Below are 128,758 nucleotides of genomic sequence, written 5' to 3'. Positions count from 1 at the left end.
AAACCTTCCAGTGTCTTCAGGCTTCTTCCATGTATACAATCTTCTTTCATGATTCTTAAACCAAATGTTAGCTATGATTAAATTATGCTCTGTGCAATATTCTACCAGGTGGCTTCCTCTTTCATTTGTTGCCCCCAATCCATATTCACCTATTACGTTTAGACAAGGAGGAGGTATCGGTTGGTAGGACATGTTCTGAGGCATCAAGGGCTCACCAATTTAGTACTGGAGAGAAGCACAGAGGTTAAAAATTGTAGAGGGAGACCAAAGGATGAACACACTAAGCAGATTCAGAAGGATGTAGGCTGCAGTGGTTACTCGAAGATGAAGAGGCTCGCACAGGATAAAGTAGCATGGAAAGCTGCATCAAACCAGTCTCTGGACTGAAGACCACAACAACAATATAATTATGCCATCAGCAAATATCACAGTTTTTGAAATGCGTTTCAATGAAAGACTTTGATGAAGAACTTTTATGTAGGTCAGGAACATGATGAGGCTAAGTGCTGAACATTATGGTAACACCATATATAATGTTTCTTCACATTGAAATTAGCTTAATTCCTGTGGCAAAAGTGTGACCCTGTGTCTTCTGTTGGATAAAGCGTGCAAGGGAGGGCGCTTTTAATGCAATAACATTTTAATTTCCCTAGTAGAATTTTATGATCTACACACTCAAAAGACTTGGCAAAGGCAGAGAAAATGCCAGCTGGGTACTTTTTATGTCTATTTCTATCATAACTGAATTTCTGAGATCACTTATTGATGTTTCTGTAAGTAATTCCTTATATAAACCAAACTGAGCTCTTATTAAAAGATTTTGTTTAGAAAGCGATGTCTTGTTATAAGCTACACTACTGGCCATTAAAATTACTACACCACAAAGATGCCGTGCTACAGACACGAAATTTAACTGACAGGAAGAATATGCTGTGATATGCAAATGATTAGCTTTTCAGAGCATTCACACAAGGTTAGCGCCGGTGGTGACACCTACAACGTGCTGACATGACGAAAGTTTCCAAGCGATTTCTCATACACAAACAACAGTTGACCGGTGTTGCCTGGTGAAACGTTGTTGTGATGCCTTGTGTAAGGTGGAGAAATGCGTACCATCACGTTTCTGACTTTGATAAAGGTTGGATTGTAGCCTATCATGATTGTGGTTTATCGTATCGTGACATTGCTGCTCATGTTAGTCGAGATCCAGTGACTGTTAGCAGAATATGGAATCGGTGTTTTCAGGAAGGTAATATGGAACGCCGTGCTCGATCCCAACGGCCTCATATCACTAGCAGTCGAGATGGCAGGCATCTTATCCACATGGCTGTAACGGATCGTGCAGCCATGTCTAGATCCCTGAGTCAACAGATGGGGACGTTTGCAAGACAACAACCATCTGCAAGGACAGTTCGACGACGTTTGCAGCAGCATGGACTATCAGCTCGGAGATCATGGCTGCGGTTACCCTTGACGCTGCATGACAGACAGGAGTGCCTGCGATGGTGTATTCAACGATGAACCTGGATGCACAAATGGCAAAATGTCATTTTTTTCGGATCAATCCAGGTTCTATTTACATCATGATGGTCACATCTGTGTTTGGCGACATCGTGGTGAACGCACATTGGAAGCTTGTATTCGTCATTGCCATACTGGCATATCAACCGGTGTGATTGTATGGGGTGCCATTGGTTACATGTCTTGGTCACCTCTTGTTCGCATTGACGGCACTTTGAACAGTGGACACTGCATTTCAGATGTGTTATGACCCGTGGCTCTAGCCTTCATTCGATACCAGCGAAACGCTACATTTCAGCAGGATAATGCACGACCTCATGTTGCATGTCCTGTACGGGCCTTTCTGGATACAGAAAATGTTCGACTGCTGTACTGGTCAGCACATTGTCCAGATCTCTCACTAACTGAAAACGTCTGGCCAATGGTGGCCCAGCAATTGAGTCATCACAACAAGACAGTCACTACTCTTGATGAAATGTGGTATCATGTTGAAGCTGCATGGGCAGCTGTACGTGTACACACCATCCAAGCTCTGTATGACTCAATGCCCAGGCATATCAAGGCCATTATTACGACCAGAGGTGGTTGTTCTGGGTAGCGATTTCTCAGGATCTATGCACCCAAATTGTGTGATAATCTAATCACATGTCAGTTCTAGTATAATATATCTGTCCAATGAATTCCTGTTTATCATTTGCATTTCTTCTTGGTCTAGCAATTTTAATGGCCAGTGGTGTACATTCTCAATGATTTATGAGTACATGAGAATTGCAGACCTGGATCTACAGGGTGTGAAAAATAAAACTACATGTTCAAAATATTTGAGCATTTGGAAAAGATTTAAAAACTTTTTTGTGACAGACATGCTACAGACACACCACTTCCCTACTAGGGGTCGATGAAGGTTTTGATACTGGTGAAGGCCAGATCAGAGATAGTGTTCAAACTGCTGTCTGATGAATACTGCTATAGAGATGCTGCAGAAAATGTTGTCCATTTACATTAATGCACAAATGGCATCTGCATACTAATAATTATCTAACACATGTAAAATTCCGTGAATGTCTTTCCAGTTTACTTTATATTAATTTTTGTAACTATCAGACTATCTGACTTGACTATGCGAGCTTTACATGGAGGACATGCTTTGTTATGAAATAAACCTGTGTTCCTAATATGGACAGGTGTGTCTCATATTTTTAAATGTTAATGCACTTGAGGACAATATTATGGAAATGGAAGAGGATGTAGATGAAGATGAAATGGGAGATATGATATTGCGGGAAGAGTTTGACAGAGCACTGAAAAACCTGAGTTGAAACAAGGCCCCCGGAGTAGACAACATTCCATTGGAACTACTGACGGCCTTAGGAGAGCCAGTCCTGACAAAACTCTACCATCTGGTGAGCAAGATGTTTGAAACAGGCGAAATACCCTCAGACTTCAAGAAGAATATAATAATTCCAATCCCAAAGAAAGCAGGTGTCGACAGATGTGAAAATTACCGAACAATCAGTTTAATAAGCCACAGCTGCAAAATACTAACATGAATTCTTTACAGACGAATGGAAAAACTAGTTGAAGCCGATCTTGGGGAAGATCAGTTTGGATTCTGTAGAAACACTGGAACATGTGAGGCAATACTGACCCTACGACTAATCTTAGAAGAAAGATTAAGGAAAGGCAAACCTACGTTTCTAGCATTTGTAGACTTAGAGAAAGCTTTTGACAATGTTGATTGGAATACTCTCTTTCAAATTCTAAAGGTGGCTGGGGTAAAATACAGCGAGTGAAAGGCTATTTACAATTTGTACAGAAACCAGATGGCAGTTATGAGAGTCGAGGGACATGAAAGAGAAGCAGTGGTTGGGAAGGGAGTAAGACAGGGTTGTAGCCTCTCCCCGATGTTATTCAATCTGTATATTGAGTAAGCAGTAAAGGAAATAAAGGAAAAATTCGGAGTAGGTATTAAAATCCACGGAGAAGAAATAAAAACTTTGAGGTTCGCTGATGACATTGTAATTCTGTCGAGACAGCAAAGGAATTGGAAGAGCAGTTGAATGGAATGGACAGTGTCTTGAAAGGAGGATATAAGATGAACATCAACAAAAGCAAAACGAGGATCATGGAATGTAGTCGAATTAAGTCATGTGATGCTGAGGGGATTAGATTAGGAAATGAGGCACTTAAAGTAGTAAAGGAGTTTTGCTATTTGGGGAGCAAAATAACTGATGATGGTCGAAGTAAAGAGGATATAAAATGTAGTCTGCCAATGGCAAGGAAAGCGTTTCTGAAGAGAAATTTGTTAACATTGAGTATAGATTTAAGTGTCAGGAAGTCATTTCTGAAAGTATTTGTATGGAGTGTAGCCATGTATGGAAGTGAAACATGGACGATAAATAGTTTGGACAAGAAGAGAATACCAGTTTTTGTATGCCCATGTCATACCAGCACGCCGCCATACTGTTCAGACAGTTATGATCCTCTTCTTTCGCCTCGTCGTTGGAGCTGAATCGCTTTCTGGCCAAATGTTCTTTTAGCCTAGGGAACAGGTGATAGTGACTGGGTGCCAAGTCAGGACTAGAGGATGGGTGGGTGATTACGTTCCACTGAAACTGTTATAGGAGAGTAACGGTTTTCCGAGTGATGTGTGGGCAAGCATTGTCATGGAGAATGTGTATGCTCTTGCTCAACATTCCTCTTCTCCAGTTCTGAATTGCCCATTTGAGTTATTTCAGTCTGATAGTACCTGTAAGCATTAATTGTGGCCCCAGTGGGCATAACGTCGACCACCAATACCTCTTTCTGATCCCAAAAAAACAGTTGCCATGACTTTACCAGCAGACTGTGTTTGTTTGAATTTCCGCGGGTTTGGCAAAGAAGGATGCCGCCACTGGCGTGATTGTTGCTTGATCTCATGTGTAAAATGGTATGCCCAGGTTTCGTCACCCATGACAATTGAGTCCAGAAAGTTGTCCTGTTCACCTGCAAGGCGGTGAAGAAATGTGCGGGAAGCATCAACTCGTTGCCGCCTATGGCCCTCAACCCAAGCATTAGATATGGTCTCCAGCCCCAAAGGCAAAATTATCATTTGTGGAGATCTAAACATTAACATGATGAACCCAGATATGTTGTACAATAATTTTCTGAACATTATGTATGCCTATGGTGTATCACCATTAATTAACACTGCCACTAGGATAACTAGACATTCAGCTTCAAGTATTGACCATATGCTAACAGACATAGAGAAAGATAGATGTGACGTTGTCATAGATGACCTTGGCATCGCAGACCATTCCAGTCAGTTATTAAAATTGGGTATAGAATTAGATAATAACACTAAAATACACAAGTACAGTAGGGTTTTCTCTAAGTCAAAAAGAGCTCTATTTGCTGCACTACTTAACAGTGAAACATGGGAGGAAGTGTACAGAGAACCTACTATAAATGGGAAGTTTTCAAAGTTTCTGTCAGTATTTAAATTCAGGTTTGAAGAAGTGTTCCCTAAAGTTCTAAGAATCACTAAATCATGCAACAACAACAGCTGGGTAACCAATGGGATAAGGAAATCTGCTGAAACGCTCAAGCACCTCAGCTCAATGAAAAACTACCGTAATGATTCAGCATTTCATAACTATTATCATAGATACAGAAAAATCTATAGAAAAGTATTGTTAGTGGCTAAAAGGTACCAAAATGACAAATTTATAGAAAAAGCCAGTAATAAAATCAAAGCAGCATGGAAAATCACCAAACAAGAAACTAATAGGAAAAAATTAAAGCCAGTAAACATACAGTTTCAGCACAATGATACCAAAATAAATGATCCCAAAAAACTAGCAAACTTTGCCAATCAATATTTCAGTAACATAGCTACCAGACTGCAACAGAAGTTCAACAAAACAAAGCAATCACAAACTCTGAACAAAATAGCACACACAATGATGCTACGACCAACCACAGCAGAAGTAGTATCCAATGTTGTGAGTAACCCAAAATGTAAAAATTCAGCAGGCATAGATGAAACACCTGTGTGCTTACTGAAGGACTGCATAGACAACATCAAAGACCCATTAGTGCACATCATCAATGAATCCTTCTCCATGGGTTGCTTCCCAGAAATACTAAAGCATGCAAAAATCCTACCTATATATAAGAAAGGTGACCCAGAAATCATAGAAAACTACAGACCAATCTCATTACTGTCATCCTTTTCAAAAATCATAGAGACCATAATGAAAAACAGGCTCATGGGGTACTTAACAAAGTTCAATCTTCTGAGTAAAGAGCAATTTGGTTTCCGGGCTGGCAAAAGCACAAATTCAGCTGTAGCTCACTTCTCAAATGTTATCCTCGAAGCACTAGACAAAGGAGACCACATAACAGGGATCTTCCTTGATTTGACCAAAGCATTTGACACGGTAGACCACACAATTTTGCTAAACAAACTAAATGCACTAGGAGTAAGAGGAGTAACAAACATGTGGTTTCATTCATACCTGCAAAACAGGGTCCAACAGGTGGAGATCACTCAAACCAACTCCAATCACACCTTTTCACACCTTTCAAACCCAGAATACATCAACATAGGAGTCCCCCAAGGAAGTGTGCTGGGCCCAATCCTCTTTTTAATATACATAAACGATTTTCCACAAATTGTCAAAAATGGTGAATCAGTACTGTTTGCTGATGACAGTAACATCCTAATCAAAGCTGAGTCGCCAAGTGCACTCAATGAAAAAGCTGAGGAAACACTTAAGTATGTATGCCAATGGATAGAGACTAACAAATTAACCCTAAATGTAAAAAAAAACCAACAGTATTAGCTTCCACTTAAACAGAAAACCGAACAGTAGCAAGCTAAAAGTTAATGACGAGCACATAGAATGTGTACCATCAACAAAATTTTTAGGCATGCATGTCGACTCTCAACTAAATTGGACCAAGCACACTGCGGTACTTGGAAAGCGAATAGCTTCAGCATGCTATGCACTTAGGATTATAAATTCAGTGTGTAGTAGCCGGTGTACTAGAACTGCATATTTTCCGTACGTCCACTCTATAATTAGTTATGGCATAACCTTCTGGGGATCAACAGAGCAGAACAGACAAACAATATTTAAGTTGCAAAAACGGGCCGTACGAATCATAACAAAAAGTAGCAGTAGATCCCATTGCACAGAGTTATTTAAATCTTTGGGTATATTGACAGTTCCGTGTGAATACATTTTGCAAACAGTAATATACATAAAAAGACACATTGACCAGTTCCCGATAAACAGTTCCATACATGCACATGACACCAGACACAGACAACACTTACACCTCTATAGGAAAAACAAATCAAAAACTCAAAATAGCATGTTATATAATGGAATTAAATTATACAATAATCTTCCACAAGGGATCAAAGACATAAGCAAAATAGATAACCTGAGGAAATCGCTAAAAAAATATCTCTCGGAAAAGTGCTTTTATACTGTCAGTGATTACTTGAGATGATGTGAATGCATAGAAATATGTAAAAATTAGCAACTGTGTCATTAAGTGGTTTAAAAATGCATCTTGTTATAATATTCATGAATTCCGATTGTGACAATTATAAATCTGTGTACCTATTGTATATACTCATGTTGACAACATCCATACAATCCTGATTGTCTACGGATGGATAAATAAATAAATAAAAAATAAATAAAATAAATAAATAAATAAGTGCAGAGATCATCCTGGGTGATCTGCCGATCTTCATACATGCTTTGCTCAACCTTCAGCACTGTCTCCTCAGAAATTGACGGTCTCCTGCTCCTTTGTTCGCCGTGAATTTTGGTCTGACCAGCTCCAAACTCTCTACACCATTTACGAACATTTTTGACATCCATACATGACTCACCATACACTTCCGTCAATTGGCGATGGATTTCAATCAGCGCAGTGCCCTTTGCATTCAAAAACCGAATAACTATGCACAATTTGAACTTGACGGTAACATCCAACGTGAGCTCCATTCTCAATGGCTGCCAAGCCAAGACTGAGTGCCTCAGCACAGCATGCGCATGTTTACACACAGCACGTGAAGCACTCTTCATAACAGTGTGACCAGCTGCTGGTTGATTGGTTTGTGGGATGAAAGGGACCAGACTACTATGGTCATCGGTCCCGTGACCAACTGCCACACAAACAGAGTTCTGTACTTTAAAAAAAAATAGGAGACCTTACTTTTGGGATTACCATCATACCTTGTCTCACATCAGCAGTCAAAAATTCTAACAACTAAACCATAAAGATCTCCCAAAATAATAACTTCACATTAAAGTTTATTGTGTCAAAAATAACGCCAGATGAAAGATATTTTTATGACTGGCAGTAGATGAATTTTATATAAAATGCAGCACACATGATGGTCACAGTTGTTCATAAACAGGAAACTGTGACAGGTGAGAAGCTCAGTAGTTCAATAACATATGAAAAAATAACATTACAAAAATGAACTGCATCAGGGAGAAATTCAATTGATAAAGCTGTAAAATTACAGTTGGGACAGAAAGACTGGGCAATACTTACCTTCAGGAAGTGAAATTCCAGGTACTGCCAACAAAAATACTTTAAAGTAGAAAACATAATTCCTAGCTTGTGGAACTCGTATTTTTTCTTCTTCTGGGAGTAAAGGAGATATGGTTGGGAAGATTGGAAAGAAGGGGGTAGATCACTGAAACTTCACTATTTGTCACTAAAATTTGGATTTGGAGATTAGGGAAGTTGAGAGAAAATGGAGTAGTAAATTACATGGCTGTAGGCCTGGTGGTTGGTCTCAGCATAACAATGGGTTTACTAGATATGGATTCTGCATTATTACATGCAAAGATCTGTGGTTTACCAGGTTAGAAAGTGATTGTTTCAAATGAAATTGGAACCAAGATTGCCATTTCTCACATACAAGGGTGTAGCCAGATAAGAAAGTCACCTGAACATTGGATTAAAACACACTATGTTTGTACCATCTTTTTCCACAGTAAACACGACCTCAAATCTGGATCCTGAAATGCTGTATTTGTACAGCAAGAACACACATGATATTTAATCCTTAAATTCTAAATTTCTTTCAGCCTTCTCTCATACTGTGTCAACACCAAGTCCTTCTGTATTGCAAATACCTGACAATGCATTTTCCTTACACATAACAGCATACAACTAATTCACTCCATTGGGAAATAAACCACAACCTGGTCATCACCTGAACTATTTAGGTTACCCTTTACTTCTCACAATACACAGTTACAAAATACTGAACCAATGTCTCAGAAATCTTTTATCCTCCTCCTCTTTCATGTATATGACTTGTTAAAGCTGTGATCTTGACGGAAATTAAAATTCTGATCTGACAGCAGTGGGGGTGGGGGGGTGGGGTGAATGGTGTGTACGTATGTTTCTTTGTACTCTAAAGAAAAATGAGCTATTATGTTCTAGTTTTTCCATCCAGAATTTACCAGAATTGCACTAATATCAGAGGACAAGGGGGTGGGTGGTTGGGGGAGGGGGAGAGAGAGAGAGAGAGAGAGAGAGAGAGAGAGAGAGAGAGAGAGAGATCTCAACAATACAATGGCTGGCAACAGCAGTGACTGATAAGTAACATAGAGGGCAGTTAACAAGTTAGAGATATGGAAATGATAGAATTAAATTGAAACAGATTCTTTTACTTATTGATAAATGCTGGCAGCATATTTGTAAATTTTCTGTGTCTTGACAGTACAGTATACCCATTCTAATACCAAATTGCATTATTATTTCTTACCCATTGCTTCTAAATAAATGTGGAAAGTTATTAGAATACATTTCTGTAAATAGCATTTTTGTGAAAATGCAATAACAGTAAATAAAATAAATGGTGGCAGCCCACAAGTGAATTATGGCACAAAATTGCAATATGCGCATGTAATATTTATTGTATCTTATTCCAGAGTAAATATTATGGCCCTTTTTACATAAAATAATAGCCTTATAAATACAATTATTGTACATATTTGGCATTTTCCACATGTGTGGTCAGACTTTAAATACAACAATATGACTAGAATTGAAGTTTGTATGACTCTTTAAAATATTTTAGTTATGATAGACAAATATAGTAAATGTGAAAGAAGCTGAGAAATTGGCATGTTGTAGAAACTTCCCTTTCTTAGTAAAGACAGACTACTGCAGACAACTGCCAGAAACAAATGTTAACAAACATAGTTTCTAAAACTTACATTTTTCATTGCAGACACATAAAAAAGCAAGACTGAGCGGAAACAAATGGTGGTTGCAGTAAGGCTCTGCAACGAATACTCATTACTGAGCTTCCAGAAATCTAAACTTCTTTTTCCAGCATAAATGGAAGAAGAAACTCTTAGTTCTTTATCTTAAATCTTTTTAATCATAACACACAACTTTCATTCCTTTCAGGTAAGTATTGTTTTTTTTCTTAAAACGTATTCATTACAGAGTCTTAACCACAAACTTGTACTATATAAAATGTGCCCTTCAGGACAAAAGTAAGATGTAACTTCACACATAATGTTTGTAATGGCACAGACTGTGATGTTTGTACAATTCAGTATGATACGTCTCAACATATTTATAACAGCATTTAAAGTTTCTATACATAATCAAATATCACAGTACATATTTTAGTTAATAATAAAAAATGGTACATAATAACAAGAATAAATAAAATACTTGTTCTTCTAAAAATATAAATCTGATTAAATATTTAATGTTTTGTCAAAGATAAGACAATGAAATGTAAGAAAAATAATGGATACTTACAAAGGCCAACACACATTTAAAATTCTCTACTGTCCTTTTTTGAACACAGTGAATTAGCTGTTAAAAAAACATTTTTTTGCTGTAAAATATTGCATAACATAATTTAATCATAAAAATAAATTCATGAGTGTTTGCTTTCACCCATTTCACTTCTTATTTTTAAAAGCATGCAACAAATCTTTATATATTGTACAACACTTTATACTTGAACTTCAGTAGCACAATCTACTGCAATAGACAAAATGACATTTAATCATGTTACTCTGATATGTTGACAGCACCTCTTGTACTTAGGCCCCCATAATTAATGAGATACTTAGTACCATTACATTTGTAGTAGATTTTATAGGTGCATAACATTGCAGGTCCCCTTTAATATACATAATATGGAATTCAGTAGTGGCTTATATATATCACTTAACTTCTTGTTGCTGTCTTTATAAATGTGTTGAATAATACTGAAAAATAGTAAACAAGAAGATGGGAATGTACAGTTTCTCTAATAAAAACAATATTCTCACTGTAATAACAAAGGGTACATACCTGAAATCTTTCCGTAAACAAGAGATAAACACTTCCTTCCATAACTAAAATCATACTTGAAAGTGTTTCACCAATAAAACTGGTTATAAAAAATACTTTGTGGATAATGTATAAATTGAGATTATTTAGCTGCTTTTTTTCCTGGTGCAGGAGAGTATGAATTTATAAGTGAAATGCCTCTCCAAACTTCCAAATATTTGATTGTGATGTGCATCTGGGCAATAGAAGAAGTGAATCTTTTTTTGTGTAGTTAAAATGACTGGTTAAAAGTTTTCAAATAACCGCAGGGCCACATACTACATCTTATTGTCCTTCCAGCTCTAAGTACGATGAGGACACGACTGCCCAGGAAGATGGTTTCTTGTGCATTCAACAACAGGTGCATGTGTCGAGTCCCACATGCCAGGTCCACACAGCTGACAAAGGCCAGCGACCGTGCATGGAATTCGCTGCATCTCCCTAAACTGATACAGCAGACCTCTTGCCTGAACAAATAACATAAAAAAATATTTTTATAATGGGATTCAGACAGTATGCAAGTCAAAACTATATGTCTACTCTGATTATACACCCATGAGCAACAGTATTAGTGATTCCTTGTTAGTAGCATGTGGCACCCATATCCACCACAATGAAGGCAGCAGCAGATCGTGGCTTGGGACATATGAGATAACATGTGAATTGGGAAGCCATACTGATGCGCAACCCTTCAACTGCTGCCAGAGTAAGGGTCCAAATGTGTTCACTGTGTAGCCCAACAGCGTGAAGGCGTAGTGTGTTGCCTTCCTGAAGGCACAGGACAATGTTATTATCATCACCATCACTATCACTACCACTACCACTACCACTACCACCACCACCATCATTTAAAGTTTTCCAGCCATGGGCCAGGTCTGTCTGGAACACAAGCCCCTTCATGGTCATCTGTCTTCCCAGCATCCCTCAGTCTCGACCTCAATGCTTCTCTATCTTTCGTATGCAGTCCTTCACTCCTTCCAGCAATCTGTCTCTTGGTCTTCTTCCCAGTCTTTTTCCCTTCCCTTTCATCTCGTGTCTCTTTCTGCACATCCTCTTTGCCCCCAATTTGCTTAACACGTCTATACCAACTAAATGTAGAAACAGAAATACAACTTCAGACAGCCAGGATATCTATTGTCCAGCATTTATTGTGATAACCTGTCTCAGCAAACTATGTTGCTCTCATTAGATCTCCTCTTCTATGATATGATATAATATTCATTTGATCAAGATTCAGTGGAATGAACTGCAGTGGTATGATAAGGGTTATGTAGTTTGCTGAAACTGGTCCTCACAATAAATGCTGTACAATAGCGATCATGGCTGTTTGAAGTTGTACTTCTGCCTCTAAATTAATCTAGATTGCCTCGTAACTTGGAAATTCAGTCGTATATGCTATACCATCTAAGACTTGATTCCTTTATCCTATCCTGTAATGTTCCATCCTCCTCTAATTCCCTGTTCATCTCATTCCTCAATCTTTCCATCTTTGTCACTCCAGTACTATTTCTTGAGAATTTCATTTCTCTAGTTGATATTTGGCTTGGCTTCCCTCTTTTTCTTTCTTTACCCAGATCATCTAGGCACACATCAGGAGTGGGACATAGTATGGCAAATGCATATCCTTGTTACTGTTTTGAGGGACATCCTACTTCCATATCAGGCTTTTAACACTCTTCCTGAATGCTTTTGCTTGTATCCCATGGCCATTTACTTCTCTGTCATTTCTTCCATTCTCCTGTATTAAGCTTCTCAGGTACTTTTGAAACTCCCCACATTTCTCAGTTGTCTCCCATCAACTGTTATTTCATTTGTGACATTTTCCTTATCCTTGGATGTGATCATCGTTTCAAACTTATGCTAAGTTTCATCCCATACTGCTGGACTATTTGTTGTCATATGTCCAACTGTTCTTGTACTTTCTCTTCCTTGGATGTGATCATCATTTCACACTTATGCTAAGTTTCATCCCATACTGCTGGACTATTTGTTGTCATATGTCCAACTGTTCTTGAACTACCTCCTCCTTGTTTTCCCAAATCATTACATCACATCTGCAAACACCACTGCTTTCATCTTTCCTTTACCAATTATTCGTGCCACTCTGGTCATTAACTCATCCATCACCAAGATGATCTCTCTCCTGTCACTTTGATACAGCTCACACTCCCTTAGTAAATTTCTCCTATCCTCCATATAGCTTTCTTTCTTACTCGTCTGCTTTCCAGGGACTTCTGTACTTTGTTTCTACATTCTACATACACTATCAAATGCTTTTTCTATGCCCAGGAAGGCCATTTGTAAATATATTCCATATTCATAGTGGTATTCCTAGATCTATTGCGGAGCCTCCTGCTCTGAAACAGCATTGATATTGTCATCCTTGTCTCTATTTTGTGTTTCCAAAATTTTCTCAAAGGTCTTCACACAAAGGGTCATAAATGTGATTCCTCAATAGTTTTCAAACTCCTTTTCTATTACTTTTCTTGTAGACTGGGATAATTATTTCCTTCTTCCAGTCTTCTGAGATCTGGTCTCTCCCCCCCCCCCCCCCCCCATTCAACACTCAATACAACAACTGTGTCACCACTTCTCCAGCTGCTCTCAGCATCTCTATAGTCACCTCATCCAAACCTGGCTGGCACCTTCCTTCCTCTTATCTTTCTTAATGCATCTTTGACTTTCCTCCATGTTAAGCCATTTTTTCTTTGCAGTTCCTCTTCTTCGTCCTCCTCTTCCAAATATCTTTGGGTTTGGGAGTTCTTGAGAATACTCCCTCCATCTAATCTTGAATACTTCTTGTTTTCTACCTCTTGGCTACTTTAATTCCCAATTTGAACAACATGTCATTTGACTCTGCCTCTCACTTTTATCCATCCCATACAGAATCTTTTATAACCTTTCACTCTCCTGCACCATTCTAGTCCCACCCATTGTTCCACATTCTTCTTTCCTCTGTCACTACTATTTTACCTTCTTTCTCGCTGCACTTACAACGTTGGCTCATTTACACTCCTGGAAATTGAAATAAGAACACCGTGAATTCATTGTCCCAGGAAGGGGAAACTTTATTGACACATTCCTGGGGCCAGATACATCACATGATCACACTGACAGAACCACAGGCACATAGACACAGGCAACAGAGCATGCACAATGTCGGCACTAGTACAGTGTATATCCACCTTTCGCAGCAATGCAGGCTGCTATTCTCCCATGGAGACGATCGTAGAGATGCTGGATGTAGTCCTGTGGAACGGCTTGCCATGCCATTTCCACCTGGCGCCTCAGTTGGACCAGCGTTCGTGCTGGACGTGCAGACCGCGTGAGACGACGCTTCATCCAGTCCCAAACATGCTCAATGGGGGACAGATCCGGAGATCTTGCTGGCCAGGGTAGTTGACTTACACCTTCTAGAGCACGTTGGGTGGCACGGGATACATGCGGACGTGCATTGTCCTGTTGGAACAGCAAGTTCCCTTGCCGGTCTAGGAATGGTAGAACGATGGGTTCGATGACGGTTTGGATGTACCGTGCACTATTCAGTGTCCCCTCGACGATCACCAGAGGTGTACGGCCAGTGTAGGAGATCACTCCCCACACCATGATGCCGGGTGTTGGCCCTGTGTGCTTCGGTCGTATGCCGTCCTGATTGTGGCGCTCACCTGCACGGCGCCAAACACGCATACGACCATCATTGGCACCAAGGCAGAAGCGACTCCCATCGCTGAAGATGACACGTCTCCATTCGTCCCTCCATTCACGCCTGTCGCGACACCACTGGAGGCGGGCTGCACGATGTTGGTGCGTGAGCGGAAGATGGCCTAACGGTGTGCGGGACCGTAGCCCAACTTCATGGAGACGGTTGCGAATGGTCCTCGTCGATACCCCAGGAGCAACAGTGTCCCTAATTTGCTGGGAAGTGGCGGTGCGGTCCCCTAAGGCACTGCGTAGGAACCTACGGTCTTGGCGTGCATCCGTGCGTCGCTGCGGTCCGGTCCCAGGCCGACGGGCACGTGCACCTTCCGCTGACCACTGGCGACAACATCGATGTCCTGTGGAGACCTCACGCCCCACATGTTGAGCAATTCGGCGGTACGTCCACCCGGCCTCCCGCATGCCCACTATATGCCCTCGCACAAAGTCCGTCAACTGCACATACGGTTCACGTCCACGCTGTCGCAGCATGCTACCAGTGTTAAAGACTGCGATGAAGTTCTATATGCCACGGCAAACTGGCTGACACTGACGGCAGCGGTGCACAAATGCTGCGCAGCTAGCGCCATTCGGCGGCCAACACCGCGGTTCCTGGTATGTCCGCTGTGCCGTGCGTGTGATCATTGCTTGTACAGCCCTCTCGCAGTGTCCGGAGCAAGTATGGTGGGTCTGACACACCGGTGTCAATGTGTTCTTTTTTCCATTTCCAGGAGTGCAATTTATGAAATACCCTTACCCTGCCACACATATGTAATCATGAGTCCAAGTGGCTTTCTTCATATTTAGAGCAGCCAGTGGCAATCTTCTTGTGCCTATGCTAATCTCTGTGATGTATGGTGAGCAATGGGTCACGTGTTGGTCAGTGGTTTATGTTCCCCATAATCCAAAGGTGATTCTGGCTGGTGTGGCTTCTTACTAGTTGTCATTGTCCAGCATTGCATTGGCAAGCTATTAGCTGGATAGTGGCACATCTATTAATCTGTCACAGCCTTTGGAGACTTCTATCATTAATAGATTTTTGCCTACAGCAGATGAGTCTGGCAATTGCAATTATCCCTGAATTTAGGTAAACATGATACATCCTTGAAATGGTAGTGCACCAAATGTCCATGACTTGCACCATCTCTGAGATGAAATGTCTGATGCCTCAAACATCTACAATCTGGCTGCGATCAAACATGTTATTGTCGTATGTCTTGCTCATCCTGTACTTGACAATCATGCCGCCAGTCCGTACTAGGACTGACAGCACTCAAGTAACATGAAATGCTAAACTTTTCCATGTCATGCTGGCAGGAGTGATCTCTCTCTATGACATATCTAATTCAACTGCTCAAGAGTGTATAATGTACTAATGATACAACAATGTAATACTAACATCCAAAAAACAAAACAGACAAGTAATTAAGTGCCACAGCTGCAGTTCTGAAGAATGCTTTCTCACTACAATTATTCAGATTTTTTGAATGCCATCAGGTGACATGTTCTACATGCCATTACAAATTACTCTGAAATATAGATGGAAAAGTGTTTTATACAACTCTGTGATGGCATGTTGGACACGTTACCTGACAATGTTGTCTATTTTATATCCTCTATAATTTTGCTAGCACAGCACACATAAAATTTGTATAACATATTTTATGGACTTTCCATTCATCTCCAGCCAATTCATTCTTGGCGCGCGCACACACACACACACACACACACACACACACACACACACACACACACACACACACACACACAAACAAACAAGGGTGCGTGCGTAAAATAATACAGAGGATTTACTAGCTTTTGATCTACTATTCTTTTTTCTAGTAAGCACACACTCTCCCTCACACAATACCAAGGACATATAAATGCGTCCACCCATGGCTGTGGTGACAACATCAGTTTTTGTCTTTTTTTTATTGTTATGACTTTGGAATTTCCATTGCCCCAATGTACTATTTAACTTGCCAACAACTAGGGAAAGCACCCAGAAGCACGCCATAAACAATCATGCCAAGAGATTGCATTTACATTTCTGCTTAGTAACTGCAGCAAAGAAACAAATTTCAGATAGTAGAGCAGTCCAAATCAAACATTTATCTCTGTGATTGACAATATTGAGTATAAATGGACATAATTCAAGTGTGTTGTATAGTATGCTTTTGACAAGTGTGTGCTGAGCAAAGCTGTGTGTGTGTGTGTGTGTGTGTGTGTGTGTGTGTTTGAGGTTTACGGGCACTAAACAGCGTGGTCATCAGCGCCCAAACGCATAGAAACAGGAACACATGCGGTGAAGGGACGAAGACGGACACCGAAAAAGGAGAACGGCTAAAAGACACAGGCCTGACGCAGTTCCAAATGCTCACATACAGAGGCAAAACAAGAGGAGAAGAAACACACTAAAAAAGGAAAGGAAACACAAGGAAAAGAGAACAGAAACCGAAGGGAAACAAGGAGGTAATCGTGACTGGCGGACCTCTTACCTAAAACCTGGGTGAGCCAGTCACCCAGCAGCACATTAAAACCCTCTCCCTAAAATCCAAGGCAACAGATTGGACAGGACACAAAACCGTAAGACCTTAACCACAGTCGCTGCGTCGTCTTGCAAAATAGAGGGCAAATCCGGTGGCAAAGAAACCACCGCCCTCTGGTCAGAGAATAAAAGATAGTCAAGTAAAATGTGGCGGACAGTAATCTGGATGCCACAAGCACTGCAGATTGGGGGGTCCTCCCGCCGGAGTAAAAAACCATGCGTTAAGGGACTGTGCCCGATGCGGAGGCGAGTGAGGAGAACCTCATCTCGCCTGTATGACTGGTAGGACGTACACCATGGTCGCGTAGTGGCCTTTACCAGACGCAGCTTATTGTCAGGAACTGCCAGCCACTCCTCTTCCCATTGATGCATAACACGAAAACGCAAAAGGGAGGTTACAGCATGGAGGGGGACGGCACATTCAACAACGTGAGGGAGGGAACATGCATCTTTGGCAGCCACATCCGCCAGTTCGTTTCCCCTAATACCCACGTGCCCCGGCACCCAGCAGAAAGAAACCTCTTTCCCCTGCCGTTGCAGGTGGAGTAGGGCATCATGGATGTTCTGGACGACCGTATCTGGGTACAAGTGTTGCATCGTCTGAAGGGCACTCAGGGAGTCAGAACAGATGAGGAACTTAAGACTGGGAACACATCTCATCTGCTCCAATGCCCGCAAGATTGCAAACAATTCGGCATCGAGGATGGTAAACGGCAGGAAGCCGTAACTTGACGACTCGATCAGGGAAAACAACAGCACAAACAACAGAATCCCCCTGTTTAGAGCCATCTGTGAATACAGGTACATGGTCCGGATGCTGGTTTAAAATATCGTAAAATAAGGAGGTAAAAACAAATGCTGGAGTGCAGTTCCTCCGGTTCTCCGACAAGTCTAGAAGGATGCTGGGCCTCTGGAACAACCAGGGAGGCAGGTGAGTAAAACCTTGTCGTTGGGGGGCCACACGCTCCACACCAAGGGACTCAAGCAAATGCTTGGCACGAATCCCAAATGGTCTCGTTGCCCTGGGACGACTGGAAAAGAGACGTTCCATAGGCGGTCGGGCAACGGTAGGGTACGCAGGGGAGGTAGGACAGGCAAGGAAATGACACACCCGTCGCACCATGAGGAGTTTCCGCCGGATGGCGAGCGGCAGTTCCCCTGCCTCAGCACACAGGCTGGGGATGGGACTGGTACGGAAGGCACCAGTGGCCAGCCTGATACCCTTATGGTGTACTGCGTCAAGGATCTTCAGATACGAAGGCCTTGCTGACCCATACACGGTGCAAGCATAGTCAAGACGCGCCCGATCTGCTCCCCAGGACCGATGGCTCAGACACTTCAAAATATTCAGTGCCTTCAGGGCCCGCACCTTGAGGTCTTTAAGGTGAGGCAACCACGACAACTTGGAATCAAAAGTGAGGCCCAGGAACCTCACAGTGTCTCTAAAACAAGGGACAGTGTCCCTCAGACGCAATTCAGGGGAGGTAAAAAGACGCCTAGAACGATTAAAATGAACACACACAGATTTGTCTGCAGAAAAGGTAAAACCCATCTTTGCAGTCCATGCCTCTAAGCGCTTTATCGTAAGCTGCAACTGCCAACTAGCAGTGACAAGACTGGAGGAAGAACAGAAAACAGCAAAATCGTCCACAAACAAGGAGCATTGGGCAGGACTCCGGATAGTGGACGTGAGACTGTTAATGGCGACGGCAAAGAGGGTGACACTTAAAACGCTGCCCTGAGGAACACCATTCTCCTGCACGTACAAATCAGATAGCACATTACCAACCCGATACCGAAAGAGGCGGTGAGAAAGAAAGGACCGAATGAAGATGGGGAGACGGCCAAGAAAGCCCCACTCATGGAGTTGATTGAGAATAAGGCGGCGCCAAGTAGTGTCATACGCCTTATTAATGTCAAAGAAGACCCCTAGACAATGCTGGTTACGTAGGAAGGCCTGCAGGACGGCGGCCTCAAGCAGGGTCAAGTTGTCTATAGTGGAACGACATCTCCGAAATCCACACTGAGAGGGGCTAAGGAGCTGCCTGGTCTCGAGCAGCCAAAGCAGGCGGCGATTGACCATGCGTTCCAACGTCTTCCCAACACAGCTCGTCAAAGCAATACTGTGATAACTACTGGGATGCGTTCGGTCCTTCCCTGGTTTGAGGAGGGGAATCAAAATAGCCTCCCTCCACGAGTCAGGGTACGTGCCGGATAACCTTATCATATTGAAACAGTTCAGGAGAACTTCCTTGGATGGCAGCAACAAGTGCCGCAGTATGCTGTACCGGATTTGATCATGACCAGGCGCAGTATCATGAGCCACAAACAGCGCAGAATCCAGTTCCCACATTGTGAAGGGGCAGTTATAGGGTTCAGATTTTAGAGACCGAAAGTCCAAGTGACCCCTCTCGATGGCAGTGCGGTAGCGGCAGAAATCTGGATCACAGTTAATAGTGGCGGTAGAGTCCGCAAAATGCATGGCCAGTGTCTGGGCAATGTCTCTCGGCGCCGTGAGGAGACATCCCTGATGCAGCAATGCCTTGACAGGTAACTGGCTGAGTTTCCCGGAAATCCTCCTGATGGCTTCCCATACTTTCGTAGAACTAGTGGAGCGAGAGATGGAGTTCAAGAACGATTGCCATGACCGTCGTTTGCTATCTTTAATCACTCACCGCGCTCTGGCCCTCACCACCCGAAAGGCCGCAAGATTGTCAGCTGGCCAAGCTGCACAGCGGGCTCGGATGGCTGAGCGGCACTCAGTGGTCCACCAAGGGACAGGACGCCTCTTGGGATGACCGGATGACCGTGGGATTGACAATTCAGCAGCATGGGAGATCACGCCTGTAACATGGTCTACCCATTCGTGGACACTGGCACGGTGTTCCAAAACAGCCAGTTGGCCGAAAAGTGTCCAGTCAGCTCCGCAGAGGTGCCACCGGGGCGGCACTGGTAATGCCACAGCCTCATCCAGGAGGCGAATCCAACCCATAAGACATTATGAGTGTTGAAGTCCCCCAGAAAAAGAAATGGGCGGGGGAGTTGACTAATAAGGTCCGTGAAAGCCTCAGAGTCTATCGCATCCGGAGGCGGTAAATAAACTGAACAGACTGTGAGCCTCTGACCCACAAGAATGTCAACTGCAACTGCTTGCAAGTCAGTGACGAGAGGGAGCTCAGATGAGGGGTGCATGTCACGGACAAAAACCGCAACACCACCCTTTGCCCTTTCCCCCGTCAGATCATCTTTTTGATATACGGTATAGCCCTGTAAAGAAGGAGCACCAGTGGCCCGAAAATGTGTCTCTTGGAGACATAAGCACAAGGGGCACTCTCGTATAAGGAGTTGTAATTCGGCCACATGCGTCCTGAACCCATTCAGGTTCCACTGTAATATGGGAGCCAGTGATCAGGGTGGCTGAACTTTCACCCTGCCTCTGTGCTTTGGAGGAGAGACCGTACTGGTCGGAGATTTATTCCTGGGGCGAGAAGATTGCCCCCGGTCGACATCAATGTCCATAAGCTCCGATGACGACCCACGGGAGATGTCAAACAGTACGATGGCCTCGTCATCGGACCGACGCTGACTAGTCTCCTCAGGTAGCAAAACCTTCACCTTCTGAGGCTTTGTCTTGGGGGGCTTAGAATGCAGAGCCTAGTCAACAGTTGGAGGTTTACTCGCCTGGGAAGAAGGCGCCATATGGGGAGAGGCAGGAAGTACCCCAATGTCAGCAACCACGGCCTTGTCCGATGTAGCGGGGAGAGCCGCAGATTGCAAAACAACCGCAGCAGCACAAGTGCACTGGCAAACGCAGGTATTAGTGCTAACACTAGCAACCTCCGTTTGCGTAGCAACAGTGGCCAGTTGTACCGGTTTTTTGAGAGCGGAAGCGAAAGATGTTGAAAACACAGGAGGTTGCATGGCCTTAAAGAGCTTCTTGGCCTCAGCATAGGGGATGCGCTTAGATGTTTTAATCTCCTGTACCTTCCGTTCTTCGAGATAGATGGGGCAGATCCGGCTCCAGACAGGGTGACTCCCAGAGCAATTCACGCACTTCACAGGCGATGACCAATCGGCTCCATCATGGGCAGGCTCACCACATTTACCACAAGTGGCTATCCCATTGCACCCCAACGTAGTATGCCCAAAGCGCTGACATTTAAAACAGTGCATTGGGTTGGGGAAATATGGCCGTACTGGCAAACGTAAGAACCCCGCTTTAACACGCTCTGGGAGTCTCGGGCAACTGAACGTGAGAATAAACGAGTCAGATTTGACGAGGTCCCCATCGACTCGTTTCATAATATTCTGCACGTCAACAATACCTTCGTCAGCCCACTCAGATTTTAACTCGTCTATGGGGATATCCACCAAGTCCCTACACCCTTACTATAATTCAAAGTGGAGTGGAGCTCGGTCTCGACAGCGTACTCTCCTAGACAGGTTGCTTTCCGAAGGGCAGCGACTTGACGGGAACTAGAAGTCTCAACTAACAGAGTTCCATTGCGCAGTCGCTTTACAGATTTCAGTGTTCCTGCAATTCCCTCAAGACCCTTGTGGATGTAAAAGTGAGAAACCCTCTCACAGCTACCCTCCTTCCTTTTAATAATCAAAAACACATTCTGATTATCAGCATGTGCTCCGTTACTACATTCTGTTAAATCTCTAGCAACACCAGGCGCTGGAGGACTCGCAGCGCGTAGCCGCTTTCTCGATGGAGTGTGTTTTCCTACCAGTGGCCCACCCAAGCCACTGGTAGGGGGAAATGTAGAGGTCGAAGGGTACATTGCGGTCCCACGAGCAGCTAGGGAACTAAAAGTCTGCTCAGACAGAGCCCCGCGTGCCTGAGTAAGCCTTATACAACTGGGGTGCAGGTGCCCCAGAGGCTGCCCGCTTGCGGCTGTTCCACCCCAACAGCCATTGCATCTTCTAGGCACGGAGCACACCAAAAGATTGAGGGGTTTTTATAGAGGTTGGCCTTCCTCGCAATCCAGGTGGTCAAGCCAAGATTACCATTCCCCGCAGCACACAACATTTCACCGCCGCGCCGTACGGTGATCGCTGAAGCATGTCTGGGGGTTACGGTGACAGGACACTGGCGGCGCAGACCAGTCCCCAGCTCAGGACCCCGGGGTCGCCAAGCCCGTACTCAGCAAGTGAATGCTGAGCCCCTGGGGGAAGCAAAACTGTGAAGGATGGGAAAGACCTGTTGGCATTCAAAAGCAAAGTAAGAAAGTTTTGCTCTGAACGCACAGAGAGCTCAAATTTAGACATAGCCGAAGCCTTGTTGTACAACAAAAACTAACAGAAACCAAAATGATCATAAGAAAAACTTTGCATGAAACATTCAACAAAGTCAAATGTAAAATTCTATTTACCAATCTGATGAAAGAAAAGCTAAGAAATTTTGGTCAAAGGATACATCAAAACAGATCAAAGCCAACCGTGCAGTCACGCAATCAACATTATAACACCAAGTGGAGTATGACAGAGAGAAGGCCGTATTAAAAAATTTCATTTTCCAAAACGGTTTCACTGAGGAATGTTATGCTCCGTTTTAGCCATCCAATCGACAAACTTGGGTCAACATTACAAATATGAACATATGTAATGATGGGATAGAAAATCAACTACAATATTGTTCAACAAAGGAATGACCACAGGATCTGATGGAATTCCTCTTTGATACTACATAGAGTATGTGAAAGAACTAGCTGGAGAAAGAGAAATTCCAGGTGACTGGAAAAATGCATATGTGATTTCTATTTTAATAAGTGACGCTAAACAAAAGCACAGACTGTTGGTGTACATTCTCGATTTCCTTCTTTTGTAGAATTCTGGAACTTGTTTTATGCTTGTGTGTTGTGACATTTCTGGAGACTCAATATCTCCTATGTAGGAACCAACATGAAGTCTGCAAACAACTACCTTGTGAATCCCAGCTAATTCTATTCATTCACAAGATACAGAAAGCAGTAGATATGAGCACCCATGTAGATATGTTCCTTGACTTATAGAAGGCATTCGGCACAGTGATGTGTTGTCATCTGATGAATAAAATATGTACATACAGAAGCCAGATTTGTTATTGGATTTAAATAAAAAAATAGCTTGCCATTTTTTATGGAGAGAAACCTTCAAAAGTGAAAGTAGTTTTGGGCATAACATCAAGGGAATGTTATAGGACAATTACAGTTTACAAAATATATAAGTGACTTCATGGATAGTGTCGGAAGCTACACAAGCCTGTTAATGGAAGGTTATTTATATAGAGACAGTTGTAATTGTAGAAAATTGTAAGTGCAGGAACAGCAGCAAAGAACTGAGGCTTGGTGCAAGGATTTGCAATTTATGCTCAACATAAACAAATGTGGCACACTGCGCATAAACAGAAAGTAAGACTCATTACTGTCTGATTATATTATGGCCAAATCATCACTGGAAACCATTACATCCATTAAATATCTAGGACTATGTAGATGGAGTGATTTAAAGTGGAACTACCATATAGAACTACTCATAGGAAACTGGAAGATGCCAGACTGAGATTCACTGGAAGTATGCTCAGATAGCTTTAACAAAGGGTAATAAGGACAGTTTTTTCAGTTTGACTGATGAAGTCATCCATTTTTAAGATACACTAATTTTAGCTACAGTTATCTGATGATGATTACTCAAAATGCATTATAATTAAAGCATTTAGCAATCAAAACATTTCCAAGGAATTACTATGCAGAAATGTCATTTTTTCCCTTTGGCAATGTAAGTATGGACATCACTGTTCTTCTCAAATTGTGATGGACTACTTTCGTTAGCAAATATACGTACTGCAACAGTGCAGTTAAAATGCCTAGCTCCTTAAGGAGGTACTTACATGACATCCATGGATGAACACAACATATTACTCTTGCTGCTTGCTTTTTGCAGTCAATACTTTCCTTCTAAATGATAAGTTACCCCACAAACTTATTCCATAAGACATTATTGGGCAGAAATATGCCAAATATGTGATGTAGTTTATTTGCTTGTTTCCAAGATAAGCAATCACACAAAGAGCAAAAGTAGCTGAACTTAATTGTTTGAGAAGCCCAAAAATACCCTTCTTCTAGTTCAAGTTTTCATCAATATGTACACCCTAAATTTGGCACATTTCACCCTACTTCCTGACTCCTGCCTATATGCTTCACCAACTGCGGGTATCACTGTTTGTTGTATGGAGCTGAATATAGTTCAAAATTTAGGGAGAATTCATTTCCCAAGAACTACTTTACAATTCTTTGGAAAATATGATTTAAGATCTCTTCCGTTGGTTTCTCTAATGGGATTTATTATAACACCAGTACAGTCAGCAAAAAATACTAATTCTATTTGTTGAACGTTAAGTGGACGGTCATTCTCATATATAAGGAACAGCAATGGGCCAAAAATTGAACCCTGTAGGACTTCTCCCTTTGAGATTTCTCTCTAGTTACTAAAATTTTCTGCTCTTCCAACACTGTTTGAATTACTCAGCACAACCTCTCTGCATGATGATGATTCAAACCAGTTGTGTGTGAAGCCATCAATTCCATAAAATTTGAATTTTTCTGAGAGAGTATCATGATCTACAAAACTGTACTTCTTGGAAAGATCACAAGAAATACCAACTGGTGATATTCTAATATTTAAGACTTGTACTATTTGATGAGTGAATGTATAAAATACAAACTGGGATATGTTATGAAAATTGTTTCTATTTAAGTGTGAGACTCTTGAGTATGTTTTTTGAATATTTCTGAAAAAGGTGTCAGTAAGGAAACTGGATGATAATTGTTTAAGCCTGTCTTGAGGTTTAACAACTGCATATTTTAATCTGCCTGGAAAAGTTCCCTGTGCGAGGGATGTATTCCATATATCACGAAGGACATTGCTTATTAAGTTGGAATTAACTTTTCAGACTTCTGTATGAAATTCCACCAACACCACATGGACCTTTGTTTTTTTAGTACTTTTAGAATTCTGTTAAGTTTAGTGAAGGTTGTTCGTGCTACTTCAAGTTACTTAAAGTTCTGTGGAGTGACATTTTTAATATATTCTCTTGCTTCAATTGAAGCATTTAATCCCATTTCAAGAAGTGCAGTGCACCCACAAAAGAGAGAGTAGCTTACAAAAGACCCTTTTGACCAAGACTTGAGCACTGCTCCTTAGTCTGCATTATTTATGACATCAGACTGATGAAGGAAATACAGAAGATGCAGAGAACAACAGTAAGTTTCATCAAGGCATCATTCACTACGTGTGAAAGCACCATAGCAATGCTCGACCAACTCTACACACACTACAAGAGAGATGATGTGCAACATTATGTGATTTACTGTGAAAATTCTGAGTGTGCCTTCATAAAAGAATCAGTTAACTTGGTGCTTCCTGCTACACATATCTCACAAAAAGATCAGGAAGGTAAAAGTAGAAAGATATGACTTCCTACTGAGACTTACCAAATGTCATCTTTTATTCACACCATTCAAAACTGGAACAAGGAAAAGGAAGGGGGGAGGGGGGGGGGGGGGGGGGGGGAGAAGTGACAGTTGTCTACAAGGCACCCTCTACCAGTCACTCTAAAGTAGCTTGTGGAATATAGATGTAAATGTAGAAATTGAAAAGATTGAAAACACTATAAGCAATAATGTTTTCAAGAAAATAATTAAAGAGAAAACTTTAATCTAAACATCACCTATCTTTTCAAAGATACTATCAGTATTGGACAAAAGAGATAGTGTCTATATTCTAAAAAAGCAATATCGTAGGAGCCTTGAGGTCAATGAGTACTGTTGCTGTGCTTGCCTTTTTTACTCTGTTGGCATTTTAAGTGGCATCATAGAGAGGATGACCAAAAGAACCTCTCTCTGAAAAGCTGAAATGTTATGACATTACCGAAATTCACTAAGCATGGATGGATGGAGCTAAGATTAAGGTTTAATATCTGGTTGACAGTATGGTAGCAGGTACTTAGCAACTGTTCAGCTGGTTATCTCAACATTTTTCTGAAGGGGTTTTAGAAAATCTGAGGAAAACTATTTCTAAATGGCTAGAGGGGATTTGAACCCCTCTCTCCTGGAAGCAAATTCAGTGGTTTGTCCTCCGACTGCAGTTGAAGCCTAACCTGCAGGATAAAAGCAGGCTGCACTGACAGACTGCACAACAGGGGTAAAACTAAACTCAGAAGAGGGTATGGTACAGGGTCTTCACTTGCTCTTCAATCATCTTCTGAACACCTTGCAAGACTGTTCAAAAACTGTTTATTTTGCTGTTTAATAATTTATGTGAGTGCTGAGTGAAATACACTTAATAGTTGATAGCTGAGTGTATGTATAACTGGTTTACAGCAAAGAGTTTAAGTCTGAACACCAGAACCATTCATAATACACGTTGTAAGAAACAAAAGTGACCTGCACTTTATAGAAATAGATATTAATGGAATAGACTAATTAAAACATATATAAAATTATTTGGTGACTAGATACGTAACAAGTTAAAACTAGTCACTCCATGTTTAAGATAATAAAAATATTTCAGTCTGACACATTCTGTGCTTCAGAATCTCTCTTTTGCTGAACTGCAGACCTATATACTTAAATTACCTGCTATGCAAAGGAGTTATCCTTTGCTACCTTTTGGAGGTCACTTCATTTTTTTTTTATTTTCCTATTTCATTTACTCCCCAGTGGTACACCATCTGATCAAAAATATATAGAGACCTATTAGTGCACCTTAATATGGGATGTGTCCAGCCTTCACCTTTATGATGGCTTGGATTGTGCTGGGTACACTTTAAATGAGATTCCTGAATGTCTGTGGAGAAATGGCAGCCCATTGCTCTTCAAGAGCCAAAACCAGATAAGGTAATGATGTTGAATGCAGGGGTCTGAAATGAAAGCAATGTTGTCACTTGGCATAAAGGTGTTCCATTGGGTTCAGGTCAGGTCTATGGGCAGGATAGTCCATTTCAGGAATATTATTGTCCACAAACCACTGCCTTGCAGATGGTGCTTTATAGCAGGATACATTTGCATGCTGATAACAATCAATCATCACGTCTGAATGGTTCCTCTACCCCACACAGTACACAATGCTGTAAATAAGTTAATATTCTCATTTAGTGTTTTCTTAAGTCCAATAGGAAGACCACATCACAACCGTGAAGAAGACCCCTGCACCATAACACCAACTCCTCTGTACTTCACTGCTGGCACTGCATGCAGGTATGGTGGCAGGCATTTGCAAACCCAAACCATTCCATCGAACTGCCACAGAGTATGGTGTGGTTCATCGCCCCAAATCACTCTTTATACCACCTCTCGCGTTGCGTAGCACTGCCTACAGAAATGTGTGGCTTCTGAGGACCTGCTCGACCGTTGTACTCCATTCTTTTGAACTCCTTTCACACAGTCATTGTGCTAGCTGCTCTCCTGGTTGCACTTTGGAACTCACAAGTGGTTCTTTCCAATGATTTCATGTGACTTTTTAGAACCACCCTTTGAAATGTTCAACAGACCCTGTCTCTCAGTACATGAGGTCTGCATGGTCTTGGTTGTTCCCTCACATTCCCATATCACAAACAGCTGATTTTGGTAGATTTAGAAGGGCTTAAATGTCCGTATTCAGTTTGCTACTCAGGTGACATCCAGTGACTAAAATGTTTGAAGTCACTGAGCTCTCCTGAGGGACCCATTCTGCTTTTACTGCTTCTCTGTTGACTCATCACCTCCTTTTACACTGGTGGGTCCACCCATCGTGGCTTCTAGCAGTTAATTCCCTGTTATATATCGATATCTGGATATTTTTGATCAGAGATTGTATACAATGCTAATAATAAAATTATATACCCGACAGAATAAGACACAAAAAGTAGTTCTCTGTAAAGTCAGTGTGATTTTGCATACTTCTACAAAGGTTTTTAACTAGCCGTCAGCATAATTCAAGGAATTGGGAATTTACAGAAATGCAGAAGAACACTTAAAGCATATTTTATCGGTTGCTGTAGTATTAGAGTATCTGATTACCAAATGTCGTAAGTATTAATGCTAATGTCAAAAAAAAAAGGAGGGGGGGTTCTCCTTTCTTACATAATGTGTGTAAATTTATTTACTGACAATTATTGATGTGCTCATATATAAGATAAGCAACAAGTAACTGATGACCTGCTATTTAGTATAACTGGGAAAGCAGCATCCCCCCCCCCCCCCCCAAATGTAGTGACTTTTCTACAAACTCTCAAATCTTTTAAAACCTTCCAAAGGATAACTTGACAAAAAAGCTGACAGCTTCTGTTAGTAATGCTTGCAGTTTTGACATTTACTTTAATCAGTTAATTTATACCTTTGCACTACTCTCGTTCCCTGATGGTTCTCCTTTTTTTATAGTACCTACTGATCAGGATATGTGAAGGAATGGCAATAAAGATAAACTTCCTCACCAAAGATTACATTAAATTTCAAAGTTAAGAATGATTTTAGAATGATAAGTCTAGTAGCGTATCACCTGCACACTTTGTCAAATTGGCATTAAGCTTTATATGGGATGATGTAATGAAGTTTAAAATTTTATAGGACAAAATGTATAACATATACAAGAACTTATATTTACTTCCTTGTGTTCATTCGATACTGATCTTACTATCGTAAAGTTTCGTTCTACACTCCTTTCGGCTGGCTGCATATTGATATCTTTATCCAACAATTTAGATTTACAAAATAATTCACCAGTGTATAGTTGGCTGTCCATGTCCAACTGGCACCACTGGACACTAAAATCTGGCCACACACTATGAATAATTTTTTCAGAATAGTAGAGAAACTTAAAGAGACATAGCTTAGATTTAGACTGCTTTCCCCTTCAGTGAATTTCACTACTGTACAAAATGGTTTGAAACTAATGACAAATTTTGTGTTCACACCACTAATATATACACAAACTAACATAAAATCATTGCTCTGTTACTTGTGGTGCTTTGAATCTTTTTCTTTTGGGTCAAACCTGCAAACTGTATGATCCATCATAACACATAAAGAAGCCCTTCCGATGTCTTCATTCAGAGGCAACATACTTTCTTGAATAAACCAAGTTTTTGAACAAACTACAGTAAAGCCAGTGCAGTACATGAGACTCTAAGTAATTACTACAGTCCACAAAAATTTACATTTTGTGATAAATGTGAAACAGATGCAAATTCTGCCTCAAAAACAAAATTATGTAATAGACACTGTTTCATAGCAAATTGTATGCAGAGGAACTATTTTATCTGAGATAGTTTGGAGTAGCTTTAATTTCAGTATGTTAATATTGAAAATGTACCTGTTTCCAGTTTCTGGTATTGTGCATCATCAGATGAAGCCAAATTTGGAAAGATAATGTGACTAAGAACCTGCTTGCAAAATAAAAATTGCTCGAACGCAACAATGTATCAATGTACTAAATGCTCTGTTGCCGTGCCAACTGTGGGCAGTTGAGTGGTCTATTTAAGATACATGCCACAGTGCAATGTAGTACTCAATCGTGGGACCTAGCTTTTTATAACAAACAAATGGATATGTTTGTTTGTTAGCGAAAGTTCAAAAGTTGGTGCAATATACAGCAAATTACATGGTGGGTGTTTTGAACAGTGGCTGGATCACATATTGTTAGAGATTGGGCTTGATCTACATCATTAACAATACTCTGCCAACATCACCAAGCAATGTGGGGTAGGCACTCCTAAATGCTTTGTGTTGTGCATTTTTCATTGTTTTCTTTTCTTATTTTGAAATGAGCGAAGCAATTAAACTTGCTCCATCATGAATTTCGATTAAGAGCCTCACAACACCAGAAGAGATCAGCTTGTCCCCCCCCCCCCCACCCCCCACCTCTTCCCACTATGGCAGCCAAAATCCTAGTTTGTTTATACTCACAGCCAGCTGCCACTATATAGTGCCCGCACTCTGCGTTATAGCAATTAGAATACAAAATATAATGTTTTTCAACTGGACCGAAATTCTCCCCCTCATGTTTGAATAGTTACTTCTGGTCATACTTCTACACTACATGCCTTGTCAGTTCTACCAGTAGCATTGTCAAGCATGGGTTGCATGGCTGTGAGTACCTATGCAAGGTAGATTTTGTAATCATAGATTCTGATGGGAAAAGACAAAGAACATGAAGAAACACATTATATCAAGAGACATATTCAGTTCACTGGCAGGAAAATGCTGCTGGTTTTCAACAGAACAATTGTTTGTTGAGGGTTTAAATACAGCCAAAAAAATAAATGATGGCTATTTATGAAAAACAGGCCGTTGAAGTTCTTGCAAAAGCAAAAATTCCACTCACAAAGTTGCCAATCAGCACTTTTCTTAACAACCAATTTCAAATAATTTAGACTTTATTTGTCTTCACACATGTGGCATGACAACCTTCAAAATTCAGGCTTCTAATCATGTTGTTGTTGTTGTGGTCTTCAGTCCTGAGACTGGTTTGATGCAGCTCTCCATGCTAATCTATCCTGTGCAAGCTCCTTCATCTCCCAGTACCTACTGCAACCTACATCCTTCTGGATCTGCTTAGCGTATTCATCTCTTGGTCTCCCTCTACGATTTTTACCCTCCACGCTGCCCTCCAATGCTAAATTTGTGATCCCTTGATGCCTCAGGACATGTCCTAACAACCGATCCCTTCTTCTAGTCACGTTGTGCTGCAAACTTATCTTCTCCCCAGTCCTATTCAATACCTACTCATTAGTTACGTGATCTACCCACCTAATCTTCAACGTTCTTCTGTAGCACCACATTTCGAAAGCTTCTATTCTCTTCTTGTTCAAACTATTTACTGTCCACGTTTCACTTCCATACATGGCTACACTCCATACAAATACTTTCCGAAACGACTTCCTGACACTTAAATCTGTACTCAATGTTAACAAATTTCTCTTCTTCAGAAACGCTTTCCTTGCCATTGCCAGTCTACATTTTATATCCTCTCTACTTCAACCATCATCAGTTATGTTGCTCCCCAAAAAGCAAAACTCCTTTACTACTTTAAGTGTCTCATTTCCTAATCTAATTCCCTCAGCATCACCTGACTTAATTCGAATACATTCCATTATCCTTGTTTTGCTTTTGTTGATGTTCATCTTATATCCTCCTTTCAAGACACTGTCCACTCCATTCAGCTGCTCTTCCAGGTCCTTTGCTGTTTCTGACAGAATTAGAATGTTATCAGTGAACCTCAAAGTTTTTATTTCTTCTCTCTGGATTTTAATACCTACTCCGAATTTTTCCTTTATTTCCTTTACTGCTTGCTCAATATACAGATTGAACAACATCGGGGAAAGACTACAACCCTGTCTCACTCCCTTCCCAACCACTGCTTCCCTTTCATGCCACCGAGCGAGGTGGCGCAGTGGTTAGCACACTGGACTCGCATTCGGGAGGACGGCGGTTCAATCCCGTCTCCGGCCATCCTGGTTTAGGTTTTCCGTGATTTCCCTAAATCGTTTCAGGCAAATGCCGGGATGGTTCCTTTGAAAGGGCACGGCCAATTTCCTTCCCAATCCTTCCCTAATCCGACCTTGCGCTCCGTCTCTAATGACCTCGTTGTCAACGGGACGTTAAACACTAACCCCCACCACCACCTTTCATGCCCCTCTATTCTTATAACAAATTGTAAATAGCCTTTCGTATTTTACCCCAGCCACCTTTAGAATTTGAAAGAGAGTATTACAGTCAACATTGTCAAAAGCTTTCTCTAAGTCTACAAATGCAAGAAACGTAGGTTTGCCTTTCCTTAATCTTTCTTCTAAGATAAGTCGTAAGGTCAGTACTGCCTCACATGTTCCAACATTTCTACGGAATCCAAACTGATCTTCCCCGAGGTCAGCTTCTACCAGTTTTTCCATTTGTCTGTAAATAATTAGTGTTAGTATTTTACAGCTGAGACTTATTAAACTGATAGTTCGGTAATTTTCACATCTGTCAACACCTGCTTCCTTTGGGATTGGAATTATTATATTCTTCTTGAAGTGTGAGGGTATTATGCCTGTCTCGTAAATCTTGCTCACCAGATGGTAGAGTTTTGACAGGACTGGCTCTCCCAAGGCTGTCAGTAGTTCTAATGGAATGTTGTCTACTCCCGGCGCCTTCTTTTGACTTAGGTCTTTCAGTGCTCTGTCAAACTCTTCACATAGTATCGTATCTCCCATTTCATCTTCATCTGCATCCTCTTCCATTTCCATAATATTGTCCTCAAGTACATCGTCCTTGTATATACCCTCTATATACTCCTTCCACCTTTCTGCTTTCCCTTCTTTGCTTAGAACTGGGTTTCCATATGAGCTCTTGATATTCATACAGGTTGCTCTCTTTTCTCCAAAGGTCTCTGTATATATCTTACCCCTAGTGAGATAAGCTTCCGCATCCTTACATTTGTCCTCCAGCCATGCCTGCTTAGCCATTTTGCACTTCCTGTCGATCTCATTGTTGAGATGTTTGTATTCCTTTTTACCTGCTTCATTTACTGCATTTTTTTATTTTCTCCTTTCATCAATTAAATTCAATATTTCTTCTGTTACCCAAGGATTTCTACTAGCCCTCGTCTTTTTACCTACTTGATCCTCTGCTGCCTTCACTACTTGATCCCTCAGAGCTACCCATTCGTCTTCTACTGTATTTCTTTCCCCCATTCCTGTCAATTGTTCCCTTATGCTCTCCCTGAATCTCCATACAACCTCTGGTTTAGTCAGTTTATCCAGGTCCCATCTCCTTAAATTCCCACCTTTTTGCAATTTCTTCAGTTTTAATCTACAGGTCATAACCAATAGATTGTGGTCAGAGTCCACATCTGCCCCTGGAAATGTCCTACAATTTAAAACCTGGTTCCTAAATCTCTGTCTTACCATTATATAGTCTATCTGATACCTTTTAGTATCTCCAGGATTCTTCCATGTATACAACCTTCTTTTATGATTCTTGAACCAAGTGTTAGCTATGATTAAGTTATGCTCTGTGCAAAATTCTACCAGGCGGCTTCCTCTTTAATTTGTTAGCCCCAATCCATATTCACCTACTATGTTTCCTTCTCTCCCTTTTCCTACTGCCGAATTACAGTCACCCATGACTATTAAATTTTCGTCTCCCTTCACTACCTGAATAATTTCTTTTATCTTATCATACGTTTCATCAATTTCTTCGTCATCTGCAGAGCTAGTTGGCATATAAACTTGTACTACTGTGGTAGGCATGGTCTTTGTGTCTATCTTGGCCACTATAATACGTTCACTATGCTGTTTGTAGTAGCTTACCCACACTCCTATTTTTTTATTCATTATTAAACCTACTCCTGCATTAACCCAATTTGATTTTGTATTTATAACCCTGTATTGACCTGACCAGAAGTCTTGTTCCTCCTGCCACCGAACTTCACTAAGTCCCACTATATCTAACTTTAACCTATCGATTTACCTTTTTAAATTTTCTAACCTACCTGCCCGATTTAGGGATCTGACATTCCACGCTCCGATCTGTAGAATGCCAGTTTTCTTTCTCCTGATAACGACGTCCTCTTGAGTAGTCCCCGCCCGGAGATCCGAATGGGGGACTATTTTACCTCCGGATTACTTTACCCAAGAGGACGCCATCATCATTTAACCCTACAGTAAAGCTGCATGCCATCGGGAAAAATTACGGCTGTAGTTTCCCCTTGCTTTCAGCCGTTCACAGTACCACGACAGCAAGGCCGTTTTGGTTAATGTTACAAGGCCAGATCAGTCAATCATCCAGACTGTTGCCCTTGCAACTACTGAAAAGGCTGCTGCCCCTCTTCAGGAACCACACATTTGTCTGGCCTCTCAACAGATACCCCTCTGTTGTGGTTGCACCTACGGTAAGCTATCTGTATCGTTGAGGCACGCAAGCCTCCCCACCAACGGCAAGGTCCATGGTTCATGGGGGGCTTCTAATAATTTCCAAAGGAAAAATAGATGCTAATTTTCACAAAAATAGTTGTGAACTTTGACAAAAACCAGATACAACATTTTCCAGTCTCTGGTAATGATTAACTGTGCTAAAAAAAACCTTCAATAGCACAAGAAACCTATAGTTCCACAAAGAAGTTTAATCACCAACTATTTTGTATTACTGTTACTCTCTAATCTCTGTTGGTAAGTACAGTCTTTCATCTGTGTTGACACTTGTTAAAGTTGTAACCACCTTGCACGTGGAAGTTTTTGTACATATTAAATAAAGATAGGGTAATGGAAAGTCCTTTTGTAACATTAATAACAGAAGCAATAAAGGTAACAATTTACCATATATGATGGAACTCACCACATAGTTGAGGCACTGAGTCACTGAAAGGCACAAACAAGACTGAGAATGAAACTTCCTCGCAGACTATAACTGTGCATTAGACAGACTCAAACCTGGGGCCATTGCTTTTCATCAGCAATTTGTCTACTGACTGAGCTATCTGAGCACAACTCACGACCCACCCTCACAGCCCTACTTCTGCCAGTACCTCATCTCCTACCTTGCAAACTCCACCGATTTTTTTTGTTGCATATATTGTGGGACAAGCACTCCTGGAAGAAAGGATATTGTGGAGACATGGCTTGGCCAGGAAATCTCAAATCAGTGCACACATTGCTCTGGAGTGAAAATTCATTCTGGAAACAATATCCCATGTGAGCCATCTCTCCACAATATCCTTTCTTCCGGGAGTGCTAGTTCCATTAGGTGTGCAGGGGGACTTCTGCGAAGATTGGAAATAGGGCTGTGAGGCCAAGTTGTGAGTTGTGTTGGGCAGCTCAGCTGTTAAGAGAATTTGCTCATGAAAGGCAATGATTCCAGGTTCGACTCCCAGTCCAGCACAAGTTTTAATCTGCCAGGAAGTTCCAAATCAGCCCACACTGCACTGCAGAGTTAAAATTCAGGTCAGTCTTATGAGCGAATATGAGGTTATTCTATCTGCTATTACACTTTGTCCCAAAGCTAGTAAGTATACAGTTTTGTTTATGTACCTGGCAATGTCTCAATGCTTCAGCTATATGGTGAGTTGTTACTGTTACTCCTTCCAATATTTAAAGAGTGTTTAAAGAAACTCTCCTTGTTGATTTATATAAGAATGTAAGTACCTTCCTGAGTATAAGCTCCCCGTTCATAAACATGGCCAGCGAGCTGAAGTGTAGCAGCATTTCATCTGTGCGCAAGTCCTGGGCCACGACATCATCCGAATAAATGCTGATTATAGCCAAGCATAGGAACAGGTGGAAGTAGTCTGTAAGATAGTTTGCCCAGCATGCTTCCCACATTTTCAAGGCAATGGGTTCTGGAAACTCCCTTTTGAAGCACCTGGAAATGAAAATATGGATTATGATAATACTGTGTCAAGTTCAGCAAACTGCAGCAATTCACATTTATATTTGGTTGGCTATACTGTAAACACAGATGGAAGGTTGCACTATAATGTACTGTAAAAATATTTTCATCAGATAGATTGTTACTTACAAAAGTATCCAGCGGTGACAAAACAGGAGCTCCATAGCATCATTGTGTCGCAACAGATGATTATAGAATTGGGGAACCATCAAACGAATGAGTTCCCTGAGGTAGTTCTGTAAACAGAGAACTTATAGTAACACAACATACTGAAGCAATAACTGGAAACTGCAGTAGTTATTATGACAAATTGAGTAGGAGCTGCAATTTTGCCTCCTTTAACCCCACCTGGTCTTCTGCAAAATACATTCTTGTTCTCTTACCAGTCCAACCATTTCTGTAAACCAACTAACTGCAAATAAGTACCTTCCATATTCTCAGTATCATCCAAGAATGGAACTGTGGAAACAAGTTCTCTGCCCAATCTTTAAATATCTTTTATAATTCTCTAAAATGAGGAATATCCTTTCCAAGTATCTCAACGTGATATATTATCTATGACATTTCCGTGTTTGTGCCAAATCCAACACAAGTCATACTGCATACTGATGTGAAAGACCAGTGTACGACCTATTCTGAGGCACCCATTCCTATTCCAGTTTTGTGACACCAATGTTCTATCTCTTCAGAAATAGGGGCACATGTGAAATGAGTCGCATCATATAACAACTCCAAGGCAACTTTTCTATGCCGTTTTATGTGGGCATTACCACCAAACTGTCCACCTAAGTAAATGGCCACAATTGACTGCCCAGTGGGAGAGAAGGCCACTACATACAACATGATTAAAATCAATGGCTGTGTCACACCCAGTACCATCCAAATCTCCCCTCCCCTCTCTCAACACTAACTTCTCTGAGGTTTATATGTGGGAAAACTACTTTTTTGACACAACTTTCTGATCCTGCAGATCCTGTGGCCTCAATCTCTATTATTTCCTGTACATTATCTGCACTGCTCTTTCCACCCCCTCCCCCCCCCCCCCCTCTCTCAAAATCTGTTTCTTATTACTTTCTACTGCACACTGACCACTGAATTTTACTTTTATTATTTGATTATGAGTCCATGAATCTTCATCCACACTGACCTCTCAGGGTCTCCGTCTCCCTCTATTGTATCACACCGCCCCCTCCTACCCTACCCAACCTCATAGAGCAGCACACATTACTCCTGCCAACATCAGGGTGAGCTTTCTCTGATGCCATGTTTGTATTCCCCTCTTCTGCTGTCTCTCCTACCTTGTTGCTCCATCCTTTATCTTAACTGTTCAACTTATAACAAATCAAGCTGGATCCATCCCACCTACTAATATTGCATTACTACTAATAACTAATATTTTCCTTTGTCTCATTTTTCACTTGTATCCAGTTATAAAATTTGTTTATATGCAGTATTGTCCAAACTTATCCAAATATTGTTCAGACTATATTTAATGCAAATTTATTAATCAGAGCATAAATTGTAAGATGCCGATTACACTAATAATAAAAAATGCTTAAAAATGTTCAGAATGTAACCATATGTACAAACTAATTTTCAATGTGAATGTAAAATGACTCATTCCACATTATTATAATCTATCATGCAAAATGATCCCTGGTACATGTAACCAGCAAACTAACTAGTTTTTCTGGAAACCATACTAATAAAAAAAAAAAACAATAACTGAAATCTTACTACAGTTCTTGATAATAAATTTCAACTGCGTTATCCAGAGATTTTGGTCATATTGACACACATGAGAAAGCTATGACTCCAGACTTTACTGTAACATTTTTTTGAGTTTTCCTAAAATTAATGAACTTAAAGAAACAATCAAAGTTTGAACACACTCAATTTACTTCCGCCTTTTATAGGATTATACCTATTATAATCCTAAGTTTGACACTATACTTCTGTTGCCCTATTTTTTCTGGACCAAATGGCACCCTTCTTTAATTGATTAAGCCATTAATGAATAATTTGCAGAAATTATCATATTTTACAACATGACAACTATTTACAAAATATTTCTGTAATCTTTTTTACTTTCTTATCTAATAATTTATTGTGTAAATCACGTTATTGTTGGAACATACAATTCATCCCAGTTAGTCAATTTGGCTAATGCCTACAGACAGAAAATCTTGGAACCGATTGTGTAAGCCAGGGGTGGGCAGGAATCCTGCACGTGTGCGGTGCACTTGCACGTGTGCAGTTCACAGGTGTTCTGCGTGCACGCAGGGGCAAGCTGGCCACCTGCTTCTCTCCCCTCCCCACCATACTCTCTCTCCGCTTCTTCCTCTGTAATGCGTTTTGTTTCCTGGCCTGTTTTATTGAATGAAGCAATAAGGTTAGTAGGAGTGCTTGAAGGAAATCGTGGTTTGAAAGAGTACCTATTATCTATGATATGTCTTATTTAATTATCACAGGTGGAGTTTACAATACGTTTAATGTCTGGAACAAAATTTCTACATACAGACAGTTACATAAATTTTCGTTACTGACGTTTGCTCTTAACTGAGACTTATAACTTTTCATAACAGAAAAAAATCTCTCACAGATGTATGTAGAGCCAAACATATAATCTTTGTGGCTTCACGATGGAGACGAGTAGACTCTTGCTGTGGAAAGTCGTGATAAAAATCTATTACACGTCTTGCCAAAAGGAACTTCTCTCTCATACGAGAATTGCGCTGTAAAATCTACAGTGTATATCTATTAATTCCATTTGCAAACTGGGATGAATATCATCTACAGAAACAGCAAATTGTCTCGAGAACTATTAAAAACCTTGGGATAAGTCTGATATATCCCCAAATCGCTTGAGAAATTCCTCTTTTATTGCAATAAGTACGGCAACATATTGAAATTTATTATAATGGTGTTCAATGTTAAACTTCCTCTGACCAGCAAGAATACTGTCACATATTATACATTTCGAATTTTCACGTTTTCGCACAAAGAAAAAATGATTTTACCATTCCTTTTTAAAAGATAGCAAATCTCCACTTCTCCGTTTCCATGATTCAGTCTGCATTTCCTGGTTCTTGAAATACAATGTTCACTATGTAGTGGTCGCTTCGCTTCAACGTCCACAGCTTAGCCTGATACTACACTGCCGCAACCAGCCGGCTGTCGCCACTACCCTGGTTGACAACTGCACGGGAGCAGCACACATGCAGCGCTGTGCGCTCATGAGCTGCGTGCAATGTTTGCCCGCCCCTGGTGTAAGCCAATCCGTTGTGCTCAGTTGGTATCGAGTTTGCGGCTCATAGTGCTTTATGGTGGCAGATAGCAAAAGCTTACAGAAGTCTCCTGTCTACGATTCATATGTTTTGCTTATTGTGAGTTTGTTTATATTAATACAACTTTCATCTGGAAAATAGAATATGTGCAGTTTAAATATGGTGTCTCATTTTTGAGACCTTTATAAGTTTACAAATTGTACTAAAGAAATATACTGTCACCTATTTTATCATGATTCTTCCCATAAAAAAATGTGCTTCAACAATTTGCTTTGCTTTTTAACTTACTGTCATTAGCAGTGATCATTTTCATTTGAGTTTTATATATCAACAAAACACTTATGTCTATCAGACAGCATGGGCAGTTTTTATTATAAACTCACACTGTTGTACTAAAGTAGTCTTAATATTAATAATCCTGAATTCCTGCGACACAGTGTACCTTATGGGCAATTCATTCATGGAAAACACTTTTAACAAGAAAATTTTCTACATCACTACTACTGAGATTATGGACTATAGAAACAGTTTGCTCAATTTTCAAAATATTTTGAACACTTATGAAATGTACATAAACATTGGTATTGTGTAGATCTTGCTCTAACAATACACTCATTAAGCTGACTAACCTATATCACAAAGCCTGCCAGGTGTTTCTGATTCTACATCCCAGTTCAGTATATTAATATTTTTTTTTTTTTTTTTAACTGGTGATGGCTGTGGCCGAAAGCTATATGAGAATTTCTTTTAATTGTGACTGTCTGAAACTTGATGTAAAAACAATTTTTTTCATTTTTCTTGCTGTGTTTCCTATGCTTTCCTGTATTTTACACTTTCCTGCATTTTATACTTTTTTGGGTCAGTTCACTGAAAATGTAAAGAGAGGGTTTTTGCTGTAAGTTTTCATGTAACATTCCTTTCATCTCAGCCTGAGATGCTGGAATTGGCAGTCGTGTGTGTGTGTGTGTGTGTGTGTGTGTGTGTGTGTGTGTGTGTGTGTGTGTGTGTGTGTGTGCGCCTTACTGCCAAGACTGTGGCCAAAAGCTAACTGTGAGTGTCTTTTAATTAGTCGTGTGTGTGTGTGTGTGTGTGTGTGTGTGTGTGTGTGTGTGTGTGTGTGTGTGTGTGTGCGCCTTACTGCCAAGACTGTGGCCAAAAGCTAACTGTGAGTGTCTTTTAATTTTGCCTGTCTGCAGCTTGGCATGTCTTTTTATGGAAAGTAGGACTTTGTCTCTTCCTACACTGCTGATACTCCTACCTGGAGTTTCCATTGTTTGAAATTACAGTCATTCTCTTTACACTGTTCAAAATATTAAATTAAAATAATTTAAATTATCCTATTTAAAAAAATTAAAATAATTGTTTTTGTTCTTTCCAACAGCAATTACCTCTACTTGTTTCTCTACAGTATACAAAGCATCAATCACAAAGGCAGTGGCTGAATGCTGACAAAAACACATGTGCGGGTTATACTCTTCGTTCCAATCATATGCAATGGTGTAGATAAACCACGGAAGCAAAAGTCTTTCGTAAAACCACAATAAAAAGATATTTGTATTCTAATGTGAGACTTATTATTGATCATCATTATAAAGTTACAGTAAATAAAACTTGTAGCACAATATTGGTTACACACACTACAGTTGACGGCTTCATAAACAGAGAACAGCGGGCACAAAATCTACAGCTTGCTGTTGACAAGGGCACTTGGTTCAGGGACATCCTGGGTTAGAAAGAGTGCAGAAACTGCCGTCATGTTACTGAGCATCTTGAGGAGGAATGTTTATGTCTGATATCAGATTGTATCAATCTAAGACTGCACACCTAGTACGGATTTGTGTATTTCACGCAGAAGTAAGAACAATTCTTAAAAGCCCATTACTGAGATGGCCATCCTCAAAAGCAGTGTTTATTTGCATAAATGACTGCAAAATTAAATTAAAGCTGTTGTGATACAATGCAATTAACAGAAGGAAGGTTGCTACAAGAGTCACTATAATCAGATCATGGTTACCATTAAGGCAGTAACATATTATACTTTTCCGAACTTCTAAACACAGCGAACCTATAATACAGGTGGCTGCATCACAACAATTCGATAACGACAATCCTGTTTACTGTACTAATGCTATGTTACACTATCAATAACTATGTACACGGTCTGTGTTATCTACTTTGTTCCAATGCTGACTCTGAGCACGAATACAATGCACTTTCTGCAGAAATCTGTATGAAAATCAATGTTAAAGAACCTGATAACATCAAAGAAAACATAGGTGAAATGTGTGATATCAGCATTTGATACTGTACCTGCAAGTTGAGACTAGCGCTGTTCCGTGGCTTGCAACAAGTCTCTAGCATCCACTCGGCCACTCTTGCTTGAGACGTCAAGTAGGAAAGTAGTATAGCCTTCAGCTGATAGGAAGCAACCTCTAACAAGGCGCTTAGTTAAAGTATGGCCTACGTGATTCCTCTATAGCTCTCTGTTTGTAATTATGTACATCCTGACTATGAAGACTCCTGAACCATCAGTTAAGCACAGTACATTATTTTTTACCAATGACTTCTATTTAGCAATGGCCACCAGTCATTCACATTGGCGACGATTCGTTCATCGTCATCATAACAATTGGCGACGAGGGTAAAAGTATTTCGTCGTTCTTTAACAGTGTCGACGATGTACAGTGCATATCTCTTGTTCGTTTCTTTCATCGTTGTTTCGAAGTGGCAATGCAGATTATTTAGAAAGCAGAGCAGTCAAAGCAGAGATGATTCAACGATACGTCGGAGACAAGAGGTTTATTTTGTTTGTGTTTACACTATCTCTGTTTATGTGTGTTTATAGACTATAAACCCGACTGCTCTACCCTTCCTCTCCGCATTGTGTGACTCCAAGAGTAGAAGACATTTTCTCCTGCTCCCATTTGTGATTCTTTGATTTATTTGTGATGGCAAATTCAGAGGAATGAAATGTACTAGCAGACCTGTTATGATTACAGAATCAGCAGTCCAACGCACTACTCCAAGCCTTGGGACAGCTCGTCCAGGGTCATCAACATGCTGTTGCACACGTACCATCTGCACAGGAACCAACTGTACGGTGGGCCACAGCCCTGCCATTTTGAGCATTCGACGCCAGGGTGGAAAGTTGCAAGGACTGGCACGGACAGTTTTCACACCACCTTGCCGCTTTGACATCCACGGTACAACAAAGCTGCATGTCCTTTTATCTTGTGTAGGAGTTACATTGTACAGAATCCTCCTCAAACTCTTCCCGAGAAGTTCTCCAGATCAGCACATTTTCGAAGAAATTGTTTGGGAATTAACCAACTATTAGAAGGAAAAACATAAATATTGTGGCGAAGCAGTACACTTTTCTCCACCCAACACGTGCCCCTCAGCAGAATTACCGTGAGTAGGTAGCCACTTTGCAAGGCCTCACTCACGACTGTGAATTTTCTTGTTCTTTTGGACATAATGGTATGGGATGCTATTGTGCGAAACGTGCCGGACACACGCATTAGAGAGCAAATTCTTAAATTAACCAACCCCACTTTAGAACAAGTGTTGGACGTTTTGGACAGACAGGACACTTTGGACTTTGCTGAAAATTCTTTCAAATTGCATCCCGCTGTCTGTCAGGTTAGAAAGCCAGCTGTGCGCGCACCACACATACATGCTGCTGTACTGGCTCGGCAAGCTCCTGCCCAATTCACTTCCAGGAAACAGACACCTGTTATGCGCCGGCAGCGGCCGCCTACTTTGCATTCATGCCCGCAATGTAATTCAAAGCACTCACACCAGAATTGCACATTGCACAAGGCCGTGTGCCATTTTTGCAACAAGAAGGGACATGTCCAAGCAGTGTGCCTCAAATGACAAAAATCTGACTCAGTATCAAGCTTCCAGACAAAGTAGCTTCCGCAAGAACGGTTCCTGATATAAGACTTCCTATTACAATGAGCCACAAGCAATGGAAATAAATGTTGTAAATTTACCTCCAGTACTTGTGCCTTTGTCCAATTGTGACAATTTTGCTTGTAAGGCTAGTGCACGCCGACGAAAGACGTCTCACCAGGCCTGATCTGCCTGTCCACATTTGCCAGTGAACATCACTTCTCAGACCGACTTTTTTTGCTGATGGCAGAACAAACTTTTTGTCGACTTGAACATTTGGAATCAGACGATTCCTTTTCAGTTGGACACTGGAGTGTCTGTTTCACAAATGAATCGTAAAACTTATGAATTGCTTGGTTCACCTCCATTGTGCAACAAAAATGTTATGTTAGCTACCTACAGTGGTCAAAGTATCCTGGTATCAGGACTGTGTAGTTTGCCAGTGACATACTGTGGATAAACATGAGTGGCTTTTTTCCATGTAGCATGTTCACCCTCATCTGTAAATATTTTTGGTCTTGATTTATTTGCTGTATTCTCCTTAACTGTGCGCGGTAACGTACTAGCTGTCACTAAAAGTGTTCCCACAGACAGTATTTTTGAACTATGACAAGAGTTTGCTGATATTTTTTCCACCAGGTGTAGGATGAACGAAAAATTTTCATGCACATGTTGAATTGCAGGACAATGCACAGCCTAAATTTTTCCACGCTCACACAGTGCCTCACGCGCTTCACGAAGAAGTTGCTAAAACACTGCATCAGCTTGAGGCTCAAAGAGTGATTGAACCAGTGACAGCATCACTATGGGCTTCACCGTTGGTTATCTTAACGAAACCATTAGGCAAATTCCGACTGCATGGATTGTAAAGCCACAGTCATTCCTCAACGTATTAGAACATTTCCTTTGCCACATCCAGAAGACCTGTTTGACAAATTGTGCCCAGCCAAATATTTTTCTAAGTTAGATTTGCAAGATGCGTATCTTCAAATTCCTGTGGATGAAGAATCCTTGAAGATTCTCGTCGTGAATACCCATTTAGGTCTTTACAAATTTAAGAGACTTCAATTCATATGTGCCTCCGCTCCAGTACTATTTCAGCAGTACTTACAGACTCTTTGTGCGACGATTCCTTTGGTGTGTAATTACCTAGATGACATCATAGTTTCTGGTTCTACGCTGCGTGAAAATTTGCATAATTTGAGACAGTTACTTGAAGTGCTACGTGAGAATGTATTTAGACTCAATAGGGACAAGTGTAATTTTTTTCTGAACAGTTATCCTACTTGGGACATGTAATAAACTCTCAAGATCCATCCGGGTCCGGATCATTTAAGAGCAATATCAGAACTACCAGGCACCCAAGACAGTTAAAGAATTACAATCCATCCTTGGAATGCTCAATTATTATCACAAGTTTTTGCCTAACACCTCATCTCTTGCAGCACCATTACATAGACTACGTTGAAAGAATGTTCCATTCATTTAGTTGCCTGAAAGCGAACATGCTTTTTAGCAGCTTAAATCTGCATTGTTATCTTGTACACGTCTTACACCCTTCGATCCTACAAAACCTCTTGTCCTCATGGTTGACACTTCAGATTTCGGGATCGGGGCTGTTCTTGTTCACAAATTTGGTTTGTATGATTGCCCAATCATATTTGCATCGAAGCTACTCTCCTCTGTGCAGTGTAACTACTCACAGATCGAGAAGGAAGCTCTTGCTTCGATTTTTGGTTACAAAATTCCACGACTTCTTATATGGTTGCAAGTTTACAGTTCTCACCGACCCCAAGTCTTTGACGCCTTTGTTTCACCCATCAAACCCCATGCCTCTGCATATGGCTCAAAAATTTATTCGTTAGTCACTATTTTTGTCACAGTACTGTTATGACATCTTGTATCAGCCTACTGCCCATCACAATAATGCCAACACGTTATACCAATTCCCAACAGCTGAAGACACGCTGTTCGACTCTTCCGAACAGGCTTGTATGTTCATAGATGTGCAAAATGATGATGATGTGGAAAGTTTTCCTGTTGACTTTTGTCGTATAGCCACAGCAGCAGCTAACAACCCAGTACTAAATGTTGTTTCGTGTTATGCCACAATGCAATGGTCTTTGTCTAAAAATCGGATTGAAGATCCGTTGGTTCATCATTTATTTGTTTGCCGAGTTCGAAACCTTTTGTGAATCTAATGGTATTCAACATTTAACTTCAGCACCATTCGCTCCTCAATCGAATGAAGCCACTGAAAGATTCATTCAGATGTTTGAGTCGCAAATGTCTAACTTGTGCACCTGCTTCACTGGCTGAATTGATGCGTGGTCATCCTCACAGAACTCTGATGAATTTTTTGTATCCTCCGCACCACGTTTCTTTGCCACGGCAGACCCACAAATTCTGGCCAGATTATATTGTCTATTTTCGTCATTTCCAAAGCATTCACCGATGGTTGAAAGGGCGCATTCTTCACCATCTTGTCTGTGCTATGTTTGTCATCTCAAGACTGTCTGGCATGGTGCGCAGGCATCAGAATCAGATGCGCCCCTTTTCGTTGTGGGGTCTCTGTCGCTTGCCCTATGTTTCCAGTGTCGGCGCCAATGGGGCTACCCCCGCAGGGACCTCTTCCTTGCTCTCCTCACCCCTGGGTGCCAGTGCTCATAGCTTCGTCTCTGCCACGCGATGACACACCAGTGTGGACGCCATGTCTCACGCCGGAGTCACCTGCAGTGCCAGCATCGCTGCGACGACCGGATGACCATATGGACCAGTTGCCTTCAACTGTGATAGTGCACAGTGAACTTCTGATTATGAAGCCGTCCCCCACCGTAGAACAGTCTGCACTTCCGAGTTTCCAGTCCTTGTTGCCGGTCGGGTGCCCCGACCCAATGGAGGTTGGCCCTTCGGTTCCTCCCATAGTTGTAGAAGCGCACACACCTCATGTTGACGTGCATCCTAGAGTAGGTTTCCAGACATTTCCTGTCTCCCCTTGGTCTGAATGGCAGGGTGCAGGTGGGCATGCCTCGCCTGCAGTCAAGCTCCCCAGCTCCTAAACTACATCAGCATGAGGTCCTCCACCCAGTGGTCGTAAGCCATACTAAACAGCCTTTCGCAGATTTGTGGGAAGGGATGTGGTATCAACATTTGATACCACACTTGTTAGGGGTTGCAGTTATTGACTGTGGTCCGTACTAGTATCGCCGGACCCTTGAGTCAAGACTAGCGCCACTCCGTAGCTTGCAACAAGTCTCTAGCGTGCGCTCGGCCACTCTTGCTCGGGACGTTAAGTAGGAAAGTAATATTATAGCCTTCAGCTGATAGGAAGCAACCCCTAACAAGGCGCTTAGTTAAAGTATGGCCTATGTGATGCCTCTATAGGTCTATGTTTGTAATTATGTTCATCCTGACTATGAAGACTCCTGTACCACCAGTTAAGTACAACATATTATTTTTTACCAATGACTTCCTAATTATTTTAGTCGTTGCAGCCCAGATCATGCAGCCAGCTCCTTATTGACTTCACTGACAAATCTGCTGTATATGCAAAGAAGAGATCTGTATGTTTTTAGCGTAGGCCACCAGGCATTCACATTGGCGATGATTTGTTCGTCGCCATCATAACATAATGTTGTAACACGGACTTGTTAACTGCGGGAAAAAATTTGTTGACTTCTGTTGGGATCGACGAAAATGAACGTAAAAGAATAAGGTAAATGTAAAATGCTGGAACTTGAAAATAGTGTTTTAGTGTAGCTACTCGTAAACTGCTGTGGTTGGATAGGAACTTCTCAAGAGAAGTATGTAAAATTCCACCAATTCAAGATCAAATTAGCTGCAGGTTATTGAAGGAAACCAGTGTTCCTGATGTTTGTGCTGACACTGGCAATAAATCTATATGCATATTCCTCAACACTGAATAACATGTAGAATTAGTCAGTTAATATAATAAGAACTGGAATATTTTCTCATAAACAATTAATTGTAGTTTGGGAAGAATATAACCTTAACTACACCTTCAATTGTGGGGTATATTTTCAAGGATTTTTTTGTAAAATAAACTGGAGAACGTAAGAACTGCATAAGTGTCTTTGGAACTTCTGACACATTGTGAAGATTGTGACAACTTACATAAGATTAAAACTTCCGTAATAAACAATTTTGAATTTTGCACAGAAAGTATAAGCTTTCATTGTCTGCCACCAGGAAGCAGTTTTACCTGCAATTGATCGGCTCATCCAATAAGCACGAAGATTTGCGGTCCCTAGACACATGAGTAAATTCTAACCTAGCAGTTTTAGTAACAAATAAGTAATATCTGAAATCCAGAAGTATTCATATGCATATCTTTACATAGCTGACCCCATCCAGAAACCTGCACTCTTTGGGAGTAATTCACTTCGGGAACATCTATGTTCATAAAAGGTTGACTGCCAATAATCACTTGCATCACAATATATAGCAACCAGTATTATCTTTCATGAACTTCTTTCTTTCATTCATTCTATTAGCAAATTCCATTCTGGTCATTTCTGTGTGTCAGCAAAATAGAATTTTATATACTTGTGTATTATATCAAGAAATTTTATGTGTTCAGTGACTGTAAACTAAAACTATTGTGGTGGTAATCTTCTGTCAGACTTTGTATGTGATTACCTTGCCACTGCCATACCATTTCAGAGTATTGTGAAAGTATCTACCTGTGATAAACTTTCATGTAAAATCTGAGACTGTCCATCATGGTGATGTTAGTGACAATAAATATAAATAGCAGACAAATTTATTTAAAGCACTGTTGTATATATTACTGGTGTGTGTGTGTGTGTGTGTTTTTCTTAACAAAATAATCAGTCCATGTTTATATGCCTTCCTATCATTAAAAGTCTCTATGAGGTAGCTGCTCATATTATAACTTTGCTGTCTGTACAATAAAGCTCACACATTTCTTAAGGCACACTGGTACAGCCGTGACAAAGACCAGAGAGTGGTTAGTTTCAGTAATCTCTAAAAATAAGGAGAAGACTGGGAATTCAAAATGAAAATTTACATATTTTGTATTGATGTAAAACATGATGCATTTTCAATCTATTTTATGAGCCCATCAACCACAAAATGCCTCAACTACTGCATATGATGAGTTGTTACCTTTGCTCCTTCCATTTTTTAAATGTAAACAGTAAATTACCAGATTTTTGTCCATGTCATTATCTGTAGGCGTGCAGACAAATATGGCTTTTTGCATTAGCCCAACAAAACACCAGAATGCATCAGACTCATTTCTGATCTCAGCTAATACTGGAGCTAAGAGATCTGACATGCCTTGGGTGTAGCCAAATCCTGGATTGTAAACAGCATAATTTAGCAGAATGTTTCTGCAACAGACAAAAAAGACAGGAATAAAAAGAGTATAGTAATACTGAACACTATAATAATTATTAAATTACACAACAAAAAAAGTGTTCAGATCCACAGGTGTTTACACCAACTGGAAAATAATAACAAATAACAGAAACAGTTGTGTAACATTAACTTAAGATATCATGCAGTGAAGTATGAATTCTGCAAACACATTGGAAACATGATATGATAAGATTCAGAACTAATTACAATGCAATGAAACAACCTCATTGTTTTTAGCCACTGTTTATTGTCACAGATGGTTTATAATGAGTTAGACTACAGAATAAGTTAGCAATCACCTAAATTATGGGACAGCATGGCTGTCATACAAAAATGTATATAAAGGAAACAAAGGAAGGACCACACACCACCAGGAAAAAAGAACCTTATTATATCAGTAGCTTTCACGGAAATCGGTACTACCTGAGGGCTTGGAATGCATAAGTATCTTTTCCAAGTTAACGGATTATCTTGTCACAACTATCAATGATGACATTCATTCTGAGGTTTTCCCACATATCTTTCATGCAAAATAGCTTTTCAAGAGTTGTTCTTGTCATTGTTCATGATAGTTTTGTCTGAAGACAGCCTAGTAATCAAAAAACTGTCTAACAAGTTAAAGAAATGCTGTAGCATTTCCATTGTTTGTGTTTTCATTGACAGAGCTTATTTCAAAAAAAGAACAGTACTGTCCCGGGTGTCAAAGTGGCAGACTAGTGCAAAAATTAGTAACTGCTAATTTCTAAGGAAATTTAACATGAAAAAAGATTACCAGATCACCCCATTCCCTTCTCTTTTGCTTTGTTGTCATTACTGAACAAATGGTGATCACTATAGAATGCTACTCCAACCCCCCTTTATAACCTGGTAATCTGCGTTTCAACTTGAATCATCAGTACACTTTACATGGTTAATTAGTGAGGAAAGAAGGTAAAATGCATTAAATTTTTTATTTGTAACGTGGATGTTACAATGCTTATATCAACCTCATAAGTTTGTTAGAAACAAGAAGTGGAAAATATAAAGCATGGGTTGTTAACTTTAGTGCCACAGTACTCTAACCACATAAGACAATCACCCATACCTTAGGCCTGGAAACCTATGTTTCATGATTTCAGTCACTCCAAACTTTGTACAGCAAGGTTTCACACTTGTTATGCTGTCTCTGTGTTTATCCATTAATGTCTGCAATTTTTTATCATTTCTGGTAACTGGTAGAATTCCTGTGTTCTAAATACAAATTGTATGTGAAAGTAATAATTATTTCAAATGTACAACAGCTCATTACACAAGGAAAACACACACACACACACACACACACACACACACACACACACACACACACATTAAATTTATGTGTAAGTACCAATCAAGATGAGAAAATACTTGAATCTGACGTAACAAAGTTGATAAGGATTTTACGAGTAGAAGTAAAACAGAGAGAGACATACGTTAGCTTATGGTGACTTCTTCAATGGAAACAGCCATTCCCTTTTCCATGAGAGGAGAGAAAGAATAATAAATAAGAAAGGTGCTCCAAACTGTAAAAAGTCTAAAGATGAGGCTATTGCTCAGAATCCATGATGAAAAAGGATGGAAGGAAGGTTTAGAGTTTTAAAATCCCATCAACAATATCATTAGTTATGGAGCACAGGTTCAAACTGGGAAGGAAATTGTCTGTGTGCTTTCCAAAGAAACCATCCTGGCATTTGCCTTAAATGATTTAGAGAAATCATGGATAACCTAAATGTGGATGGCCAGATTTGAATTGTCATATCCCCGAACGCGAGTCCAGTGTGCTAACTACAGTGGCACTTTGCTTGGACTGAGATGAGGTAATACACACTAGTAGAATTAACCTTTTTCCTTGAATTCTTTAAGAACGAACACACACTCACTCACTCACTCGTGTATCATATTGTATAACTCCTACCATCACAAAAAACATTTAGATGTATTCAGAAGTTCAGTGATTGAGAGAGCTGGCTACAACACATTGAACCCATGTATTTCAATACAAACAAGAGTTAAATGATTTCTACTTATATTACTAATAAGCGGTAAAAAATTTACTAATGATCTGGTAAGCACAATGGACTTTAATACAAGCATTTCTTTGTAGGGTCACTTGCAAATACAGATATTTGTTCCAGCTTCCACTGATTATGTTTATATTGAGGAGTACCTTTTTAGCTGCAGCAGCAAATGACACTACAAATATTGCTGCTTTAGAAGCTTGATGGGTGTTTTCTGCTTTGGCCATTATATATATTTTTTACCGTAAAAGTAAAACAATTGGCAAATCCTAGTATTAACCGGTGAAACTTAGGATTTGCCATTACGGTGTGGTAAAAGTCCAAAATTTCTCATTATATACATAGATTTCAAACTTTTACCACGAAACATCGGTAAATCTTAGGATTTACCAATGCAAACTGGTGAAAGCTGGATCGAAGACTCCTGCTTCCGTAGTGCAGGTTCAGACAAGTTTCACTGTTGCCAATATTTTGTTCAGTTAAGTTTCTTTGTTGGCAATTATGAGTTCTCAGTCCACTCACAGCTGCGTAGTTTCAGTCAGTGTCGAGCATTCTGCGTACGGTCATCTTTGCTACTCATTTTAGTGGTGTTTCTTGTTTCTTCTGCAGGTTTGCATCAAAATGAGTGATGTTATGCATAACAGATTTTACGAACTTTTAAGTGAATCAGTGAATAAGAAGAAGGACAATAATTTTTATGTAACTGCTGAGCAATATAATATTCTGTTAAGTGAAGTGAAAAATACAAAAAATGTTTCCAATAAAAAATCTGGTCACTACAGGCGTTTGAAGCGATATGATGTTCTCAACATCGGAGGTAAAGAGAAACTCATAGCACCGGTGTCTGCTGAAAAGGTAAATTCGTTATTATGTTTGTTTCGATGAAGTGTTTAATGTACTACTTAAGACCTACATTGCTATAGGCCATGCCTGCTGAACACGGGTGATTGCGGAACGAATCATAAGTACAGGAATCTGTTGAATAAATCGTTACTTATTTGACATTATGTGAACCATGTCAAAAAAAGCAAAAACATTGAAAAGGGATGTTGTAGTGAAACCTGTCACACACAGTGAAATGAATTCACAATGCTAAATCGACTTAATTGATATGCAAGCAAACACAAACAATAATTCGAAGTTCATACTTGTATACCAAGATCATTTGACAAAATTTGTTATCCTCCACACAGAAACTTCGAAAAGGGCTGATGAAGTAGCATATCATCTTTTGGACATTTTTACCAGCTTTGGTGCCCCAAGTATCCTTGATTCTGGTAATGGTAGAGAGTTTTTAAGCAAGTCATTCAAAGTTTATGTGGGTTGTGGAGTGATATAAAGATAGCCCACGGGAAGCCAAGGCACAGTCAGTCTCAGGGATGAGTCGAAGGAGCAAATCATGATAACGAAAATGTTATCAACTTGGATAGAAACAAATGAAACTTCAAAATGGTCTGAAGGGCTGAGGTTTGTGCAAGCAGTCGATAATAGGGCTCATCATGAAGGCACCAGATGTTCATCATATGAAGCCATGTTTGGGGTTCCAATGAAAATGGGCTGTGCAACTTCAGTTGTTCCACATGATTTAATAAAAAATACGAGCACTGAAGAAGAGTTGAAAACAATGTTAAACAGCACTTCGACTGACTCGCAGGAAATTGAAAATGACGGCCAAGGAATTGATGCCAGTGCATCAAGTACTGGAACCAAAGGAACAGAGATAGAAAGTGCGACTGCAGCAGGTGAAGAAACACCAAGAGACACAGGATTTGACAACAGTAAACAATGAGACAGCAAAACCAGCTGGTGGCTGTGACGAGACGCTGACAACTTCCGACAGTGTTAATAACGTGAAAGGGATCCGAGAAGCTGCCAAAGAAGGTCTTCAGTTGCAGGCAAAAGAAATGAAAGCAGCCTCATGTAACAAAATTCCAAAACCTTCAGTTGGGCAGAATGTGAGAAGGGCAAAAATTGACACAAAATCTATAATAGCAGTAGTGATAAATATCCAGGATGACAAATTTTATCAACTTTGTACCAAAGCTGATAAACTGAAGTCATTGTACACTAGGAACCAATTTACATAGTGCAAGGAAAATTTTATAAACGTCAAAGAGGTAGCAAGATAAGAAATTAGTCTATGGGAAGTGGTTGCCAAACAATCTTTTGTTCAAGGACAAGGGTTCAAAAAGTGCAATTGCTTAAAAATTGTTCAACTAAAAAATGCCTGTGTAAATAGTCTCCCATACTATGTAATTCGAAATGCCACAATAGTCAGCCTTGTTGTAACAAAAATTAACATTCACAAGGTAACATATTTAACATTTTTCACTAATATGGAATATTGCTCATTATAATCACACTGGAATTCAAGAATGTTTAAAATACATAAATTTACAATAAATACAAACTATTTCAATAAATTGCTAAGTTAATTTTTTAATGAATGAATGGTAAAAGTTCGAAATCTATGCATATAATAAGAAATTTCAGACTTTTACCACACTGTGATGGCAAGTCTTAGGTTTCACCAGTTAATTCTAGGATTTACAAATCATCTGACTTTTACAGTAACATATACAGGGTGTATCAAAAAGGATGGCGCGAACTTACATGGCTGAAAGTACACAATAATATAAGCACATATGTTAAGTAAACACGGGCTCTAAAACACATACCTGTTCATCTTCAGTACTTTGGAACACAACTCTTCTAATGAACAAGTGCTCATAACTTTTAAGGTATGCATTTTAGAGCTCATGTTTACTGGACATTTTTTTATTGTTTTGGTCCACTTCCCAAAATATAGAAAGCAAAGAGCTTGCAGTAGAAGAGATTTGTTTCACAATATTGAAAATCAAGAATATCTCATAGATCTTAGGTTATGTGTTTTAGACCGATGTTTACTTGACATTTGTGCTTATATTATTGTGTACTTTCAGCCGTGTAAGTTTGCACCATCCTTTTTGATACATACTGTATATAAAAAATCCAGATCCATCTCATCACTTTCAGAATATTCTCAACCGTCAAGATAGTGACACATCTTGCCTCAAGTGCAAATGGAAATGACACAAAAATCTATGAAAAATTACACTCACTTCATTACTTCAATGTTTGGATTGTCTTCTCCTGCAAAGTACGGATTTCCCCGATCAGTGCGGACAACATCTTTCTCCACAATACACTGTATATTCCGCCAAAAATTCTCTTGGCTTACTGGGTCCATTTCATTTCTTCTACGACTGGAATTTAAAACAAAAGTGAAGACAACACAAAAGCGCGGCAGTAAAAACAAGATGACACATACACACACATTTCAAAATGCAAAATGTAGTTCAATCTCTAGCAATTGTATATGTAATGTCTCCCTAGTTCTTCATGAATGTCAGTGACCTTTCATAAAAACTATCTTATGCACTCTGCCAGTACTCACATACTCCAGCCCTACTCCTCCTGACGCATATATAATCCTGGGAATGGTAGTCTAAAAATATGATTTATAAAGTGGTCTGTGAGCTTTGTCTTGCATTTTATATTAGTATGGCCAGTAAGGTATCAGTCACAATCAATGACAAGAAGTGTTCACACTTTTGACAGGAAATACCCTGTTGCAGAGCATGATGTAGGATGTTAGAAAAGGGATCCTGATATGTGTTTCAATTGTAGTGACGTGTTCTGACATTTTATCCTCACATATGTAGAGTGGCACAAAAACATTCCATGTAGTGGCAGTTTCAAGCTATAATCATGTAGTTGTTATCTGGTTTACTTTCTGTTGGTTATTCCGTACTTTACATTGTGCATGCATTCATATAAGTGTAGATCTAAGCTGTTATAAAGTATATGTGAGAATAAATATCTTGTTTTCCCTGTTACTCTCATATTTAGTGACGCCATATGAACAACTCACCAGCCACAATTGAACCGGCAGCCAGCGGTGCAATTAACAGAGTGACAATCAAACCCCCACCATTCTGTCAACATAATCCTCCATTATGTTTTGTCCAACTACAAAGTCAGTTCATCCTCGCACAAATATCGATGGGTGAGACTAAGTACAGCTATGTGGTTGAAGTGCTCACTGAGGATCTACCGGCAGGGGTCCAAGATATTCCAGCAATGCCACTGGATACAGAATGGTGTGTATCGATTAAAAATACATTGATAACACACTTGTTTCAATCAGAAGAAAATTGACTAGAGAAGCTTCTGCTCACTGAGGAGCTCACAAATTGCACTCCATCACAATCTCTAAGACATTAATGCACATTGGCAAGTATCACTGTAAGTGATGGTGCACTATGGAATATGTGGTCATCCTAATGGCAAGCAGATACCCAAAAAATTCTCACTGTGTGTGTGGGTGATTTAAAGGCACTGGCACAAACTGCTGACAGGACAGCTGAAATGTATCCGGCATGAAAAGTCTCAGTATTGACACCACGACAACAAGATGTGACCACAGTGGTGGTAGCCTCCCTGCAATCGCTACTGGCAGGACTGACCACAAAGGTAGATGCGTTAAAAACAATGCACAACTCAACAGCTATGACACTCACAGTCATGAGGTCATAATTGATCTGCATCTGCACAGAACCTATGTTGAAACATAGAAAGTTCGGTAATGATCCACGAAAATGTACTCCATCTTGCAAGTGGAAGCATGAATCAGACACCGCAGCAGCGACAACAACTTCTATGATAAACACATGCTGACTTTTTGTGATGGACCACGATAAAAAACTACAGTACCTGGTTGATATAGGAGCAGAAGTGTTGGAACATTTGACAAACCACCTACCACACCGAAGTTCTGACGATTGCTCTCTATTCACCACTAATGACTCCAAGATTAGAATTTTTGGTTGAGTAACATTATTCCTTAACCTCAGGCTATGCTGTGTGTTTGAATGGCAATTTACAGTGGCAGATATATCACAGCCTATTATCAGAGCAGATTTTTCGTCCTTCTAGACTTACTGCCAGATCTGTGTATTCAGCAATTAATAGATTTCACTACTAAACTGCATACACCAGGGAAAGTGTCACTCCGCTAGTGGTACGCACAGTCACAGGTGATACACTGGACATATGGTTACTGAATGGATACCCTGAGATCACTCAGCAGTCGCCTACTCTCCCACTTGTCACGCACACAACCGTTCATCACATTTTGACCATGCTAAGGCTACCAACTGATGCTCGGCGCAGACGTTTAATGCCTGGGGGGATTGGCGGGGGGGGGGGGGGGGGGGGGGATGGGTCATGCCTCTGCAATGATTAGTTACACTGATTAATGCTTGAACTAATTGCAAAAGTGAGCCATATAGCCATATATGACACATGTTCTGTTCCAAAAATGAGTTTCTACAACCATCAATGTCTCATATTATGCGCAGTGTACAATGAGCGATGAGACAAATGCCATTTCATGCTATACCTAGATCGCATAGCTATGTGAGTAAATACAACTGTTTACCATACAGCCATAACACTGAGTAAAGAAGAGGTGAAGAGAGGGAAGTGATGTGCAAGGGCTAGGAGGAGGGGCAATGGTCAAGATAATGAAGATTTAAACATACTGTCCACAAAGACCCCCTACTTCTTTCTTGATGACCAAGCACAAGTAATTAGGACAATTTTCTTCTCCATTCAGACTATGCTTCTGTTCAGGGTGTGAGTTGCTCAGTTAACTACCACAGAGATACATTCTCATAAAGCAGAATAATGTATGTGTGCAGACCCTTGTAACTCATGAAATGAATCAGTCAGGTGAACTGAGACCTAAACTATAAGGTATGTGAAATAATCACTGTTTCACAACAGATTGATCACTAGCATTTGCAGATGACATCATGTATTGTTGCACAAAATAAGTATATTACTTCACAGCAGTTGAGGGCTGTTATGATCAAATTTTCCACACAATTTGCATTAATACACTTCAGACACACTTTCTTCATATGGCATTAGAGCTAACATGATGAGCCCATGGCAATAAGAAGTTTTATAAAGCATTATTTCTTTTACACAGGACCTAATGAGAAAATTCTTGTTTTTGATAAGAACATCATTGGTTACTTGATTAACATTTCAACTCTGGTCCAAAGTTTTTCAAAATATCTTTCATTAATGCTGATAATTTGCTACCTGATTTTTAACACAAAAACCTAGCAGAACCACTGCGTCTCTTACAACCTGGACACTAGCATAATAACAAAGACCATAATAAAATCAAAAGAAGAGTGAATGGCAGTAACACAAATACCCAACCTATATTAAGAATCTAGTGACCTTTCAGATTTGCCACATGTTTTGCATGTACGCTCAGTCTTACATAGCCAAGTGTCCGACAAAAAAATTCAACCAATCTCCTGTTGTTGTTGTGGTTTACAGTCCAGAGACTGGTTTGATGCAGCCCTACATGCTACTCTATCCTGATCCTGTGCAAGCCTCTTCACCTCCAAGTACCTACTGCAACCTACATCCTTCTGAATCAGCTTAATGTATGCATCTCTTGGCCCCCTCCGTGATTTTTACCCTCTATGCTGCCCTCCAATACTAAATTGGTGATACATTGATGCCTCAGAACATGTCCAACCTACCGATCCCTTCTTCTAGTCAACTTGTGCCACAAATTCCTCTTCTCTCCAATTTTATTCAGTATCTCCTCATTGGTTACACGTTCTATCCATCTAATCTTCAGCATTCTTCTGTAGCATGACATTTGAAAGCTTCTATTCACTTCTTGTCCAAACTATTTATTGTCCATGTTTCACTTCCACACATGGCTGCACTCCATACAAATACTTTCAGAAACGACTTCCTGACACTTCAATCTATACTCAAATGTTAACAAATTTTTCTTCAGAAACACTTTCCTTGCCATTGTCAGTCTATATTTTATATCCTCTCTAGTTTGACCATTATCAGTTATGTTGCTCCCCAAATAGCAAAACTCATTTACTACTTTAAGTGTTTCATTTCCTAACCTAATTCCCTAAGCATCACCTGATTTAATTCTATTACATTCCATTATCCTCAGTTTTCTTTTGCTGATGTTCACCTTATATCTCCTTTCAAGACTCTGTCCATTACATTTAATTGCTCTTCCAGGTCCTTTGCTGTCTCTGACAGAATTACAATGTCATCATCAGTAAACCACAAATTTTCTATTTCCTCTCCATGGATTTTAATTCATACTCCAAATTTTCGTTTGTTTCCTTTACTGCTTGCTCAATATATAGATTGAGTAACATCGGGGATAGGCTACAACCCTGTCTCACTCCATTCTCAACCACTGCTCCTCTTTCATGCTCCTGAACCCTTTTAATTCCCATCTGGCTTCTGTACAAATTGTAAATAGCCTTTCGCTCCCTGTATTTGACTCCTACCACTTTCTGAATTTGAAAGACAGCATTCCAGTCAACATTGTCAAAATCTTTCTCTAAGTCTACAAATGTTAGACATGTAGGTTTTGCCTTTCCTTAATCTGTCTTTTAAGATACTCCAACACATATAACTGTACTCAAATAGATCACATCTTCACAAATTTAAGGGACTTTCAGTACAAAAGTGAAATTATAGAAACAGCCCTGTCAGACCATGATGCAATAAAAATATGTCTAAATTATATCACCACAAATGAAACACACAAAAAAAATATGGAAAAAAAGAATCTTAAATGAACAAAACTGAACAGCCCTTAGGATAAAACTTGAAAAAGGATAGGAAATACTGGAAGAAAATTCTCCATCAATGGATCATAAAGTGACTCATTTTATTGACACACTTTCCTACCATCTCAATATTACAAGCCCAGTAATAAAAACTAAAGCCAAAACCACAAATAAAAACAAAAAAAAAATGGATAACAAAAGGCATTTTGGTCTCTAGGAACAAGATAAAAATGAAGCACAGAATATATGAAACTACCATTGATGAAAACTTTAAAGAGTACTACAGAAAATATAAAAGAATGTATGCTAAAGTACTGCAAGCAGCCAAATGACTAGAAGCAAAAAAGCGTATAAATAGTGCTGCTAATAAAAGCAAGGCTTGCTGGTCTATTATAAACACAAATTGCAAACCCTCGAATTCACAGGAACACGGCAAAATACAGTTCATGATCAGCAAAAAAATTATAGCTGAACAGAATAAAATCATAAATCTCTTCAATGACTATTTTGCCACAGTAGGCCAAAAACTGAAAGAAAAAACAAATAACAAAAAACACAGTTACACCTGGAAAATATTTATTAATCCCCAGGGGAAAACATTGGCACTTTTCCCAGTGACAGCAGAAAAAACATTTAAGATAATAAAAAACCTATAACAAACAAAGTCATGTGGAATTGACAGAATATCAAGTATAGAAATTAAACACTTTGTGCAGGAACTCAAGAAAGCTCTTACACATCTAATCGATTCATCATACCTGGAAGGAACTTTTCCAAAGTGCTTAAAGGCGGCACTGATAAAACCAATACATATAAAGGGGGATGAATACAATCTGGAAAATTATAGGCCTATAGCTCTTTTACCAGTCATATCAAAAATATTTGAACGAGCTTATGCACAGAGACTCGTTGCTTTTCTGATGAAACATGAAATAATCAATCGAAACTTTCACAGTGAAGATATCAATGTATGCATAGATGAGTGCATAGCAGAGAACACCAAATATACAAAATTCCTTGGGATAATTATCGATGAAAATGTAAACTGGTATAAGCATATAGAATATTTAAGGGGGAAACTCAGCACAAACCTATATGTGCTCCCCAAACTCAGCTACCTAAAAGACACAGGCATGAAAACAATATACTATGCATTAATTCATATGACAGTAAGTTACGGCATAACTTTGTGGGGAGGTACCTCGAAAACAAACATTAATAAAATATATAAATTACAAAAAAAAAGACGTAAGAATGGTAGCCAACCTTAAATGGAAAGATTCATGTAAACCAGCATTTAAAGCTCTCAAAATACTAACATTACCCAGTATATACCTATACAAATCCCTCTGTTGGATAAAATTCAAGTATTCTCCTGATACTAGAGATAACAACACACAACACAGCCATGACACAAGAAAATGGAACCTCTTTCATGAGCCTACAAACAACACCACAAAATACAAAAAAAAAGGTCATCATACACTGGACCAAAAGCCCTTGAAAACCACTCCCTTCATTCTTGAGAGAAATATTTTCAAAAAATGTCTCAAAAATTTTCTGATAGAAAACTGTTATTGCAGTGTAAATGAATTTATGTGCACTACAGTTCAAAACAATTGCAGAACCATTATTGTATCAAAAGAAAAATTGTACAAAACCTAATTTAACATGAAACAGGCCTAGAATAAAATTATGATAAATTATATTTTTGTTAAACAGTAGACAGTAAATGCTATGTACCTGTTGATGCATGAAATTAGAATATATCTTGATCCATACAGTGTACTTTCTCAAAGGATAAATAAATAAATAAATAAAGATAAGTCATAGGGTCAATATTGCCTCAAGTGTTCCAGCATTTCTACAGAATCCAAACTGAGCTTCCCCTAGGTCAGCTTCTACCAGTTTTTCCATTTGTCTGTAAAGAATTTGTGTTACTATTTTGCAGCTGTGACTTATTAAACTGATATTTCGCTAATTTTCACGCCTGTCAACACCTGCTTTCTTTGAAAGTGGAATTATTATATTCTTCTGAAGCCTGAGGGTATTTAGCTGTCTCATACAACTTGCTTACCAGATGGTAGTGTTTTGTCAGGGCTGGCTCTCCCAAGGCTATCTTAATTCTAACAGAATGTTGTCTACTCTCGACGCCTTCTTTCGACTTAGGTCTTTCAGTGCTCTGTCAAACCCTTCACGCAGTATCATATCTTCCATTTCATCTTCATCTACATCCTCTTCAATTACCATAATATTGCCCTCAAGTACATCACCTTTGTATAGACCCTCTATATACCGTACTCCCTTCTTTGCTTAGAACTGGTTTTCCATCTGAGATTTTGATATTCATGCAAGTGGTTCTCTTTTCTTCTAAGGTCTCTCTAATTTTCCTATAGGCAGTGTCTATCTTACCCCTAGTTATATATGCCTCTACATCCTTACATTTGTCCTCTAGGCATCCCTGCTTAGCCATTTTGCACTTCCTGCCAATTTCATTTTTGAGACGTTTGTATTCCTTTTTGCCTGCTTCATTTACTGCATTTTTATATTTTCTCCTTTCATCAATTAAATTCAATATCTCTTTTGTTACCCAAAGATTTCTACTAGCCCTTGTCTTTTTAACTACTTGATCCTCTGTTGCCTTCTCTATTTCATCTCTCAAAGCTACCCATTATTCTTCTACTGAATTTCTTTTCCCCGTTCTTGTCAATTGTTCTCTAATGCTCTCTTTGTAACTCTCCATAACCTTTGGTTCTTTCAGTTTATCCTGGTCCCATCTCCTTACATTCCCACCTTTTTGCAGTTTCATCAGTTTTGTGGTCAGAGTTCACATCTTCTCCTGGAAATGTCTTACAATTTAAAACCTGGTTACTAAATCTTTGTCTTACCATTATACAGGGTGTTACAAAAAGGTACGACCAAACTTTCAGGAAACATTCCCCACACACAAATAAAGAAAAGATGTTATGTGAACATGTGTCCGGAAACGCTTAATTTCTATGTTAGAGCTCATTTTAGTTTCGTCAGTATGTTCTTCCACCTACGTTCAATGGAGCACGTTATCATGATTTCATACAGGATATTCTACCTGTGCTGCTAGAACATGTGTCATTACAAGTATGACACAACATGTGGTTCATGCATGATGGATCTCCTGCAAATTTCAGTCGAAGTGTTCGTACGCTTCTCAACAACAGATTCGGTGACTGATGGATTGGTAGAGGTGGACCAATTCCATGGCCTCCACACTCTCCTGACCTCAACCCTCTTGACTTTCATTTATGGGGGCATTTGAAAGCTCTTGTCTAAACAACCCTGATACCAAATGTAGAGACTCTTTGTGCTCGTATTGTGGACGGCTGTGATACAATGCGCCATTCTCCAGGGCTGCTTCAGCGCATCAGGGATTCCATGCGACGGAGGGTGGCTGCATCTAGCCTCGCTAACAGAGGACATTTTGAATATTTCCTGTAACAAAGTGTTTTAAGTCATACTGGTACGTTCTGTTTCTGTGTGTTTCCATTCCATGATTAATTTGATTTGAAGAGAAGTAATAAAATGAGCTCTAACATGGAAAGTAAGCGTTTCTGGACACATGTCCACATAACATATTTTCTTTCTTTGTGTGTGAGAAATGTTTCCTGAAAGTTTGGCCGTACCTTTTTGTAACATCCTGTATAATCTATCTGAATCCTTCCAGTGTCTCCAGGCCTCTTCCATGTATACAATCTTCTTTCATGATTCTTAAACCAAATGTTAACTATGATTAAATTATGCTGTGTGCAATATTCTACCAGGTGGCTTCCTCTTTCATTCCTTACCTCCATTCCATATTCACCTACTACTTTTCCTTCTCTTCCCTTTCCTAATACCGAATTCCATTCCCCCACGATTATTAAATTTTTGTATCCTTTCACTATCCGAATAATTTCTTTTATCTCACCATACATTTCTTCAATCTCTTCGTCATCTGCGGAGCTAATTGGCATATAAACTTGCACTACTGTGGTCGGCTAGGGTTTCGTGTCTATCTTGGCTACAATGATGCGTTCACTGTGCTGTTCGTAGTAGCATACCTATACCTACGCTCCTATTTTCTTATTCATTATTAAACCTGCTCCTGCATTACCCCTATCTGATTTTGTATTTATAACCCTGTATTCACCTGACCAGAAGTATTGTTCCTCCTGCCATCGAACTTCACTAATTCCCACTACATCTAAACTTTAACCTATCCATTTCCCTTTTTAAATTTTCTGACCTCCTGCCCAATTAATAGATCTGACATTCCACACTCTGATCCGCTGAAAGCCTGTTTTGGTTCTCCTGATAACGATGTCCTTATGAGTAGTCCCCGCCCGGAGATCTGAATGGGGGATTATTTTACTTCCAGAATGTTTTACACAAGGGGATGCCTCCATCATTTAATCCTACAGCAAAGCTGCAAGCCCTTGGGAAAAATTACTGCTGTAGTTTCCCCTTGCTTTCAGCCGTTCATAGTACCAGCACAGCAAGGCCATTTTGGTTAATGTTACGACACCAGATCAGTCAATCATCCTGCAGCTACTGAAAGGCTGCTGCCCCTCTTCAGGAACCACACGTTTGTCTGGCCTCTCAACAGATTCCCCTCCATTATGGTTGCAATTTCGGTACAGCTATCTGTATCACTGAGGAACGCAGGTCTCCCCACCAACGGCAAAGTCCCTGGTTCATAGGGGGGACCAATCTCCTATCTAATCAAATCTTTACTGGAACCAATAATGTATAAAGTTTTGAGATTATTGAAACACTAACGTTATCTCATGGTATTCCTGCCTGCGGATGGCAATAATCTGATCCCTTTCTTCATGTGTGCTCTGATAAGAATAACAGTGAAGCAGGAATGGCCACACTGTGCTTCTCATTTCTGGTTCCAGACCTCCAAAAAATATACCCTGCAAAGAAAAATGAATCACTATCACAAGACAAGCAACAAATTTGCAGCCAGAACTCTAGTTTCGACGTAAACTTTTACATATTATAAGGATACATATAACAGATCTTAAATATAAAGTTTTATTTAAAATAATAATAATAATAATAATAATAATAATAATTAGAAGATAATACAATTAAGCTAGTTCCCTTTAAGAACATCCTTAATGGATTTTATGTATACAGACTGAAGTGTTGAGTGAAAATTTGTATCAAGGCTGGGAATCGATTCTGGGCCTCTTGCTTACTGGTTATGTGCACTAGCCACTAAGTCACCTCGGCACACCACTTCGCACAACTGCATGGATTACCCTGGCTCCCCTCGCTCCTCAATCTAAATACTCACTGCTGCCCCAGTCTACTTTAAATTCCTCCTTACACACAAAATTGTGTCATTTCATTTGTATATGTACTTGAATCTGGGTTTCAGGGTGGATTCCCCATTTACATTTGATGCTTATGTGCTATTCCAGAACATGAGCAGCCTCAAAAATTCTGTTCATGTGTAAGAGGGATCTTAAAGTAGACTGGGGCAGCGACGAAAATTTGGATTCGGGAGTGAGGCATGCCTGGGTAACCCACACAGTTTTGCGAACCGATGTGCAATGGTGGCTTAGTGGCTAGCACATCTGCCTAGAAAACAGGAGATGGGAGTTTGATTCCCGGCCTTGGTACAAAGTTTCACTCACTGCTTCAGCCTATATACATGAAATTATATCTGCCTGAGACCAGTAAAGCCTCTGAAATTGTGCCATTTCATTTGTGTTCTTAATGGAAATTAATTATGAAAACTACTTTTATAGTTTTTGAGTGAATAACAAACTCTCAGTATATTTATAGATTTTGTGAAACTCTCTCCTATCCTCAAATGTCATTATTGTTCTTATCTTCAGTCCAGAGACTGGTTTCATGTCACTCTCCATGCTACTCTACCTTGTGCAATCCTTTTCATCTCTGAATAACTACTGCAACCTACATAATTCTGGATCTGCTTACTGTATTCATTTCTTGGTTTCTATCCATGATTTCCCCCCCCCCCCCCCCACACACACACACACACACACACACACACACTTCCCTCTAACCCTTCAATACTGAATTGGTGATCCCTTAATGTCTTGGAATGTGTTCTACCAACTGATACCTTCTTCTAATATGAAAAGGATAGACTGCTACTCACTATATACCGAAATTATTGTCACAGAGATGCACAACAAAAATACTGTTAAACAAGTAAGGTTTTGGCCAAAAAGCATTCTTTTGAATTAGACAACACACATACAAATACAACTCTCTCATATAGGACCACTGCCCCTCTCTCTCTCTCTCTCTCTCTGTGGCCTACCTGTGACTAAACATTTCCTCTATGTGGTGAGTATCAATCTATCATTTATTCATAATGCTGTTATTAATCCATCCTGGATTTCCATTGTTTGATCGCTTCTTATAGTTAGGTTGCGCCACATTTCTTTGTTCTCCCCAATTCTATTCAGTATCTGATCAGTTACATGATCTACCGACCAAATCTTCAGAAATGTTCTGTAGCACCACATTTCGTAATTTCTAAACTGTTTATCACCCATGTTTCATTTCCATACATGGCTACCCCCCCATGAACCATGGACCTTGCCGTTGGTGGGGAGGCTTGCGTGCCTCAACGATACAGGTAGCTGTACCGTAGGTGCAACCACAACGAAGGGGTATCTGTTGAGAGGCCAGACAAACGTGTGGTTCCTGAAGAGGGGCAGCAGCCTTTTCAGTAGTTGCAGGGGCAACAGTCTGGATGATTGACTGATCTGGCCTTGTAGCATTAACCATAACGGCCTTGCTGTCGTGGTACTGTGAACGGCTGAAAGCAAGGGGAAACTACAGCCGTAATTTTTCCCGACGGCATGCAGCTTTACTGTATGGTTAAATGATGATGGTGTCCTCTTGGGTAAAGTATTCCGAAGGTAAAATAGTCCCCCATTCGGATCTCCGGGAGGGGACTACTCAAGAGGACGTCATTATCAGGAGAAAGAAAACTGCCATTCTACGGATCGTAGCATGGAATGTCAGATCCCTTAATCGGGCAGGTAGGTTAGAAAATTTAAAAAGGGAAATGGATAGGTTAACGTTAGATATAGTGGGAATTAGTGAAGTTCGGTGGTAGGAGGTACAAGACTTTTGGTCAGATGAATACAGGTTTATAAATACAAAATCAAATAGGGGTAATGCAGGAGTACATTTAATAATGAATAAAAAAATAGGAGTACGGGTAAGTTACTACAAACAGCACAGTGAACGCATTATTGTGGCCAAGATGGACATGAAGCCCACACCTACTATAGTAGTACAAGTTTATATGCCAAATAGCTCTGCAGATGACGAAGAAATTGATGAAATGTATGATGAGCTAAAAGAAATTATTCAGGTAGTGAAGGGAGACAAAAATTTAATAGTCATGGGTGACTGGAATTCAAGGGTAGGAAAAGGGAGACCAGGAAACAAGTAGGTGAATATGGATTGGGGCTAAGAAATGAAAGAGGAAGCAGCCTGGTAGAATTTTGCGCAGAGCATAATTTAATCATAGCTAAGAAGAATGGGTAGCTTTGAGGGATTAAATAGTGTAGGCAGCAGAGGATCAAATAGGTAAAAAGACAAGGGCTAGTAGAAACCCTTGGGTAACAGAAGAAATATTGAATTTAATTGATGAAAGGAGAAAATATAAAAATGCTGTAAATGAAGCAGGCAAAAAGGAATACAAACGTCTCAAAAATGATACTGACAGGAAGTGCAACATGGTTAAGCAGCGATGGCTAGAGGACAAATGTAAGGATGTAGAGGCTTACCTTATTAGGGGTAATATAGATACTCCCTACAGGAAAATTAGAGAGACCTTTTAGAAAGGAGAACCACTTGCAAGAATATCAAGAGCTCAGATGGAAATCCAGTTCTAAGCAAAGAAGGGAAAGCAGAAAGGTGGAAGGAGTATATAGATGGTCTATACAAGGGCGATGTACTTAAGGACAATATTAAGGAAATGGAAGAGGATGTAGATGAAGATGAAATGGGAGATATGATACTGCGTGAAGAGTTTGACAGAGCACTGAAAGACTTAAATCGAAAGAAGGCCACGGGAGTAGACAACATTCCATTAGAACTACTGACAGCCTTGGGAGAGCCAGTCCTGACAAAACTCTACCATCTGGTGAGCAAGATTTACGAGACAGGCAAACCTATGTTTCTAGCATTTGTAGACTTAGAGAAAACTTTTGACAATGTTGATTGGAATACTCTCTTTCGAATTCTGAAGGTGGCAGGGGTAAAATACAGGGAGCGAAAGGCTATTTACAATTTGTACAGAAAGCAGATGGCAGTTATAAGAGTCGATGCGTATGAAAGGGAAGCAGTGGTTGGGAAGGGAGTGAGACAGGGTTGTAGCCTATCCTCGATGTTATTCAATCTGTATATTGAGCAAGCAATAAAGGAAACAAAAGAAAAGTTCAGAGTACATATTAAAATCCATGGAGAAGAAATAAAAACTTTGAGGTTCGCCGATGACATTGTAATTCTGTCAGAGACAGCAAAGGACTTGGAAGAGCAGTTGAACGGAATGGACAGTGTCTTGAAAGGAGGGTATAAGATGAACACCAACAAAAGCAAAACGAGGATAATGGAATGTAGTCGAATGAAGTCGGGTGATGCTGAGGGTATTAGATTAGGAAATGAGACACTTAAAGTAGTAAAGGAGTTTTGCTATTTGGGGAGCAAAATAACTGATGATGGTCGAAGTAGAGAGGATATCAAATGTAGACTGGCAAAGGCAAAGAAAGCATTTATGAAGAAGAAAAATTTGTTAACTTCTAGTATTGATTTAAATATCAGGAATTCATTTCTGAAAGTATTTGTATTGAGTGTAGCCATATGTAGAAGTGAAACGTGGACGATAAATAGTTTAGACAATAAGAGAATAGAAGCTTTTGGAATGTGGTGCTACAGAAGAATGCTGAAGATTATATGGGTAGATCACATAACTAATGAGGAGGTATTGAATAGAATTGGGGAGAAGAGGAGCTTGCGGCACAACTTGACTATAAGGAGGGATCGGTTGGTGGGACCTGTTATGAGACATTGAGGGATCACCAATTTAGTACTGGAGGGCAGTGTAGAGGGTAAAAATCGTAGAGGGAGACCAAGAGATGAATACACTAAGCAGATTCAGAAGGATGTAGGCTGCAGTAGGTACTGGAAGATGAAGAAGCTTGCACAGGATAGAGTAGCATGGAGATCTGCATCAAACCAGTCTCAGGACTGAAGACCACAACAACAACAACAACAACAACAACACATGGCTACATGCCCTATAAATACTAAAGACTTCCTAACACTTAGATCTATATTCAATGTTTACAAATTTCTCTTCTTCAGAAATGCTTTTCTTGCCATTGCCACTACATTTTTATATCCTCTCCTCTCCGGCCATCATCCATTATTCTGTACCCAAATACTAAAATCCACTACTACTCTAAGTGTCTCATTTCCTAATCTAATTCCCTCAGCATCACCTGATTTAATTTGACTACATTCAATTATCCTTGTTTTGCTTTTCTTGATGTTCATCTTACATCCTTCATTCACAACACTGTCTATTCTATTTAACTGCTCTTCTGTCTCTGACAGAATTAATGTGTCATCAGCACACTCCGAAGTTGTTTTTTTTCTTCTTCACCCTGAACTTTAATTCCCACTCCAGATTTTTTTTATTTTTCCCAGCCTTGCCACGAGTTTCCCCAAGTGAAATTCCCTGAAATTTCCCTGATTTTTAGACAAGTTTTAGCATTTTACCCTGGCAAATTTTGAGATCTCAAGTGCAAGTAAAGACATAAGTTGACAAAATAATGTAAGGACTTTTGCATTTCTAAAGATGTGAGGAAAATCTTAAGTACTAAGATCAACATCTTTTAGACAGAGAAAGCAAGCCGAACGGTACATATATTTCATAAGACCATTGAAGTTATTTTATTTCAATAAATCAAAACACATTTTGTGACAAAAATTCACATTTTGTTGGAGTTCCAAGACAGATTTAAAATACTTTCACTGATTTCAAAAATAACCCCAGAAAAAAATAGGCCTCTTGAAAGAAATGTATACGGCACATAAGAGTTGTGTAAAGCAACACCACAGGTGATCACCAATAAAAAGTTGGTTCTACTATGTTCATTATTGTCGGTTATTACACACTGTATTATGTCTATTATTTTAAGGTATTGTGTGGTGTTTCCTTCAACAAATACATTAGTACATAGCAAACAAACTGCCAGCGATTGTCACCATTTTCTTCTTCTTATCGTCCATTCTTATATAAACTAATTTTGAAGTCCAAAAAGAACTAGAATACATAAAATGTCTATACAATGCCATGCTGTACAATGCACTTGCGGTGAGACAGTCACAATTTCTGAAATTCATCGCCCATGGTCTTTGTCCTTCCAAGGAGCACCACAGTCCAGGGTCCATGGATAAACAATGAAAATCTGCTGCATTACACCACACACAAACAGACCTGGCCTGCAAGGAGCTTGGTAAGACTAAATCCAATGAGCAGAGCCTGCACATTAGTGGGAAACGGTGAGCTTGAGATCGGCAGGCCCAATCCGTTAGACACACCCACAGAAATGGCCTGCTGTTTTGGCCCATCATGGAAGTCGACTCGTGTGGCCAACTATTCACATCACACACACTATGTTGATGAAATGAGACTGCAGTGATCAATCCACACAACAGATAACTTGCGCAAAAACTCAGAGTGTCAATATCAATAAGGACAGCTAGCAACAAACTGTAAAGACAGGCACATAGAAAAGACAATCACACTCTCACAACTATATTTTTGGCCATAGCCTTTGTCAGAATATGAGAGCACACACACATTCACACAATCACTCAAACACAACTCATGCACACATGATCGCCATCTCTGGATACTGGGTCAACAGTCTCAGAGAATCAGATCCAAGAAAATCACTCCTAACACCTCCTCACCTCATGTCAGCAACTGCTAGGCTAGCGGCAAGAAGTTGTGGCAGCACTGACTGCAAGCTGAGGGGAGAAGCAGTAAAGAATGAGGGAGTAGGGAAGGAGCACATGTACTCAGCTGCACCCATCCAGTGACGATGCATGACATCTCAGTGAACAAACCACTTTATCTACAGAGACAAAAACCAGATTTTTCCCATGGTTTTTTTTTTCAAATTTCCCTGAAATGTTTGAAATTCCTTGATTTCCAGAATTTGTGGCAACCCTGCTTTGGTTTTCTTTATTGCTTGCTCAATGTACAGATTGAATAATGTCGGTGACAGGCTACAAGCCTGTTTTGCTCCCTTCTCAGCCACTGCTTGCCTTTCATAACCATCAACACTTATATACTGCCATCTGGTTTCTGTACAATTTGCAAATAGCCTGCAGTTCCCTGTATTTTACCCCCGATACATTTAGAATTTCAAAGAGAGTACTCTAGTCAACACTGTCAAAAACCTTCTCTAAGTCTGTGAATGCTATAAATGTAGGTTTGTCTTTCCTTGATCTATGTTCTAAGATAAGCCACAGGAACAGTATTGCCTTGCCTGCACCTACATTTCTCTGGAATCCAAACTGATCTTCCCCGATGTTGGCTTCTACCAACTATCCCACCCTTCTGCAAAGAATTTGCATCAGTATCATTCATACTTATCAGCACCTGCTTTCTTTGAAATTGGAATTATTATAGTCTTCTTGAAGTCTGAGAGTATTTTGCCTGTCTCATACATCTTGCTCACCAGATGGTAGAGTTTCGTCACGGCTGGCTCTCCCAAGGCTATCAGTGGCTCTAACAGAATGTTGTCTACTACTGGGGCCTTGTTTTGACCTAAGTCTTTCAGTGTTCTGTCAAATTCTCCACACAGTATTGTCATTCTATTTTCATCTTCATCTACATCATCTTCCATGTTCATAATATTGCCCTCAAGCACATCTACCTTGTATAAGTCGTCTTTATACTTCTTCCACCTTTCTGCTTTCCCTTCTTTGCTTAGGACTAGTTTTCTATCTGAGTTCCTGATGTTCATACAGCTGATTCTTTTTTCTCCAAAGGTCTCTCTCTAATTTTCCTGTAGACAGCATCTATCTTACTGCTACTGATATATGCTTCTACATGCTTACATTTGTCATACAGCCATTCCTGCTTAGCCATTTTGCACTTCCAGTCCATCTCATTTTTTAGACGTTTGTATTCCCTTTCGCCTGCTTCATTTAGTGTATTTCCATATTTTCTCCTTTCATCAATTAAATTCAGTATATCTTGCACTACCAAGGATTTCTGGTATCCTCCATCTTTTTACCTACTTTATCCTCTGCTGTATTCGTTGTTTCATCTCTTAATGCTACCCATTCTTCTCCTACTGTATTCCTTTCCTCTGTTCTTGTCAATCATTCCCTAATACTACCTCTGAAACTCTCAACAAGCTCTAGTTCTTTCACCTTATTCAGGTCCCATCTCCTTAATTGAATACCATTTTCCAATGTCTTCAGTTATAATCTACAGTTCATAACCAATAAACTGCGATCAGAGTCCACATCTGCCCCTCGAAATGTGTTACAATTTAAAATCTTGTTCCCAAATCTCTGTCTTGCCATTATATAAACCTTCCAGCATCTCCAGGTCTCTTCCACTTATAAGACCTACTTTCATGATTCTTAAACCAAGTGTTAGCAATGATTGTGTTCTGTGCAGAATTCTCCCAGGTGGCTTTCTCTTTCATTCCTTTTCAGTATTCCATATCACCTAAAAATTTTTCTTCTCTTCCTTTTCCTATTGTTGAATTCTAGACCCTCATCACAATTAAATTTTCATCTCCCTTAACTATCTGAATAATTACTTTTACATCATCAAACATTTGTTCAATCATTCCATCATTTGTGGAGCTAGGTGGCATATAAATTTGTACTACTGTGGTGAGTTTGGGCTTCGTGTCTATCTTGGTGACAATGATGCATTCACTATGCTACTCATAGTAGCTTACCCACATTCCTATTTCATTAGTAAACCTAATCCTGTACCCCTATTTTCATAAATATATTTATCTCACCAGAAGTCCTGTTCTTCCTGCCACCAAACTTGACTGTTTCTCACTGTATCTAACTTCAACCTACTCATTTCCCTTTTTAAATTTTCTAACCTACTTGCCCAATTAATGGATCTAACATTCCATACTGTGATCCACAGTGTATGGAGATGCTGCTGTTGATCGCAGTACAATTAGTCGGTGGGTAAGCAGGTTATCTGATGAAAGCGGGCTCCAACAGGTTGGTCCAGAATTTTACCGTGCGGGTATACAGACACAGGTTCCAAGGTGGCGTAAGGCAGTTGAGAGGGATGGAAATTATGAGGAGAAATGAAAATATTGTTCCTGAAGGATGTATCTACACACCGTAAAACTTTCAAACATGTAGAATAAAAGATGGATTTAAAAAAAATAGTGTGCATTTCTTTTGGAGTGACCCTCGTAACTGACTGCTCCAAATGATGGATATTATTACTGTGGAAAGTCCAGAATGTGTGAGTTGTTCTTGTGTGAATTTTCTACCTCTGAGAAAGACTGTGCACAAGCTGAGAGATTTCTATCATTCTTTTTCATTGTGCCTATCTGCAACTCAACATTTTCTGTATGTGGTGAGTAGCAATCTATCCTTTACATACTATCGGTGTGATACAATAGAATTATTACAATAATAGACAGATCATCCTGTATCAGAAGGGGAAAAGGGAAGGGGGGGAGAGGGGGGGCAGGGGGAGGTATTTGAAATCAGTTAGAATTCTTTTCCTGCACATTGAGGCGTGGAAGCAAAGGGTTCACTGGTGAAATGTGTCTCCTGCACACGCAGCATCTCGGGCCGGAATGCAGCATTACGTGGTATGCAAGCAGCAATCTGAAGGGAGTGGGGAAGGGAAGGGATAGCAGTGCACAGGTAGGGAGAGATATGAATGCTGTCCGGTGGAGTGTGCAGTGATCAGCCTCCAAAAGGTGCAGTGTCAGGAGATTGTGGGGCAGGGAGGTCACGAAAAAATGAACAAAAAATGAGATAAGTGGGGAAAGATGGGTGGATGTATTGGCAGTGGGCTGCAAATAAACAGAGTGGGAGGTGAGAATGGGAAGGAGATGATAGGACATAGGGGGTGGAAACTGTTGGGGGACAATGTGTGGCAATATGTTACTGTAGGCAGAGGCCAGGGTAATTACGGGAGCAGAGAATGTGTCGTAAGGATAACTCCCACCAGTGCAGTTCAGAAAAGCTGGTGGGGGAGGGAAGGATCCAGATGGCTTGAGTAGTGAAGCAGCCATTGAAATCAAGCATGTTATGTTCAGCTGTGTGTTGTGCCACAGGGTGGTCTACTTTCTTCTTGGCCACAATCTGGCTGTGGCTGTTCACCCTGGTGGACAGCTGGTTGCTAGACATACCAATACAAAAAGCTGTGCAATGACTGCAGCAGAGATGGTAAATGACATGGCTGCTTTCACAGGTGGCCCACCCCTGATCATTGATTACCTATCATCATGCCCTGAAACTGAAGGGGGGGGGGGGGGGGGGGACCTCCTACCCATGATACTTTCAATCCCTCCTGAAGTGTTGTTCCACTGCCCACCCAAACTCCACAATATCCTAGTCCATTCCTGTGCCACTCAGAATCCCAACCCCTTGTCCTATTCCAGTCCTGTCACAGGTTTATCCTACACCATCAGGTGCGGGACCACTTGTAAAAGCAGCTATGTCATTTACCAGCCTGCTCTAATGACTGCTCGGCTTTTTATATTGGTATGACTACCAACCATCTGTCCACCATGATGAATGGGCACTGCGAAACTGTGCACAAGAGCAAAGTACGCCATCCTTTGGCACAATATGTAGAGAATCTTTTCCTACATTGTTGATGTTCCTACCTGGATTTCCCATTGTTTGATCTGAATCTAACACTGTACGGTTATGAACTGGGAATGATCACATAGGCTCAGATGTGGATAAAGCAGGTGGTAGGTTTTGGTCTTTTGGTAGAATACTGGGGAAGTGCAGTCAGTCTACAAAGGAGACTGTTTACAAATCACTTGTGCAACCAGTTCTGGAATACTGCTTAAGTGTGTGGGACCTGTACCAAATAGGAAAACATGGGATAGTGAATGTGTACAAAAAAGGCAGCACAAATGGTCACAAGCTTGTTTGATTCATGGGAGAGAGTCACAGAGCTACTGAAGGAACTGAACTAGAAGACCCTTGAAAATAGACATTGTGACGAAGCAAGCTGGGATATTTTTAATTCCCATTTTGTTTTGCCATCTGCCTCCTTAAATTCGTTTTTAACAATTTATCATTAGCATCTACATCTACATCTACAACTATATCCATACTGTGCAAGCCACCTGACAGTGTGTGGTGGAGGGTACCTTGAGTACCTCTATTGGTTTTCCCATCTATTCCAGTCTCGTATTGTACGTGGAAAGAAAGACTGTCGGTATGCCTCTGTGTGGGCTCTAATCTCTCTGATTTTATCCTCATGGTCTCTTTGCGAGATGTGTGTAGGAGGGAGCAATATACTGCTTGATTCCTCGGTGAAGGTATGTTCTCGAAACTTCAACAAAAGCCCGTACCGAGCTACTGAGTGCCTCTCTTGCAGAGGCTTACACTGGAGTTTATCTATACTCTCCGTAATGCTTTGTTGATTACTAAATGATCCTGTAACGAAGTGCACTGCTCTCCGTTGGATCTTCTCTCTCTCTTCTATCAACCCTGTCTGGTACGGATCCCACACTGGTGAGCAGTATTCAAGCAGTGGGCGAACAAGTGTGCTGTAACCTACTTCCTTTGTTTTTGGATTGAATTTCCTTAGGATTCTGCATCTGCTTTACCCCTACGATTAATTTTATATGGTCATTCCATTTTAAATCACTCCTAATGCCTACTCCCAGATAATTTATGGAATTAACTGCTTCCAGTTGCTAACCTGCTATATTGTAGCTAAATGATAAAGAATCTTTTTTTTTCTATGTATTCACTTCACATTACACTTGTCTACATTGAGATTTAATTGCCATTCCCTGCTCCATGCATCAATTGGTTGCAGATCGTCCTGCATTTTAGTACAATTTTCTATCGTTACAACATCTCGATATACTACAGAATCATCCGAAAAAAGCTTCAGTGAACTTCTGATTTGTCCACAAGGTCATTTATGTATATTGTGAATAGCAATGGTCCTACGACAATCCCCTGCAGTGCACCTGAAATCGCTCTTACTTTGGAAGACTTATCTCCACTGAGAATGATATGCTGCGTTCTGTTATCTAGGAACTCTTCAATCCAATCACACAATTGGTCTGATAGTCTATATGCTCTTACTTTGTTCATTAAACAACTGTGGGGAACTGTATCAAACACCTTGCAGAAGTCAAGAAACATGGCATCTACCTGGGAACCCGAGTCTATAGCCCTCTGAGTCTCGTGGACGAATAGCGCAGGCTGGGTTTCACACAATCATCTTTTTCGAAACCCATGCTGATTCCTACAGAGTAGATTACTAGTCTCCAGAAAAGTCATTACACTCGAACATAATACATGTTCCAAAATTCTACAACTGATCAACGTTAGAGATATAGGTCTATAGTTCTGCACATCTGTTCGACATCACTTCTTGAAAACGGGGATGACCTGTGCCCTTTTCCAATCCTTTGGAACGCTACGCTCTTCTAGAGACCTACGGTACACCGCTGCAAGAAGGGGGGCAAGTTCCTTTCTGTACTCTGCGTAAAATCGAATTGGTATCCCATCAGGTCCAGTGGCAATTTTAATTGTTTTTCTATCCCTCTGTCATCTATTTTGATACCTACCATTTTGTCGTCTGTGCGACAATCTAGAGAAGGAACTACACTGCAGTCTTCCTCTGTGAAACAGCTTTGGAAAAAGACATTTAGTGTTTTGGCCTTTACTCTGTCATCCCCTGTTTCAGTACTATTTTCTTCACAGAGTGTCTGGACATTTTGTTTTGATCCACCTACCGCTTTGATATAAGACCAAACTTTCTTAGGATTTTCTGCCAAGCCAGTACATAGAACTTTACTTTTGAATTCATTGAACGCCTCTCGTACAGCCCTACATTTCACTTAATGTAATTTTTGTTTGTCTGCAAGGCTTTGGCTATGTTTATGTTTGCTGTGAAGTTCCCTTTGCTTCCGCAGCAGTTTTCTAACTCGGTTGTTGTACCACAGTGGCTCTTTTCCATGTCTTATGATCTTGCTTGGCACATACTCATCTAATGCATCTTGTACGATGGCTCTGAATGTTTTCCTCAACAATCTGTTTGTCACAGGAAGGTCTTATACAGGGTGATTCAAAAAGAATACCACAAATTTAGAAATTTAAAACTCTGCCACGACAAAATGAAGAGCTAAGCACTATCTGTCGGCGAATTAAGGGAGCTATAAAGTTTCATTTAGTTGTACATTTGTTCGCTTGAGGCACTGTTGACTAGGCGTCAGCGTCAGTTGATGCTAAGATGGCGACCGCTCAACAGAAAGCTTTTTGTGTTATTGAGTATGGCAGAAGCGAATCGACGACAGTTGTTCAGCGTGCATTTCGAACGAAGTATGGTGTTAAACCTCATGATAGGTGGTGCATTAAACGTTGGTATAAACAGTTTACAGAGAATGGGTGTTTGTGCAAAGGGAAAAGTTCTGGACGGCCGAGAACGAGTGATGGAAATGTAGCACGCATCCAGTATCTGGAGATGTTAGAGAATTGGCTGTTCCCTCAGCTCGAACAAGAAGCACAACAATTCATATTTCAGCAGGATGGAGCGCCACCAAATTGGCACTTATCTGTCCGTAACTACCAGAGGCGATGGATCGGCCGCCAGGCAGCCCGTGACAGAGCACTTCATCACTGGCCTCCAAGAAGCCCTGATCTTACCCCCTGTGATTTTTTCTTATGGGGGTATGTTAAGGATATGGTGTTTCGGCCACCTCTCCCAGCCACCATTGATGATTTGAAACGAGAAATAACAGCAGCTATCCAAACTGTTACGCCTGATATGCTACAGAGAGTATGGAACGAATTGGAGTATTGGGTTGATATTGCTCGAGTGTCTGGAGGGGGCCATATTGAACATCTCTGAACTTGTTTTTGAGTGAAAAAAAAACCTTTTTAAATACTCTTTGTAATGATGTATAACATAAGGTTATATTATGTTCCTTTCATTAAATACACATTTTTAAAGTTGTGGTATTCTTTTTGAATCACCCTGTATGTTATTGCACCGAGTCGGTTCTCGGTATAACTGCTCAAGGTAGTTTTCAAATAATGCACTTAAAAAAATTTCACTGGATTCTTTGTCCCTGCCACCCATTATAAATGTTTGAGTCTCCCAATCTATACCTGCCAAATTAAAATCTCCACCCAGAACTATAACATGGTCGGGAAATCTGTTCTGAATATTTTCAAAATTTTCCGTCAGGTGCTCTGCCATGTTTGAGCCTGCTTTAACCATGGCCTTCACCCAAATTATTTTACATTTCGGATCTCCGTCAATTTCCTTCGATACTATTGCACTTTTTATCACTATAAACACACCTCCCCTTTCACTGCCCAGCATAATATAATCTGCATTTTCATAAAAGAGAAAGATTGGCCCTTAGTTTTAAAGAATATAACACCAGATCTAATTTTGTGCTTAGTTTTATGTATGATAATTGATTTTATAATTTATTTTGACTATTACTAGTTAGTATCTTTCATTATAGGGCAAAATCAGTAACTGTTTCATAACTTAAATTCTATTGTTGATGTATACATAAATATAAATTCTGTACTAACTATAAACATTTGGAAGACGAAATACTAGTAATCTTAAAGTATCTATTTGGGTCTATTTGAAAACATGCTGGCAAAACCAGCCCTGAAAGTAATTAACAGTTTTGCCAAAAGTGTTGTTTACACAACTATATGAGTTAATTTCATCATTTAAACAAATAATTTAGCCTAAACATTGTAGTAGAAGAAACTGTTAAAACATGGAATTTTTCAATGTACTCAGTTAATTTAATGAGATAAGTTTTAATTGTAATTTCTGTAAATTTAACTTTGAACAATGTGTAGTTTCAGTACCTATTATTGTGATGATATATATGGGCCCAATTTTTGGTCACAAGGCAGTCAGTCCAGGGCCGAGTTTCAGAAGAGAAACCTGTGTTGCTTAGAATGACAACAATGTATCAACTTAACAGTGAAATAAGTGTTACACCAAATAGGCCTTGTGTTAAAGCATTCACACTGATTTTCAATTTATTTGAAGGACTGTGAACTATGTGGTTATGTTATTACTGCTTGTAGATGTTCAACAGTTAACTATTGTAGCAGCATGGCAAGGTTCGCCTGCAAACTATTAATGAGGCTTATGGAAAGTTTAAACAATAGTGCACTGGCCATACATATATAACTGTGTATTATTGGTGGGTTGTGCAAAGAGAAAGTAAAAGACAGTGAAATGCAACTGTGCATCTGTCGGCTACATTATTTACTGTAGTCAGTGTCCAAATTACAAACCCCAATTTTCAGCAAGTGTAGCAATGCAGTACTTCGACACCGAAGACACCCAACAAAATAAATAAAGCATGTGGAACTGCTACATGTGGTGCCCTTACCGGCCATTGTGGCTGAGCGGTTCTAGGCGCTTCAGTCTGGAACCGTGCTGCTGCGACGGTCGCAGGTTCAAATCCTGCCTTGGGCATGGGTGTGTGTGATGTCCTTAGGTTAGTTAGGTTTAGGTAGTTTTAAGTATAGGGGACTGATGACCTCAAATGTTAAGTCCCATAGTGCTCAGAGCCATTTGAATCATTTCTGTGGTGCCCTTGCGGGTGAGGATTATTGTATGTAGCTCAATAAAACAAAGACTTGCGAACTCTGAAAAGTGAAATCAACTGTGGTTTACAGTGAAGAAATGATACAGCCAATCAGCGCTGGGGTTTCATAACAAAGAAGGTGCAGCAGCCAATCAGTGGGCAGGTTCTATGGAAGCAGCCATTGAATACAGAAGCAGCCAATCAGCATGCAGGTGGACACAGATGACAGGAGGTAAACAAGATGCCTCGCTGAGAATTAAAACTTGCCACAGCCATGGAGATGATGGACCAAGAGGACAACCACATCAGCAGCAGCAGCAGCAGCAGAAGAGTGAATCAGAATAAGGTAATTTCCTAGCAAAAGCTGTTTTGTGTTAAGTGGCCTTAACAAACAAGACAGTATGACTCAGGACAAAGCTGTAGAGGTTAAGTTTTTAAATGAACAAAAGGATGTAAGTGATTATAAATCAAACATGAATGTAAATTTGAGTGATGGGGACGAAAGTACTATTGTAAAGAGCAAAATGGATGAAAAAAGTACGGAAGTGGAAGTTAAGGTTGAGGAGGAGAAGTATAGTAGTGAAAGTCAGCAAGGGTCAAAGTTTATGACATAGGGAGAAGTGAAGTGAGGTTAAGGCAAATTATAATGAGTTGTTTGAGTAATATAGTTACGAAAGAAGATGTTACGAGGGAGGACAATAGTATAAAGAAAGTAGTACATAATACTGATGATAAATTAACATTGAGTACTAAATGTGTAGAAGAGAGAGAGAAACTTTGTGAAGACAATAGTAGGAAGGTGGAGGTTTTCGAGGAACAATGTGCTGAAAATAGAGTTAAACTTGAGAACCAAATCGATCACATTAGAAATGACTCAGAAAATCACATTAGAAATGATTCAGAAATTGAGCTAGATCCCAAGTGTGCAGTAGTGGTAGAGAAAAACTGGTAAAAGTAAATGAAAATGTAGATTCAAAATTGACTGAAATAAAGAAAAAAGTGGAAGAGGTACCAAATCTAAAGCATAGCTTAAGTGACAGTTGGTCTGATTCTGACTTAGTTGTAATGATGATAGCAATGGCGAATCCAGTAGTGATAAGAATGGGGTATTTGAATTTATAATTAATAATGAGGGCAATGTGTTAAGTAAAGAAAGGATTAATGAGGATTTGTTGTATGGACAAGATCACATCGTAAGTATAAAGCAAGTGGGTCACCTTGTAATAACAGCAAGTGTACAAGGTATACATGTTAAGTGTTTACTGGACAGTGGTAGTCATTTGAGTGGCTTGTCACAGGCATTTTATGAATCTATTAACAACACAGAGGGTATAGTAGTGATGCATGTTTCTGGAATAAAAATTATTGGTGCTACTGATAAGCTATTAAAGAGTGTGAAACAAGAGATACTATTAACTGTGAAATTGGCAGGACAGTTGTTGAAGTGCAATTTGTTGGTGATTCAAAACCTCAGGATTGATGTACTATTTGGAACTAATTTCTTGTGCAATTAGCAAGTAGGGGGTTCAATGTTCTGTGTTAGATTCATTATGTGGCAATAATGCTTACCCCAGCCGTGTTTCTTGAGGCAGTCAAACTCTTCTCCTATCCTACCTGTAGTTCATGAGTTAATCAGGAACATCCTTTCTTCAACTGTCATGTGATTTTGTGCAGTAGCGTGCTTTAGTATTGAAACATTTTAGAAAAAGTTTCTCCAGTGTGTCTATGTATATATTATAGTACATTATGTTGCGTTAGTTATAAGCAATGTACCCATAAGAGGATGGAAGAAAATAAACTGGTACCATGATTACAGAATTTCTGTCAAACAGTGAGGTAAGGTAAACTGAAAATGAAAGGCGTCAGCATACATGAAGGATAATTAACATATGAAGTAATCAGCTCATGTGTGAAATTAGTGTGATTTGGTGCAGCAACAGAGGCTATATACAATACAAACCATCTTAAATACTAGGTATTAATATTAATTGTGGTCAGTGCAGTCAGTATATGGAGATAACTATCTACCCATAAATCTGTTTCATGGTACATCCTTTTCTAGCATTAATAATTTACAACTTCAAACATAGTTGCCTGGAGTAATGTGTGTGGAAAGAGTAAGCAAGATTTGTATATATATCGCCCTTCAGGCTAGAATGTCAAGCAAATAAAGGTTTTTCTAAGTGATAATTTTGTCTGATGGGTAATGAGAGTTAAGTTTGCCTTAGCATAAGTATCAGTTACTGTGGAGTGGTTTTCAGAAGAGTCAATTTTGCATTAGATAAGCAGAGCAGGTGTTCATTTATTACATAATGAAACAATAATGAAATAATAAAATAATGAATAATGTTAGGGGCTTAATGGTTAGGGAGCCTGTCTCTGCAGTAGGGATATTTTTTGAGAATGCGCTCCACTAGGTAACAAGGTAAGAAACGTAAGTGAAATAATGGTGCTGACAGACATGATTAATGAAAAATGAAACTATATACAAATGAATAAGGTGTAACCATATTGATGATCTAATTTGGTACTAGGCAGCCTTGGGTACTGTTTATACTGTGCAATTCATGACACTGCAGCTTGGAATGAGAGATTAACAGAAAGAGCAATATTTACAAGTTATATAATGCTGCATCATTGGACCTATATGTTATCTGATAACTTCTTTTTGTCTTCTGAGGAATTATGAGCCTGAAGTGGTAATACTGGGATGAAGAACAGTAATTTTGCTGATTAACTGATCACTGTGATGCTAGACTGATGTGGATATTCTGGAAGGTCATCTATTTGGTGAAATTTTGTGATTTTGGTGAGGATTTAATTTTATGGGTGAATGAGAGTGGTGCTTGGAGTTGAGTAGAGAAGTGGGGCAATGATTTGGTACAATTTACACCCCTTAATCTTGATTTGAACTGTAATTAAGTTGTGATGGTGGCTCTATTCTTTTTTCATAGCATAATGAATAGTAAATCTACTGCACGTCTTGAGTTTTTGCTACTTTTCAAATGAGAAAGAGACCCAAATCGTTCAAGTTTAACCAGTTTCAGACAGTTATGACCTGAAGTAATGTTTTGTAGTGTAGCGTGCACTTGATTTAAATTTTTTATGTTCCACACCTTTCATACTATAGTCAATTTTAGTGTTAATTATTATAATGTTATGAGAACTATGTAATGTATTTATTTATGAAGTAATGACTATCATTTGCCATTAGTGTTAAACATTCTTTTTCTTAGACTTAAGTTAAAAGTCAATGTAAGTGTACTAAAGTAGGGTATTTTGTCTCATTTTTTCATGTACTGTGACAGAGGAGAACCACTTACAAGGGAATTAATCATGGTGCACTTCCTTGATAACTGTCAGTTGGAACTGTTGAAGTAATGGACAGCTTGATGAGAAAGTGTGTTAAAGCTCATTAAAAGTGTGGAAGTGATTGAACAAAATACTAAACTTTGAGCAAGTGAATTTTTTTGTCTAAACATTAACTGCAATGCGTAGTGTAATTTAACTTCTTTGCTACCCATGAGGATTAATTTTTGTTGAGCAAGACAGGAATTGTATCAAATGATATGTATCTTTAAATGTAATCTTAGCTTACCCAAATAGGACATCACTTATGATGAAGAGAGGCCTAATTTTTTTGATAATGGTATAACTGTAGATATCTTGTGATATTGAATGACAATACACTGTATGCAATTACTTTGTATGGAGATTTTCATATGGCCAGTTCACATAACTATAAATTTGAAAAAAAAGAAGAAAAAAACATATGTACTGTAGTTATTGATAAGATTTCTTATGTAATAATTTTTTGTGTGTATATTGTTAAACACAATTTCTGGCATCACTTGTGGTCACTGAATTGCCCAGTTGGCTATTTGCAATATCTATCTGGTCAATCCAATGAGGGGGTGATGTGACGAAGCAATTTTTAATTCCCCTTCTGTTTTGCCATCTGCCTCCTTAAATTCGTTTTGTTACTTTTAACTATTTACCATTGGCATATGTGAATACAATTTGCATTTTCATAACAGAGAAAGATTGGCCCTTAGTTTTAAAGAATATAACACCAGATCTAATTTTGAACTTAGTTTTATAATTTATTTTATAATTTATTTTGACTATTACTAGTTACTATGTTTCATTATAGGGTGAAATCAGTAATTGTTTTGTAACTTAAATTCTATTGTTGATGTATAAACAAATATAAATTGTGTACTAATTATAAACATTTGGAAGACGAAATACTAGTAATCTTAAAAGTATCTATTTGGCTCTATTCGAAAACATGTTAGCAAAACCAGCCCTGAATTAATTCCAAAGTAATTAACAGTTTTGTCAAAAGTAATGTTTACATAACTATATATATGATAATTTCATCGTTTAAACAAATAATTCAGCCTAAACATTGTAACTGTTAAAAGATGGAATTTTTCGATGTATTCAGTTAATTTAATGAGTTAGGTTTTAATTGTAATTTCTGTAAATTTAACTTTGAACAATGTGTAGTTTCAGAACCTATTATTGTGATGATATATAAGGTCCGATTTTTGGTCACAAGACAGTCAGTCCACAGCTGAGTTTCAGACAAGGAACCCGTGTTGCTTAGAACGACAACTTAACAATGAAATAAGTGTTACACCAATAGACTGTGTGTCAAATCAATGACAGTGACTGTTCAATTTATTTGAAGGACTGTGAGCTATGTCGTTATGTTGTTACTGCTTGCAGATATTGAACAGTAAACTATTCTAGCAGTATGGTGAGGTCCGCCTGCAAACTATTAATGAGGCTTATGAAAAGTTTAAACAATAGTGCACTGGCCATACATATATAACTGTGTATTATTGGGGGGGTTGTGCAAAGAGAAAGTAAAAGACAGTGAAATGCAACTGTGAATCTGTCGGCTACATTATTTACCATAGTCAGTGTCCAAATTACAAACCCCAATTTTCAACCAGTGTATCAATGCAGTACATCAACACCGAGGACACCCAACAAAACAAATAAAGCAGGTGGATCTGCTACAACGTAAACTATCCCAAGAAAGTCTAGTAAAAAAAGTTTCAAGAACTGGCTTTAAATGATGCCTCCCTGGATATACTACAACATCCTACATATCACTCACTCTGAGATCATGAGGATAAGATCATAATAAATGCATGCTCGGAGGCATAGAGACAATCATTCTTCCTAAATTCCATGTGTGAATGGAGTGGGAAGAAACCCTAATAACTTGTACAATGGTATGTACTCTCTGATATGCACCTCACCATGGTTTACAGAGTATGGATATAGATGTAGTTAAAAGAAAATCTGTACTAATAGCCCAAGAGAAACAATATATTGATTCAGCACGTCATTACACTGTCAATATGTATGTCAACATTACAGATCCCGCTAGACTTCATCAGGATTCTGAGAAGAAAATTTAATATCACCAAAACTATTCTCAGCCGTCACGGAGAATGTTATGAGAACCTTAACTTGGAAAATGTAGGAGGCATATATGTTAGTGGAGCATATCTGAACGACCCTCATTTTCCAGACAACACTGTACTGTTTGCTTCTAGAGCAGGTAAAGTTTGAACAATAAATGAAAGAACTTAAAAGAGCAAGTTTGAAAGAATACTTGAAAATAAGTTATATTATGACTAAATCAATGTACAATGAACAAACTGAAAAGAAAATGGTAAAAGTTAACAATGCAGCCATAGATGTAATTGAGAGATGTTGATAAATCTATGTTATCAGTGGTGTTATCAGTGGTGTTATCAGTGGTGATCATATCTTTGGTGTGTCACAAAGACTGAAGAGTGTAGTCATTTTATGAAGGCACATCAAATAAGAGTCAAACAATAAACATTTTCTGTTAAACCAGTTGTGAGAAAGAACATGCTAAGCTGTGCTGTGAAAATGTGTGGTTTTGTTTTCCTTTTCACAGTCATTTTCAAATGAAAAGCAGAAAGTTGTGTTTATGGCTAACTTCACAATATCTGTTCACAGATTTAAACTATGCAAAATACTGCCAGTAAAACCCCAATGCTCACAGATCCAACAGCTGGCAAGAGCTCTCTTATACCCTGTGCACTAATAATTCCACTGATTCATCAATTTATTTTGACTTCTATTCCCAATCAAGGTTCCGTTTGTGATAACAATAAATAAAGGCAGAGAGAGGGGAAGGAGGATATGGACAGAGACATGAGGAAGGAGAAGATGGATACAGAGAGTATGAAGTAAGAGATGTACAGGGAGTAGGGGGGGGGGGAGATGACGGAGAAAGATAAAGGGGAGAAGGAGGAGGACATGGATAAAGGGAGTGTGGAGGTGGAGGAGAGGGGTAGAGAGAAGCAATGACGAGTTCACTAGGAGGAAATATCTTTTAAGTATTTACAGAGACTTATTAGTTACTTCTCAACATACTCATCAGTATTATCAAGGCATCCATCATACCAGTGCACTAACATTTGTTATCCCACTTCACAGAAGCCTGCTGTCAACAACTGGATCCATTGAGCTAATTCTCTCTGTAACTCAGCATTGTTATTGTTGTCTGTAACTTAGAATTGTTGTAGCAGAATGTGTTTCAACATGTAATAAATGGAAATAAAGTTGCGGCAGCTGATGCAACTGAGTCCATGTGATGTAGGTTGTATTGCATCATGCAAAAGCTTAATACCTCCATTTGCTATTCCATGTCTCTTATTCTTGAAAACACAATGTAACTCTATAAAAGGAAAAAGTCTCTCCTTTTCATCCCATCTGGTAAATCTCCCCTGAATCAGGATTCTGGACAACTTTTCTGAACTCTATCCCTTTTCCTAAACTTCATTAGTCTTTTCCCTTCGCCCCTCTTCCTTCTCCTTCAACCCTTCTGTCATTTGCTCCAAAAGCTTGCACACATAATACAGTTACATTAGGTTTTCAAAACTTTTTTTTTTCATTGATACATTAGCACATGTCTCTTATTCTGGATCATCGTGGCCGTTTCTCGATGGCTAACAATATGAAACACCAACCTCTACAGTAAAAGCTCAGTCAAAAGAACAATATCTCAACCCAAAACACAGTGATATGGTGTTTTACCAGAGACAGTCTTTTTGAGTTTCGTGTTCACAGGTGAACCATTATGACGTCAACTCACAGACTGATGTGTTGTTTCTATTGTTCCACTGTGTGATGTAAAGTGTCAGTTTCATGCAGCAGTGACTAACACATCTGGGAGACTGACAAGAGCAGTCCAGGATTGTGAACTACTGGCTCTGTGTAATTTCTTGCTGCAAGCTTCCAACAGTTATGGCATCACCAGGAGTGGGTGTCTGCTATAGTCTTTGTTATGTACAACAGCTTGACCATCAGTTAATTGTCAGCAAGAATGTATAACCATACTGTCTGTCGTAAGGCTGTGTACATGCACATTGCATATCTGGGACTAGGTCTCAACTGCATGCTTCTGAGTTTGCAGAAATCTGATAACCTCCGGCTCACAGTTGGTGGGAGATAATATTAGTGCTGCCACTATCTCCTAGTGGTGTGGAAAAAAAAATGCTATCACAACAGTTACTGCACCGTATTATTGCCTCATACTCCCTCTCTACTATTGCACAATTCCATTCTGTTCTGACTATCCATGTAATCTTAAGACTTGTTCAGAAGATACTTTCTGAATCACTTTGATGTTTAGGGCAACTGAAGACAGGAACTGAACTGGGGAAGGGAGAAAGGAAGAAAGAAAGACAGTGTGTGTGTGTGTGTGTGTGTGTGTGTGTGTGTGAGAGAGAGAGAGAGAGAGAGAGAGAGAGAGAGAGAGAGAGAGAGAGAGAGAGGAGGAGGAGGAGAAGAGAAATGGATAAGGTTTTTAATGGGTAATCATAATAATTGTTGTTAAGCAATAACGTGTATTCTATGAAACAACAAATGACGAAATATTTGGTTTCACCTTCCATATGACTTCCCTTAAAGTTACCTCAACCCCAAAAGTTCATGCCGAACCAAAAAACATGACATACTTGTAGCAGAACTACAGGAAATGAAAATCTAATGTGTACAAGCATGAAGCTCATGACAACGCAAGCACACAATTGCTTTGTAGGTCAAGACAGTAGCTGGTATGTTTGCTACCGTTTCTTTGAAAGTAATTCTTGAAACTGACAACATAAGGCTCATTTTCTGCAACCTATGTAAGATTTTTGACAGTGTGAGTCACAATATTCTCCTACATAAATTGATATTTTATGGGATTGATGGCATCGCCAACCAATGGATAATGTCATATCTAACCAAAGGAATGAAGAAAGTTGTACTTAAGTAAATCAACCAATATAGTGGAGGGAAATTATTCTGATTGAGGAAAACCACATATGGGGTTCCCCAAGCCTCAATGTTAGTTCCAATACTGTTCCTCATCTATGTAAACGTTCTTCCATCTAATATACAATAAGCAGAATTAGTTCTTTTTACAGATGACACTAGTATTGTAAAAAAATCTAAGCATAATATCCAAACAGAAAAAATGGTAAACAATGTTCATAAAAGTATCAAAGACGTGTTTTCTGCAAATTGTCTCACCCTCAATTAAAAAAGATGCAAGATATTCAGTTCTGAACATCTTGGGGCTCTACACTAATGAAGGTAAGAGTGACACATGGTGAAGAAATAATAAATAGGGTGGAAACTTCAAAATCCTTAGATGTTCATATCGATGGGAAATTAAATTGGAAAAAGCACATTTTGGAACTCCTACAACAACTTAGTTCAGCCACATTTGCACTTAGAATCATTGTAAATCTTCGAGAGAAAGACAAATCAGTTAAGCTGACATATTTTTGTTTAATGATTTCACATGGAATAATGTTCTGAGGTAACTCATTTTCAAGAAAGAAAGTCTTCATTGTGCACTAATGTGCTATATGAATAATACGTGCTGCTCATCCACAATCATCCTGTGGAAATCTGTATAAGGAGTTGGGCATTTTGACTACTGCTTCACACTATATTTATTCCCTCATAAAGTTTGTTGGTAATAGTTCACTATAGTTCAAAAGGAACAGTGGTGTATAAAATTACGATGCCAGAAGAAAAAAAATGACATTCATTATTCCACATTAAGGTCTCTATAGGACAAAATGTAGATGAAATATCTAACAGGCAGTAAGGTAAACTAACTAATTAGCAGCTGTTAAGGGACAGGCAGCAAACTGCCCATACATTGTTGTCATCTAAAACCAGCCAGTTTTGAAGTGACAAATGAGTATGTACCATTACTATGTACAGTGTGCACAAAATAACTTGATCTATACCTGTGCACACAGTGTGGTAGGAGAGGGACAATTTTGACATCTGAAGCTGTCACACAAGCATATATCTCACGTAACTTGTAGGATGTTCTATGTCAACAGTTTCGCACTGGAGTACTGAGAATGAAAAAGTCACATAACAAAGGATTAACCAAAGCATAAAGAAGGCTGATCACTGGCCACCAGAAGAAAATCCTATAAAACAAAAAAAGGTGTAAGACATTGAGTGTAGTGGACAATGTCACTTATTATGATACTGGTAACCTGTTTGTCAATATTACCATCTTATTTTAATCTGGACTTTCAATTGTTTGATTTTACCTAAATATACAATTTTCTTCCCTTCTTATAGACCTCTTCAGAAGTAATTCAGCCTTTGGGAGTACTTGCAGCTGTTTCCATTCTCTATTTTTATTCTCTTTGTTGTTCAATTGTAATACTTAGTGATTCTGCTACCCTCTCAAGCACATTGTTTAATGAGATTTTTACTCATTTGTTTGCTTCTTCTGACATGCATTAAAGATGTCACACATTTACAAATGCCTCATTATACAGAATTTCTCGCGAAACAACAGTGTGCGAAGACTGTGGTGTCATGCTGTGTACCGTAATAAAGAGATACCAAGAACAATGCTCGAAATGTGCAGGTCAACAAGTGACAGTCAACTGACATTGCCGCCCCTTCTAAACATAGGGGTAGCACTCAGGACAAAAATACATTTCTCCACTGGGGCCACGTAATTTTGCAAAAGTCCATCTTTCTTTCGCACTAGACCTTTCACATTTTCCAAAATCCTTAGCTACTGCAGTCTTTCAAAATCTCTCTTCCTCAGAATTTGCTATGTCAAAAAATATTATTGTTGTAAATCCACAGATACAGGGGTGGACAAAATATGGAAATGGCACAAGCAAGGCAAGCTTGAGCATAAAAGCAGATGCTAGCCAAGCCTGCAGGTTCAACCGTTGTAAGTGATCACAAACTGCACCTGTGCAATGTCTTCGATATGTTGCAAGTGCTAGTCATGGTTAGAATTGCATTCTTTGTAGTAGTAAGTATATTATGTCAGAGCTCAGTCCCTTCAAATGTGGGCAAATGGTTGGTGTTCGTATGGTGGGTGTTTCTTTAATCAATGTAACTGGTGTTTGGTGGTTCAAGGAGTACCAGATAAAAAAAATTATGCCACATACAGGGCAAATGAAAAAACATCATCCACGAAGTCACAACACCAAGGAAAGTGCATGCTGAGTGATCATGACAGACGGTCATTGAATTTTTTTACATGTCTAGTTCTGTACAACCAAACTGAGCAGCAAATTTCCATGGTCATGGAATGTGTCACAACACAAAATTACAACAGAATTATGAAAAAAAATAAGATAACAGTATGTTCCATAAAATTTCAGGATTGTAGCCACATGAATCCAACTTCTTCTAATATTTCGACTGAATACCATCCAGCCATCTTCAGAGTGAGCCAATGTGACTCACCTCGGCTCATTTTGAAGATGGCTGGACAGTATTCAGTAAAAATATTAGAATAATAAGTTGAATTTATGCAGTTGCACTCCCGAAATTTTATGGAACAGTCTTTGCGCCGCAAAAATCTGAAAATGCACAACAAGATAACAGTAGCTGCAAAAATCACTACAGAATTGGATGTCACACTTGCAAACCTTCTCAGTGCCCAAACAATGCAAAAGGGAACTTCATAATAGGGAACTCCATAAGCAAGGAATTGCTGGGCAATCTGGAATTCCGAAATCACTCGTCAATGATGGTAATGCATGTAGCAGGAAAACGTGGTGCTGAAGCCATAAAACATCGAGTACGGAGCAATGGATGAAAGTGGTTTGGTTGGATAAGTCTTCCTTCACACTGTATCTAACTTCTGGCCAACTTTAAGTCCCAAGACTGGAAAGTGACAGAGGTTCAACGATGATTTGAGCAACCATATTTTGGTATTCATGGGCACCATGGTTATTCTGCAAGGCTGCATTACTGCCACAGATTATGTGACCATTTTGGCTGACCAGGTCCAGACCATGGTACTTTTTGTGCCCTAATGGTGGCACTGTATTCCCAGATAACAGGGCATCTGCTCATAGAGCTCACATAATCCAGTACTGGTTTTTTGAGCACGAGGACAAACTGTTGCATCTCCTCTGGTCACCATAGTCACCAGATATCAGTATTATTGAGCATTTATGGTCTACCTTGGAGAGGAGGGAGTGTCATCGCTATCCACCTGGAACATCATTACCTGAACTTGCAACTATTTTGCTGAAACAATGCTATAATATCCCCTTGAAAACCTTACAGAACCTGCATTTATCCATTCCAAGAGGAACAGAAGCTATTTTCAATGTTGACAGTTTTCCTACACCATATTAGGGATTGCAATGTGTTGTGTGCTTTTGGTGTTTCCATCACATTTGACCACAATGTATATTTTGTATCTGATATTATCACTATTATTATTATTTTATTATTATTATTACTTCTACTACTAACAACAACAACAATATTCCTATTATTAACACTATTATTTCTTAGTCAGTGCTGTTATTCACCCTGCTTTGCTTCAAATCATTTTTAACTCTATTACTTCAATTTTATTACTATTTGTCATATTGAAATTATTGTCATACCAGTCACATTAAACATGAACAAGTGTGGAATTAAAATGACACTTTCACACTGTGATACATCTCACATGGTGTAAGTGTGTGTGTGTGTGTGTGTGTGTGTGTGTGTGTGTGTGTGTGTGTGTGCAATCATATTCATGTACATCATTTAACAGAAGATTCTTGTCTACATTACCTTTCGCAATGCCAGATCATCTTCTACCTGCCCCAGTTCGTTGAGCAGGCTCTCCCACACTTCCCTGCTTATTGGTGCTGTGTGTCCTTCCTCAGGATGCAGTTCTTCTTCACTCACTTCAGGCCTAAATGAATTTCTTAGGTAGTTTGGTGATTGTACAACACGCAAGATGTTTGAACAGTTTGCTTCAAGCAAGTAGGCTTGACACCACAATTTTAGAGAACAAACTTATACTTCCAAAACAAGAAGCACCATGCCCATAAAAAGAGTGAGGAACAGTGTTGAATTTCAATTATAGTTTGAAACAAACAACTGCATTAGAGCATCAAATACTATCCAATAGGTTTAGCTATAAGAATCTGAATCTCTAAGGTGTTTTGAATCCACAAAATAACTATATTTCATTTCAAACATACACTCACAGAATTTAAAAAAAAAAGTTCTTCTATGAAATTATACTTAGGCACATCATTTCAAACTAACAAATCTGGCTACAGCAAAATGAAATTGATGAAAACTGTATGCATAATTGATATAAACTATAACAATATTATGAAAAGGAAAGTTGCTACTCACTATATAGCATTGATGCCGAGTCACAGATAGGTACAACAAAAAGGATGTCAGAGAATAATCTTTCAGCCAACAAGGCCTTTGTCAGAAATAGATGACTGCACACCCACCCACCCACCCACCCACACACACACACACACACACACACACACACACACACACACACACACACAAGACTGAAGTCTCTGGCAGTGCTTCAGCTGCCAGAGACTCTGTGTGTGTGTGTGTGTGTGTGTGTGTGTGTGTGTGTGTGTGTGTGTGTGTGTGTGTGTGTGCGCGCGCGTGTGTTGTCTACTTATGACATTGGCTCTGTTGGCCGAAAGCTTATTCTGTGACAGTCTTTTTGTTGTACCTATCTGTGACTCAGCAACTCTGCTATATGGTGCCTAGAAACTTTCCTTTTTATAGTATTGTTACATTCCATACTGGATTTTCCATTGTTTAACTGACATAAACTGATACTCATTACACACATAATAGACTAAAAATGATAAATGCAAGCATTTTTAGGAAAATATGAATAAATAGCAACGTGCAGAAGGCAACACATGCAAATTAATTCAGGTTACTAAAACCATGTTACCTATATCTACATAAACACAAAGCATGTTATAAAGATAAGGGTTGCTTGCATACATTTAAATGATGGCATATCAGAACTAAGCATCATAATGCAGTGTCATGTATGATTGTTTACAGAGCTGTAGAAGTAATTGTTTTAATTCAGTTGTCATTCAACTGAGGATGAAAGCAAACAAATAAGGCTTCAAAAATTGTTAAAAGTGCCAGCTGGGAAGTGTGCTGTAACTTCATTTTGAGGTACATAAGGATCTACAGCTTCTTGAATTCATTAGGAGTTGTGCATAGTTTAATGGGTCTAGATTAATGAGTGAAGGAAAGGTTATACAATGGTTTCAAGAGTTTAAAAGTGGATGACAAATGTGTATAATAAAAAACAGAGTGGCAGGCCCAGTATCCACACTGACAATGCTGTGCAAATGTGGATCAGTGACAGTGATATCATTGACAACTGACGCTCTAATTGACACATACTGTGAGACGCTTACCAAACTGAGATATCCTGTCCAAAACTGATGGCATGGAAAACTAATCTTAAGCATTCTTCTGTAGCACCACATTTCAAAAGTTTCTCTTCTCTTTTCATTTAAACTGTTTATCGGCCAGTTTCCCTTCCATACATGGCTACGCTCCAGACAAATATGTTTAAAAAGGATTTCGTAACACACAAATCCATATTCAGTGATAACAAATTTCTCTTCTTCAGAAATGCTTTTCTTGCCATTGCCAGTCTACATTTTTATATGCTCTCCTCTCTGGCCATCATCCATTATTCTGCTTTCCAAATACCAATACCCATCTACTACTCTAAGTGTCTCATTTCCTAATCTAATTCCCTCAGTATCACCTGATTTAATTTGACTACATTCAATTATACTTGTTTTGCTTTTATTGATGTTCATCTTACATCTTCCTTTCAAAACACTGTCCATTCCATTCAACTCCTCTTCCAAGTCCTTTGCTGTCTATGACAGGATTAAAATGTCATCAGTATACTTCAAAATTCTTTTATTTCTTCTCCCTGAACTTAAGTACTACTCCAAATTTTTCTTTGGTGTCCTTTACTGCTTGTTCAGTGCACATATTGAATAGCATCAGGGACAGACTGCAACTCTGTCTCACTCCCTTCTCAACCAATGTTTCCCTTTCATGCCCGTCGACTCTTACAACTACCATCTGCTTTATGTACAAGATGTAAGCAAAATTTAGCTCCCTGTACATTATCCCTGCTACCTTCAAAATTTCAAGGAGTCAAAATTGTCAAAAGCTTGCTCCAAGTCCACAAATGCACAAAGGTAGGTTTGCCTTTCCTTACCCTATCTTCTCAGGTAAGTTGTACAGTCAGTATTGTCTCACCTGATCTACATTTCTCCAAAATCCAAACTGATCTTCCCCAAGGTCTGCTTCTACCAGTTCTTCCATTCTTCTAAAAAGAATTTGTTTTAGTATTATACAACTGTGACTTATTAAACTGACAGTTCACACCTATTAGTAACTGCTTTCTTTGGAACTGGAATTATTATATTCTTTGCTCACCAGATGGATGAGTTTTGTCATGGCTGGCTCTCCCAAGGCTATCAGTAGTTTTGGCAGAATATCATCTACTCCCAAAGTCTTATTTTGGCTTGGATCTTTCAGAGCTTTGTCAAATTCTCCTCACAGTATCACATCTCCCATCTCTCTCATCTTCATCTAGGTCCACTTCCCTTTCTATAATATTGCTTTGAAGTTTATTTCCCTTACATAGACCGTCCATAATCTCCTTCCACCTTTCATCTTTCCCTTATGTTTTAAATATTCTTCATACTTCTGGAGTCACTATGCAATGCATGGCAAATGATCCTTGCTAGCAATACAAGAGATTTTTTGTCCTATTCCATTTGTGTAATGAGTGAGGAAAAAAGACTCACTCTATGTCTCACTGTGTGCCCTAATCTCAATTATCCTATTAGCACCCCAAAATGGGATTTACAAAGACTGCAGTATAACTGATGCAAAGACTTCCACAAATACTGGTTCTCGTAAATTTACTGAATAGCGTTTCGCAAGAGTAACATGGCTTCCTTACAAAGATTCCCCATTAAGTTGCTTAAGCATCCTGTTATAAATTTCACGGAATACACAGTGGCTTCTTGGTAAAACTGAGATAGTGAAATTAATGGAAAACTTAATAATAAAGTATGTCTACTGTCCTCTGAATTGAATTCACTTGGCCAATTTACATTCTGAAACCACAGCATCTTCAGGGCTTTAGTAGTCATTTAAGGGCTGTCACTGATATTTCATCATGCCAGAAATGTCTGTTTGTAAATTCTGTTGATTTATATTCTATATTACATCAGAAAGCTTCTGTCAAGCCAACTTATAAGAACTCCATACACTGGAGCAGTATTCTAGAATTTGATGCTGCTGCTGATCACCAAATATTTGGTGATTAAACTATAAGCACTGCAGTGTACTGGGGCTATTGTCTAAGAGAGATTTCCTTCAGCCAACTGGTGTGATTTGTTTAAGTTTTTGGTATGTTCTAGAATTTTAGTGGTGTTTCCTACATATATTTGTGGGCAAAAATACTAGATTTAGTGCGAAGTCCACCACTGCTTGCTCCAGCTCACCTAGTTTGTCAGCTAATGTCCGCATGGTGTCTTGTGCTATCTGCTTCAGTACACAGCCAGGGCATGGAATCACCTTTTTTCGCAGCCAGCTGCAGTTGTCACAATGTGCTGCAGATCTGGTCCTCCTCCTGTTACCATTATGGAATGACTGGCAGCTTGTGGCAGGCAGTGTGCTACCCCCACTCTCACTGGCCAGGGGAGGGGGGGGAGCAGTGTACCACTATGACTGCTGCCAGCCGGGGGCGGCTTATGCTGCTCACTGTACCCCTAGCAGCCAGCTGTTGCTGTGCTGTTGGCATCTTCTTGATGTGTCGGCTGTTTGTCAACGCCCGACTTCTGTGCCCTTGTTTTCAGCTGGTCCTGGTGGATCTCCACGTCAGATTTGTACTTTCCGGCTCACCACACACTTAGTGCCACAGTTTGTGCACTGTGGCAGTACCATTGTTTCACATTTGCATTCCCATGGGTGCGGATTTCTGCACATTTTCACAAACGGGATTTCTTTTGCAGTACTTGACCTTGTGCCAGCACAACCCCACAAATAGCCACCCGGGTGTTGTCTTCTGGTTGAACTTTTTATGCAGTGGTGTCCATCGTCTCTGGGAGCCCTCTGATGATGGCTTCTACCATCCCCTTCACTTGGGTTCGGCCCACAGTTCTTCAGAGATGACAAGGGCACTTAAGATATGTTTAGCTGCCTTCCAGTCATCCATGTCCTGAAAAGAAACTGTCAGTGCCATGTTACAGGTGCTGGCATCCACCTTGAATTCACATTTGGATTTCAGGCTGATCTCTTCCCTCATCCCTTCTCATTGCACCCTCCCATTGTCATGTATGACAAGGCTGAAAGTGCACTGGTCTTCTGTACATATTTGCTAGGAAATCGGGTGAAATCTCACCACATTTTCCCAGCAGTTCATTTCTATCTCTTTCGCATTGTCTGCAGCTGCATCCTCATTGCCGTGTACTGCAACCTGCGGCTCTGCAATGCTGTAGCCGGTCATCCATTCGGCCTCCTTTGCACGTGTGTGCTTCATTTTATTCCAAGTGCCTTTGTGTGGTTTCTCAGAACTCTAGTTTCCTCCTCCCAAATTTAGGATGCAACAATTGCCGGTGTCTTCAAAAAGACGCTCCTTGCTGCCTTCGTCTTGTCCTCTCTCGCCGAGCTCCTCATTTGACAGCCTCACCAAGTGCAATTAGTTGCATTCTCCCTTACTCCTGATTTTATTCATTCCCAGGTATTCATTTTGCTAAACAACTGAATAATGGGAGGGGCTCCAGTAGTTCACACTAATCTTGTAATAGTGTACTATCAGCTTTTTTGTTTTTTTGCTACAGACTGTTTTGAGTTTCTCTACACTTGAAAGGAGGCACCATCACACTAAATGGAAACTCTGTCAAAGTCATTCAAGCATTCCCTTCTGATCATCTAGCAAAGATAATTTCAGGCAGACTACAGCATCATCAGCAAACAATCTGACAGTGCAGTTGATCCTACGTGATGAATCATTTATGTACGAGGGTCATTCAATAATTAAATATACAAGTTGGTCTGGGGAAAAATCTGTTAGTAGGACAAGTTTGGTACTTTTATGGCTTTAAGTTGGTATCACTGGGATGAGCCCTGATCAGCTGATGTATCAACATTGTTTTGTTTACAATTTCAAAAATACATTTCAAGACAGCAAGTCCGCTTGAAATGTCCACATTAGTTGAACAATGTTCTGTTATTCGTCTTTTACTTGCTGAAGGCAAGAAACCAATGAAGATATACTGTCTAAAGTTTTGGGTGAAGGTTGTATTAACTGTGCAAATTTTTACAAGTGGGTAGAGCAGCTAAAAAATGGTCACGACTCAGTGACTGATGAATACTGTTCTGGTCAACCAGTTGCAATTTCAACTCCCTCACTTGAAAGTCAAATTGATGACATTATTCATGCCAACAGTCATGTGACTGTGGAAATGATAGTTGATAACATTCAAGTTAGTATTGGTACAGTTTGTAACATTATCTCCTGCAAAATATGTGCAAGATGGGTCCCAAAGGAGTTGACGCCACTACACAACAAAACAAGGTTGAGAGTGTGCACAGAGATAAAGAATGTTACGAATGAGAAGGTGAGGACTCCCTCAACAAAATTTTACCTTGCGACGAAACTTGGGTTTACTATTATGACCCAGAATCAAAAAGGCAAAGCATGGAGTGGAAGCACACCAACTCACCTGTCAAGAAAAATTCAAAGCCCAAGCATCAGCAGGAAAAGTCATGTTGACGGTGTTTTGGGATACTGAAGGTCCAGTTTTTTGTGATTATCTCAAAGAGCAGCATAGAATGAACAGCCAATACTACTCAGATTTGCTTCTAAACAAGGTGAAGCCAGAGGTGATAGAGAGACGTTCTGGATCTCAGAGGAGAAATGTGATTCTCCAGCAAGACAACACACATCCTCATATTGCTCAACTAACCCGTGAAACCATCGACAAAATGGGCTGGGAAGTACTGCCTAATCCCTCTTACAGTCCTGATTTAACACCTAGTGCTTTCCATTTGTTTGCTACACTGAAGGAGGCATTATTAGGAAGAGGTTGCAGGACAACAAGAATGTGAAAAAGTTTGTTGGAAATTGGTTCAAACTTCAAGATAAAAAGAGTTCTTTGCAGCCGGATTGAATAAAGCTTGTAACCCATCAGAACAGGGGCATAAATGTTCAAGGGAATTATGTCGAAAAGTAGAAAAAGTATTGTTTTATAAAAATAAATGCTTTTTCCTCCAGACCGAGTTCTCTCTTTAATTACTGAATGACCCTCATACATTGAGAACATTAGAAGCCCTATTACACCCTATTTTGTTTGTTTCTGATGAACATTAACATCCAATGAAATGTTCTGGTTTATATTAGTAAAGTTGTTTCAAGCCAACCACATAATTCTGAATGGTTATCAGCTGACAATGTAGTACAGCACCTTCTGCAAATATAGGAAGATGCAACCTGCCTGTTCACCTGCATCTGATATTTGCACAATGTCGTTTTTCACATAAGGTGTTTTTATCTGAGCTTGTGCTCATTATTTGAGATAAGCTTCTTTTTGTTCAGGAACATCACAGCATTCAAACTAAAAATAATCAGTAGGATCTTTCGGCAGAAAGACTTTAGTAAAATTAGTTTGTAGTTACGTGCACCTGATTTTTAACTCCTTATTTAAATGGGAGCGACCTGGACCCTTATCCAGCCTTGTGGGATTATTTACTGCACGGTAGATTCTTAGTAAACAGGGACATGGAAAATGGGTCTAATTTTGCATTTCAATGAATGTAAAAGTTAACAGATATTCTGTTGGGTCCTGGTGTCTTGTTTGCTTCAAATACTCTGAATTGTTTTTCAATGGTGTTAGTCCGGGTTTCCATACCTATCATTTGCAAGTGTTGTGTGTGGGGGGGGGGGGGGGGGGGGGGCATCAAACACTTGTATGATAATATAATCAAATGTTACTACACTTTTAAATGTGGGATTTAAAAGGTTTACTTTGTGCTTGTTTCTTTAAAAACTGGATGGAAGGTTTGAATCCATTTGTTGGTTTTACATATGATAAGAACTTAATATGATTTTTTGATAGATATTACATTAGGCGTTGACAATGGAAATTACTCTATGCTTAGTAAATGCTTAGTTCATAGCTGATAATGGAGTATACGTCAAAAACAGAAAATAAAGTTCAGATTAAAAAAATGCATGCAACAGTTATCAGTATTATGAATAAGAAGCAAGTTTATAACAATGCTGATGTGGGATACATACGAATATGCAACAAACACACTATTAAGGAACTGTCATTCAATTACATGTAAAATGCACCTGCAAACCATGAAATGTCGGTATGGTAGTGAGTCTTCTGCTGATGGCAGGTCAGCATGAAGAAGGAAGCTCCACTCTTGTAAAACTTTAGCCAGCCTATCTAAGCCACCATGGTGGAAGTGAAGAATTTTATACTGGCTTTCACGTGAAGCAACTACCAACTGGCCACAAGTACATTCTGTATCATTGAAGAACAACCGCAGTGAACGCATCTGGCCTAGAATGAAGAAGGATAAATATTTTATTACACAAGCTGCAAAGCTTATAAATACAAAACAAAGATAAAGAATACAAATAAAAAAATTACTGAATAAATTTACCTGGTCAACCACAATGTACAAAAATGAATGTTAAAATTTACGTTCCTTTTCATGGTTTTCAAGTATCTGATGAAGAATGATATGGAAAAGTTGTTTATTTGATTCGATAGCACCTTTTCTTCCCCTGTAATGTGCATAGGATTCAGGTACCACTTAGGAAATAACACCAATCACTGCAGTTTCAAGAGTACCCATTACTAGGGTTGTACCGTAAAATTTGGGGAACAATGCAATGAGGCCAAATGATATGAACAGGCTGCCTGTTTCATGACCTAATATATATGACAATTTCAGTCAAAACTGAAGGGGTCTCCTCAAAGAACGAGCTCATATCATCTGTATCAAAGGAAAATTCAATCAACGAAATTAATGGTGGCCATAACACGCGATCTAGTGTGTACTGATGACAGATACATATATAAGTAAAACTTACACAATACCTAGCTTTAGGAACTAATAACTAGGGAGGGAGGGAGGGAGGGAGGGAGGGAGGGAGGGAGGGAGGGAGGGAGGGAGGGAGGGAGGGAGGGAGGGAGGGAGGGAGGGAGGGAGGGAGGGAGGGAGGGAGGGAGGGAGGGAGGGAGGGAGGGAGGGAGGGAGGGAGGGAGGGAGGGAGGGAGGGAGGGAGGGAGGGAGGGAGGGAGGGAGGGAGGGAGGGAGGGAGGGAGGGAGGGAGGGAGGGAGGGAGGGAGGGAGGGAGGGAGGGAGGGAGGGAGGGAGGGAGGGAGGGAGGGAGGGAGGGAGGGAGGGAGGGAGGGAGGGAGGGAGGGAGGGAGGGAGGGAGGGAGGGAGGGAGGGAGGGAGGGAGGGAGGGAGGGAGGGAGGGAGGGAGGGAGGGAGGGAGGGAGGGAGGGAGGGAGGGAGGGAGGGAGGGAGGGAGGGAGGGAGGGAGGGAGGGAGGGAGGGAGGGAGGGAGGGAGGGAGGGAGGGAGGGAGGGAGGGAGGGAGGGAGGGAGGGAGGGAGGGAGGGAGGGAGGGAGGGAGGGAGGGAGGGAGGGAGGGAGGGAGGGAGGGAGGGAGGGAGGGAGGGAGGGAGGGAGGGAGGGAGGGAGGGAGGGAGGGAGGGAGGGAGGGAGGGAGGGAGGGAGGGAGGGAGGGAGGGAGGGAGGGAGGGAGGGAGGGAGGGAGGGAGGGAGGGAGGGAGGGAGGGAGGGAGGGAGGGAGGGAGGGAGGGAGGGAGGGAGGGAGGGAGGGAGGGAGGGAGGGAGGGAGGGAGGGAGGGAGGGAGGGAGGGAGGGAGGGAGGGAGGGAGGGAGGGAGGGAGGGAGGGAGGGAGGGAGGGAGGGAGGGAGGGAGGGAGGGAGGGAGGGAGGGAGGGAGGGAGGGAGGGAGGGAGGGAGGGAGGGAGGGAGGGAGGGAGGGAGGGAGGGAGGGAGGGAGGGAGGGAGGGAGGGAGGGAGGGAGGGAGGGAGGGAGGGAGGGAGGGAGGGAGGGAGGGAGGGAGGGAGGGAGGGAGGGAGGGAGGGAGGGAGGGAGGGAGGGAGGGAGGGAGGGAGGGAGGGAGGGAGGGAGGGAGGGAGGGAGGGAGGGAGGGAGGGAGGGAGGGAGGGAGGGAGGGAGGGAGGGAGGGAGAGGTTGGGAAAGGTTAAAAGGAAAGGAAAACCACTGACCCCAGAATGAGTGGGAGCCACATGTTGTGAAGGCGAAGTTAAACAAAGATGATGCCGGAGATTGAACAGTTCTGTAGAATTTAAGTACATGTAAAGCAATGACAATAGCAACTTATTGAAGAAAAGACTTTTTAAATATTTAACATAAAATCTGCTATCAACTTACATTAAACAAACATTTACAAATGTCTTTTCTTTGATATCTCGGAGCTGCACAACACTAAGTACTGAAAAATTTGTAATAGCAACTTACTTAGATCAACAGAAAAGCGACGACATTTGTGTGTCCTGCGGACAACTGGAGATGCAGTCTGGCTCTCAGGAAAGTTGAGATTGTGACGCAGAGCCAGCAGCTCAGGTGAACTCATCCAAGTAGGAATGTCATCTGGAAACAAAATAACTGTTGCAGTGTGTATGATTGCAATCCATGTGTCAGGGCCAGTAATGAAATCAAACAATGAAAAATCCAGGGTGAAGTAATGACAATATCATGAAAAGTATAGATCATTACCCACCATACAGAGGAGATGCTGAGTCGCAGACTGGTACACCAAAAAGATGGCTTAGCATTTAAGCTTTCTGCCAAAAGGCCTTCTTCTAAAGTATAACACACACACACACACACACACACACACACACACACACACACACACACAGTCTGGCCTCTGAGGCTGGACTGCATACAGCTACTGCACCTGATGGGAGAAGCAATCCACTGTTGTTGGGGGTAAGGAGGAGACTGTGGTGAGGAGGAGGAGGGATGCGAGGGTATGTGGGAGCATGCAAGGATGTGGGGGGAGGCAAGCAGGGAAGAAGAGAAATATGGAAGGGAGAAAAAAAGACTAATGGGTGCATTGGTTAAATAGAAGGCTGTGTAGAATTGGAGTGGAAGCAGGATAGGGGATACGTGAGTGAAGGACAGGTGCTAGCAAAGGTTGAGGCCAAGGGGTTATGGGAACATAGGATACAGGGGTAAGACGTAGGGACAGATGGGTAATATACGATATGTACAAGAGCCAACAGGGAATAATAAGAGTGGACGACCGAGAAAAAGTACTCAGATTAAAAAGGGTGTAAGACAGGGATGTAGTCTTTCGCCTCTCCTGTTCAACTTGTACACTGAAGAAACAATGATGGAAATAAAAGAAAGTTTCAGAAGTGGAATTAAAATTCAAGGTAAAAGGATATCAATGATATGATTCACTGACGACATTACTATCATGAGTGTAAATGAAGTGGTATTACATGATCTGCTGACTGGAATGAACAGTCTAATGAATAAAAAATATAGACTGAGAGTAAATCGAAGAAAGTTGAAAGTAATGAGAAGTCACAGAAATAAGAACAGCAAGAAACTTAACATTGGGACTGATCGTCTTGAAGTACATGAAGTTAAGGAATTCTGCTACATAGGCAGCAAGATAACCAATGATGGACGGAGCAAGGAAGACATCAAAAGCAAACTAGCAGTGGCAAAAAGGCCATTCCTGCTCAAAAGAAGTCTACTTGTATCAACCTTAATTAGAGGAAGAAATTTCTGAGAATGTGCGTTTGGAGCACAGCAATGTATGGCAGTGAAACATGGACTGTGGGAAAACTGGAACAGAAGAGAATCAAAGGGTTGGGTTGTTTGGAGGAAGAGACCTAACAGCAAGGTCATCGGTCTCATCGGATTAGGGAAGGATGGGGAAGCAAGTCGGCCGTGCCCTTTCAGAGGAACCATCCTGCATTTGCCTGAAGCGATTTAGGGAAATAACAGAAAACCTAAATCAGGATGGCCGGACGCGGGACTGAACCATCGTCCTCCCAAATGCAAGTCCAGTGTGCTAGAGAATCGAAGCATTTGAGATGTGGTGTGATATAAGAATGTTGAAAGTTAGGTGGGTTGATAGGTGAAGAATGAGGAGGTTCTGCGCATAAGCGGAGAGAAAAGGAATATGTAGAAAATACTGACAAGGAGAAGGGACAGGAGGTAGGACATCTGTTAAGACATCAGGCAATAACTTCCATGATACTAGAGGGAGCTATGGAAGGTAAAAAGTGTAGAGAAAGACAGAGATTGGAATACATCCACCAAATAATTGAGGGCATAGGTCGCAAGTGCTAGTCTGAGATGAAGAGGTTGACACAGGAGAGGAATTTGTGGCGGGCCGCATCAAACCAGTCCGAAGACTGATGATTAAATTTTTAAAAAAAGGAGAGAGAGAGGGGGGGGGGAGGGGAGAATACATTGCAGGACGAGTTCCCACCCGCACAATTTAGAAAACCTGGTGTTGGTGGGAAGTATAAAGATGGCACAAGCTTTGAGGCAGTCATTCGACTGAAGCACATTGTGATGAGCAGCATGTTCAGCAATTGGGTGGTCTGGCTGTCTCTTGGTCACAGTTTGTCAGTGGCCATTCATGCGAACTGACAGCTTATTGGTTGTAATGCCCAAGTAGAAAACAGCACACTGCCTGCAGCTTAGTTTGTAGATTTCACAGGTAGCCTTGCCTCTGATGGGGTGGATGACACCTCTCACCTGAATGGAGTGGGTGGTTTGTTGAGGGATGTATGGGACAGGGACTAGCATAGTTGCACAAAATTAATCATCATAAAATAAAATATCTACTATGTTTATAGTTGTGTTCCTGTTTATGTTTTATTTGTTATCCACACACCCTGTGTCTTCTAACAAAGGCTTGCATAAAGCTCCTTCCTTTCTTTTATCCCCTGATAGATTTTCTTGGAAAAAGAGATTTTGAAGCTAGAGATCCATTCATCTATTTAACTCTGTCAATAAGCCAGCTCAGTTCTGTGCCAGATGTTCTTGTTCAGGCAACTGGGAAATAAATGTTCCTCCTCTGTCACAACTATTATCAATAATTATTTCTCACTTTCAGTCTCAACGGGATTTTTCAGGGGATTAAAGAGGAATATAAGATGTAACACTGATTTACAAACTCCAAGCTATAATCTATATTTTTGAGAGAAAAGAAAATTTCATGTCAAGAAGAGATTAATGTTAGACTGACTGACACATAAGTGTCCCCTCTGTGTTTGCTTTGCCAAATCACTTCTGTTTTTGATGTCTTCGTAGTCATCTTATGACATAGAGTTATGCCTCTGCCTTTTCCGTCGCCACAAAGTTTAAGCTCATTGTTTCTTTGGTTGATGTGTGAGTGTCCTTCCTTTCAGGATTTTCCTGAGTAGTCTTCCATCTTTCATTTTGTCCATATTTGGGCCCACCTCTCTTTTTATCCAGCCATTTCCTCAATAATAGCATGTACACATCAAACATCTTCATCCATTATTAAATTTTTCCTTCTGCACAACCTTTCACTCTTCTGGAATGTCTGAAACTAGCTGCCCTTGAATATCTGAAACTAGCCTTTACAAATAGCTTTAGGAACATGAATATGTCATTCACATCACCAAAAGAAATAACTTCCACAATAAAATCTTTAAAAACAAAGCATTCTAGTGGTTACGATGAAATATCAACAAAGTTAATTAATGCATGTTCTTGTGAGTTTAGTAAAATTCGAAGTTACTTGTGTAACCAGTCAATTATAACTGGGACATTTCCTGACTGGCTGAAATATGCACATGTTAAGCCTCTATTCAAGAAAGGGGATAAAGAGATGCCATCAAACTACAGACCGACTTCACTTTTGCCAGCATTCTCAAAAATTTTAGAAAAAGTAATCTACAGGCAGCTTCTCAACCATCTGACCACAAATAACATATTATCAAGAACACATTTTGGATTTCTGAAGAGTTCTGATATCGAAAAGGCTATTTACACCTACAGTGAAAATGTACTTAATTCATTAAATAACAAGTTACAAGCAGCAGGTATTTTCTGTGATTTGTCAAAGGCATTTGATTGTGTAAACCACAACATCATTTTAAATAAATTAGAATTCTATGGTGTCACGGGCAGTGCTGCAAAATGGTTCAAGTCATACCTTGCTAACAGGAAACAAAGGGTGTCAGTGCAAGGGACTAGTGAATTAAGTCATCAGTCATCATCAGAATGGGAAGACATTACATGTGGTGACCCACAAGGATCCATCTTAGGGCCATTGCTTTTTCTTGTGTACATCAGTTACACTGCCAGAAGCAGAGTTCGTTTTGTTTGCAGAAGACACAAGTATTGCAATAAATAGTATGTCGAGTGTAGTTCTAGAAAGATCTGCTAATGATATTTTCATGGATATTAATAAATGGTTTAAAGCCAACTCACTGACATTAAACTTTGAAAAGACTCAGTATATGCAATTCAGAATCTGTAAGAGCTTTCCACCCAGCATATGCATAAAGTACGAAGAAGAGCAGATAGTAGAGGTTGACAGTCTTAAATTCCTGGGATTACAACTTGATAATAAATTCAGTTGGGAGGAGCACACCACAGAACTGCAGAAACGCCTTAACAAATCTGTATTTGCAATTTGAGCACTTACTTTAGTTCAAAAAGGGGTCCACTACTCAGGAACACTCATCTTCAATAATTTGCCAGCAAACATAAAAAATTTAGTTACAAATAGAGATCAGTTTAAAAGAAGCCTGAAAGACTTACTAGTGGCCAACTCCTTCTACTCCATTGACGAATTTTTTAATAGAAACAAATGATGTGTTGTATATATTTATACTATTAGTATTGTTATTTCAGCTTAAAAAAATTAAAAATTAAAAAAAAAGGTGACATGTTCCACAAATACGAGGATCTGCTCAACACGGATCTATGGAACGAAAACTAATCTAATCTAATCTTGTCTCTGCTCCTTGTATTTTGATGTTCTCTTTCTTTTCATTTATACGAGTTTGGCTTCCATATAACAGTTTAACAAAAATTTATTTTTGTATCTTTTTGGATTTTGAAGTTAAGCGTTCTGTTTATTGTTCCATAAATTGTCCAGTTAGTTCATTATTAATTACTACTTTCACCGCACTGGTTATTTATCTACAAATGCCATAACCTTAGTCTCATGTCAACAAATTTTAAGACTGTACTCAGCACACATCTAGTTTAACTGACGTAATGCTAGCTGGAAATCATCTTCACTTTCTGGTATTGGGTGCAAGCAAGCATTCTCATCTTACTGCTTGACTGATTTTTATATCATGTGTCCTCTTCTCCCCAGTGTTCATTACTACTTTATGTTCCACAAATATAAGTTTTTGATAGACCTTTATGAGATGTGAGTGGTAATCACCTTCATCATTACTGCCCACAATTAATTTTGCTCAATAATGGAAAGTTTCTTTAAAATCCACAAAACTGATGTTGGTGTTCCGGTGTAGTCTAGCGCCGGCATGTCTGGTGGGATCATAAGAGCAGAGAAGACTGTGAGACGGCGTCAGCAGAAGTACGCTGACCGACCCCTCTCTAGGATGACAATGAGATGGTAGCGCCATCTACGGCTGAAGTCTAGCCAACCTACACACTCTACAGCAGTGACATATGAACAGTATTGCTGGACTTGTGTTGGAGTTGTATACACTGAAGAGATTGCTTATGTTATATGTCGCCCTTTGCTTGCGACATCCCAGTGTAAATTTCTCAAAGTTAGGGATTGTCATTTATCTTACTTTAATAAAAATCTGTTAATACAATTTATTTGAATTGTTGTCTAGTGATCCGAGAAAGAAGGGTTTCTAGGCACCCTATATTAGACGAGTGGGCAAGGCACAACAGTCGGTTTGTATTTCTTTGAATCATTTTTGATGTAGTTACTTCAAAAAACAGATGAAGATCAGAAACTAGTGTAAAAAATAATCATACATATGAAAAATTTGGTAAAAATAGAGTGGACAGGAGATTTAAAAACTCCTCTGTGAATTGTAGGGCTGCTGTCATTTTAAAACATTGAATAAAGAATAGACTGTATATTTAGTTGGCTCTCTAGCCTACCTAAAATAGTAAAAACTCCTCAAACTTCTTTCAAATATACAACAATGTTTATCTATACATATTATAAAAATGGATGCGTGTGTTTGTGTTTTCTTTTTTTTTTTTTATCCACATCTCCTCCTACAACACTGTACTTATTTCAACCAAATCACTGTGGGAGTAAGAACCACCTATCTGTCACAGTTCAGGAGCTATGATAGCATAAAGAAAGAGATGTGCTGCCACATCCAGTGCAATGCTTAAATTTATTACTTCCATGCTGCAATAAATTTCACAGACAGTATATACATACGCTGCTAAATGCACCTACAAAATTATATCAAGGCACCTAACATTTCAAAGATACATCATAAACTCTGAGGTGCGTGAAAAATTGTGCATCATGCACAAAGTTTCAATACATTTATTCTTTACTACTAAGGCTAAAGCAATAGCTGCCTATATAGCTATGAAGAGGCACTACCATAGAGATGTTTACAAAATCACGTTGTAGACATATGAAGCAGCTCTACCCAGCATCCAGAAACTGTCTGGGATACTATACTTACACAGTGATCAACCAGAACACATAATCACCTACCTAACAGCCAGTATGTCCACCTATGGCATGGATAACAGTAGTGATGTGTCGTGGCATGGAAGCCATGAGGCCTTCATGTCACTGGAGGGAGTTGCCATCACATCTGCACACAAATGACTTAACTGGCGTAAATACTGGGAGGGGGATGACTTCTGACGCCATGTTTAATCACATCCCAGATGTGTTCAATCGGGTTCAGATCTGATGAGTTGGGGGGCCAGCGCATCAACTGGAACATGGCACTGTGTTCCTCAAACCACTCCATCACTCTCCTGGCCTTGAGACATGGTGCATTATCCTACTGAAAAAATGCAACTGCTGTTGGGAAACATTATCGTCATGAAGGGGTATACATTGTCTGCAACCAGTGTACAATACTCTTTGGCCATTGAGCCTTGCACGAGCTCCACTGGACCCATGGATGGCCACATGTATGTTCCCCACAGCATAATGGAGCTGATACCAGCTTGTCTCCATCATGCACGTCAGGTGATTCGTCAGATCCTGCAATGCTTTGCCAACATGCAGTGACAATGGTCTCGTGCCCATTTCTGTTGCAGTTGCTGATGTCATGTTAACACTGGCACATGCATTGGTCGTCGGCTGCAGAGGCCAATGCTTAGGAGTATTCAGAGAACTGTGTGTTCAGACACACTTGTACTCTGCCCAGTATTAAAACCTGATGTTTGTTCCACCACAGTTCGCAGTTCCATATATGGCGTCTGACACGTGTAATGAGATGTGGACGTGGTTTCACCTTGGTTTCGCCACTTGTTGAAGACACTCACCACAGCACTCCTCGAACACCTGACCAGTTGAACAGTTTCCGAAATGCTCGTGCCGAACCTCCAGGCCATTACAATGTGCCATCGGCCAAATTCAGATAGGTCACACACCTTCCCCATTCAACACTTGAACAACACGCTCACTTATACCACATGCACTGTGTGTGTGTCTGACTAGTAGACATTCCTCGCCAGGTGACGCTGTTATCGCTAGGATGGATTTATATTGATAGGAGGTTGGTGGTCGTAATGTTCTGGCTGATCAGTGTACATCTGTACATTAGATGAATTTCTTTGTATGACTGTTTCATAATATCAAAGTTATTTTTACAAATACACGCACATGACATTTTCTCTATATTGCATTACAAACACAGTTATTTTTTTGTTTTAGTTTCTAATAGAAAATTGGCAAATGAATACCCAGGCATTGCTGGGTTTGTCAGCTAGTAATTTACAAAACTGGAACTTCAAACCAGCTGATTACTGTAATGGCCACTGATTCCATCACCGATAAACATACCTGAAGTTCCGCCCAGGAAGGAGAGGGGCACTGCCAGGCTGCAGCTGGAAGCCTGAGACAGGGAAGGGCTGGGCTGGGCGTCCTTCTCCTGAGATTCGTCACCTTCTTTCTCGCAGGGAAGCAAATGCGGTCGCACTGTGTGCTCCACTTCCGTGTTAACTGATGGCACTGCTTCCTCGCAGTGCTGTACAGTTATGCTGTTTACATTCTCCTCCTTTGCACAGTTCTGAATTTCCATATTTAAACTGTTATGCGAACTATCTCGCTCCGAGTTTGAGGAAGACAAATTCTTACTGTACTGATCGGATTTCAGAGAAGCACTTTCCTGAGCTACCGGCTGCAAGCTTCCGTCAGATGCACTATACTGAGATTCAATGCTTTCAGCCGAACTCTTCCTGTAGTTCTCTGGAATGGGACTAATACTCGGATACTCATCATTTGTGTCATCTTTAGGATTTGAGCTTCTGCTTGAGAGACTGCCTCCATCGTGGTCATTGTCGACACTGTAAAGAAATGCAAATGTTTACATCTAGCCTGGAATCAGAATAGCAACAAAAACAGAAATGCAGAAGCAGTTAACAACTGGTCTGTGGCACATAACTGAGTAAGAACCTCATGTGCCAACTGCTTGTTTTGAGAACACAACCCTGTCAACCTCTCTGAGTGACAATGCTTATGATCGTGACTAGTCAATCAAGCATCTGATCATTACAGTACATGTAATTCACCAAGTGTTGAATCCAAGTGACTTATGAAAAATATAAAGGTGTGTATTGTGAGGCCAATCCAATGATCATACCAAACTCATTTTCAATACTAACCTATATGTCAACAAAACAAGAAAAGCCATATTGCTACTTAGAAGACACATCAAGTTGCAGACAGGTACAATTAAAAGACACTTACATAAAGCTTTCAGTCACAGCCTTCACCAGTAAAATGGAGACATAGATCATTCACACACACACACACACACACACACACACACACACACACACACACACACACACTACCGTCAACTGTGGCATCTCAGGCCGGAATACAACTATCATGTGGGAGCAGACAGCGATCTGGAGGGGATGGGGAAAGGACAGTAGTGTATAGGTGGTGGTGATGGTGGTGGTGGAGGGGAAGATCCAGATGTTCGGGTAGTGAAGCAGTCATTGACATCAAGCATGTTATGTCCAACAGCATGATGTGCCACAGGGTGGTCTACTTTGCTCTTTGCCACAGTTAGGCAATGGCCATTCATCCTGGTTGGTAGTCATACCAATTTAAAAAGCTCAAAATGATTGCAGCAGAGCTGGTAAATGACATGGCTGCTTTCACAGGTGGCCCAGTCCCTGATGCGGTAGGAAAAGCCTGAGATAGGACTGGAATAGAAAGTGCTGGGTGGGTGGGCAGGTCTTGCACCTGGGTCTGCCACAGGGATATGATCCTTGTGGCACGGGGTTGGCATTGAGACTGGCACAGGACTGTACTAAGATGATGTTGAAGCTGGGTGGGCAATGCAACACCACTTTAGGAGTTGTTCGAAGTATCTCAGTAGGATGTCCCACATTTCAGGGCATGATGATAGGTAATTACAGACCTGGTGAAGGATGTGGTCCAGTTCAGGGTGGTATTGGATGGTGAAGGGGACACTCCCTTGTGGCTGATTTTTGGGGATGGTGGGAGGACTGGGGGTGTGAGGGGTGATGGCATGGGGGATCTGTTTGCAGACTAGGTCGGGGAGATAGTGCCTCTCCATGAAGACCTTGTTGGCACCCTCAGCATATTGAGCAAGTGGGTTTTTGTCACTGCAGATACGCTGTCCCCAGGTGGACAGACTGTATGGAATGGATTTTTGGTGTGAAAGGGATGATAGCTGTTGAAATGCAGTTACTGTTGGTGGATTTAATGTGGACAGAGGTGTGGATGGAACCATAGGCGAAGAGGAGATCAACATCTTGAAGGTAGCACCCTGGGTTGAGGAGAACCACATGGAGTAGATGGCAGTTGGTATTCACATTTAAAGGTAAGACATTAGTGGTAAAATAATCTTTAGTGTTTTAATAATTTATTTCATTAATTGATTTTATGACACATGTAATTACCGGTGTATGTGAGATTCCTGTCTTTCAATAGCCCATGGATTTTTCCTCAGTGTTGTATTTGGTATCCATGTTAGACTGAGTGATGTTCTGGTTCTGTCTGGTGTCACCTGGCAAGTTATAGTCAAGTATCCAGGATGATGAACAACATCACAGTCCTGTCTGAGAAGTGCCGGTGGATGCACACAAACATTGTTCTTACCTGGAAACAATAATAATTTTATACACTATGATTAGAAATGACTGGAATGAGTTCACTTCTTTCCATGTGGATCACATGACTATGACAATTAACACTGCAGAAGAAATGACTATTTCAAAAATGAAATCACAACTGACTAAATAACAAACTGAAGTATCAAACCAGATCAATGTATGTTAGCAAATTTCAGAAGTACCATATCATCCAAAGACATAAAAGAGATAAATAGAACTAATTAGATTAAAAATTTGTGTCAGTTTGTCAAAAGTCCTAGAGAAAAAACAACATTAATGCACTGATTGGGTATATCAATAGGAGGAAAATATTATAAACAGTTGACTGCATATACAGTGATAAAACCACATACCAAATCAAGAACCAGGCCCAGATACTTTGCTTTAATTTTGCACAGCAACAAGTTTCCTGTAGAAGTAGGTATAGCACAATGGATCATTTGGAAGTTGTGAATGAAATTACAGAATGGTGCAATGAATACAAATTACTGCTTGTCTTAGTGTTTGAGATAGCTTGTAATTCATTACAACAATATCTGTTTTTGTAACAGAATCTTACACTCTGGTATCAAAGTGTGTAACACGGTGCAGGTAGACATCACACACAAAATTGAAAAACACCAGACATAAAAAAAGAAAGTAAAAGAACACTTTCTACAATGTATTACAATTTTGCATGCAGGGATGTAGATTCTGCCTAACTCTAAACGTCAAACAGATCTTGAATTTTTCGGTATGTGGGCAGTGAATAGAGGTCTGTGTAAAGTAAGTGCTTTGTTTATGTATTAAACTGAAACAGCAGATGAGTAACGTAAGAGAAGGGAAAATGGATTTTTTTCAAAATAGCTCTTATTTTCCTAATACACTTATATGAAGAAAGCTAAAAGTAATTATGATAATTTTCAGGGTAGATTAGCAAGTCATAATTCATTGTTGTCATAGTACTTTACAGAAGCAGCCACCAAGGCTAATTCAGCCTGTTAAATGTATAGCATGACTCACTCCACGTCTCTCAATGCCCTCCTGCATGTTAGTTTTTGCAGAACATGATGTGTGAATGAGCGAAAAATGTAAAGACATGCTGTTAGAAAGATTTTGTTTACTGTTACAGATAGCTTTCTCAGAATATGTGTAGTTGAAAGACAATCTCAAAGGTTGATCTCACATTCAGGAGGATAGTGCTTTCTCTGCCCGGCTGACCTAATTTGTGTTTTCCTAAATCATTTCAGCTAAATGCTAGGATGGTTCTTCCATCAAGGCAACTGATGACCACCTGTCTTATTCTCGTGAAGGCTTAATTACACATGTATTCTGTGTGTACATATATCTTCAAGCTAATTATTTACATTTGATTATGATGATTAATTCCAAGTCACTGTAAGATGATCCATGGATGAATAGATAAACAAACATTTACATGTGATCATGATGTGCCTGGAATGAATTATTATTATTATTATTATTATTACTAACAGTGTGTAATCACAGACTTTAGTACAATCTGTAACATATTAAAAGTTTGTTCTGAGAGAGTAAATGTCTTTGTTTTGTTGGTAGTACTTTTCTCTTAGCTTAGACAATTGAACATATATCCCAGACTGATGCAAGTTCCTCAGGGTTTCAGAATGCCTTTTCCTTGGATTAACTGAAGCTTCCAATAACATTTTCCAAACTCATAAGCAAACGATCATCTTCCAATCTAACAAACACCTTGGGCATTGCGAGATTAGCATGCCTGGGAATAAGGGTACATTGAAAGAATGCCTGAATCCCAGTTTAAAGATTTTCAAAGCAATTTCTTCCTTCTGGTTCTATCTGAGCACAGTAAGATATTGGACTTTTTTTTCCATTTGCCCAGCTACAAACGACTGACACCAGTTACAAAACTGATCTTTTTTCATAGTATTGAATTCTATAACAACAATAAAATAATTGGAAACATTAACAAAATTGGTATCATTGAACAAATTCTTGTCTCATTTACATGTCAAGCTTACTATTTACCAATAACTCATACTACAGTGCTCAAATTCAGATAAAAATATAGTTTCTCCAAAACAAATGTTTTGCATTTTAAATCACTGATATTAGTTTCAAACTGCATAAGATCAAACGACAGATGTTGATAATATTACAATTTAAGTAGTTTGCTTTCAGTGACTGTCTTTGCTGTGGCTGGCATGGTTGAGTTAATTAGTATACTTGACTGCAAATATTATTAGTCTTGAAAGGCATTAGACCAAATTTGGTGAACCATATACGGATGATGTAAAACAAGTATATGTCATGCATTAGCAAAGTAGATGATATATCAAATTTACAGACTAAGAATAGTAGTGTCCTTGTAGAGCAACCTTCTGCTTCTTGTGTTAAGCTGTGTGTAATATCTTAGTATACCAAGAGAAATACTTCATACATTGTGTGTGTTTATGAGAAAGGATCTACACTGGATAAAGATGTAACAGTGATGTGGTAATTTGGTCAAGATCCGAGTGATTTGCAAGTGTGCATAGGCAAGTATGGAGATACTAAAATGTTAATTAATTAACATCCATTATGGATTATGTTTTGAGACCTGTGACTGTAAATTAGAATGAAAAAATACAATTCTGATAATGATGTTCTAGTTTATCCACTACTTTTCAATGTTTGTTTGTTAGTGGGTTTCATATTCAGCGGTTAAGCATCTTCTACATGCTGATGGAAAACGTGATGGTTAACCATCTTAACACATAATGGATAAAATAAAACCATGCTTGGATATGTTTTTTCATCATAAATGAACAGTGTATGATTATTTTTACATGGCATTAATCTAACTTGTTCTGAATGTATAAAAATGTAAGAGAATTGCAGTTAGGTATAACTGAATGACGTAGTGTATTTGTTAAAACACTGGGCTCTGATTCTGAAGGTAGCTGCTCTGTCCAACCGGATTTAAGTTTTACCAAATAACTAATGGGAAATCCTAGGATGATCTTTTTAAGAAAGAATAGGATGACCTCTTATTCTCTCCTTGTTACATACAAGTGTATATGCATCCATATGTCTGCAAACATGACTTAAATTTTTTTCTTTGTATTAAGCTGAACAATCCTTTGTCACAGTAAAGGTATCCTTGTGCAAATAAACTACTACAAAAGAAATAAACTGCCGTAAAAATCTACACTGTTGGTTTCATCAGCATTAATCAGTTGGGGCTAGAATGCCTATAGGAGACACACATACCATGATCCGTAACAAAGATACTACTTTGAGTAAAGCTGCAATAATCTACTTTCACATTTACCGTACTTAATTTCGCAAAAATATGATCAATAAGACATGAGAGAGGTGGCTAAATGTGTTAAGGTATCAAATGTCTATAACTGCAACTGTAATCAACAGAGCTGCGCTCTGTGTCATTGTTTCTGGCAGGTAAGCAACACTGCATTCTTAAAATGACATAGGTGCAAACTATCGTTCTACGGATAGGAACAGCTGTTACCTCAAGTAGTTGTCACAGCGCAAGTTTCTTGACGATTTCCGTATAAAAAAAGGAGTTCCATTTAGGAAAGGAAATAGAAGAGAACAATTTTAAGTAACTTTAAAAACAATAGACATTAGATACAGCAATTTTACGTACAAAAAACAACTTCCCCGTCGTTGAAAGGCTGATGAGGAGTCCCCGTCTGTGTACCCAATATGTAGCTTGATGCCTTTTTCAGTATTTTTGGTAGGGGCATTTTGATGATATTCAACAGATGACCCACAAAGTGACATGTAGCCTAAGTGCGGCAACGCAACATAGCATAAACATGATATTCGTCGTGTCATGTAGCGCCGGTCATTTACTCTACTCAGATCCGTATTATCGTTCCGGCATCACTAGCGGCTACTGTGACATGCGGATTTACAGCCGCACAACGCCACTTCATTATTCATAACAACTTCTCCTCCTCCTCCTCCTCCTCCTATCAAACGCTAGCGATATTTGTATAAGGTCGATATTTTAAATGCACTACGTTCGATTGACCTTTGTTTATCGATAGTTTAAAGGCCACGACAATTAGTGTTGACAGTATCGATATAATGATGGTAGTTCGAGAGTATTATCAGTTTCAAAAAATGCTGCAAAATGTAAATTCGAAATTTTTGTTGCTAAGCATTGTTATTTTCTTTCAGTGTTAATCAACATTTTTTGGCTTGGGAAAGGCCTATGATAAAATTGACAAAGAAAAACTGTTCCCCAATGAAGGGAAAAGAAGTACCCACCCCACTTAATTCCTAAACGTCGTAACAAGGCTATAGAAAAATACGACAGTCACGTTGGATTTAAACTGAGAACTGAATAACTTTTCTTCACTAAGAGGTGGTGTAGCATTTCGCCCCTGCATTTTAATACTGTCTCGTTGTAACCACAGTGAAGTCCAAATCCGAAAGTAGGATTGTTAATGAAGTACAAGCCTAACACTCAAAGCACTTTTATTTCGGACACCAAAGTACAGACAGAACAGAATGTTTTCTGGACAGGGTCTCTGCTATTTATACAAATATCGAATATTCCAGAATATGAATAAATAAGGATTTTCGACAATCATCTAGAAATGATAAATACTAAATAACGAATACTTGCTGGCCATCGGATATGATCCGGCGACCCGAAGCATGACAGCCGCGACGCCAACTGCTTCTCCACATGAGCTGTAATACAGTTCGCAGCATTACTCCCTCTCCTGAAGAGCATCGACCAGCTGTTTCAGAAGGTCTCTTTGGAGCCGACTACAGAATTCCAGATCTAGATTTTGTCAATGGCCTCCTGTATGGCAGCACTGGAGAATCCTCATATGCGGTTCTTATTGCCTCATTCTCCTCACTACAATGAGCATTAAAGGTAGCATCTTCCATGAAAGCTTTGCAATCATCGGGTAGGCCTTTAGTTTCCTAGTGTGAAAAGTTGCCGTCGTCGATCTGCGCCTCAGGATTGTAGTAAGGCTTCATATGAAGTACACGGATGAGATCCATTCCAATTTCTTGGGCTGTACCTCACTTTCTGGTGCTTGGCATCATAGTGCTCTCTGTCCTTCTCCTGCGTGTCCAAGGACTATATGCGAGCCAGCTGTCCCGATTCTTTAATCGGATAGGGTGTTTCACGTAGCCATCACAAGTATTGCCAGTTGCAATGAGAACAATGTTGTCATTTCGGCCTTACGACTGTGACGCAGAAAAAGTGGTTTGAAGCCTGTAACGTCTTGCTTCGCTGTTATATGTGAACGTCATGAAGGGCTGTATTGTTTACCAGTCTTTCTTCTCTACAGCAGTATATATCGAGAACATATCCACTAACGTCTTGTAAAAGGGATCTGTGAATCATTTGTCTGTGGATGACACGTATCTAGCACCCTGCGATATCACATGCCCCAGAGGTAATTGTGGCACTTATTTCCATGACTGGCGTTCCTTACAGTGCTCACAAAGTGTCTAAGGAATCTGGAAGCCGGGCCAGTGATATCTACATCCGATTCTGTGTAGAGCCTTCGCGAATCCGAGGTGACTTGATGTTGGAGTGACGTAGAAAAACTTCAAGACAACTGGGTGCAGATGAGTTGGGATAAAAAACACCATTTCCACCCCACTGAAATATAGTTCTTCTTTTACAATAGTCCATTTATTAAACGAAATTCTATTTCGACCTGTTCTTCCTTCTTCAAAGCTTCTAGTCCTTTCAGCAGTACTGGATCTTTCCTCTGTTCAGCAGCAATCTCGTTTAATCCAGTGATGACTGACTTTTCACTTTCGTTCTTGTGTTCCGCCAAAAGATTCCTTGAAAGGCAATTGGCATCTTCGTGTTTGCGAACACTTTTGTATTTCACTGTGATGTGATACTTCTGAAGCCTCAGTGCTATCTTATCAGTCAACGCAATGGACGCTCCAGGTTAGTCAGCCATCATTCACAATAGAGAATAGTTTGCCAAATAAACATGGCCAGAACTTGTGTATGGCCCAAACAGCTGGAAGGTATTCTTTCTCAGTTTAAGAGCAGTTCACTAAGATTCGGAGAGTAGTCTGGTGGCATAATCTATTACCTTTTCAGCATCTACCTGATGTTGTTCTAGAACTGTCCCTATCCCATAAACACTTGTGTCAATGTGAAGAGCTGTCTCAACAGTCTCATCATACAATGCAAGAACTGGATAACACGTTAGTATCTCCTTAAGGACAAGTAAAGATGTTTGTTGTCCTGCTGCAGTAATTCTTGGTTCAGAAGTCCTTTATGGGTAGTTTGAGCACAATCCGAGAAAACTTCTCCTATCACGAAAGTGCTGAGGGCCTGGACAAATCTATGACTCCTATTATTTTCTCTGGATAAAGATGGACTCCGTCGCTATTAACTAGATACCCCAAGATTTTTATTTCTTGGGCGATGAAGAGGCACTTTTTCAGATTCAGACAAAGGCCTATGGTCTGGACACATTTTAGCATTGTTGTCAGGCATCTCGGATGTTCTCCAAACGTCTTCAAGAAAACGACAATGTCATCCAGATAACAAAGACTGTCGTGCATTTAAGGTGTCAAAGCAGGTTATCTATAATTCGTTCGAAGGTCGAAGGAATTTTACATAGTCCAAACCTAACTTTGAACTCACAGACGCTGTCAAGTGTTATGTGGCGCTACTGGACTTTTTCACTGAAGTTGCGGCTCGATTGTGGCGAAAAACATACAATTAAAGTTTGAGCGATTTGTTTGACAGCTCAATTTTGCTAGAAACACGTAAATATAAGATGTAGTCACACTTTCTGAAATTGAATACCAAAATAAAATAAATTGGAAGTTAATTTCTTTCCAGTATCTGCCATTACCTGGTTCAGAAAAACTGGCAACCCTGAAATCCTTTTTATTTTTAAATTGAACAATTCCTTAGCAGCCAAAACAAAATGATTTTTACCAGTTAGTCTTTGTGTCAGTTGACCTTTAGCACTTCCTGACTCAGCTAAGACAGCATTTCTTTAGCCCATTAGAGACAACATTAATTTTGCCAAGTCTGGGAGCTGAATAGCGTCCCCACAACTGCTGCTTATAAGTCAGTTTAGCAGCTCACTTTCCTTGTTCATACTTTCAAACAGAACAATGGACTGCTCTGAATGTTCTCAGAAGGCAGCTGTTTTTTATAACCACACTGCATCTCGGCACACAGACGTTTATGTGACTTGCTACAACCATCATGAACTGTAAAGAGATACCTTATGGTAGATGACCATTCAGATCTCCACTCTACTGATCACATTATAGATACCACTTGCAGCTCCATAATCACCACAGGCAGGCACCTTCCCTGGGTGACTGTCAAGAAGCAATAGCCCCATTGCCTTTCCCACCAGCTGTGCACTCTCAGGTTCTGCGGAGATAATCCATCCCACACTCGAGCTAGGCAAATGCTTTCCGAAAGAAATCGTAGTGTCAACATTGTCACAGTTATGAAGGCAGTCTTTTCTTAGTCAATCCATTAACCTTTATTTGCTTGTCGCCTGTCTGTATGTCCATAGCCGAGAAATACTTTCCTCTTTTCAAGCAGTCTAGTGTGTCACCAATGTGCGGCAGTTGGAACAATCTTTTTTTGTGATTTTGTTCTGTCATCTGCATTCGCCGCAGAAATGCAATGTGCCACCACAGGAGAGGACCAAGAACCCTCAAAAGGTTCAATTTTGTCATCATGCAGCAACTTCCGCACTCCCTCTCGAATTATCGGTCGTTCAACCGCCGACACTCTGTATGAGCGTTGGGTAATTGGTGGATGATCCCCAGTGTCGATGCAGTGTTTTATCCTGGGCCACACAGTCTGCCTTTTCTCCACTCCCAAAACTGATGCAGAACAACTAACACCCTCCGACATTGTTCCTTGGTCAGCCAAGATACTATTGGCGATTCGATAGCAACTTTCTCCAGTATGTTGTCTGTAATTGTAAAGGAAAACGATTCTTCGCCGTTGGGACGAAGCTGCGTTTCCTCGATTGGATTGGCTGCATTCTGTGAGGCAATTCGTCTGTGGATGGAAGATAGTTAACATCCTGTGGATGAGGTAGCAACGTGACATTACCTCTGACGCTAGCCTCAACAGGAAAACATTTCAATGCTCAGAGGTCATTATACAAGGTGCTCCATGCTTCAAAGTGAAGTATTCTGCCAGGAGCTTTGCAAATTCTGCAGTTTTGGCAGTCAGCACAACTTTGTTGACAGCAGAGTGGATGCGGAAGTCAGTGTAGACTATTATGTATCGATTCCTGTCGAGTTCGGGAACATCTCCAAGAGATAGATTTCGGTTCAGGGAAATAGGTCTGCTCTAGACAGGACTGGTAGCAGATGCCTTATAGGTGACTGTGTCATGTGTTTCTGTCGCTGACACTCCTACAGTGCTTTGAATAGTATCTAATGGTTTGGTGGAGGCCTAACCAATGGTACCTGCGTCTGATTCTGTCTATAGTCTTCACGAACCCCAGTTGACTAGATGTTGAAGTGTCATGGAAATACTCCAGGATAACTGGCTGCAGATGAAATGGGATGATGGACAGTCATTTTCGCCCCATTGGCTCGTAGTTCTTGTTACACAATGTCCTGTTTCGTTATTGTAACTCTCCCTTGGTCGGTTTCTCCTTCTTCTAGGCTTCTAAGGTGTTCAGCAATGCTGGATATTCCCTCTGTTCACCAGCAATGTCGTTTAATACAGCGATGACTGACATTTCATCCAAGTCACTGTGTTCCACCAAAGAATTCCTTGAAAGGCAGTTGACGTCCTTACATTTGCGCCTGCTTTTGTATACCACTGTGACACTGCACTCCAGAAGCCTCAGTGCTGACTGATCCTTCAGTGTAGTTATCCAGCATACAGAATGAAGATCTGTCACAGCAGTGAGTGGTTTTCCAAATAAATTTGGCTGGAGCTCGTTGATGGTTCAAACAAATGCAAGCCATTCTTTCTTGGTTGTAAAGTATATCATCTTGGACTTGGAGAGTACACTGGAAGCATAAGCTATTACCTTTTCAGCACATTCGGGTGAATTTGTAGTATAACTGTGAAATTGTGTCTCGTCATTTTTATAATGCTACTCTAGTGATGAAGAAGGTGTCAGCATCTTCTTAAGGACAAGAGAAGACCTTTCTTGTACAGTTGTTCCAGGAATATTTGTTGTGTCGCTGCAGTAGTTCTTGCAAGAGACTTTCCTTTTTACAGAAGTCCTTTATGAATCGTTAGAAGGGACGAAAACATTGCAGGTAAACTTCCCACATCGTGAATGTGTCTATGAATAGAAAAATCAGTGTCTGCTCTTATTTTCTCTCAACTGGAATGGAGTCTATCACCGTTCATTAGGCCTTCCAAGGTCTTTATTTCTTGGGCGATAAAGAAGTTTTTTGATCCAGGTAGAGATCTGCGGTCTGAAATCACTTCAACATGGTTGTCAGATGTCTTGGATGTTTATCAGTTGTCTTAGAAAAAAATGTCAATGCAGGCTGTGCATCACACAGTCAAGGGTGACTGGACTCCAAATGGAATAATAATGAACTCATAGAGGCCATTGGGAGTTGTGAACAGTGTATTTTCCCTCATCAACCCCTAGTTGCCAGTAGTCTATCTGCTATTTCATAGCTGAGAATTATTTTGCTCTTTTCAAGCAGTATAGTGTGTCCTTAATGCACGATAATAAGTAAACATCTTATTTTGTGATTTTGTTCATTCTTTGGTAATTGACGCAAAAACTCAATTTCCTATCGTTCTCCTTCGCAGGTAACAGGGAAGAGGACCAAGGGCCCTCCGAATGTTCGGTGATGTCATCTTGCAGCACCTTCTTCACTTCCTAATGAATTGTGTGTTGGAGGAGGAGCTTACAGGCGCTCACTGCTGAGGTTAACAGCGAATTATGTGTTGTTCAGCCGGTAGCACCCTGTATGAGTGATAGCTAATTGGTAGATAATTCACAGTTATGATACAGTGTTTTACCATCAGCTGCTTACTGTGCCTTTTCTGTATTCCCGATTTGATAGCATTTGAAGATTGGAGCAGAACAGTAAATACTCACTGACCTTGTTTCTCGGTTAGGTCAAATACTATTGGCAGTTCAATACTAGCGTCTTCCACCATGTTGTATATAGCGGTAGCGGAGCACGATTTTCATGGATGACACTAAGCTGCTCATTTTGCGCAGTGCTTCAGCTGTTCCAATTCACAAACCTTTAGGGATGAATTGTGGCTACTCGCGATAGTTAGTGACCCAAAGTTCTCCTTGACCACCTAGAAGCCTGATGATCGTCGCTGATATGTAAATTTCTTTTGTAAGTGTGAGTAGCTCTCTGCATTTGATAAAAGCTAACCCCCTAATTCCTGAACGAATTGCCAGATAAAAGATTTACAAAAATCGTACCTGAAACACTGGCGATAGTGCAGCACTTGTCAGAAGCATTGGTAGTTTCATGAAAACTCAGCATCTACCTGCACTGAAATTCAAAAACAGTTAACGTTACATTCATTAGAACAGCATGGGTATGATGTGAATTAGCTACACTCAGCATTAAGGGGGTAACAGTTTAACTGAAATTTACATTAACAACTAAAACTGATCTTGTGATAACAGCAGAACAACAGCGTCTTTAGCGGTAAACAACTGCCGAAAGCAAACTTTGTTATGTATGGTTGTTGCAACATCTTCATCAATATAGAGCTAAGATCTTTTAGAGACTATGACTAGTTGTGATGCCTGTATAAGAAGACCTGTATAAGACGCCTAGCCAGCCTTCATTACTGGGGTTATGTTATGTTAACCGGGGACCTAGAAACGACGGAGAGGCTCCTTCCCCACCACAGCTGCAGTGGTCCACAACCCCACGACGACTACCGCACTCCACTTCACCCCTCCGCCTCCACACACCAAACCCAGGGTTATTGTGTGGTTCGGCCCCCGATGAACCCCCAAGGAAACGTCTCACACCAGATGAGTGTAATCCCTATGTTTGCATGGTAAAGTAATGGTGATGTATGGGTATGTGGAGAACTTGTTTGCACAGCAGTCACCGACATAGTGTAGCTGAGGCGGAATAAAGGGAACCAGCCTGCATTTGCCGAGGCAGATGGAAAACCGCCTAAAAACCATCCACAGACTGGCCGGCTCACCAGATCTCAACACAAATCCGCCAGGCGGATTCGTGCCGGGACTGACGCTCCTTCCTGTCCGGAAAGCCATGTGTTAGACTGCACAACCAACCGGGTGGGCTGGTTACTGAGGAAGTTAATTAATACTTTAATGATAATATAAATTTTATTTCATGTTTGAAGTTGCGACCAAGCTACCAGCGTCAGTTTCCACTGTCACTTACATGCATGTGAGAACAATAGCACCAGAATCGCCCCATATATCCGGTGCTCTGCTGAATAAACCACTGTTACACTACCATTGTGCTGAATAAACCAGCCACATGCGTCTTTAGGAGGCCAAGGCCAATAGTAGGACTGGAAAAGAAATCACATGGTTGTTGCTAGTTGTGTCTTGGAGAGCACAGCACCGTCGAGTCTTTATCTTGTGATCTAGCTTTCAGGCCTGCCATCTGCCTCCATCTCTCTTCTGCTGAAGTGGCCACGAGCTAGTTTGAATGTGAGCCATCTCCTCACCCTCTTCTTGTTCCTGTATACCACTATCAGTCGGATTGGTGAATGCCTTCACGGTCTGGCCTTGACAAACTCACATGTGTCCTGAGTACCAAGAATGCAGTCAAAGTTTACTTTATTCAGCTACTTCATTCATCATTCCTTTCCAACGCCGTCCCTTGCCCACCCTTGACCAAACCACAGAATTGATGTGCCTATATAAAATTAGAGTCTGATTCAGGGCTCCACCACCATTCGGTCTGAAAGGAGGCCACAAAATTTTAGTTTCTATTTGATGTTGTGAGGCCACTGAGAAAGCTTCACAAACTTGGTACCTGCAGCACACCAGCTGTGCAGCCTGGGGTGCACCTCATTCACACATTCTTTAGCTGTCTGGGTCAAGTCCAGTTTGCAGTACCTGCCAGAGTCATCCAGTCACACTCTCCGAGCACCATCACTAAGCTGTCCGCATACACATGGCATGCACATCACATGCTGAGTCTGTGCAGCTCCCACAGCATTGCCAACATTTGCCAGAGTGCTGTATACAGCTGACATGGTCCACTGCTGCCCAGAACTACCTGACACCGACTGGCGCTGCTTGTCCAGCGTTGCAGAGCCTGGACTGCTGGCCATGATACCGACATCCCTGCTTGTCTGCTGTTCAGTCACACAGACCATTTAATGCCAAACCTGGCCTGCTGGAACATATTATTTTATTTTGAATTCTTTTTTTGCAGTTTCCATATCTTTGATTGTTGTTCGAGTTAGATTCCAGAGACACTTATGTGCATTGTTCAGACATCATGGTAATCATTTTGGTTCTACTCAATGACTATTAGATATTATAAAAGACACAATGCCCCTTTTATGAACCATACTTCTTTGATATATCTTGCTTAATCTTCACTCCAGAATTAGTGCTTATTGAGCTGATTAATAGAATAAATCTTGAGAATTGTTTCATGGTAAAGGTTCAGCTTATCGTTGTGAGCATAGTTATGAGAAATGCACGCTAAGGTAATGTGACTCTGAAAGGAATTAAAGAATCAATGATGTGAACTTATTTACAGCTGTGAATTATTTACAAATGCATTCCAGTATCGCTAAAGTAATCCACCCAAGATTACTTTAAAGTGAAAATTTCATGATCTTATATGGAAGACTACAATTTCAGGCTCACTACTCAGACTAGTTTATATTTTGTTGATTGATGGACCTGCTACAAGTGTCAAATTTAAACTTTCAGATATTCAGATTAAAGCACACAATAATTAATTAGAAAGTTGACGCAAAATGCCAACTGTGGGCAGGTAAGACATGTCTTACTGTCATACTGAATACTAACAATCAGAAATAAAGCACCATTACCGCTACTGTAGTAGTTGTTGTAATTAAAAGGAAGTTGTTGGTGCTGTCGCCCCCAGATGATAATTACACGAAATATTTGTCAGGATTTGCAAGCAGTAGGTCCTTGAGGTACAGAAATATGTGAACACCGAAAAGTAAGTTTAAATAGTTTATTAACAAAAGGCTGATTGTGAAACATGCACCCTACACACACCCATTGTCACTGTGTCTGACGTGCTTATGAAACATACCACGCTACACACACCCATCATCACTGTGTCTGATGTGCTTATGAAACATACCACTCTACATACACCCATCATCACTGTGTCTGACATACTAACACTGGTTAGTTACAGTCGTATCGAAAAGCTCCGTGGTGAGCTAAGAAAAGAGACATATTCGCGCCAGAAGCCGCGCTAGTTATATGACGTGCTGCGGATGGCGGCCAGTGGCTTACTCTCCTGTGGCGCACGGCAGCCGGACGCACGTCTACTGACCAAGCAGATTGTCAGCATTTCAAGATAGGTCGGCTGGCGAGCGCGTGGTACGTACTGTTTGGCTATGTACAAGCCCATAGACCCTTACATCACTCTCCCCAAAGAAAAAGAGCAACCATAGGTGGCTCAAAACGACCTTCTGGACGTTATAAAACTATTTCGCCATTTGTGGCATCATAAGGTATAGCAACATGTATTACATTTGCAGACACAGTAACGTTTGGTACAGAGAAGCGAGCTTTCAGGATGACAATTTCGTACATGACAAATGCTGTTGACAAAAGACAAAGTAATAAAAGCACTAAAAGCACAATACTGACAATAAAGTATGAATTAACATTACTGGATGAATCGAAGGACTTAATTCTATTTGCTGCTTCAATGAAGTACAACTCATTATTGGAAGAAATTACATTTTCATGGATCTCCTTAACTAAATCACTGTCTTCAGAAAACCTTGACAAGGAATGCTTTCCATATGTTAATATGTGTGAATCATTGTAATAAACAGATAACATTCTCATTAATGGCAAATGTCCAGTTGCATAAATTGTAGTTGGCAATACACTAGGCATATCAAATAGTTCACATGATGAATCACAATGTGTGGCATTCAAGATAAATCCACTATCATTCAATCTGAGTTTAAAGAGTAGCTCAGGGGTATCATAATTTTTATGTGTAAATGTGACATCTAGGGTGGAGTTAAATGAGAAAATTATACCTTCAGAACATCGTTTAAGAAATGTATGATAAAGATGCATTAAAATTCTAGGGCAATCATCTCTTGGGGGATGATTCATAAACAATTCTTTCTCACAGCTGTACACTCTACTGTCTAAGAGTACTGCTGATTCAGGGCAAATTAACTTATGACTATATTTACACATATGCAAATCGTTTTCATTTAGGGACACAAAATATCTTCGATCCTTGCTGATCAGTAGATGATCATTTAGTACGTACTTCACATGAATACCTGCCTGTCTCCATTTCACAGGGTAAGTATAAATCTAATACATTTTCAAATTATGTATTGATCTAGCAGTGGGTATAGAAACAATAACACTTAATTCATCTTCAATCATTAAAGAGTGTGTAGTGGTTAACTTGTAGTAAAAAATTGTAAGAGTTAACGGGGTAAATCATTGTATATGTTACATCTAGCTTTCGTTCAATTGATAGTAGGATCTGTAAAAATTGTTCTGGACGTAGTAGTACACTGCTCAAACAATCATTTGAACTACTTTCTAAGGCGAGAATTAAGTTAAGGGCATCAATTCTAGCATTTGATAAACTATCAGTAATCTTTAACAAAAGAGTGTTTAAATCTAAGATTGCACTCACAGCATTTAATCCTTGGAATAGTTCTTGAATATTTGTGTTCATTTCATTATGAATGACGTGGAAATGTGAGATGAATTGCTTTACAATGTGTTCAATGAAAACTGTGTGGTTAGTAATGGTTTTTTGCATATTCTTTAATGTGATAATTTCATTAGAAATACTAGTTGCACTTATACTGGACTGTTGTTCAAGAGCTTATATTTTGCCTTTAACTTCCAGTAGATCTTGACTAGTTAAAATACCAAGTACAGTATGAAGGATACTCACTTCAAAATCAAACCAGGCACGTTTACGCCTAATTAAAGTTTTGTGTGGCAAAAGCTTTAAAAAACAGTAAATCTCTTGTCACACAACTAGCAAAAGTAGACCCTACCTGCATTTTGGCTGTGTTCCAGTTATTATACCAAGATGTACCGATTCCCAAAATTGTATCATTGCCCTTAACAGAATGAATTAGATCAATTTGCTTCTTTACGGAATTGAACTGTTGCTGGATTTCACTCAGATTCCACTTGAGTACAAGTTTTGCATTACTTCTTGAAACTACCATGTCTGATCGTAGTTCGAACAAAACACCTGCACTCTGTGGTACTATTACTACAGCATCGGCAGAATACGCTATCATAGCAGAGGCATATATTACTAGGGGAAAGATAGATACTGCCTACAGGAAAATTAAAAAGACCTTTGCAGAAAAGAGAACCACTTGTATGAATATCAAGAGCTGAGATGGAAACCCAGTTCTAAGCAAAGAAGGCAAGGCAGAAAGATGGGAGTATATAGAGGGTCTATACGAGGAAGATGTACTTGAGGGCAATATTATGGAAATTGAAGATGATGTAGAAATGGGAGATATGGTACTCCATGAAGAGTTTGACAGAGCACTGAAAGACCTGAGTCGAAACAAGGCCCTGGGAGTAGACAACATTCCATTAGAACTACTGATAGTCTTAGGATAGTCAGCCCTGACAAAACTCTACCATCTGGTGAGCAAGATGTATGAGACAGGTGATTAGATTAGATTAGATTAAAACTAGTTCCATGGATCATGAATACGATATTTCATAATGATGTGGAACGAGTCAAATTTTCCAATACGTGACATAATCAAGTTAATTTAACAACATAATTAAGTTAATATAACAACATTTTTATTTTTTGTTTTTTTATTTTTTTTCTTAATTTATATCTAAAAATTCCTCTATGGAGTAGAAGGAGTTGTCATTCAGAAATTCTTTTAATTTCTTCTTAAACACTTGTTGGTTATCTGTCAGACTTTTGATACTATTTGGTAAGTGACCAAAGACTTTAGTGGCAGTATAATTCACCCCTTTCTGTGCCAAAGTTAGATTTAATCTTGAATAGTGAAGATCATCCTTTCTCCTAGTATTGTAGTTATGCACACTGCTATTACTTTTGAATTGGCTTTGGTTGTTAATAACAAAGTTCATAAGAGAGTACATAACTGATTACTGAGAAGCTACTGTGAATATCCCTAGATCCTTAAATAAATGTTTGCAGGATGATCTTGGGTGGACTCCAGCTATTATTCTGATTACACGCTTTTGTGCAATAAATACTTAATTCCTCAGTGATGAATTACCCAAAATATGAGGCCATATGCAAGCAATGAGTGAAAATAGGCGTAGTAAGCTAATTTACTAAGATGTTTATCACCAAATTTGCAATGACTCTTATTGCATAAGTAGCTGAACTCAAACGTTTCAGCAGATCATCAATGTGTTACTTCCAATTTAATTTCTCATCAATGACACACCTAAAAATTTTGAACATTCTAGCTTAGCTATATGCTTCTCATTAAGGTCTATATTTATTAATGGGGTCATACCATTTACTCTACAGAACTGTATGTACTGCGTCTTATCAAAATTCAGTGAGAGTCCGTTTACAAGGAACCACTTAGTAATTTTCTGAAAGACATTATTGACAATTTCATCAGTTAATTCTTGAATGTCAGGTGTGATTACCGTACTTGTATCATCAGCAAAGAAAACTAACTTTGCCTCTTCATTAATATATAATGGCAAGTAACTAATATACACTACTGGAAATTGAAATAAGAACACCGTGAATTCATTGTCCCAGGAAGGGGAAACTTTATTGACATATTCCTGGGGTCAGATACATCACATGATCACACTGACAGAACCACAGGCACATAGACACAGGCAACAGAGCATGCACAATGTCCGCACTAGTACAGTGTATATCCACCTTTCGCAGCAATGCAGGCTGCTATTCTCCCATGGAGACGATCGTAGAGATGTTGGATGTAGTCCTGTGGAACGGCTTGCCATGCCATTTCCACCTGGTGCCTCAGTTGGACCAGCGTTCGTGCTGGACGTGCAGACCGCGTGAGACGACACTTCATCCAGTCCCAAACATGCTCAATGGGGGACAGATCCGGAGATCTTGCTGGCCAGGGTAGTTGACTTACACCTTCTAGAGCATGTTGGGTGGCACGGGATACATGCGGACGTGCATTGTTGGAACAGCAAGTTCCCTTGTCGGTCTAGGAATGGTAGAACGATGGGTTCGATGACGGTTTGGATGTACCGTGAACTATTCAGTGTCCCCTCGACGATCACCAGAGGTGTACGGCCAGTGTAGGAGATCGCTCCCCACACCATGATGCCAGGTGTTGGCCCTGTGTACCTCAGTCGTATGCAGTCCTGATTGTGGCGCTCACCTGCACGGCGCCAAACACGCATACGACCATCATTGGCACCAAGGCAGAAGCGACTCTCATCGCTGAAGACGACACATCTCCATTCGTCCCTCCATTCACGCCTGTCGCGACACCACTGGAGGCGGGCTGCACGATGGTGGGGCGTGAGCGGAAGACGGCCTAACGGTGTGCGGGACTGTAGCCCAGCTTCGTGGAGACGGTTGCGAATGGTCCTCGCCGATACCCCAGGAGCAACAGTGTCCCTAATTTGCTGGGAAGTGGCGGTGCGGTCCCCTACGGCACTACGTAGGATCCTACGGTCTTGGCGTGCATCCGTGCGTCGCTGCGGTCCGGTCCCAGGTCGACGGGCACGTGCACCTTCCGCCGACCACTGGCGACAACATCGATGTACTGTGGAGACCTCACGCCCGACGTGTTGAGCAATTCGGCGGTACGTCCACCCGGCCTCCCGCATGCCCACTATACGCCCTCGCTCAAAGTCCGTCAACTGCACATACGGTTCACGTCCACGCTGTCGCGGCATGCTACTAGTGTTAAAGACTGCGATGGAGCTCCGTATGCCACGGCAAACTGGCTGACACTGACGGTGGCGGTGCACAAATGCTGCGCAGCTAGCGCCATTCGACGGCCAACACCGCGGTTCCTGGTATGTCCGCTGTGCCGTGCGTGTGATCATTGCTTGTACAGCCCTCTCGCAGTGTCCGGAGCAAGTATGGTGGGTCTGACACACCGGTGTCAATGTGTTCTTTTTTCCATTTCCAGGGGTGTATATTAAGAACAACAAAGGACCCAAGACCGACCCTTGTGGAATCCCATTCTTGACAGTTCCCCAGTTTGAGGAATGTGCTGATCTTTGCATATTATACCCTTAGACTTCAAGAAGAATATAATAATTCCAATCGCAAAGAAAGCAGGTGTTGACAGATGTGGCAAATTATCGAACTATCAGTTTAATAAAAATACTAACGCGAATTGTTTACAGACGAGGAAGATCAGTTTGGATTCCGTAGAAATATCGGAACACGTGAGGCAATACTGACCCTACGACTTATCTTAGAAGCTAGATGAAGGAAAGGCGAACCTACGTTTCTAGCATTTGTAGACTTATAGAAAGCTTTTGACAATGTTGACTGGAATGCTCTCAATTTCTGAAGGTGGCAGGGGTAAAATACAGGGAGTGAAAGGCTATTTACAATTTGTACAGAAAGCAAATGGCAGTTACAAGAGTTGAGGGATATGAAAGGGAAACAGCAGTTGGGATGGGAGTGAGACAGGGCTGTAGCCTCTCCTCAATGTTATTCAATATGTATATTGAGCAAGCAGTGAAGAAAACAAAAGAAAAATTCGGAGTAGGTATTAAAATCCATGGAGAAGAAATAAAAACTCTGAGGTTCGCCGATGACATTGTAATCCAGTCAGAGACAGCAAAGGACTTGGAAGAGCAGTTGAATGGAATGGACAGTGTCTTGAAAGGAGGATATAAGATGAATATCAACAAAAGCAAAGTGAGGATGATGGAATGTAGTCGAATTAAGTCGGTTGATGCTGAGGGAATTAGATTAGGAAATGAAACACTGTAAGTAGTAAAGAAGTTTTGCTTTTTGGGGAGCAAAAGAACTGATGATGGTCGAAGTAGAGAGGATATAAAATGTAGACTGGCAATGGCAAGGAAAGCGTTTCTGAAGAAGAGAAACTTGTTAACATCGAGTATAGATTTAAGTGTCAGGAAGTCGTTTCTGAAAGTATTTGTATGGAGTGTAGCCGTGTATGGAAGTGA

The 128,758-nt window shown here is 40.1% G+C and overlaps 1 protein-coding gene across 1 annotated transcript; it reads right to left on the bottom strand.

The window, feature by feature from the left end:
- Positions 1-9,679: 9,679 nt before the first annotated feature.
- LOC126335053 (TBC1 domain family member 16) lies at positions 9,680-113,489 on the bottom strand. The gene is made up of 12 exons (XM_049997931.1): positions 113,092-113,489; positions 109,254-109,452; positions 107,158-107,660; positions 99,627-99,758; positions 97,444-97,660; positions 89,823-89,946; positions 62,617-62,756; positions 53,242-53,385; positions 47,890-48,076; positions 35,647-35,753; positions 35,274-35,490; positions 9,680-11,357 (listed from the first exon to the last, which is right to left on the bottom strand). The coding sequence occupies exons 1-12, from the start codon at positions 113,189-113,191 to the stop codon at positions 11,193-11,195; spliced, it is 2,235 nt and encodes a 744-aa protein (XP_049853888.1). The 5' UTR covers positions 113,192-113,489; the 3' UTR covers positions 9,680-11,192.
- Positions 113,490-128,758: the final 15,269 nt, after the last annotated feature.

Source organism: Schistocerca gregaria, chromosome 2 (assembly GCF_023897955.1).
Source record: "Schistocerca gregaria isolate iqSchGreg1 chromosome 2, iqSchGreg1.2, whole genome shotgun sequence".
NCBI lineage: Eukaryota > Metazoa > Arthropoda > Insecta > Orthoptera > Acrididae > Schistocerca > Schistocerca gregaria.
Note: the sequence above shows the minus strand (reverse complement) of the source record. Positions and strands in the feature narration are given on the sequence as shown.

What these genes read in the sequence shown, in the direction of transcription:
- LOC126335053 (XM_049997931.1), bottom strand. Translation starts at nt 113,191, where the DNA reads ATGCCCCTACCAAAAATACTGAAAAAGGCATCAAGCTACATATTGGGT. An exon ending in CTTCCTGGGCGGAACTTCAG is followed by an intron (nt 99,759 to 107,157) that starts GTATGTTTATCG and finishes TTTTGTTTCCAG; the next exon opens with ATGACATTCCTACTTGGATG. An exon ending in CGACATTTCATGGTTTGCAG is followed by an intron (nt 89,947 to 97,443) that starts GTGCATTTTACA and finishes AAATTCATTTAG; the next exon opens with GCCTGAAGTGAGTGAAGAAG.